The sequence below is a fragment of the Oculina patagonica genome, chromosome 8, assembly GCF_052425735.1.
Source record: "Oculina patagonica isolate OP01 chromosome 8, crgOcupat, whole genome shotgun sequence".
NCBI classification, from domain to species: Eukaryota; Metazoa; Cnidaria; class Anthozoa; order Scleractinia; family Oculinidae; genus Oculina; species Oculina patagonica.
The window spans coordinates 29007348-29120383 of record NC_135765.1 but is presented as its reverse complement, the minus strand read 5'-3'; the positions used below and the strand labels follow the sequence as shown (position 1 = coordinate 29120383).

Sequence of the window (113036 nt, the reverse complement as noted above, 5' to 3'; positions counted from 1 at the left end):
TAAGGGATGGCACTGTACCCTCCCCCCCCCTCCCCCCCCCCCACCGCGCAAACACATAGACACGCGCGCGCCTTTTTTCAGGGCTCCAGGTCATAACCCCACCCCAACCCAACCCTTTCTCTTCTCTCACCAAATCCTCGCTTGAAAAACATCTTTCACTTGAATCTTGCATCAAAACATTTGAGTGACAGACTTAATGAGACATTGCTAAGATAAGATAACGTCTACTCTTTCAGAATAATGGGCCCTTTTAATAGAGCCACAAAAAAAGCCTACAGGAATATTGGAGGCCAATTTCAACGTTGGTCAAGTTACTGGAAGAACAGTGTTTCTCGATGTTGTCGCTGAAGCTCTGAAGGCATGCGACGCGCTAGAGGCCAGGAAAAGAAAAACTTTTTCCTAATTCCGAATTCTTACGGTCCAACAAGTCACTTCGTTTATTCCCGCCAAAAAATACACAATAATTGGCCACCGAACAAAACGTATGTGCAGCAGCAGAGGAGGAAAACTTTGTATGCCAAGAGAATCTGTCCTGTCGTCACTAGATCTGCAATGCAACATCCGATAACATATGACCAATAGCCCTCAAGAATAGCCGTCAAGAAAAAAGCCGGTGCACGTGGGGTTACTCCCTTAAATTTCGGATAGGGGTGTGCCGCGAAGGTTTTTAAACCCTGACCCTATTTAAGGATAATAAAGGCGAAAAATACTACCCTTTTTAAGGTCCAAAACCGAAAAAAAAAAACACCCTATTCAAGGGGAGGAGGAGCGCTCTATGACGACCCAAATAACGACCAATGCGCACGGCAAAACACAAATCTTTATAAAATCGCTTTACTAATACTTTAACGGCTAGTCCAGTTTTAAGATTCCTTTTTATTTCCGTTTTAAAGCTGGGTGTTTATTTTAGCTGATAAAATTTAGGTACCCTATCTAAGGATCACACCGGGAATTTTATGCCTTCTTTTTTCGAGAAGGAGATGGGTGAGAGTGGAGGGTGAACGCGCCTTCTGTGTGAATTTTACCATCTGTTGCACCCTTACATCGGGAGAACAAAATATAATTTAGATCCCATTCGCTTTGTCCCGCCGCACCTCCCCTGGGGAAATATGATAGAGTGATCAGACGCAATTACCGTGACTGGGGCTGAGTCACGTAATCATTGTATTCCGTGTGCTTGCGCGCGAACGAAACGGTTGGCAACATTATCACACACCAGGTGCTGTTCATAGAAATATTATATAGTCCAGTATCGTTTCACTTATTAAAACGTCGGGTTCGGAGACGCTTCTTCCGCTCAGTTGATCATTTTTAGCGGCGGTGCAGTTTGGTTGGTTAGGAACATTGTAGAAATTTATGTAAGTATACTGTATGTACATTTAAGCAGTAATATTTATAATTTATGATTACAAACAAGCCACAGTTTCGTTATTATTTATGTTAACACCGAGGTTATCTTTGCTTTGTGGTGGTTATTTCAGTTATTTTTAAACAGCAAAGGTTCAGGACGAGACAAATGCAAATATTAGCCGTCACGAAACTGGAAGTTTTAAATTCGTTTGAGTCACTTCCAGTAGGCTCAGCAATGATCAAATAAATACTTCCCCCCTTAAAGAAAAATAATGCAAAACATTAATAGATTTGAGCATATAAAAAGTGAATTTAACATCACACAACCTTATTTGAAACAACAAGTCAACCTCAATAACAACGCAAATGTTTACTTTTCCCTTTTCCTTCTGTAAACACGCGGACGGTTTGGTTTACTCCCGGGTAGTTTAAGATAATGAAATACTTACGCTTTCATCATTAAGGACTTTGTAGCATGAACATTTTTTTTTGTAAATTGGGTTGGATTCGTTTAATTTTGTTTTATCTTCGAGAAGCGTGATTTGCTTTTAATTTAATTTATACCACGGTGATTACATCCAGACGGAATGTCGAGACCGAAACGTACATCTTCCCAATTACTAATCCCGCAACGAAAACTGTTCTTTCATACTAGGGCATCTACCAAGGCCGCAAAAATTATGCAAAGAATTTTAAAAACTGTTTGAAAGTGTCTAATTGGGATCTATACGGGACAAAAGTCGCTAGAAAGAATTATGTTTCGGGGCAAATTGAAAAATAGTTACCAGGAATAGAGAGAGTCAGGGCGCAAAACGGCATTCATGGTTTATTCTCTCAGCGGAACAATTTTTACGGGCCACCAGTAATAGTTTTCACACACATAGAAGAATAGTTTGGCTTCAATTTGGTGTTGTTTTTTTGCTCGAGAATAATATACCAGACCGCTTTTGACAAACTCGAAGTTCGCTAATATTCGCCCTGTCGTTTTAGTTCTAGAAATGGGTCGGTTGTCGAAGATCGTAACTTTTCTTTAACGTGATATTTTCAAACAAAGTATATCTGAAAATAAACTTCAAGAGATAACTAAACAGCTGTGTAAAGGGTATACTGAGTAGTTGTTTGGTATGTATACACTAGTGTCTTAAAAATAACTTAAATTTCATCCAAAATGGCCGCCACGGTGGACGTGTCTTTCGAATTTTCAACTTTTTTTTAATTTTGAAAAAAGTTAAAGGAAACCGAACCGTTTAATGTCATTTTCGAAAATAGTTTACTAAAAGGTTTATTTGGGGCAAATAAAAAAAAAGTTTGAAATTCCCTTTCTGTCGGCCGATTGTCGAAAAATTCAGAATCTATCTCTTAAAAAGTGCTAGAGCGAGAGCTTAACGGAAGCTTTCTAAATGCACGCATAGTCTAAAATGAACTATCAAGATAGTTTAGTTTTTTAAGCTAAATACTTCAGACACTTTAATAAAGTATTTTATCGACGTTCGCTTCATTTTCAAGGAATTCGGGATTAAAATAACTAAATAACTCATGACTCGGCGAGACCATTCGGTCATAGTTCATGTCAATTCAAGGCCGAAAACCCCGCATATCGAATTGCTGCTCACTATTAACTCTATCTACGTACTCTGATTGCTTGCTCAGCCAAACGGCAAAATAATCATCAAATGAAGAGAATTCTACTCACATAAGGGTTTGAAGTGATTTCCTTTCGACCATCAGCGGCGCTCTTTGCAACCTTCTCAACTTAGTCACAATGTAATACCCCGGATGTGCAAAAAATCGTTAAAACGGCAACCAATACATCCGCACATTACAACACAATTTTTTTAAGTCTCCAGCCAAGGAACAGTTCAAGCCCAATATCGCCATGACCGCCTTCAAATCAGCCCTAAAGTCTAGTTCCGAGTCCTAATTGATGTGGCTGAAGACCTTTGCCGTCTAAAGAAAGCACAACGCTATCTGTACCTATAGCAAAACGTACCGAGTCAAGAGTTCAACCCGTTAAAGCTTTCTTCTAAGGTACGATAGCAGCCGATGCAAAACTTGCAAATCGTTAGACTTCCACCTTCATAGGACTTAATGATGTCCTCCGGCAAACTTCCTTTAGACAGCAAAATGAAAAACTAGATCACCTCTGTTCTACGAGTCAGCGCGCGCCATTAGAATTCAAAGTTCGGTAGATATGGCGAGTTGGAGCCTGGGTAAACTAACCAAAAGTAAACGGAAGGAGGGGGAGTTGGGGGGGGGGGGGGATAATAGAATTGAAATCACTTCACTTGCATTGATAGTAAGCCAAATAATTTCCCATGTCCTTTAAAAAAAAAATTCTCAACCCCATTCATTTTCTTTACAGCCAGATAGCCACCTTTTAGTAAATCAAGACAGATTTCAGGGCTGGATATAAACTCAAGGACTACCTTATAACATGAAATTTTCGCGACACGTTAATTTCGCGATTCTAAAAAATCGCAAAATTAAAGTGACGCGAACATTTCATGTATAAGGTATAAAACTACTTTATTCAAGTAATTTTATTTCGATGTGTAGTGATCGCTGATACTTTCATATCTTGGTTCAGGTCACTTACATGACCCAGAAACTTTTTCAGCCTTAATCCGAGCCTGGGAGCTCGGAAAATCAGCAAAACCTTTACTAGGCCTCGCCGACGGCTGATCGGATCGATGACCACACGATTGAGTCAAACACGTTTTGATCTCCGACGTCGTCCAAGACTTGTGGGATATGTAGTTTACCAGGTTTGAACAAAGTTTTGGGTAGCGGAAAAACGCTCGATTTAAAATCTTTTCAAGTCTAGATTGTTGCGAAACACTACTCTCACCTAATAAGATTCTAAGTTTGCTGATCTTAGCCCATTTTAACTAGTCCAGCAGAGTACGCACTCTCAGTCAGTATCCCCGTATGAAAAAACTTACTACACCGACCAAATATGCTAATATTCTCAAGGAGTTGCAGAGGTGGCCAAGTGGTAATCGCGGCGCGCAGCGAGGACAACGAAGTCATCAGGGGTCGAGGGTTCGAATCACACTTTATAGGGGCTATACTAGAGCGGGCTTGGGGGCCGTATAGTCACCTCCCCGGGTGGAGATTTGCGTCTAAGACCAAGGAATTACTCTCGATCAGGCTTGGGGTGCCGAGTAATTCCTCCCCGGGAATTCCGTTTTGAATTTCTTTTTCTCTCTTTTTTTTTTTTTAGTTATTTCTGGTTTTGTGGCTTTCCTTTTTCCTTTTCCCACTGTCGTGATACGATTTTTTCATTTCATTTTTTTTTTTTTTTGTAATTTTCTTCGGCACTTTTACAGAGTGTCCTAGAGCATCATGAAGCTCGCTACTGGACTCAATTTTTTTTTCCCAAGTTCGAAGAAATGAACTTGTTCCTCCTCGGGGCAGGCTTGTAGCAGTGATCCCGGGCAGAAAAGCTCTGTTAAAGCGACCGAAAGTATACAGGCCAAGAACTAACCATCGCGATTAGCAACTTAGGCAAGTAGGTAGCTAGCTAGGCAGTTCAATTTGACCGAGATACAGAATGGCCTGAAGACTTAAAGTAATTTTCAATTTGGCTGAGGGACGTGCGTGCTTGTTTCGAGAATTATTTGCTACATGCGGGCATTTTTAAGAAAGGACTGTTGAAGCAGTTCATGTCACTTCGTTGTATCGCGACGAGTGTACAGCTTTCCTTTTTCTGCGGCTCAAATTTGGACAGTATGGCAGTCAGTTAATTCTAATATTTGTCAAAATTAACATGTATATCTGTCTTGATTTAATAAAAGGTGTCTAAAGATTTTGACACAGCTCTAGTTAAATTTCTTTAAAAGTTCTGACGCTAACTTGTGTTGAACGTAACACTACGCTCATAATAAACTTTTACAAGACCTTGTAAAGTTAGTTCTAAAGACATATTTTTGCAAGGAGCTTGGAATGAATCGACTAGTTATAGCTCATGTTCAACGTGAATTACTCTAATATGTCTCTTTATGAACCAAAAAGACTGCATTTACGGCATTTTGTTCAAATCATGAATTCTACCAATTTAATTAACTTGTTTACAACATGAAATAACATCAAACGGAAACAAACTTTAAAAGCGCCAAAGCGAGAGATGGACTGAAGCTTTCTAAATTAATGCATGGTCTAAAATGAACTATCAGAAAGCATTTTACATCGACGATCGCTTCATTTTCAAGGAATTCGGGATTAAAATAGCTAAATGAGCCTGGGAGAAAATCAGCAAAATCTTTTCTTGGTTTCGCCGAGGCACGTCACATCGAATACCACACGATTGAGTCCAACATATTTTGATGTCCGACAACGTCAAAGACTTGTCGATGAGCCAATTTTTTTTTGACATTCTTGCCAGGAGTAACTCGTAAACTAGCAGTGGTGAAAGTTTACCAAAAATCTTAATGTTAGAAGATTTTTGCGCGATCGAACTTAAGATTGGCGTGGTTCTTTCCCGCTTTGTTATAGCATCGAAATCTCTGTAGCTCTTTCTGTCCTCTTTCATGGGTGTTGTGTATTGAACACTTGGCAACATATTATCAGCCATCTTCTAAGCCCAAAGGGGTGGGAGGTACTTCCATGTAATGGCCTATATGGAGAGGCTTCGCCCGAAAGGGGTACCTTTTTCATGCTCTATGTTCATAAAAGGGTAGGGTTATCGGTCATTTAGGTATTAACAGGCGGTTTATTTTCGCAAAACAGCCTGTTCTGCAGGCTTATTTTCCCTGGGCTCCATTTATTTCAACTTGTTCTATCTTTCCCTGTGAAATAATTTTTTATAAAGAAAAGAACGCTGTCGTTAAGATCAAGGAATGTTTATTTGAATCTTGGTGTATTTTACAAAGTGATACCGTCACAAGGGTAGTCGTTTTTGCAGCCGTCACGTTAGTGGTCACACAACGATGTCATTAGCAGAGGCGTTGCGTGACGACCAAGTTTCGACAGCTACAAATTTGACACGGCCAGAAGTCATTTTTCAACACAGAATACATTTACAGTCACCGTGCACTGAAATCTTATAAAAAATAATCTGGCAGAATGATGGAAGAAAAACGTTAATTGTCTTGATTCAGACGTTAGCGATCGATTTCCCCAAACACAACATCGAGAGTACCTAAAGGGACAGAAGAGATACAAACAGGTATTAGGAGCATGACGTGAATTTGCAAGGACCACCGTGACAAAATAGAAGTACCGGATCCTCTCACTGTAGAGGATCTAATCAGCTATAACTAAATAACGAATAAAGAAAAAATTGCAAGGCCGATTGAACGGTTTGGGACTGTATTGAAATTCCAATATTTCGGAAGGCACGGCCTTCCTTCTTCAGGGTCTTACAAAGAAGAAGAAGAAGAAGAAGAAGAAGAAGAAGAAGAAGAAGAAGAAGGAAGGCCGTGCCTTCCGAAATATTGGAATTTCAATACAGTCCCAAACCGTTCAATCGGCCTTGCAATTTTTTCTTTATTAGGTATTAGGAGACTGGATTCAAGATTTCGCAATGTCACGCAGTGCTTGTCACTAAGTTAATGCAGAAAGGTGTTGTGTGAAGTCTTAAATAAGGGAAACGAAGTAGACTAAGTTAGGAATGTAGGCGCAAAATTGAGTACAGAAAAGTTCACATGGATTATATAAGCTTTATTAGGACCTAGTAAAGTTTGCCGAAACGTGCAACAAGCTAGCTTTATTTTCCACTACCACATGCATCTGTCCGTTATTTTGTCGTTATTTGTTTGTTTGATGTTATTGCGACGGTGGTTGTAAGCGGTTATCTACCAAAGGCGTTCCTTAGTCTGTCACGCAACCTTGTCCCGAGAGGAACAAAGATTGTGTGACAAACTAAAGAAACTTTCACTTGCTACCATAAACAGCACAAGCGTATAAGTGAAGCAAAAACTTACCAATAATCGCCACAACATCAGCCAACATGTGACCGACAGACATTAAGTCCAAACCAGCCTAGAGACAAGAGAAAGTAACAGGACGATTAAGGCCCTATTAAATACACTTAGAAACATCAGACATCTGGGTAAATAATAAAGATGGTAGATTTTAAGCTCGGTGATAAATACTGAAGAAATTATTAACCGTGCAAAGCCGGTTCATAATCTGGCTGGCATTTTTTTGTCGTTTTTATTTTTTTTGTCGGTAAATCGTTCCAGACCCACGCGGCCCAGCCGGCTCCTTTGTCACGGTCACGTAAGATATGATGACCGCTTGGACATGTCCAAGCTATTTAAAAACTACCACTATGTCAGACCCATGCCACGCGATCGATCGCCTGTAGATATAAATAAACATTCACCTATTTTAAAAATATTTACGAACACTCTGCGCTCTGTGTGAAATAGTTATTTTTGAGTTATTTAGGCGTTTGGCTTGGAGCGAGTACAAGTCGTACAATTTACACGAAATGTGTAGAATATTGCAAAAACAACGACTTGTTTTCGGGATATTTCAATTTTTGTTTTGAGTTTATTCTGGGAATCGAAACGTATATTGCAAGCTCAGCAAGAATGTGTCAAGGCACGGGATACACGTCATCGCGCCAGGGGAATTACCTGCGCAAGCAAGTATGCTCTATTTACCGCTAATTCGAGAAAGGTTGTCGGAAAGACTACTATTTATTTTGGCGTGAAATGGACTTCTTTTAATGCCATTCATGAACTGGTTTGGGTTTATTTTATTGAACATTCGGAACAAAATAAATATTTGCATGCGTAAGCAGGCATTTCTCCGGCCAGGCATGCTGAAATTCATGTCACGCACACTTCGTGACTGACGCAAACACGACTTGTGTGTTTCTTAAGTGACTGCTTTTCTAAAGATTTTTTACTGTGCCGCGCCGCGCCTTTTTAGCCAAAGAACTGAAAGAGGTGGTCAAACACTAACAGCACGGTTATAAACTGCTTGCAGATTCTTGTTCTACATGACACGAGCGTGGGACAAAGAAAAAATCTGAGTCCCCGACGGGAATCGAACCCATGGCCTCCCAGATACCGGTTGGGCGCTCTAACCAACTGAGCTACGTGAGACTCGCTGTGAGCTAGGCCATTTACTAGGTTGATATGTGACACGCGTCCTGCATACTGCTAGGATCAGCAATGTCGAAATCATCAAATTTGTAGTAAATAATAAAGATGGTAGATTTTAAGCTCGGTGATAAATACTGAAGAAATTATTCTACATGACACGAGCGTGGGACAAAGAAAAAATCTGAGTCCCCGACGGGAATCGAACCCATGGCCTCCCAGATACCGGTGATTGGTTTTTAAAATAACTCGCGCTATTTTTCAACCCATCAGACGAAATATCAAAAGCAGTCGTGACTCACGAGTTCATACACGTTTTCCCGTGCTTCGTGCCGGCTACATGTGTTTGTTTCAAGTTTTGATTGGTTCACTGGATTGTCTGTGTCCTTTGTGATAAATTTCACTGGGAAAAATTTACTTACCAAGTGCGCAAATCCAGGAGCTTTTATTTTACAGCGGTAAGGTTTGCTGGTACCATCCGATACAAGATAAACACCAAACTCTCCCTGAAAACATCAAGAAAAAGAAAGAACATTTTTTAGAGGACTACAATATTAAACTTATCGAAAATGAAAGTGATGGCTTCACTGGAAACGCGTACATCCCATTTTATTTTTTTGCGGCCATACACTTAATATCTTAAAAACCTTGTCAAAGGCTGCGGGAAAATGTACAAAAACCAGGAATAACTTATAATCGCTACTGTATGCTTTCTAGGACAGCTACATTAAGCTCAAAGTTCAACCACAAATCTCTTGCAATTGCAATTGTATGAACAGTATGGCGACCCTGCACAAAAGGAGAGGTTCATACCTTCGGAGCTTCAATTGCTGTGTAAGTTGCACCCGGGGGAACTTGATAACCTTCTGTGTACAGCTTGAAGTGGTGGATAAGCGCTTCCATAGACTCCTGCAGATTGATGAGATTCATATTCTTCATAATTGGCAACACAAAGTGTCCTCATTAATGAAATTCCACCAAAACACACAAAATCTATCATCTATTAAGTATATGAAAATGTCTTAAAGCCCAGTTGGACATGAAGTACTCTGTAAACAATACTTGTATGCATTTCTGGACATAGAGCGGTTTTCACTTGAGTGTCGAAAGTAAATTGCGTTTGCTTTGGTTTTGAATTACTACGCTCAGTGATTGGCTTTAAAATCTCGCGCCACTTTCTCAGCCAATCAGAACTTAATCATGACTCGCTCGCGCACGTTTTCCCGCGCTTCGTGCCGGTTACATGTATTTGCTTCGAGTTTTGATTGGTTCACTGGATTGTCCGTGTCTTTTGTGATTGGCCGAAGTAAATATATTGGTTTTGGTTTTACGACACTCAATTGAAAACTGCTCATTTGTCGAATTGGTTTCATAAGAAACTACTAGTCTAAAGTTAAACTAGTCTCCTTCGCAGCCGTTGTTTGGGCTCGTCACGCTTAGACGAGCGCCCTGACGTTTGCTGCTGCCTGCTGCCTCCAAATCTCTCTTCGAAATCCCTGCAACACCTTTGGATTGTAGGGTTTCTCCACTCCTCCGCTGGTGTTTTCCTGCTGTTATTGCTGGCTTGGAAGCGTCGCATGACGACCCAAATAACGGCAGCGAAAGAGACTAAAGTTAGACAGTCTGACGTTTGTCATTGTCAACAAGAGTTACCTTCATTTCAGATCTCTTTGGTGGTGAGATCTTGGCATCATCCACTCTAACTTCACCAGCAGGCATTTTGTTTAAACACTAAAGAGGGAAAAACCAGCACATGAGCAAGATATTGGAAGCTTAACTACTTATCAGGGTCCAGTTGTTAAAAGAGTGGAAAATGCTATCCTCTGATAAATCGCTGTCCGGTGGAATTAAGTGTTAACAAAAAATACTGCACTATCCACCAGGACCCACTTGTTCAAAGAACAGATAATGCTATTGGATAATCTGCTGGATAAATTGCTATCCAGTGGATAATTGCTAACAAAAAATACTACCGGTTGTTTATCCACTGGATAGCAATTTATCCAGCGAATAGTGTTTTCCGTCCTTTGAACAACTGGGCAGAGATGGTGATTTATCTGCTGGATAGCGTTATCCACCTTTTGAACAACTGGGGCCAGGATATTAATAGGTGCTTATAAACTGATCAGCAGGGCTGAATGACAAAGATCTTTATCATGGCCCACCTAATTGGTGTACCACTACAATTACGACATTACAAACCTGTTCAATTATCCTTAAACTCTGCCGCATTTCCTCGACTCTGATTAAATACCTAAAGATTAAAAACAACCAAGATGAATCACATTACGAGCTCATTTCATCCCTTGAGTTTTTAGCCAAACTTTTCCATACATGTGACATTAAAGTAGGGCCTTTGAAGACAAACTGGCTCATAGCTCTTTGCACTTAACTTGTGTGTCTGTAGCAAGAAGCGACTAGGAGTACTGCATGGCAGTTTATCAAGTGAATGGCATTATCTACCATTTGAACAACTGGGCCCACGACTACTACACGGATCTATGTCATCAGCATTAAATTTTCAGTTCAAATCTGAGATGTCTAGGGCTCTCATGTGTGATGAAATGTGGTTATGAGTGACAATATTAAACACTCCTTTTGTCTGGCCTGAGATGCAATAGCACCAGCTTTTTCTTTAGTATTGCTACACATACCTGTCATAACAGTCTCCATTTTTGCCGATAGGGATATCAAAATCCACCTGATCATAAGCATCATATGGCTGGGATTTACGAAGATCCCATTTGATTCCAGAACCACGTAACATCACTCCACTGGCGAATACAAAAACATTCATTGTTTCAGTTAGCATTTAACCAGTATCTGGTAATTCTTTATGACCAACAGAAGGGCAGTGAAGAACCATGCTTTAACTAAGGCAAATGGCTAAAGTCAGATTGCTGTTGTTTATGACAGAATAAATGAAAAATTCTTACACCCACATGAAGTGTTAAAGTACTTAAAAAAGTCAAGCCTTATAAAGGATCCTAGTCAGCCTCCGCCATTTTCTCTGCCATCTAAATTTTGACATTTCGCATGTTGAAAAGAAATCCTCGTCCATCTGTGTCCGTTTGCTTTACTGAGGTCTTAAACTTTCACAAATGCTTTTTAAAATTATCCTTGCTTATTTTTGACTACTTATTCTATCATTTCTTTTGTTTGTTTGGAGTAAAATCTATCAGTTGAACTTAAATTAGGATCCAAGTCAGCCTCTGCCATTTTCGATGCCATTGAAATTATGAAAACTGTATGGCAAAGCAAAATCTTATTGCACTTGAAGTCTGTTTAATTACTTTTGGCAGTTTCACATTGATCTCTTTCCTTTAGACATGCTCCGTGAAAAATATTATAATTCTAAAATTCTGGCATGTAAACAAAAACAAAGGCATGGCTGACTAGGGTCCTTTAATCCCACCTGGCACTAACAGTGTAGCACTCGGCACTCAATTCCAGTTCCAGTGGCTCAAACCCAAGCTGCTAGATCAACAATCCAGCGCACTTACCATCATAAGACCACTGCACAGGTCTCTCAACACAAACCAAATAAATTCGTGAAAGTTATTAAGATAACATCACAAACCTAAAACCCCAGTTAAGTGCTTCTTCTGCTGTTACCACTCCAACATCAACAGTACGCTGCTTCCAGATTCTGTTGTTTGTCAGCATCTGATGATTATAAGATTAATCATTACTTTAATAAAATTCTTGAAATTCATATTACCATCAGGCTTTTAATTAAATGATTATTGATAAATTATAAAACAAAACCAACAATGCTGTATATATGTACCTCTTCAAGGTCATCACACCTCTGACCAAACTTAGCACTCCAATCATAAATATCATCCATTAAACCGAGTGGTAAATCCTGGAAAAGAGGGTAACAGCATTGCAAATCAGTTTTTATGCTTTTTGTCACACAAAAATGATACAACCAACACTGTGAATTACATCAAAATAAAACAACCACAACAGCTACCATGACCACAGCAGCACAAGAAACAGGTCAGCTTCATGAATATTTCAAAGCAAGTTTATTCCTCCCACTAATCTTACCAGAGACACTCCTCCTGGTCTGACATAAGCAGCGTGCATGCGTGCACCAGATACACGTTCATAAAACTCCATCAACTACATGAGGACAAGATCGAATTATTAAAAGCCATACACATGTGTGAAGGAACTACATGTAGTCAATTCACAACAACTAACTTTCAAGCAGAAACTTGCAAACAATCAACTTAAGTGGGCGAATAATAAACTAAAGTGGGCAAATCAAAAAATACTTTAATTTGGCTTATTGCGGTTTTCAGTGAAATGTGAACTCTGAAATTCGTTTCTCAACCAACGGTTAACGCTTTTTGCTGCTGTCAATCATCTTAGCAGACCTCTCGGGAAACAGAAGTTCACTTCATTCGGGTCAAAAGGTCAAGTCTGTCAGTTGTGATTGGTAGATTTCGATCCATTTTGTTTGTTTCTGTTTTTTATGGTCCGTTGGCTGTCGCCATAATTATGATTGACGGCAGCAAAAAACGCAATCGTTAGTTGGATTTTGAATTTCAGAGTTTGCACTTCACTGAAAACCGCATTATCAATGTTAATTGTGCCATGACCAATCAGAACGCAGATCAAATTGTGAGTTCATATTTTCCCGTGAGAGGAATGAAATGATGTAATGTATTTGAAATGATTCATATATGAACTGCGAATGTATATGAAAGTGATAAATGATCATCGCAGTGAATTTCCAATTTAAGCAATTGGAATAAAGAAGCCTGAAAAAAAAAATTCAGGGCTTCAACGGGATTCGAACCCGTGACCTCCGCGATACCGGTGCGATGCTCTACCAACTGAGCTGTTGAAGCCACACATTGGGAGCGAGGTCAATTGTGAGTTCATATTTTCCTGTGAGAGGAATGAAATGATGTAATGTATATGAAATGATTCATATATGAACTGCGGATGTATATGAAAGTGATAAATGAACATCGCAGTGAATTTCATCATTACTGTTGCACCAATGTAGCTTTCATCATTACTGTTGCACCAATGTAGCTCAAATACAGTCAACTTCCTCTAAAACAAACAAAAACAGTTCCAACTGTCCGTCTTAGAGACGGTGTCCATCTCATAGGGAGTTTACCGGTAGTTACGGTAAAATGACTGAAAAACAGCAGGGACGGAACCAACACCAGGTGTCCGTCTCATGGAGATGTCTGCCTTATAGAGGTGTCTGTTAAGAGAGAGTTGACTGTAGCCAAGACAACTCTCACAAGGGGTTTCTGCCTATGCTAATTTTGGGAGCAAAATTACATGAATATAAAGACATAGAACAGACAATTTATTGCTTAATTTATTGCACCTCTATCATATTGCATCTTTATCACCTTTTCTCTCTCTTCAAACAACCAAAAGAACGGTGTCATGGCACCAACATCCAGAGCATGAGTACCAACACCCATGATGTGGTTTAATATTCTGGTAATTTCACCAAACAATACTGAAAAAAAAGAGAGGGGGGTAATCAAGGAACGTGTTCTGAGTGGCCTCTTTAGCAGTCACATGGTATCAGAAGCACCACATGACTGTGACATGGGAAAAAGGGAAAAGGGAAAAGACACAGCGTCTCCCTACCCTTAATTCACTTCACCAGTTTTGAAAGGTGACTACAATAAGGGACAAATTGTTAACACATTGACATTTTAGGGTCTATTTTATTTTAATACAGTCTAATTTCACTCCTCCTTTCTTTTTCCCAACCTCCTCTCCCCCTTTAATGTTGTAGTTTGTTTATAAAGCCGTTCGCTTCAATCATATAACATAAGAAAAAAAATCTGAAATCTGAATCTTAGATGGGGGGGAGGGTGATACTTAGGCAGAGTGTAATGAAATTTAAAAAAACCATGATTAACCTTCCACAAAAACTGCAATGTGAACGCAATGTGTCAACTACTTTTGTCACTATTGTAGAAGCATTTCAGACTGTTCCTTTGGAGATGGAAAACTTGTACATTACAGGGTTCCTCCCCCTCCCGAGCATTTACAGTAATTCACCAGTTTCCATTTAAACTAAGCATGATTCAGAATCTGGCACATTAAACATTGCAATATGTGGAAAAATTACCGTAAAAACCCGCAGATAAGCTGCACCTTTTTTCCAAAACTTTTCGCTCGAAAGCGGGGGGTGCGGCTTATCTGCGGGAACATTCGGAAAAGGTGCCGTAAATTTTCGTGAACTGATGCTAATTTATGGAAAATTATGTAAATTAGTATAACATAAAACTACAAGAGAGTACCGGTCATTGCTTTTGCAAGTTTAATAGCTCCTATACTGTTTGCAGTGTCGACAATTGCCCTTTAACTTTAACAGTAATATTGATTCTTTACGAGCGAGAAAATACCACGAGTATTCACTAGCAAGATGGCCAATTGTTTCTTTCTCATTTTGCACTGTCTTTGATGGAAAATTTGTCGAACTGATTACGAAACTCTCTTCATGCAACGAGTTTATCTCCAATAGAAGGCTCCCAAATCTCTTTAATTTGTCGATATGATAGCCACGAAACCCGAACGCCTCCATCGCCATCTTGTTTTGCTTTACGTTCTCGCCCTAGTCCCATATTTCGCGTCCGATCAAATGCCTGGTTACTAAGCTACGAACGTTCGGCAAACGCAAGTTCTTGTTGTTGTGACACAAAAATCCATGGAAAAACTGCGTTGAATGAAGAAATACCAGTCAACAAATGCCAGAAGAATATCACCCATAATATGTCAGAGTTGGTTTTCAATACATTAAAGAGCTCAAATTGTGGGTAAGACTGAAGTATTTTCTGTTTCAATGTTCATTGAGTTTTATTATACGTTCGATGAAGAAGACTTCCTAAAGACTCAACTTTGGATTTTCTTAATTTAAGTTACTTTCAAAAAACTTTTTTTCCAACATTTGAGTTGTTAAACTCAGGGTGCGGCTTATCTGCGGGTGCGGCTTATCCGCGGGTGTTTACGGTAAGTTGCACCCACTTATAAATATTTACGAGGTTGGCTTTCTTTTCTGGTTTCCAAACTCCAAAATTTTTGTGCATTTTACAGTTTTGTGAGGTCGCATAAAGTTTTACATGTAGCTCTGGACTATACAGTCGAACCTCGATTATCCGGACTCATTGGGACTAGGCTAAATAGTCCGGATAATCGAGAGTCCGGATAATCGAAATTATGAATATTAATGAGCCAAAAAAATACGCCAGAGCATCTGACAGGATGCGTTGGTGCAGATCCGCATAGTTCGCTAACTTCTGCATCCTCCGCTTCTTCGGCGCATTTTTCCACATTAAACAAAAAAAAGAAACGTCGCTTCATAATAGCGACAAATCAGCTGTTTACCATCCTCAGAAACAAAAATTCCGAGGAAACTGATCATTTTGAGGCAGTTTTTCTCCAAAAAAGACGATGAAAACACGCCGATTCGTTCGCAAACAATTTTGAACCTCCAGGCGTTCCATGCATCTTTTCGTGATGGGCCTGGTGACTAGACGTGGTGCTAACATTCGGTGAGGACCGATCGTACTTTCTACGATGTTTTTCACTTCAAAGAAGGATTCAAACATTTTGAATTTTGCCATTTTGCCTTGTAAACTTCAGTATAATACAAGTAACCAAAGACAGAAAGCAAATTTATTTGTGTGAATGTTTTTATGGCTAGCGGGAACTGAATAAGGAAGTTGCCTGACTGTTGCTCAAATTGGAAACTACACATCAGAAGTTTTCCAATGTTTTTTGACAGGTAAACCACCTTGAAATAACGTTTAAATCGTTGTAGAACTTAGTTATATCTGGTCTTGAATGTGACTTATTAATATTCATGACAAAATTGGGGACTAGAGATGGAAGTCCGGATAATCGAGGTTCGACTGTAGTTACTCTTTTGCCTTTCAGCCAAAATAAATAAGTATGACAAGGGTGAAGTTTACGACTCACAAGAGATACAGGTAAGCTAAAGAAACCTTGCTACGTATCTACACAATAAGCAGTGCGATAGATTCACCTCTGATCCATTTAGCTCTTTCTGGAATTTCAATGTTTAGAAGTCTTTCCACAGCCAGAGAGTAACACTGCTCATTTGTCATCATAGACACATAATCCAGACGATCAAAGTATGGTAAGGCCTGAAAGACAAGAAATGCCACAATAAATTTCACACTTTAATTGTCACAACTGCCCTTGAATACCTAACACGTACATGTAGTTCAGGGATCCATATTCCCAGTCGTCCGAGACGACTAAAAAATCGTATGGACGACCAAAAGATTACATAAACTCGTCCGCTGGACGACTTAAAGTTTGACTTAATAAAAAAAACAATTATTAAGTTTTCTTATGAGTTACTTGCGTTCTGACCACTTGTCATCCATTCATCACTTTTTGAAAACAGAAAATAATTTGCAACTTTCTGTCGCGATAAAATCATAATTTTGGCCGCCATCTTGGCTGATGCGGTATTTTGCATGATCAATGAAATCATTGCAGGCTCAATTTTCAAGCTCTCAACCGCTGATATTTTGTACTGCAGCTGCATCCGCGAAAACACAAGGCGATCGCATCAGCTGATGTTTTGATCAAAATTTGCCGTTATCTTGGTCTGGCACCGCCAGCAAAGAAAAAAAAAGCAATGTTAACACTTCAGAAAAACAAACCAAATATGAATAAGAAGAGCAAAAGCGTTCTTTTATTCCGTGGTTGCAGTCGTAGAGGCCCTGGCTTTCATTTGTGCCCGCATCATACGCTTCCGCCAACATCACAAGCCGCTTGGGGGCGTGATGTTTTGTGAAATTTGTAAACCGGCAGCCAAGGTAGACAAGTAAAAAGTCTCATTAACAAATACTTGTGAATCAAACTTTATTATAACAGATTCGTTGTCTTGTAGATTTCATGTTTACACAGTGTTACATACATGTGATAATAACAAAAAAGTCAACTTTTCATTTACTTGTTGTACGGTCGCCATTCTTCACTTTTGAAAGGGCAAGTAAAATTTTGCCAGGGCAAGTATGTTATCTTGCATACTTGCCCGGCTGACGACTTGGAGAAAAAACGAATATGGATTCCTGTAGTTTGTTTTTCATGTTAGTCAGTCAGTGTGAGAAATATTTCAAGCATTTGTTATGTCAACACCTGACTGCACGAAACTTTTTGCTTCCGTGAAGACATCAAAAATTCAACGTATATTAGTACAATAAAAGCCTAGGAATTACCGGTATTACAGTAACCGGAAAATTGCAGTGATCAATCTTGTGTGAATCAAGCAAGCGTTCAGCAAAGTTGTCGCAAGGTTGTAAAATTTGACACTCACATGATCTTCACCAATGATAAATAAGTGATGACACCAATTTGTCAACGCTCAGTTGGCAGTAATTAACAATTCAAAATCGTTTATTCCCTCTATCCCAAAAACCATGAAAGATTTCTTTTCAATTTTTTTGCAGATGAAAGCCCATAAAAAATTCTAACAAGTGATTGAAAAAAGAGAAATGGATTTTTCAAGCAAAATTGACTTATACTGATACCTTATCTTTCAAATCTTATCTTTCAATGAAAATTATTGGAAACTCTAACAAACACAATACTTATTCCCTGTATACATGTGACATCAACCTTCTACCCACAGTGGTGTAATGAATTAAGTCACTGAACACCTATTTTCTGTACGCACCTGCAGATACGTTTTGTATTCTATTAACTTCTCCGTTGCACGATGTAACAAGCCAATATGAGGATCTGCACGAGTCACGACCTAAAAAAAAACCAACAATCAATAAATCATATCTGTCATAGCTGAAGCTCTATCACAGCTGCGTCCTCACAACCCTTCTGTATGGTTCAGAATGTTGGCGCTTAATGGAGAAGGATCTATCCAAACTCTCCACATTTCACACCAAGAGCCTTCGGCGTATTTTACGCATCTTTTGGCCCAATGTCATCTCAAATAAAGATCTCTTTGAACGGTGTAGAACTGAATCAATGGCTACCATCTTGATGAGGAGACGCTGGAGGTGGATTGGCCACGTCGCTCGCCAGGAAACCTCCATTGCAAAAACCGCCCTGCACTGGACGCCGGAAGGGAAACGAAAGAGAGGTCGCCCAAAGATCACATGGCGACGGTCCGTTGAGAAGGAAATAAAGGAGATGGGGAAGACCTGGGTGGGCATCAAGTTCACGGCAAGGGACTGCCAGATGTGGAGGGAGCACGTTGCTGCCCTACATGCCACTTAGGCGTAATGGGCATGAGTGAGAGTGAGTGAGTCACATAAATTTCAATTGAATGATGAACAACTACTTTCAAATTTTTAAAATGACAAAACCGGTATATCTGTTAACACTCAAAGAAGCATGGTACCCACTAGCAACATGATGATCTTAATCAGAAGCTCAAACAAAATGTTGTTATGTTACTTATAAATGTGCTAATGGGAACCTCTACAAACATAAATTATCATAATCACCATTTTGATTGACATAATCATAATCAACGTCATCATCACAAGTCAAAAAACTTTACCTCTCCATCAAGTTCCAGAACAAGTCGCAACACACCATGAGCTGCGGGATGTTGTGGACCAAAGTTGACAGTCATGTTTGTTACCAGTTTTTCCTGAATAGGAACTACAACAAAAAAAAAACCATTGTGATTACATAAAGTAATAATATATATCAACAAATTACATGTCATCAACTTGAACTACAAGAAATGTGTAGGTCCAAGTACATATTTGTAATCTGGTTGCAATATCTTCAGGGTTTTCATTAAGAATTGTAATAGGCGGAGAATAGTATAAAGTAACCGGAGAATGAATTTTAAAGGTTCCCGCATCTTAATAAGAAAATACAGTGTAGGTAGAGGACTTTTCAGTAGCAGGAGAATTCTACATAGTAGAAGAAGAATTCTCCGATCTCCGATGCCTAATGAACACCCTGATCTTACACATTTTTTATTTTGTTTGAAGTCTAAAATATCTTTACTACATAACTACAAATACTGATATAACCTCCAGAGCAATATTTATGGACATCTGGGGACATCTGATTTCAAACTTCCACTTTTCAGATCATTGAAAATCAGACTTGATCTTATTAAAGAATGCTGACTGGATGAATGCCTGGCATTATATCGATGAAGTCAGGTATCAATAACCCAAGTAACATTTAAAACTGCCATGTTATATCTGAAACATACCATCCACATCCCACTTAGCAGACTCCGCATCAGGATACATCACAGTTCCTGCATAGGAAGCTAACTCAGGCTGCAATTTCATTGGCTTCATTTCTTCTTCAACTTCACTCACTGGAAGTCTTCGTAGGTGCCTACTCAAAGAACGAGAACAAAGTACAATAAATGTAAGAAAGGTACGATCGGAGGGCTAAGACTGTACTTCATCACAGGGTTGATCTTAGCATTTGATTTGCTAGAACTAATTTACAGTACCGCTCAAATGTAAGTTGACAGTCTCGACTTGATCCTCGAGACTCGATCCTCGAGACTCGAAACTCGAACATTTCGAGTTTCGAGTCTCGAGGATCGAGTCTCGAGTCTCGAGGATCGAGAAACAAGGCGGTCTCGAATATTCATGACTCGAAAGGCTTTCGAGGAAACGATTTATTTCTCGACGAAAGAACAAAAGCCGCTCGCACCTCATGTACAAGTGTATCGCGTCCACCTTCAGCGCATGAAATATAAACCTTCCCCGACGTGTAACATTCGACAGTACGATATATTCGCGCCGATCGTAATTCCGTTTACTTACCTTAAAGTACTGACACAAACTCGTCCTTGAAAGCCGTGATCGACGACTTAAATTTAGAAAAGGACGTGAAAAGAACGTGCAGTTCAAACTTGTGCTCTCCCTTGTCAACCCGCCGTAAGTGCATGTTTTCAACCACGAAGATATTTCAGTCATTGATTTACAAGTTCATCCTGAGTTTTCGCAAATAAAACTACAAATTTAATTTCTTTCACAAAATGTTCTGTAATTCAGCATCTTTAGCATTCGATGCGAAACGATGTATTAAAATGCCACGAATCTTGTACGGCAGCACGGACAAAATCACGCAAACAAGTTTCAGAAGCCTGAATTTCAGACGTCTCTATCTGGTCGCTACTGAAATTCAGACAAGAGTTTCCTTAAATTAAACCGGTTCTAAAATTTGAGTTGTGAAAATTCTCTAGACAGCAAACGAAACATTCAACGTGAAAAACATCGAAGCCGTGAAGCCTTCCGTAAATATAAATGGCAAGACAGACTTGTGTCGCGCCATCACGTCTAGCTTGAAATGAGCGTGTTTTATTTTTTGTGAATTTGGCATAAAATTCTTAAAACCTAAATTCTTCTTGAATGAAACTTGTCTTCATTTATAACACAGATATCGGCGTTAATTATTATTACAGCTTTAGAGAAGTTATACAAATTTTGATTTTTAAAGCGGCGCAGTTATAAGTCTTATAAAAGTTGGCAAAATTTGCATATGTCAAAAGTAATTTGAACCCTTTTGAATAAACTCCAGCGTAAATAACGCCCGCACGCAAGTATCCGGTTTAGATTCTTTCATACACACGTAACTGCGTTTTTCAAAAGAAAACTAAAAGAAAGAGTGAACTTTAAGGTTTAATATTTGTATCCTAAATCATAACACAAACAATCGTATGCGTGACATTGCACACGTGCTTCATGTTTGTCCTAAGATCGCCTGAACGCAGGTTTTATTTGTCCATGTTGATTCGGCGGGACCGCACTAACTCCAACTACTTCTGGTTCGATTTGCCCTCAATTCATTCACTATCGACGGTTTCGAGCTCCTATTTCGAACTTTTTGGGACGGTTGGAAATATTAAACGACCAAGTGCGCGTTGTGAGTAGCCGGCACGCTGGCTTCGACCATAGTACAACACTCGAGAGTGCGGCCCGCTTGAGCAATTTTATTCTCGAGGAATCATTCAAGCGACAAGCTCATTATTTTTCTTGACTCGAGACTCGATCCTCGAGACTCGAAACTCGAAATTTTCGAGTTTCGAGGATCGAGTCTCGAGGCTCGAGGATCGAGTCTCGAGTCTCGAAGGATCGAGGCTCGAGGGACTGTCAACTTACATTTGAGCGGTACTGTATACACCTGAGTGAAACGAAGCTATGTGAAAATGTCTTGCTCAAAAACGTAATGCACTCTGAACAACATTCGAACACAGGTCCATTGCAGAAGGCCATCATTGCAGTAGTTAAATAACTCAGATGGTCTATTCAGAACCACTTTGGTCCACCTCATTTACAAGTGTTGGAATGCTTTATAGAACAAGGCATAAAACAATACGGTAGATGATATTCTTATTCAATAACTCAATTAGTGGCTCTGTATTCTGTGGTTTATCCAAATGTTTAACTAAATTGCCTTTCTTACAATATATTGCTCATTTACAGAGCCTTTAACTTGTCTCTCGTCAGCTCATTTCAAAATCGTTTAGAATTATTTGGTTATAAAGCCCCACTCCGATACCCCTCCCCCCCCCCCCCCACCACACCCAGCCCCACCAGAATATACAACCCAAGGCCAGGGGTTTACAACCCGGGGAGGGCACTTCCTATAAATGGGCTAATGGGGATGTGCTGCTGGATGGGGTCGCATTTTCACGACTGGACTGACTATAATGAGGCGCCTTTTCAAGCATTTTTTTATAGGGTGACTAGAATGGGGTCACACTTTACCAGGATTTTGAGAATAAGAAAATTCTGGCAAGTTGTGATTTATAAACGGAAAGATGTTTATAGTGTAGTTGTAAAGTAAAGTGTTCTTCATCTAGTTTATTAAAATGTGTCAATTCATTTTAGAATGACTTAGTTAAAAGGGGCGTTAACAAAACCCGGATCGGATCGGACCGGATCGGATCGGACCGGATCGGATCGGACCGGATTATCAAAACTCGGATCGGACCCGACCGGATTGACAAAACCCGGATCGGATACAAAAAAAGTCGGATCACTGTAAATTCCCGCCAAAATCGTCCCGTGATGCCTCAAAAGAAGTAAGTAAGTGGATGTTTGCTGTGTGTTGACCCTGCTGAAATGATTTCCGTTCCTAGAGTGTAAGGTAAAGATTGAAGTGGGGATATGAACAAGAAAAGTGCAACGATTGCTGTGATTTCTCTCACTGCTGTTGTGTTTCGCATTCAAGACTTATCTTCATAAATAAATACGACACCCAATTGTCCCACATTCTTACAACCCTCGAAGCACTTCGATTAAATTTAATATTTACCTTTGAATCTTCGATCCTGCAGACAAGTACAAAAACGGCAAATCGATTGATTTCAAATCATTCGATGAGACTTTCACATAGGAGCAACTGATGAGGTCCACTGAAGGACCGAAACTTGAGTCTTGCTTAATTAAGATGAAACATTTGCCAGGAGACATTGTTGCAGCCTCCTAGAGACTTGAAATGCAGTGATCAAACTGCCATAGTATTTATTTGTTGGATGCAAGTAACACAACAAAACAGATAAAAAAATGGAGGTAAAGTTTTATAGCTCCCAGAGCACAAATCACAACCACTCAAACTAAGGGGAGCTTAAAAACAAAAAAAAATCATCGCTTGCAATGCTTAGAGACTGCAGTAGCCTTTAAAAGACTCGGATCTTAGATCCTCGCAACCGTGGTAAGGAAACGTTATCATACGAACTAACCGCCACTTCAGATATTCTAGTTGACAGTTAGAAATCCACTGAACCGATGCACAATATAGACTACAACATTCCTTAAAAGGCTATTAAGAATCTCTCAACAAACAAGAGCTAATAAACCTAACGATCTGCCACAGAGTTAGCAAACACAATGGCATAAAGATCATCACTGAAATGGCTCACGAACGCGTTAATTAAATCATCCGTTAACAGACTGAAGGCTAACATTCAGCAACCAGCGAGAGTCGTGTTGGCCTGTCTCATTTTATATTAGCACAAAGCGAACATCCACTTACTTCCTTTTTCGCCATCTTCGATTTGAGCTATCACGTGACAATTTTGGCAGGAATTTACGGTGATCCGACTTTTTTTTGAATCTGATCCGGGTTTTCTCAATCCGGTCGGATCCGATCCGAGTTTTAATAATCCGGTCCGATCCTATCCGATCCGGGTTTTGTTAACGCCCAGTTAAAAGGATTTATACGGTAGACGCAAAAACAGAAAGTCACTAGGTTGGGATCGTGATTATAACATTTACCCAAAAGTGACTAAGATGGGGTCTATAATTGGCCATAGAATATGACTATAATGGGGTAGGGGTTCTGAGAGGCCAGCGGCACATACCCAACAAAAATTGACCCAAGTAACCCCCCGGGGTTTACAACCGGCATTTTACGTTACGTGCATTCAAGTATTCGTATATTGAGGTCACACTTAGACTTTTCCTGTGGTTAAGGGTTTTTACTATAGTAAAAAAAAGTAAACAAAAGTTAACTATGGTAAACTGTGCTTGTTGACTTTTACATTTTCCAGATGGCTTCTTGTCCAAATGTTGTCAATCAAACTGCAATTTGATGACTAAGACAAATATGCTCAGACATTCCACTTTCACTCGCTTGCATGTCGCCTGCAGTGAGCCATGGATTCAGAACGCGTGGTCCTTACGATTATTGCTCTTCTTCTATTTATCGCTGCTATCCAGAAAGCTCAGAGATTCAGATTTAGTGTCCTGAACATGTATTTTCTTCTGAGCAGACGACGGCACGACTTACCCACTGCTTACCACTGCTCTCCTCGCAAGGCGAATGCTGAGAAGACAAGCTTCTGCGCGGCGAAGAAGAGCGGGCATTTGTCAGACATATTTTCAGCGAATTTTCTAGGACAACTGAAATAAAAGGTCTAGCGTTGCTTCTGTGTTGATCCGAACACAAGAATAAAGCACGTAAATGAAAATGGTGCAACCATTTCACGGTTCCGGAGCTTTAAGACATTTCATGTCAAAACTTAGACAATCCATTTTTTAAATAAACAAAGTTTAGATAAACGTGCAATAAACCATGCCTTTTCAGGTCGTTTTACTATAGTAAACTTTGCTTTCATCCTGCCGCCGTTGCTATCGCGACAGACTACGATTACATTTACCATAGTAAACTGAAAAAAGCCGGTCACACTACAAATTGGCTTAACTATAGTAAACTTGACTTTACTATAGTAAAAAAAAAGCACTGGTGTGACCTCAACCATTGTCACTGAATACGTTATCCTGAACAACAACAAAATGGCGGTTCTAATCAAAAAAGATATAAATGAAAAAATAAAATGGCCTAAGGATTAGATAAGCTCACAACGAAAGCTTTAATAAGACTTTATATATTTGTGTCAACACCGCGCTCACTCAACTCAGATGAAGGTGATCTGTTGTTACATAACGTTCATTTCTACGCACTTCTCCCCAATGTATTAACATTTTGACATTATCAGATAAGATAGAAAATAAAAATGGATACATTACCGTACAGAGGAAACCACGGGCACTCGATGAACAAATGATTTGCCTTGAAAAAGGCGACTGAACTGACGAACAACACTCGCCGCCATCTTGAAATCTCTGCGCCGGGCAAGTTAGTACCCAGTCCCCCTGCAAGCAAAGCGCACCTGAGGGGGAGGTAGAAAGATGGCCACCCCGGGACATATTTCTCTTTCTTGTTGGGGGAAAGAACAGGTTGGGTGCACATAACAATTATCTGTTTTGTTTGGGGAGGGAGTGGGTCAGGGTAAAAGTCATTTTCAAGCCGAAAACTTTCAATCAGCTTAATTTCTGCACATCATCAAAAAGTTTAGTTTATATTTCAGACAGGCATTTTTGAAGTACAGCCAAGGGCACGAAGACCACAAACTGGATATTTCTGAGGGTTTTTTGTGTTCTAGTACATTGAAAGGCTATTACAATCTGGCTTCATTCCCACTTTTTCTCCTGGATCAGGTATAAAGCAGGGTGCATTTCGTGTGAACACCACACCAAAGATACAACAAGGTTTTTGTAAGTCTGTACACCTGGGTCCTTGTTCATTAATGCATAGATGCCAAGTCTCACGCTTTTGGCGTGAGACTTACTCTTTTTTACCCAATCTCACGCAATCACGCCCCCTTTTTCAAAAATACTACAACTTGAGGAAAAAGTCTTATTAATTTCAATAAAGAGATATACTTTCAGCTGTACTTTGGTAGAGATGAACGCTTATCGAGTGGGAAAGAGGTTAAAAATAACAATTCTTGCCCAGAATAAAGGAAATTGCTTCTCTGCAACTTACATTTTTAAAAATTTTCTGGGAGAGCATACCCCCAGACCCCCCCTAGAAGTTCGGCCTCTCTGGGTCTCACTATCGCCCCTTCGGGGCAATTCAATTTCTCACTCCATACCAACCAAAAAACTTGACATCTATGTTAATGAAGATCTTTAGCATAACCTACATAGAATGTGTCAATTTCTTTTGGGTACAAATTTTATAGGATTATAGGACACTTCTATTCAAAATATGGGCTGAATTTAACAAAAACATTGAAAATATAGGACAAAGAAATTACCTGTCCATCAGAGTCAAGAGCCTTTATTAAAATACATTCAGGAAAATAAGTTAAAAACTACACGACTTTTGTAGATTATTAACGTAAATGATTTTTCTTTGTACAATTTTATAGAGTTATACAGTCACGGGGAACTAGAAACCACAGTTATTTAAAATAATGCTAGTAGAAAGTCCATTTTATATTCCTAACCCAGACAGATTTCCTGCTAAAATTCACTCCATCTGCAGTTTGAAAACCAGCCAGAAATATTAAATATTTTTGACACTATATTTAGTAACTGTACAGAACCAAGTGTTAATCCTAAGACGTTTTGTCCTTTGTCTGTTTCTCTTCCTTATTTCTGGTCATGTTTCATTTCTCTGTAATTAAACTTCCTCCATTGTCAGTTGCTCGGTTATGTCGGGTGCGTCTGATGTACTCAAGAGAGAAGCATGAAGTCCAATTACAAAGAATGATGCACCTGAAATTACAAAAGAAAGAACAGGTTCTTATAACTAAAAGGTAACAATTTATAGACCCAATTTGTTGGATATATCATGACAGATCAAAAAGCAAATTGGTATATGTGCAGTGTAAGCCCTGCATATCATTAGAAATTTTTTTATATTATTTTTCCCCTTTTTTTTTTTTCAAAAAGGGGGGGTAAATTTTTTTTTTTTTTTTTAAATTAAAATATTATATTTTTGTTAATAATTATATATAAAAAAAATTCTCCCCCTTTTTTATTAAAAACCCCGCCGCCCCCTAATATATAAAAAAAAAACAATAATATTTAAAAAAAAAAAAAAAAAAAAAAAAAATTTTAAAAAAAAAAAAAAAAAAAAAACAAAAAAAAAATTAGGTAACAGATGAGTAAGAAATATGAGACAGAGGGTTTGTTGAGAAATAATAATAAAAAAACTATTATTGAGAACATTTATTATTATTATTATTTTTTAAATTTTCTTTTCGCATGTGCATTAGGTCCAGTACCAACCTTGGTATTAGCCATCTTCCTTGTTTCTGTGTGCAATGATTGCTCAGTTGTATTAAAGTTACAGTTGTGTTACAATAAATACCGTAAAGACTCGTGTATAAGCCACACTCGTAGATAAGCCGCACCCCCAACTTTGAAACTTGATTTTGAGAATAAAATAAAAACTAAAAAAAAACGCCGACTCTCGCAATTTGAGCTCACTTTCGCGCTTTGCGCTCTGTGAGCTCGACTTGTAAGCAAGTTTAGTGATCAGTAAACAAGATAGAAAAGTTTACTGAAAGGTCGATTTGTAATCATATCAGCTGTGTGTGGATAAAAACTTGTTGCTAAATGGGAGTTTGACAAATAGGCAGCTTTGTGGAGGAATAGAGATTCCATGTCAGCTCAAGTTTAGCTGCTCAAGCGAGGTGCAAATAAATCGTAGACCTTTTACCAAAAGCAATGATCGACAACAACAGGTTTCAATATGTTAAATGTTTATTTACTAATGGTTTTTAGTGTTTTTTTATCCCAGATTAGCCAATTTACACCCCTCAACAGATGAGCCGCACCCAAGATTTTTAGCCCAAAATTTTAGCAAAAGGTGTGGCTTATACACAAGTTTTTACGGTATATATTTGTGTCATCAATATTTATTTGCTGATCCACTTCTGACTGCCAGAAAAAAAAATTAAAAAGGGACTGTTTCACTCACCTATGACCCAAAACACTGTTGATCCCGCTGATCCCAGAATGAAGAGAGGAAGACTGATCAATAAAACAAGTCCATACTGTTCCACTCTACTCAAGTCACGACCTACAGATTAAACAAAAATATTTCCCCTTATTGACAAAGTTGAAAGACATCGATAAGATATTCATATTAGGCGCGGTGGCCTAATGGTTAATGCGCTCGACTCTGAGTCGAACGGCCTGGGTTCAACTTGAACTTAGTCCTGGCCGGAGCGTTGCGTTTTGTTCTTGGGCCAGACACTACTCTCACAGTGCCTCTCTCCACCCAGGTGTATAAATAGGTACCAGCGAATTTACTGCTGGGGGGTAACCCTGTGATGGACTAGCATCCCATCCAGGGGGGAGTAGCAATACTCCTAGTCGCTTAATGCCACAGAAACTGGGATAAGCTCCGGCTGTATGTGCCACTTAGCTCGGACACAGACTTAACCTTACTTACCGTATTAACTAAGTTGAAAGATACCATAACATTGTGACATTTTTTAAATGGGGGGTCTTCCCAAAAATGTTCATTTTTCAGACAATCTTTCATGCTCAGGTATTATCCTCCAATACACCAGCTGCCTGAAGGGGTTTATTTACTTATTAAATCACAGACATAGTAATGAAATTCTTACCTAGAACTCTGATTTTATTCCCTGCTTGGTTTTTGTATGATACAAACAAACAGCCGCCTCCAGCAACTGACAGTGCAATAAGCAGCAATGGGGATGTGAGGCTATGAAAAGCAATTAAAAAATCATCAAGTCATATAAAGTTACTGGGTAACTTGAGGTATAAATAAGTGATAATGATGATGAATGATATACACTAAAAACTAATCCTTTGCCCCAGACCAGTCAGAATTGGTTTCAACCTTTCCCCCCCCCCCCCAATCCAGTAGATTGTTGCCGCTTTCAAATGGCAAATAAGCAGGGCTCAGTTGTTCAAGGAGTGAATAAAGTTATTCGATCTTATTCATCAGATAAATCACTATCCAGTGCATAAGTATTAACCCAAAACATACCGTTTGTGTACTGTGGAGTTTCTATCCGCTGGATCTCTTTCAAAAGAGTGAATTACCTGGGCCGGGTTGTTTTTAAAGCACGATTAAGCTGAAATCCAGGATTAGCGCGAATTATAAATGACTATTTAGCTTTACAGCCTTTTAGTGTAGATTTTTCTGTTTATATTTTCTGCCCTTCAGTTTTGCCGTTTACTAATCCCAAACTCCACAAAACGTAAGCTATAAATACACTTTTATACAAGAGAAATCGAACTCTTGATTTACATTTTAATCCTGGGTTAGTGTTAATCAGCTTTCGAACAGCCCGGTTTCCCTGGTGGATAGCGTTATCCATCTTTTGAACAACTGGGGCCGGCTATTATCAGATTATCTTTGATTTTGTTGCAATATTTTGTGTTCTCATGGTTTCAACAGAAAACCTCAACTGGTTTCAAAACCTCTTTCATATTAATTTTACCACTCTGTAAACATTACAATATTTAAATTTCCTCCATCAACTCAATATATCAGGATGGAGTGCTTTACTTTGTTTTTGTCTTGTTCTTTACTTGTGGTTCACAGGGAAGTGATAGCATGTTGCAAGAATCAAAGGCATGTAGGCATGGATATTATGACATTCCAGGAAAGAATGTTCTAGATAATATAATCATGTTTTCTCATGTTGAGCAATATGCATGGCAAAAAGCTGAACATTTCCCCTGCCTATATCAGAACAAATTCCTTTCCGAAAAAAAAAGTATCAAAATGCTTCAACCAATAATTCATTTAGCATGCACATTTATGTTAGCGAAACAGTGAACGGTTTAGTAAGGCATATATATAAACGATAGTCTATAGACCATTTCTCAACACTTTTCTCTCCTTTACAAGAGAGAAAAATACAGTTAAAGACGCTTCTCAAGGGCAAATCAATTGCTCTGTAATGCATTTGCGTAGCAAAGTTCCATATATAACCATAATTAAAGCCAGATCGAAGAAAGTACAGCTTTTATGAAAGCACACTTGCATATATTACACATGTAAGCACTGCACTATGCTTTAAGGCTAATTCCAGTTGGCAAATATAGGATATCAACGCCGATTTCTTCTCCTTGAAAGCACAGAACTTAAGTGTTATCGTTTAACCACTTACACACAGTAGAAGAACAAGAGGATCGTGATAAGAATGTAGTTGCTTTGATAGTCTTCCAAGTTCTTCACAACTCTTCTTCCAGCTTCGGCCACCGTCTTCGGTTTGCTAAAGCGCGAGCTCCTGAAAAACTCCGCCCAGGGTTTCATCTGTGTTTTTCGCTTGTAGAGCCATTCTTTAGCAAGCTGTACATGTGAGGAAGGAGTTATAGCGGCGGCCATTTCGATATTTCCACTGATTTCTTCCGTCGCCATAGTTTGTTTGGCAATTTTCGACTACGTCACCACTTTTACTCTCCCTCTCCCTCAAGGCGACAAATCGTAGACTTAGGGGAGGGGTACCACGGGAAGAATTATTCCAGTTGATTTTCTTTCTCAAAAGCTGCTGAAATTTAAAATTTCAAGTTTTTTTTTGTTGGCAAAAACAAAAACAACGAGTGAAAGCTTGATCCGTTAAGGGAACTTTTTTATATAAGAGAATTTACCTGAATATTTTTCTGCAAAGCAAATAACATTTTAGAGGGGCTTGAAGGGGTAAAATGTTACAGGGATTTTCCCATTTTTTCACCACACTAGGAAAATGAGATTTGGGTCACGGGGACTGGGATTTTGGCAAAACAAATAGTCTGGGAAATGGGATTTATTGTACTGTTTGACCAATGTCAATTATAGTCTTTGCCTCCCACACAGTACTGAGTCATGTTTAGGGGTGGTAGTGTTTCACTACATCCGAGTGAAACATGATTGCCCCTATAATCTCTACCAGAAGCTTATCACCTCCCGAGGTGATAAGCTTCTGTCTCTACAGATAAGACGTTTTGGTCAGTGTTAATTGGAGACTGCAGACTTCGGACCGGGGATATTAAAAATGCAGAGGGGGTAAAATGGCTGCGAGTCATATTTTGTTACTTTACCCTTGGTCTACATTTCACGTCTAACCTGTGATTAGGCATTTTTTCGTTTTTTTTTTTTATGGAGAGGGGGAAAGGGGGGTTACCCCTGGTCTGCAGTCTTCAATCTGCATATTGTCCCCAGTCTTCATTTTACCCCTAGTCTGCACTCTGCAGTCTACATTTTACACCGACCATAGGAAGTTTGGGGTTCTCCCTCACGTGGCCTATACCTTAATCCCATTGAGAGCTTCATTAAGTGAACCTTTCACTTTGGATACATACTTCAAACAATTAAAAGATAGCAGATATCATTGAGAGAGGAGAGGGAACTGGAATTTGGGAAAATGGGATTTAGGGCACTTTGACTGGGAATCACAGACAAAAAACAATGGAACTGGGACTTGGGAAAACAATAGCCTGGTAAATGGGATTTTGGGCAAAATTGGGCCTGGGAAATGGGACTAATCCCTTCGCCCCTCCCCCCCCCCCTTCCCCCTCTTCACAGTTCAGGACCCTCCGTGGTGAGCTAGCAATGTCAAATATGACATAAAGCATGACAGAAAGAATGCTTAACAAGTGAAAACTCTTGACTGTTCAATTTTATTACCAGAAGATTGGTTGTTTTAGGCTCAAACCTTTAATGGGAGATTAAATTTGCAAAATATGTTACAATGATGTGTTCATATTAATTCTGTAGCCTTTAAAAGAACTTAAGGCCCTGCCAGGGTAAATTCCGACAAGCAACACGGCCCAAAAAGTTTTGATAAAACTTAAATCCCTACAAGGACAAGCATTTTTCCTTCAATTCAACTGCCGACAGCAACGGAAAATGTGTTAAAACAGCGACACAGGACATTTTTAAATTAAGACAAGTGACACGGGATCCCCCCTGGCAGGGCCTCAACTTGGCTATCTTGCACTTTCACCACTGATAAAAGAGTTTCAGTCATTGCTACATGCATACATTGAATTTCCCTTTAACAAGGCTGGACAGGTAATAGTTAAAGTAACTGGCTTAGCATCCATTGACAATCATTCTTGCAAAAGTTTCAAAGCAATCATCATTGAATTCTTCCAGCACTATTTCATGCTTTGCTGGATCTTTCTTTTCAAGTCGAAACCTCTTCCTTTCCTTTGCAGATTTTTCTCTCTTTTCTATGTCGTCAATTATAGCTCTTTTATACATGAACACTCCTGGACTGATCCAAGCCATGTTTTTTACGCCGTCGTCATCACTAAAGCGTAAGGTATTAAGCTGGTAAGTTATAAACGAGAGTCTGATTCCGTCAGTAAGGATGCACTGAGTTGTTAACGGCTTTTCCAGCTCATCTCCCAGCTGGTAGTTGTGTTTCTCTACAGCCTCTGCAACAAGCCGTGCACAGGAGAACATAATGCCTGTAGGTGAAAATAAAAAATAGTATGTGGATGTATTAATTTTGCAGACACAGTGAGTATAAAGGTCTGCTATAGATCAAGGGCTCTAACTTTTAAAGTCTGTCTGTGGATGAGATCTTAGTGTGTGACCATTGAGCAGTACTTTTATGCGGTACTGTTACAATGTACTTCCGTTGTAAATGAACAAGGAACTTTAAGGTCGCGCAGGACCCTTGCAATCATTAGTATGTATTTATTTAAAGAGTATGCACGAACTGCCGGACGACTGAAGCCGACAACAAACGAAATATTCATGAGAATGTTTGTTTTTAAACTCTTTTGTACAAGTAATTACTAGTAATTGTTCTCAGCTTTGTGCCGTGTGCGCTGTTACATAGGGAATGATCATAATTAGATTCACAGCTTTGAATACATGTATATAACACATTGTTGTAAACATTGACTCGGAAGATCTTCGGAAGCCTCAAAACCTGCAATTTTGTGTCCAAGTTTTCTCCCCCGATATAGAATTTCAAGAGTTGATTCGCGAGGAACATAAACTTGGTGTACTCTATTGTGCTATGACTAGAGCAAATTTTTAAATTTCCTTCTCAAAATGAAGATAGCACGTTTCAAAGTTAAGATTTCACATTTTTGCTCTCTTAGAAGCCATTAACTTGTAGCAGTTTTTGAAATCGAAAATTTCGTTCTAGCCATAGCACAAAAGAGGTTAAAATCGCATTATCTGCAGTTAAACTTTTAAGGGCTTGTAACATCACAGACAACGGTCATCTCTCAGTAAAAGGACAATCATGATGTAATTCCATCATCCCTGAGTATCCTTATTAAATTTTAGAGGAATCGATGTTCAAATTGTAGTGAATTAAAGCTTTACAAGATAGCACTCCGTCAAGAAATTTGGCTAATGAATTTATTAATGAGCAAGGGTCCTGCGTGACCTTAAGTGTGTAATAAAACCTTAGTGTGTGACCATTCAAATGAAAGCTACTGAGCAGTACTTTCATGTGGTACCCTTTATTATGCTGTACAAGGTGGTTCTAACTTTAAAGGCTGTGGATGAAACCCTAGTGTGTGACCATTCAAATGAAAGCTATTGAGCAGTACTTTCATGTGGTACCCTTTATTATGCTGTACAAGGTGGTTCTAACTTTAAAGGCTGTGGATGAAACCCTAGTGTGTGACCATTCAAATGAAAGCTACTGAGCAGGAATTCACTGGTTGACAGATTCAATTCCGGGTCTGAATCAAGTGACCGAGTCACTGGTCAGCGGTTTGTTCATTACGAAAATGACACAAGTGTTGTAAAACATTAAGCAAAGGTTTCATTTTATGTACATGTACAGTATGTAGGATACGCCAAGCTGTATTTGATACTAAGCGAACAGGAGCTGTGAAACTAACTGCAAGCAAACCTGAAAAGTGAAATCCACACCAAATATCCAAAATATTCAACAAGCAACTTCTGCACTTTAATACAAATTGCGATCTTACAAATGACCTGTCATCAACAAAACCTTGTGGTCAGAAGTTGGAGAGGTATACTGCTGACCAGTGACTCAGACTCTTATGTGACTCGGGCTCAGAGTTTACTTGAGCAATGGAATTACTCTATTGAGCAGTACCTTAATACAGTCCTGATTGTTTGTTTTCAATATCTTGCGATACCATTTTTTTAGCTTTAACCTTACCTTGACCAACTAACTGATTTGTATTCCACTTTGTATCCTCACAGACAATGATGAAGGTGTGTGGATAAGGAAATGGTGCATTGCCATAGAAACCAGTTTCAAATTTTGCTTTGCTTTTCGTCGGGTTTAAATGAAACACTGGAGAAATTATATCTGGCTTCTCCACATGTATGTCTTTAGTCTTTTGTACTTCTTCACTATCGGCAACTTGCTTCAGCTGATTCTTTGAGGAGATTAAAAATCCAAGATAGCCAGAAACCTGTATCATGTGTTCCCGTTCCCAGTATGCAGAAACGTGAGGCTTGTAAGTGAGCGAGGTATCCAAAAGACCTGGAAAACTAAAGTGTGGCATTATACTCATTAAAACTTGTTACATATCCACATATCCACCATATTTTTCACGGTCTATACTCTTATATATACCATTGCTAGTTTTTAATAAATGAGTGTTGACCATGGAAACACAAGATCAATTTATTTTACACAATAACACTGAAAATTTACCATCGAATAAGATGGAAAATTCAGCGTGAAGATGTGTGTGCTATGACAGCTCATAAGTTTGCAGTTTTTTCCACTCAAAGCCATTGAGTGTTCCAGCAGAGGTGTCAAAATTAGCTGGCAACCGGCGCATGTGGTGACAGTTTCTCAAGTTTTCTGAAAATTATTTGCCTTTCATTGTGTTTTAGGCTCTTGACCAATGAGTGCACAAGGATTGTCTCAGGTTTATGCACCAGGGATGTAAAGGATAGGCAGATTACAGAAAAAATAACAACCTGAGGACTTGATTTTTCTGGCTAAAAGACTGTGTCTGGTTGGATCTTTCTTTTAATATGACTCAAATTTTCCGCCTGTGGTCAAAAAAATTTTGTCTGTTGGAAATCTTAGCTACATCCCTGTGCACCCTAAAGATAACAGTAATTGAATATCATGTTGTGGTTTTAATTTTTCTTTGGTTTAAAATTTTTCATATCAGTTTGTTTTTTATTTCCCTTTAGTTCAGCTAATGATGGTCAATATAAGACAATTAAAAATAAAAATAAAACTGATTTGGAAAATTTTAAACCAAGGAAAATTAAAACTACAACATTTTATACTAAAAACTTAATTAATTCCTAACCTGTTGGTATAACTCCATACAACCCTTAACATATTCTGCATCAGGGGCAGCGCACACGTATCCCTAGTGGCGATTTCTCCTTCAAAATTTATCAACCTTGTTTGAATAATGTTTTGTCTGAATTTTGACATCATTGCTTCTTTCGTGGAAGGATCTAAAAAACTATCCAGCAAGCAACTTGAAATGTCCCCCATGTGTATAGTCTTAGTTAAGTTTAGTGTCTGAACTTCTGGTTCCAATGGACGACTTTTAGGATGGTAAAGATAATTCTCTCTCGCGACCGCATTGCAGTAGGCTCTTGTGTGTAGAAAAGACGGCAGAAGTCGAGCGAATTTTCCACGCGCTGAGGACGCCATCTTGAAATTGCGCTCGTCCGAGGGACTGAAACCAAAATTATGTTTAGTTGTCCCCAGGGTCCTCGCGGTTGTTTCTAAGTTGTGTTGTCTTGGAAACAAAGCAATATTTCTTCACATCTGCAGCGAGCGACTTGCCATTTTGTTTTCACATCCCAACAACGAAAGGATAATCTGCGGATAAAAGATTGATTCAAGATGGTTAGTATAAGCCTTCATTTAGATGAAGACCCAAATAATTCTCCACGCATATAAGAATCGTTTTATCGTCTCATGATATGTGAAAATAGCGAATTTTCTCACGCCGTACTTCAATCGATTTTTCCACAGCCAAACAGCACAGTTGGATCGGTAGAATCCTCAGGATCTAATGCATCTAGAAAATCATGGACTAGACAGTATCACACAGTAAACAAGACTTCCACAGTGGTAAGCTTATGACAAGATCGTCGCTCTGAAAACTGCCAGTATTGTTAGCTTATATGGTACCAAAATTTAAGGCCGAAAATTATATGGGCAAGCCGATAGATAGTAACGTAGATAAACAACAAGTTTATTGTAATATTGAGCTTATAGATCAGACACAACTTAAAGAAGTAGACTACATTTGATCGTGTATTTAAGCTGTGTCATGATTTACCTACCGTTTACTTTGTTAATATAACCGAGGTAAAGGAAAAAATAAAATTGAATTTTGCAATTGGTTTGCAATTCATATGCCAGTACAGGAACACTGCTGGTGCTGATGCAAAAATTCAGCAAACGCGTTCATGTGGATGGTTTTATAATTGCTAAATCAAACAGCAAAATACCAGTCTTTCTTGTAGAATAAATTGTTACCCAAAATTTTTCATCACCTGATCAACTTGGAGAAAAAACTTTAGTTAATATTAAGTAAGCATAAAACTGTTTTAGAATTTAAATAACAGCTGACATTCCAAGCATTTTATTTATAATTTAATCAGAATAAATCGTTCTGAGGAAAAATTGCATCATTCAAAGCATCCATTATGGTCTATCATACCTTATGAAGACTATTAACTCTTAACTAAGCGCTTTCACATGTTGTCTGAAGAGGTGGCAAGTGGTCCTTCAAAAACTATACGAGTCTCACAGAATTTTTCATTTTGATGCTGTTTTGCCAACTCAATTATTTTTGTGATACAGTCTCGGAGTCTTGATTTCTTTTCCAAGGCTAAGAAAGTCTCAGAAAAGATTTTAGTCTTGCCATGTCGCATACTCTGATTTGGTTTCCCATTTGCCACCCCCAACTGAGTATGTGTATCTCTGGTTAATTTAGTTTTCTTGTAACTTAATTAAGGAAAACTTTGTGTTGTCAGGATGAATCATTATTTGCCTCACCAAAGAAGACAAGACCGGGTGAAGAGAATGCTTTTTCTGAAGCACTGGCTGAGAGATCCCGCAGACGCAGTGGTGGTAAGTTGATGCAACAAGACCTTTTGATTTAAAAATTTTAACTCCTAGCAGTCATCTACCACATTGCTCATACATGTACAGTATTTGATTAGTATACACACAGTCTTTTACCCAATATTTTGATTGTTTACAAAATTCAGTGTATTACCGGTATTTTTCCATTTTAATGAGCGACCGACCGGTCACCCTTGGTTTAGTGTATGTTGCTCCCAGCTATACATGTACACTGCAGCTAACTGTTGTGGGTTGTATTTTAGGCAAAAGATCTCCCGCTACATCTCAAGAACCTGAAATGATTCAAGTGATCACAAAGGATTTGATCAGAAGATTAAGGTTTGTTTCCTCATTATTACATGTCCATGTACGGTCTGTATGTACATGCGAGGTTTATTTTGGGCCTATAAATTATAAACACATTTCTTCATCTTAACAAATTAATTAAGGAGTCATGGTGTATACTTATGTTTTTGTTCATGTTTGTACCTGTCTTGTATAGGGTTCCAACAGAAGATCCTTCTGGAAGGACTATTATATTAGAACCTGATGAATTTCGACGAATTAAGGCAAGTTTTTTATTGTGGTATATAAAAATGTGACCCAGTCACTCTGTAGCCTCAGGATTTTAACAGCATTTGCAATGGGATCATAACAATAATATGCTCAAATCCCACTGAAGCCTGAATTTTTTCAGGCATTATTAAGTGTCAACTGCTTACATGTACATGTACAGTACATACATGTAAGCAGCAGGGCTCAAAAACAGTTCTCTCAAGTCCCAAAGGTTTAATATTTTCCTTCAGGCAATTAACTTTTAATTTTCACTTGCCACATAGCAAGAGCACACACAAGCCCTCTGCTGATCAAAGTATGATTTCAAGACAAAAATTTAGACTTAGACAAGCGTACAAAGGCAAGCAGAATTTGAGAGTTCCCTAAGGGAAACTGTATTAAATTTAAGCTTTATTGGTTTCTTCAGTACAGCACAAAATATCAACAACACAAACTTATAACTGCAAAGATCTCATTCTGTTTATTTTTTTTCTCATTTACAGTCTGCATCCCATGTTCCAACACAAGCAGAAAGAGAAGCTGCTATGGAGGAAATGAAACGAAGGAAAGAAGCACTGCAGAATGCTTCAGAGGAACGTAAAAACTTTATGCAGACCATGGAGCTGAAACGGAAAGAAAATGAGAAACCTTCTGACCTTGAGCAGGTAACCTAACATCATGTGTGAATAGATGGAATTAAATATTTTTAGTTTTCAAATGGGTAAGGGTGACCCTATTCAACAGAATTGTAGAACGGCACTAATTATCACCCTGAGTTTGCTTAATGTGGTTAGCTCTTATTTGTTGGTTACTAGGGCGATGTATATGTATCACATTGCACTAATAAATAAAAATCTTACTGTTAGGAAATCAGGCGAATTTCCCCATTTATCATCCTTGCTTTTGTTGATCCTCCTCGCTGCTGTTTCTCACTGAATATGTCATCTGCTGATTATACTTAATTTGTACTTTTTTACAAATCAAAATGTTGCTGGCCCTCAAAGAAATTTAGTGCAGACATTTTTTCAGGGTTTCTCAAAATAGATGACAGACCTTAAAATGTGTCCTTTTTTATGATCTTTCAGGAGGCAATGAAACAGAGTGGTACATTACTAGAAAAGGCCAATGAGCAAATGGAAGAGCAAGAAGATGAAATAAAAAAGCTGAATGAGGTAGGTTAAATAATTTAACCTACTTGCTTTATACCACAGACTGGTGGGACTCTGTTTCCTTGAGTGTAAAATGAAATGTTGTGTTGTAGTGGCGCTGCTCCAAGGCCCCCATGGCAACTAATGGGCTTGAGGTAAATTCCAGACATTACGCGCTTTTCCGCGATTCCAAGTTTTTCTTTGTCTTGCAAAAGATATTGGAACAATGCAAAGGGGGAAGCCTTGAGCCAAGTGGCCCATACTATTGGGGCTTATCCCAGTTTTGATTGCATTAGGGGGGGGGGGGGAAAAAAAAAAAACCCCCCCCCCCAAAAAAAGCCGCCAGGGGCCAGTAATATTTCTAATCCCCCTGGATGGGATGCTTGTACAGTGCAGGGTTCCCCCCCCCCAGCATTATTTTGTCGGTACCCATTTATACACCTGGGTGAAAAGAGGCACTATGAGAGTTAAGTGTCTTGCCAAGAACAGAATACAGTGACCCCAGCCAGGGCTCAAGACTGGCCCGTTCGATCTGAAGTCTGGAACACTAACCATTTGGCCTTCGTGCCTCCCATGAACTCTGCCAAGACATTGCAAAAATGTGAGACTGCAAGACTTGTGACATGCCAAATGGTTAAATACTTTGAGACTTTACCTACAGGATCTCTCTAAACCTTGTGGTATTTTGATTCCGTCACAGCTCATGTTGAATGCCAAGTGTCACGCAATCCGTGATGCCCAGCTCATCGAAAAAGTCGAGATCAAAAAGGAGCAGCTAGATGAAGAGAAACGACTTGATGAGATGATGGAGGTGGAGCGACGCAAAGCTCTGCAGGAGTATGAGGAACGCGAAAAAGCAGCGCACTTTGAAAGACTTAAGGGTGCTCAAGTTTTGCAGCAACAGATCACTGACAGGGAACAGATAAGATTACTGGATGAGGAGAAAAAGGACCAAGAAACAAAGGTAATTATATACATCATGTGATACCAAAAAAAGGGCAACTTCGAGCCAAAGTGGGGCATACTGCCAGAGCTTATCCCGGTTTCCTTAGCATTAAGCAGCTAGGAGTATTTCTACTCCCCCCTGGATGGGATGCTAGTCCATCGCAGGGTACCCCCCCCCCAGCATTATTTTGCTGGTACCCATTTATACACCTGGGTGAAGAGAGGCACTATGAGAGTAAAGTGTCTTGCCCAAGAGCACAACACAGTGACCCAGGCCATGCCTTGAACCCGGAACGTTCGCTCTGGAGTCTGGCACGCTAACCATTAGGCCACCGCGCCTTCCAATATGTGATACCATCAACACACCTAAATAAGCTCCCCCTCCCTCCAAAAAAATTCATCCCAACAGTAAGCTCCAGTACCTCCAAAATATTCCACCCTCTTTAGGAGAAAATGAAAGCAGTTTGCTGTCTGAGAAAAGCATGATTCAAAATGTGGCAAGAGTGATAATAAATTGCTTCTGTTTTAGGTGATGTTGCAATATCTGGATAAACTGCAACAAGAAGATATGGAGAACTTAATACAGAAGAGAGAAATTCAAAGAGCTCTCATGGTAGATGTAGCCAAGGCAAATGAGGTAAGCATTTGTTAGATTAAGGTATCTTGAATGCTCTCAGTGATTCCACATACTACAACTCAGTCAAAAACCACAAGTACCGCAGGCCCCCAGTGCCCAGACTTTTCCATTAACTGAGGCAATTACAAAGCGCTTAAGGAGCAAGGCGCAAGGGGGTCAAATTTTCGAAATCTATAAGCCTGAAAATGCCATTTTTAGGTGGTATCAGATGAGTAAAAAAAACTTGTTCCGAGGGCCGTACGTAGTTGGGTGGGTGTGGGAGTAGGGACACCTCCGCCAGGAAAACTAAAAAAAACTAGGAAAACAAAAGAAAAAACTATTAAAACTAATAAAACTTAGAAGTGTGCGGAGTTTGCCCCTGCAGAAAAAAAAATCCAAGGTACAGCCCTGGTTTCACATTTACTTACTTACTTGTAATGCATACCCTCTAACTGTAGCCTGCGAGAGCAGACGCATTTCCGGCCGTCGCTTCTCTCCGCCGAAAAATAGCGTCTGCGAAACCGAGCCAGAGAATGATTTCTGTGCCGTCATTTCAAGGTAACCAATCACAATTTACCTTGCATATCCGAAGAGGTGCCACGCGTGTAGTCTGCGAGAGCATCGCACAATCGCGTGTAGAAAACAATGGCGAATGAGTTGGACACTGCACTGCGATGGGGAACGTGTTTCAGGTTAATGCTTTAACATACGTGAATTGGAAGAGAGAAGACGTACTCACTAATCTTTCGAATGGATTTGGGATCGGACATCAGTTAATTTCTAAGCATTGGCTGAGAGGAATACCGGTATTTAGTATACTATTGTGATCGTCTTTTCGCCGCTCATATTTAAAGTGGAATGAAGGACTAGCAGCTCAGCCTATTATCGTCGCTTGGCGTAAATAAAATAGCGCTGAATAACGATACATTGAAAACCGAGAAAATAAGTATTAACAACAGCCGCTATTCGATCGTTTACACATCACCAGAGTCTTGGATAGGTGAGCATGAGTTAAATATCCGGTAGCAGCAGTCGTTGACGAGCCACATGTTACTTGGTGTGTTGGTAAGTTTATTTGATTGTATACTATCACCAGCGATTTCAAAACAAGTCAGAAAATCGATTAGGAATTTTACGGTAAAATGCATGATCAACTGGAACCGTGCAGCCAAGAGAGCGATGAAAATCGAGCCTAGTTCCGGTGTTTTTGGGTCAATTGGGCTATTAAAATTAGTACTTCTGTTATCAGTGCATTTACTAATAGACAAAACTACCCTGTACTGAAACTAGGAGGAAGATAATAAATAAAAACAATAAATAAATATTATTGGTCAGAGTTGTATTTTTAGTGTACTGTCTCTTCCGAAAGAGACGATTCGTTCAAGCGACTCGCTGACATTCCCCTCTACGCCGCGGTGTAGATATAAACATAATTTTAGCTATCGCTCAGTGAAACCAGCAAAGGTTTATTGATTTTCATTCTTTGGGACAAGTGTTTGAGTCTTCATGGTGCAAAGAAGGGCGCTAGAAACGCAAAAGGGCCGGTCAAGAACTCGCAGGCATTGCAATGACGCTTGTCGCAACTTTTAATTTTTTGTGCAATTTCTCGAAACTGAACCGGAAATGCGTTTGGGTTCGCAGGCTACGAAAGGTGAAGATGAAACTCACCTGGTCGATTACCACCTCCTGTGTGTTGCTAGAATTTTTACCTATCTACCGACAAAATGTCGGACATTAACGACAAAATCTTATTGGATTCCATGCCCAATTTCGTCCAAGTTTTGCAGGGCGTTCTTTAATCGGTCGGTCAGCTATTCACGGCCCACGTAAACAGACAGATGTACATCTTTGGTTTTGCATTGAATGATTTAAAAATGAAAGTATGCCTTATACATAAACCGAATACGATAAATTTATTTGCAACTGAAAATGTTTTTTTGCAAAGAAACAACTTTCTCCGGTGTAAGAAACCTTCGATGTTTGTCCACAGGCAGACCACCCTATGTGTTCGTGGTCAATAATTGTTGACATAAGGTTATGTTGAAATCAATGGCGCATATTGAAGATATATAGAGAAACATTACGTCGGCTTCGATTTACTACAAAATATAAAATTTACTCTAAATGATTCAATAAAAGTTAAGATGAAATGCTGAATGTGTCTTGTGTCGTGTTTTTTTGCCGCCCCGAGCCCTTTAAGACGTTTATTTTGCGAGATCATTTAGCGACCGTTAGAAGAGAGAGAGGAAAGAGAACAAGGCAGGCAGCTTTACCGCCGGCGGTCGCGACCTTGTCTAATTCAAGCTGGAACTGACGCTAAACCATCACAATTCTCGCCTCGAAAACACCGGCATCCGATCGACTAGATATTTCTCTGTGCTTGTGCCGAATTAGAGCTTCACATTTCCAATATTTTTCGGGTAAAGCGATCCCGGAGTCTCAAAAGTAGCTTTCTCCATATGATCAGTGCAAAATTCTGGATCAAAGGAATTTGAAACATGCGAATAACAAAAGAAAATTTGACACATCTGTCAAACATCAAATAAAATAACAAAAGAAAATTAGGGCACGTGCGTTTGATGTTTGACAGATGTGTCAAATTTTCTTTTGTTATTCACATGTTTCAAATTCCTTTGATCCAGAATTTTGCACTGATCATATGGAGAAAGCTACTTTTGAGACTCCGGGATCGCTTTACCCGAAAAATATTGGAAATGTGAAGCTCTAATTCGGCACAAGCACAGAGAAATATCTAGTCGATCGGATGCCGGTGTTTTCGAGGCGAGAATTGTGATGGTTTAGCGTCAGTTCCAGCTTGAATTAGACAAGGTCGCGACCGCCGGCGGTAAAGCTGCCTGCCTTGTTCTCTTTTCTCTCTCTCTTCTAACGGTCGCTAAATGATCTCGCAAAATAAACGTCTTAAAGGGCTCGGGGCGGCAAAAAAACACGACACAAGACACATTCAGCATTTCATCTTAACTTTTATTGAATCATTTAGAGTAAATTTTATATTTTGTAGTAAATCGAAGCCGACGTAATGTTTCTCTATATATCTTCAATATGCGCCATTGATTTCAACATAACCTTATGTCAACAATTATTAACCACGAACACATAGGGTGGTCTGCCTGTGGTTTGTCCAACAGCTCGAGACAGCGATGTCGCGAGGGAGCCGCGCGGTGTGCACTCGTGTTTTATTCTGTCGCGTAATCTGATTGGCCAAAGGGAAACAAAAGATGCGACGTCACAGAAATCATTCTCTGGCTCGGTTTCGCAGACGCTATTTTTCGGCGGAGAGAAGCGACGGCCGGAAATGCGTCTGCTCTCGCAGGCTACTCTAACTGGAGCATGAAAAAAAGATTGAATTCAAGATTGCTATCTTAATCTAATCTAAGGCCCTAGCTCCCTTACTGGCACAGCTCTCGGTGTCAGTACCACAGCCTACAATGAATTTTGCTCCTTCTCAAATTGGCGAGATAACCCCGGGGGGGGGGGGGGGGACTCACATATGAAACGGACGGAAATGCTCGTCGGAAATTTTGAAAAGAACTCCTAAAAGAGACCAATCTGGGTGTGGCTCAAGCCTTTCTTGACCCCTAAAAGATACCAAAAAACTAAGAATGGAGTTTATATTTGTATATTTCTTCGTGTGTAACCCTAAACGAGACCATTATGGCTAAAAATATTGGCGTTTTGGGCGTTTTTTCCCGGAACACCCTAAGCGAGACCAAAAGTCCGAAATTTACACCCCTAAGCGAGACGACGAGCATCCCCGTCACTTTCATATGCGAGTCCGCCCCCCCCCCCCCCCCCGGGGAGATAACCTTCAGTCTACCATTACTCCGGTCTATTTGTCTTAGAGCCAATGCCTTTATGAAGTCATTTGTCAACAAACTGTATCTTTTTCGTTTTATTCAGGAAATTGCCAAGCTGAGGGAGCGCAAATCAGAACAAGAGAAACTTGAGGAAATAAAAGTCATGGAATATCTGAAACAAAAAGCGGTAAGTCTACCGGCGCCATTTACAAAGGTGGTCTAATTTATATCGATTATTAGCTTATAAAATGTCTTCTTTTTTGCTCACATCAATTTATCTTATTTTCTACCTTTTTTAGGAAAGAGAAGAGGCCTACCAGCGTGAATTAGAAATTGCCAGGATTGAGAAAGAGAAAGAAATCGCTCGTCTTCGTGCTCAGCAAGAAAGAGCTAAAGACAAGCAAGCTGAGAAGGTAAACTGTCCTCCGCTTTCTCGATTTAATTTCCTCTTTTAGTTTTATTTTCCGCTTTTGGTATCGTTTTAACGTCAGGGCCGTACGTTGCGGGGGGGTGGGGGGGATAGGGGGGCATTGGCTGCTTCTGTTTAATAGACTAGAGCTTTTGGCCAATAAACGCGTATGTATTTAAGTATCGAGAAGTAATAAAAAATTCACCTTGAATTTCTTTTCTAGGATGCCCTCAGAGCCAAAAGAAATCAAGAAGAAGCTGAGCGTGAATGGAGAAAGAAAGAAAAGGAAGAGGCAGAGAAAAAGTAATTATGAATTGTTTGATTAAACATTGACTCTTTATAAAATAAATATTCAGTCTTCCAGGAAAACTGTTGCTAACTTCAACGCACTTGTGTTTTTTACAGGAAAAGAACAGAAGAGCTGCTTAGAGCTGCACGTGAAGACCAAGTCAAAAATAAGGAGCACTTTTTGGCAGTACAGGCTGCGAGAGACAGAGCTGAATTCGAAAGAGTCTTAAAGTAAGTCGCTTTCTCTTCTTAAAATTTAGTTGTTTTGTTGTTGCTGCTCTTAGACTCCTTCGCGACATCTTCGAGGAATCCCGCCCGCGTGTCAGCCAATTTTGGCGGGCTTTTTTCCCGACAAGGATCCTGCCGAGAACATAAATCGGATCTTAGAGGCTCGTAAGGCGCCCGGAGAGTTTCCGATTTATAAATTATCCAATTAAAAAGAAGCACGAGTACTTACGAGAGCACCGAAAGCTGTCACGTCAGCATGGCCTCATGACGTCACGATGTTTTAGCAAATTGGCTTCCAAAGTGAATCTACGCTAATTTTTTGCAGTTAGATTTTTTTTTTTTTTTCAACTGAAAACTGAATTTTTTAAAACTTTTGCAGGGTACAAGAAGAACAGACGTTTAAAGACGAAGAAGCTGACAAGATCGAGGCCACTCGCCGTCATCAGCATGCCCAAGAAGTGCGTCAACAAATACGCGAAAAAGAAAAAGATCGCGTTAATGCCAGGAACGCTTTCTTTGAGGAAGGAATCAAGTTGGACCAAGAAGCTAAAGCTAGGTATGTTGGTTAAAAATGAGGTTTTCCCTCTCAATGACGGTGAAAGTGTGCATGTAGTTAGCGGCTGCTTTTATTTTTTATAGTTACTAAGTAACGTTCTGATTGGTTGAAGAAACTCGGGCAGGCCGCTTTAACCAATCAGAACGAAGGTGATGTCATCTTGGCCAATCAGGCGCAAAACTGGAAAACACGTGATTTGACTAACGCGGCTGGTTTTCCCGCGCTTCGAGCTGCAATCGAGCTTTAACTGTATTTCAAGTCTCAAGTTCAGTATCAAGATTCTCCTTGTTGTTTTTCTTACATTTACCACCACTCTCCTTGGGAGAATTTTTAAGTTGAACCAAAGCCCATTTAGCGCTACCTTAATCCTGCATGATGTAAGCACGGGAAAACCGTGCCGTTCAAAAAACTGCCAAAATTCTTTTTAATTTTACAAACTACTATCACTAACAAGCTTTTTTTCTCATTATTTCCAGGAGGCAGAAGTTAGACGATATAAAAAGAAGAAAACTCCAGGAACTGAGAGAAGCTGGTGTGCCTGACAAGTACTGCAACGAGGTCGCGCGCAGAATCGAGGCTCCACCGCCCTCATTATCCCGGATGTACTGATTGCCCTTTAGTAATAATCTTCTAAAAAGACTTTTTTTTTAAAAGTTTATTGAATTCAAAGAAAGCAAAAAAGTTAGTCTTTGTGGAATATTACGATTCCTGGGACTTTTCCTCTCTTTGACTTAAGATGTAAAGTTTATCTATTTGGGATATGCCATTAGGTTATGGTGGGATTCTATGCTTTTTTCAGAGCGAGTGAATGAGTCATAACATTTCTTGGTCGTTTTATCTTACAGTGTAAATATTTTCAGTTTTTAATACCACATGTATAAAGAGTATTCTATCAAACGAATAAAATAATAAGCGTGAGAGAACTTGTGTTTCTGCTATTTCTTTGGCCATTGAATGCCCGGGATTGAACGCTGTTGATTCTAAAAGATCAAGGCACTGCCTTCAACTACCAGAATTGCCACTGGTCAGAAAATGGCCACGGAAAAAAACCTTGAAGGTCAGGGAAGAAAAGTCAAGGAATTATATTTTAAGCAGGGAAAATTGATTACGATTTTCTGAATCAACTCTGAGCTCACTTTCATTTCAACACACTGACTGATTTTTAAAAAGTCAAGTTAAAATCCTTATGACTAGTACAACATCGCAATTACTTCGAATGTTCCCGTTAACCTAAATCATAACTTTCCATAATGTAGAAAACTTTACTGGAGATAGCGCGAGGAATATTTTCGAAGAAATGTTTTCGTCTACTTGCTTACTCCCGTCTTTCATTTAGCTTACTAATTATAAGTAAACAACACGCCCACCATTTTGCTACCAAGTTGACATGCATATGGGTTGCCCAAAACCCAAGCATCGCGCGATTTTCTGAAAATATACCATTCTTCTTAACCCTCATCCAACCAGGTGGGGTCCAATTCGACCCCCGGTGATAATAAACCTTCACCAAAGCTCGTGTGTCTGAACAATTTTTAACAGTTTTCATGAATTTGTCTCTTTTTGTCGGTTGCTTCAATTGCAAATGTTGTTTTTATATCACATATGGATATGAAAATGTGGGGCTCATTTTTCTGCTGGGGTCCAAATCAACCCCAGCAACAAAAACAATAGCAACGACAGTGACAACAAAAATAAAAACTAACAAACGAAACTCATGCTCAATAAGCATCAATACAAATTCATTTATTTAACATACTGAATCTGTGATGGGGTCCAAATGAACCCCACCAGGCATAATTTGTTAAATGTTGAAATCACCTAGGAAGTGTTTGTAAATAAAACATATTCCTTTAATTGCAAGGAGCAAGGTTAATATTTGCATTGCCAGTTTTATTATTATTGTTGTCAGTATTTAACATAAATTTTCAAAAGGTTATAAGTTATGGTATAGTTTGTTAAGCTACTTTTGTTATGCGGGTCCGTTTTGACCCCTGTTGGTATGATTTGTATGCAAATTAAGTTGGTAGGATAAGGGTTAAAGTGCAGGGAACAACAACGCAGAGTAAAACCCAGAACTTCTTGTTGCCGGACCTCTTTTTGCAGAAATGCTCGTACAAGACGTCACGGTAGCAATTAATTAGTTTTGCCATAAGGGTGGGTGGACGGACGGTGACGTCATAACCAAAATTTGTCGAACGCGCATCGATGGGTTACCCAAATTTCTTATCCATGGTGCTCTGATGGAGCTCCGCTAAAAATATGGGATAAAAACAAGAATGTAAAAAATATGGCTCTCTAATCTGAGAGCCTTTTCACGCGGTGTCGCTCAATTAAAATCACAAATGAAAAAATGTGATTGTGTAGCAAAGCAAAAAGAAGAGTTAAGAGAAATAAAAGTTCAAGGCCATGGTCTATACTCTTAAAGACCATAGAAAATGACGCAATAAAATGTCGAAAGATTTGCGGTGAAACCACGCGACTTACGGCTCGTGGTTCCACTTGAGTTTTGACCATTTTATGATGTCATTTCTATGGTTTCCTATGGTTTATAATAGTGTAAGGCATTTGCGCTTGAACATAAAAGTTTTGTCCCTTCATTCAGAAGGCTTAGCAAAGCAAAGCCCTTTTTGATAACTTAACGGTAGAAGGGTTTAAAAAATCTGCGCCAGTTTTGTTTTGGCCGCAAAATATAATTTATAATCGCCAGTTCACTTTTCGTGATTACTCGTGCGAAACGGCGAAGTTTATTGACTGAATCACGCAACGCTTGAAATGCGATTTTATAATAGAACATGTTTATTCATGACGTGTTTAGGCTTTAGATGCAACGGACGGTAGTCGCGACGGTGTAAATCTGCGCTGACCTCCTCTCAACGATAAAGGTATTTCTATTGAAACCCTTTACTGTTGACAAGTTTTCTTGCATTCCTGCCCCGGGATTCCCTCGCTATTAAAATCACAAAATGCAGGTTTAATATTTGCATGTTATCGAATAAGATAGCATATTTAAGCTTGCGTGTTTCGTGTTTAACAAAACGAACCGAAGACGTAGAAGTAATTCACTGAAGTGCAGTTTTTGGTCCCTTCATTGGGTACAACAAAACTGTTCCATGTATTGACCCTGATAAAGGAGGCCTTCAGAGGGTAAGGTATATTTGTCAACATACTTAACGAGTAACGACAATGTCGTGGGGTTGACGCAGGGTCATTCTACCACAGAAAGTCCAATAGCGCCAAATAGTTCTTTGTTAAACTATAGCTAACCAACATAGCAAAAGTGCACCAAAATCTAAGTTGGGGAAAACGGTTAATTCACTAAAGACCAACTAAAACGTTTATAACTTAAATTAATTTGCATAATTTCAAAATGGCGCTTGAATTAGCCTCCTTCCCAGTCACGGTTGTCACGCAATGCTTTGCCCGAGGAGCTCTGCGTGACGAGCGCAAACAACAGCTACGAAGGAGACTACGCTTGAATGTGTTTTCTGGAATTATAACAAATTGTAATAGAAAGTTTTTCTCCACCGAATGAGTTGTTAAGTGCCCCTTAAACATTATGTACATCATAAAATATAGAAAAAAGCTCATGTGAAATTAAAAATGGCGGCCTTGTAATGACCAGCCCTTTCGCATGAGCTGGCCAGATCAAAATCCCAAATCAAAATGGACTGTCTTGTTATTCAAGTTTGTCTTGTTGATGTAGAGTTTGAGGATTGCTTTTTTTTAATTTTTTCTACTAGACCAGTGTTACTAGTACAATGGATCACAGAGATACTGAGCAACACTCGACTCCATCCTAAAGACACATTAATCATTCGCTCATTCCAGCGCTCTGACCAAAAAGAATGCCAACAGATTTTTGTGGATGGATTTCAAGAGTACATAAACACCGTTGCCATGGCGATCCTGTCAGCATCACAATGGTATGTTGGCATCGCAACTGTCTTCACAGCACTTGCTGCAGTAATATGGTCAACCTGGATTTTTGTTGTGTTCATTTTAATTACTGTCATTCTGTCAATATTTATATATGTTGTATTGAAATTATTTGAATGGAAGATTATCAATCATGTAATGAAAGGTGATCTGAAAGATATTGAGAAGACGTACATGTCAGATGAAGGATGCCATATGTGGGTAGCTGAGTGGTGCGGTAAAGTGGTTGGAATGGTTGGACTCATTCACGATGAAAGCCATGAACCAGGAGTATTTGAACTGCAGCGAATGTACGTGGCACCACATTGCAGGAAGATGGGGATTGGTAAAAGAATGCTCATTGAACTGATTACGCATGCAAAGAAACATAGAAATATCAAGATGATTATTCTAACAACAAGCATCACGCAGAAAGCTGCCATACAATTGTACATGAAGTATGGTTTCAAACCCAGGACAGTCAGTTCTGGAGGCAAAAAATTAGATCAATTGACAACAGGCAGGACCCTTGCTAGAAAAGTTATTGCAATGCTAAGTTTTCTGGCAAAGCATGTGGGAGTAGAGCTCGAGTTATTGACTGCCTCAGCCAAAACATCTTAACTTTTTTTTGCTTCAATAAGATCCAATAAGGTCTCTTGTTTGGGGTACATTTGGGTTTGCAGTATTGGCCAATTTTTCATGCGGCCGTTTTGGTAGTTTTGATCTTGAATTTCGGCATGGCAGTATTCTCCAAACATTGGCTTGCTTCTGCTAAATGTAACAATGTAATAATCACCGCAAAATGTAATCGAATGTAATACTAATAATAACGCATAATGTAATAAAATTGACGCGCAAAATGTAATAAAGCTGTTAACGCAAAATGTAATAACATTTAAACGCAAAATGAAATAAATTTTCTAACGCGTTAAAGGGAGGTGGGTATAAATCACGTTTCTTGCAAAATGAAATAACCAATTCACGAAACCAAGATAAAAGGTGTTAAATTACTTATCAGAGACGAGTAGAGTGAGCGGGGGACTGGGGCTCAGAATGACGACAGTCACGGTTATGCGTACACAAACGATGAAGAAACTAATGACTGAATTCAACTTTTTTGGTTGATTTTTAATTAGCTGGGTTGCCATGGTAACACAACATGATCTTACGTGACACGCAAAAATTAGAAATGCAGTAGCTGATCTTGTAAACTGCCAAATTTGAGCTCGTCAACTGCAACGGTTTGGGTGTGAGAGTAATATATAAGTTACGTACTCCGAAGATCGGAAAACTGTGTTCAGCCACCTTAAATCACTTCATGGGATTTGAACATTCATTTATTCATTCACCCCACCAAATCGTGTTTCACGAGAAAAAAAAAAACAGAAATTTCACGCTGGCACGGAAAATAGAAGGCATTTCACGGATCACGAAAAATCCCGTTACCACTTTCTGTAATGGAATTCCTTAGAACCCTCAAAACTATAAGAACTCGTCAAAAGATTCACTACTTTGAGTTGGTTATTAAGAATGCGAGTTTTATTAAGCCTGGTTTTCACTAGCGACGCCGAGAGCGCAAGAATAACAGCTCTTTTTTGTCCGTGAAAACAGCTTCGACTCAAGCAAAAGCACAAGCGCATTGCATTTGGATGTTTGTGCTTGTGCTTGCGGCAAGCACAAGCACAAGGATCAAAATTTGTCCTTTTTGCGTGATCGCGCTTGTGCTTGCGCTTGTTCTTGCGTCGTGAGTAAAAACCAGGCTTAGGACCATCTTAGAAATCTATCAACCCAAACGATGAGACCTTGGATAACTTCTAAAAGGGCAAGATTCTGTACACTAGCAGACGGGATCTTGTAGAAGCATGCCCTGGGGGTGGTTGGTCACCATAGTAGTCGCTGTCTGTGTTAGAAATCAGCTTCCATCGCTTCTGTATCTCCAGATTTTCAAACTTGTTCTTGTAGCCGTATTCTTCGCTCTCATACCCATCAGATCGACAGTTGAAGCAAATAATTCCCCCTATAAAAAAAAGAAACGTTGAATATTATAAGGGAGTCGTGACAAAAACTTAAAAAAAGCAAATTAGACAACACGCCATTAATTTTAGCCTCCCAAATTTACTCCAAATGTCACCAAGACTTCCGAAGATTTCCGTAGTTGATCCGAAGACTTTTAAAGTTGACCCGATGTCTTATGAAGATTTCCGAGGAAAACAGTCTCAAGACGAATCAATTCAAGGAGTTATAAAGGCTTGGATTGGACTCGGGCAATTTTGAGTACTCAAAACACGATTACCTATTAATCACGAATTGTACTCGAAGGTCGTTGTTAAGTTACCTGGTTTTACCCATCGTAGAATCTCGTCAAATGCATTAGGTAAAACCAATCCAGGGAGAATCACTCCTGAAGCCACCACAATGTCAAATTCAGCATTCTTTATATCAACAACTCTTTCGCTTGCCACGAATGAGCAAATCAACTTGCTGTAGATTCCTTTCTCTTTTGCTTTCTCTAGCATGTCTTCAGACGCATCTAGCCCAACCAGATTGTTAAATTTAAATTTCTCGTTCAGGATTTCTCCCACCAATCCAGTGCCACAGCCCAAATCCAGCACTCTCAGGGTCTTCTTTTTGTCACCATAAATTTCAGTCGCTGCTGCATTGAGGGTGTCCGCGCACTTGATGTGACCAACATAACCAGGAAGGATGGAATCTTGTTGTGAACCAGTGACCCACTTTTTAAAAGAGTAAAAAGACAACGCGTTTTGCTAAATAGATGGCATTCATGTATTAGGTGCAAAAAAAGGTTTAATTACTAGCACAACAGTTTTAATATTGCCATAGACATCTTGATACATTTCTATACTAAAGAAAAGCTGTTTTAGTAAAAACTCAGTCGTGTTCTATTAAAAATCAGCGAATCTGATTGGCTCTTCCACTGCGTTCTATTACAGTCAACTCTCCCTAAACGGACACCTTTATAAGACGGACACCTCCATAAGACACCATTTTTTTTCACCTCTGCCGTTTTTCTGTCATTTTACTGTAACTAAACTCGATATAAGACGAACACTTTTCTAAGACGGACAGTTGGAGGCGATCCCGAAGGTGTCCGTTTTAGAGAAAGTTGACTGTAAACAAATAGATTCCATTTTTCCGCGCGTATGTTCAGTTATAGGTCACAGATGACGTTAAAATGCGGTAAAAACAAAAAAATTGGCACATGAGCCGTTAGGCGAATAGTCAACTCCACTGCGCCTCGTTGACTATTCGCTCATAGAAACTCGAGGTCGTAGTCTAATTGTTAAATAGAACAGGATCGCGTGCGCGTGACAATTCGTTTTTGATTTTTTGGTTTAAAAAAAAGTACATAAAATTGTAGGTTTTGGACTGCAATCCTTCAGAGTTTCTATTAAAACAATCAGTTTACTCCCACTAGTTTTATAGTCTAATTGTTAATTAACTATCAAATTTATACCTTAAGTTTGGATTTTCCTTGGGCATGACCCCCAAAAATTAGATATTGTAATTTTTAAGGACTGAATTTTGGAGGTGCCTAGCCACCCAATCTACCCCCCACAATCAGCCCCTCCCCTCCCTGGGACGCCCCTGGGACTATGTGCACATACTGGAGTCTACTGGAGGCTTTAGGCTATGAGTTACGATATTACTACTAACGTACTTTTTCATAGGTATTGGCGAAGGCTTTGTATCTTTCTTTCACCACTTTTCCAGAGTCGTTCCACCAGTCAAGCTTTGCTGTCGGATAAACTTCAGGCCCGCTGATGTTCTTTTCTATGTGTCCTTCAGGAGATAAAATCCTTCTTTTTCAGTGAATTGCTAGAACCCAGCCTCCTCCGCAGGCTACTCCTTTTAATCCTTAAATTCCTTAATATTGGGATTCCTGTGGTTGCAGAGAGGCAGAGAGAAAACTGGGACTAGTAGAGAGGAAGACTGGGGACGAGGGAGTCCGGGAAAAAACGAGGAGAAGAAAACTCCGAGCGCTTTTCCTAATTCTCCCTCTCCCCTTGTCTTTTCTTGCTCGGTTCCAGTCTCTCTTCCGTAACAAAGGGAGTTGCATGCGGAAGAGGCTATTTAGAACCCTTGCCACCACGTGCACCGATTGTAAGAATCCTTACAAACCCCGATAGGAAGCTCGGAATTTTTACAGCCCCTGAATAAAAGAACTCTTTCAACCCCGATTGTAAGTTGCAAGTTCCTAAAAAAAAACACCCTTTACGTGAGCTTTTCTTAAATAAAATGTGCCAAAGTATAGAGAGAGATCGCGAGAAATCAGGAACACAAATGATTTGAATGAAACAAAGAGCGGGAAATCTGGGCAGAATTGCCTATATTGAAAACGTGGGGCGACCAAAACACGCCAGAAAGGTCGGAACACATGCCCACTAGGCGACAAGGGACAAATCTGCGACAAGTCACTCCGTGTGTAGTGCTTTAAAACAAGTCGCCGCGACAAGGCGCCTGTTCGGGGCACACGCAGCGAATTGGAAGAGTGGGAATGTGAACTAGTTTTTCAATTCAATATGGCGAAAAATTGCGAAAATACATGACACTCTCATTTGTTCACAGAAGTGTGCACACGCTGCGACAACGCTGCTTTTGCTCATTTTGTCACTGCGATCAGTCGTGACAAAGATTGTCGCGAAAAAGTACAATGTCACGCGATGCAACATGTTGCAGCAACTTTCCCTTTCCCTACTAGCTCACCTTAAGCCACACCCGTGGCTGAAGCCCCGCAAAGACCGCAGTCCATGCCTGAACGATCTCGCTTGAATGTTCATTAATGTAATTAATGAAACTGGAAATAGGATTGCATACACGGCAAGCATTCAATAGTGTGCTTTAAAACATAAAAATGATCTAAAGCGCATTACAATATTAAAACCTTAAAATATTAAAATTTACTTAATATATACATATTATTGACAAGATCTAAAAGTTAAAAGCTAATTTAAGTCTAAAAATAGAACTAATATTTCGCAGGCTAGATGTGAGCGCATTCCAAAGTGTAGGCTACAGATATACTGAAAGACCTGTCGCCAAAAGACCTTTTCATTTTCCCTTCTGGGTGCAATAAAAGCGTGCCTGAATTTATAGAGTGCAGTGAATAGCGTGCGTGCTTTCTTATATTAATTAAATCAATAATATAAGCTGGCGCCATGGCATTGAGAGCCTTAAAATCGTAAAATGAATTCTATATCTAACAGGTAGCCAGTGCAATCCATCTTCAATCTTGTAAAACGGGCCTGATATGATCATGTTTGCGACTCGAGGGTAACAGCCTAGCCTTGGCGTTCTGCACTCTCTGCAATTTTAGCTATTACACAATCATCAGTTCTAATGGTAACAAAAGTGTGCAAAACCATCCCTTGCTTTAATAAGTCGCTTTATATTGTGTAACCAGAAAAATGCCGCACTACAATACTTAGAAATACGAATCGACAAAGAAAATTAAAATACCTGCAAAAATGGCAGCCACTTGTCTGAACCTCCTGGCAAGCATAACGCTTTCACTTTGATAATTGAACTGGTGCTTGGCAACAAGGACGGAAAAAAGCAATTGATGAACGGTAAATCACATTGTAAGGCATCGATGCATGCAATGAGGCAGCCACTTGTCTAATCCACATGACAATCATGGAGCACAAGAACAATGCTAAACTTCCAAAAATGGTCAAACATAATCAAGATATATAGCGAGATAAAATGACTAGACTATCGAAATCCCTTGCAGTTGACGACAGCTTACGCAATTCCACTGATTGGCAGTAAGGTCAACGCATCTCATTTCCAGCGACCAGGAGCACGAACTTGGGCTTCAGTGGACCCTTTGTCGCAGCGTGACAAGCACCGCCAATGCGAAAACTATGGCTTTTATAGCGTCTAATATCGAGACCGCAGTAGGTCAAACACCTCTGAAGTTCGGTGTGAAATTGATGAAGAGACAGGCGAAAACTCGGCATGACAGAAAAGTTGAAGGGACTATGTCACGGGGATTTCGCACGTTGTATGGTCTAAAACTGTTCTGAAATAAGTGGTAGGCAACATAACCCATCAAAAACATAGTCATAACCTTTATTTGGGGATAGAAATCAAACTTCGGCTATATATATCGATGGTCATCGATTTCAGTTTTGAAGGCGCGCGGAAACATTTAACTTGATAACGTTGCCTAACGTTTTCAAATTACAATCCATTTCCATCCGAGCCATCCACAGTCATACCCGCTTTTAAACAGTTTTAGTGCTCTAAAATAGCAATTGTTAATAAAAATGGACCACTATTTTTAGGTCGGCACAAATATAAATTTGGGCTGTTCAAAAATCTGTTAAAATCCGTGATATAATCCCTTTAAGAAGTGATAAGTAGCACCCAGGGAGGGAGGGCATGATCTCAGTTTACAGAAAAGTGGACCCGGCCGATCGCCACGAAGCCTAGTATACTGCAAAGGAGCGGTAACCGGGCTAAGAGTTGGAAAATTCTCCCTTGCTAGTAAAATGTTAAATGGCTTCTTTTGGTGGGGTTGTGTTTGAATTTAGAAATTTTTGCCAAATGCGAAAGGCCGTTATGTGACTAGAAGGTTAAACTATTGTATCGCACAACTGATCATATGACTGCAAATTTGTGTTCTTGTGTTCTTGGTAGCGAGCTCGCTAATGCGAAATAGACCATAGAAAGCCACTAGAAACAGTTGCCCCAAAAAGAGAATGCTGTCGTACCAAAGGGTTGGACCCCCAAAGGCCAGAGACAGAACGAGTTCATGTAAAACCGGCTTTGTCCAGACGAACATCTGCAGTTCGTTGCCGGCTTAAAGCTGTCAGCAACTTTTGAGAAAGATTTTGTTGCGTCGCGGAAGCCTCTCAATTTGTGTACAAAAGAAAATGGCCGTATTGCGAAATATAAGAAGTGACCGTAGGATATGCCATTTTTGCCCGGGGCCATGGGAATTTAACCACCAAAACTTCAAAAGTTCAAATGCCCAGGGGATGTTGAAGTTTCGATTTGATTAGTATATTAATTTCAACAAAGTTTGAGGAAAATGATGTCTTACAAGGATCACCATCGGAAACTGCTTATCAAAAATGCCCGGGGGGGGGGGGGTACTCCCTATAATGGCCTATACGGGGAGGCTCCGCTCGAAAGGGTTACCTTTTTCAGGCTTCAGGTATATAAAAGGGTAGGGATTTCACGAGTTTAAGTATATGAAAGGGTATTGAAATCTGTCATTTGGCTATTTAAAAGGGTCTTTAAATATAATATTTCGAACAGGCGCAATTTATGGCTGTATTATTTTAATTTATTAAGCGCTACATAAAAATAACAAGAAAACGTCCTATTTTAAGTACACGCCATGTCTCTTAGGTATATGAAAGGGGTACCTTTTTTCAGTTAAAGGTATACGAAAGGGGTACAATTTCTGTCAAAAATGGTATATAAAAGGGTAAGGGGTTAGAACTTGGGGCGGAGCCTCCCCATATAAAACTTCTTTGAGTACCCCCCCCCCCCCGGGCAAAAATGTTATTGAAACCTCAGGTTACGACTAGTCTTGAAAAGGCTTTTATTGCATGTTGACTAGACATCCAACCAATTACCAATTAGGGCTAATCGATAACAAAGGGCCTATTCAAATATTTTCATCTGACACAGATTTTTCACTCTTCTTTTATTAATTGGCCAACATTTACAGACATATTATTTACATACGGTGGCTCATAAGTGCCATGCATTAGCATCGCACTTTTTCCCTTTTTGTGACTTTTTAAGCGACTTTTGTAGCGACTTTTGTAGCGAGTTTTGTAGCGACTTTTGTAGCGAGTTTTGTAGCGACTTTTTAATTAAGCGACTTTTTTTAGCGACTTTTAAAGCGACTTTTTAAGCGACTTTTAGGATGGCACTTATGAGCCACCGTATTTTACATGTACTACTTACAGGCATTATTATTTAGACGATGCTTACGGTTCATTAATAACAATATTCTTAGAATACGTTACTTGCAATTAAACTGGAATGCTCTTCTTAACTATTTAATTGCTTATATTGTATATTTTACTTACAAACACTAGACTACGTTATGATTCAAAACGTTTTTAGAGTGCAGGCGCGTAGGAAGGGGGGTTCGAGGGATTCGAACGAACCCCCTTTGGAGGTCAATAATGGAGGACTGAAAACACAAACTGTTGATTTTCAGCTTTTAGCAAATAGTGGGGGAATGGAAAACAAACTTTGAGTGTTGCAGCTTTTAAATTACCCTGCAAGAAAACGCTAAAAGTATCGGGCAAGTGTTAAATTGTAAAGGAGAATGGGTCCTAGAGACCTAGTATTATATGTAGTCAAAATAATCCCATCGTTGAAAAATATTTCCTTTACAGGAGTTCGGGATTTGATAAATGGAGTATCAATAGACGAAAGGCGGGGAATACATGTTGACGCTTTGACGCTGCTTTTAGTACATTGACGGTGGAGCCGGGGGTTGGGGGGCTTAACCTTTTACCCTGAGATGCCTTTGCAGCACACGTCAAGCTTTTGTAAAACGTTTAGTGTACAAAGCCGGTGTATGTATGAATGTATCAAGTTAACAAAACGCCAGAAATATTGTTGTTATGACTAAAAATACGTGTTATTTTACACTCCATCGAGTTTGAAATATTGACGGCACAATGCTGAAAACAGCATTTCCGGGGCCCTAGATTTCAAAATATTCTGGGGGGACATGCCCCCAGACCCCCCTAGAGGCTCGCGCCTTCGGCACTCGTATTCAACAACCCCCCTTAATAAATATTCCTGTCAATACGAACACCCTTCCAAAAACCTCAGCTACGCGCCTGGAGTGATGATCATGACAAGTATCGCGTTACTGGCATCACTCGATAAGTAAAATAGGAAAGATATAAGTTAAAAATTTGATGATACATATTGAAGTTTTGGCTTTAGTTTTGGCGATAGAAGCGGTAAACCTTCTTACTTTTGGCCACAGTTTTTCACTCCATGATAACGATTTTCAGCTCAGCAACCATTAATGTCTTCTTCTTTTTCAGGAAAAGCCACGTCACAGACCATCTGCAGCTTAAATGTCACGCGATCTGAAAGAAAAACAAGAGTATTGTCACTGCTATGATAATTGAACGAGTATTGAAAAACTATAATATAATTATTATACATTCGGGCCTTCTAGATTTCAAAATTTTATTGACACCTAGCGGCTTGCGCCTTCGGAACTTCGCAGTTGCCTCTGTTGTCAGGAAAGTCAGGCTGCGGGCCTGCTTACATAAAATAAAAGGTTTTTGAAGTTCAACGTCGAATTTCTCAAGTACCCCACCCAAATAACGTCCAACTTACCAACAAAGCGAAGGAAACTCTGCGGAGCCACCTTAAACCGAACAAACACCAAGTAAAATGGAATCCCAGCCGAAACAAACAGCACACAGTAAAACGATTGCAGCGGTGCCTCGTAGAACGGTGCGAATACCAAGTACGATGCGACTACGACCATAATAATGGGAATAGGTATCCAAACCTACAAAGAGGTAAATAACTCAGTATTTGATCAGCACTTTTTTTCGTTTTACACTATCAATGAGAGGCGCGGTGGCCTAATGATTACCTTATTGTTACTTATTTTCGCGGGAACTTAATTTTGCGAAAATGGAACGGTCATATTTCGCGGGACTTAAATTTCGCGATTTGGCCAAAAAAATACGTTTAAAGGAACTAAATTTCGCGAATATTTTCAAAATACTGGTCTGCATTAACAAACAGTTAGTCTCAAAATTGGCACAACTGATTATAATTTTCCACAGCAATAGTTTCCAATGACACTGAACAGAACCATATAACGAGACGAAACCGGCTAAAAACAGTTTGGTATGTTCCTTTGTAACAGAGTAGAGCTAGTTTGACGACTGTACCAAGATAATTATGTAGTAAACTGACGGCAACGTTAATTATTCATATAGAAGGGTATTAAAGTTTGCGTCGTTATTTTTCGCGAGAACATTTTTTCGCGGGTCTTTAATTTCGCGATTTTTTGAAAATCGCGAAAATTAAGTCTCGCGAAAATATGTAACAATAAGGTAGTACGCTGGACTCCGGATCGAGCAAACCGGGTTCGAGACCTGGCCGGGGCATTGCGTTGTGTTTTTGGGCAAGACACTTTACTCTCACAGTGCCTCTCTTCATCCAGGTGTATAAATGGGTACCCGCGAAATAAAGCTGGGGGTAACCCTGCGGTGGAGTAGCGTCCCATCCAGGGGGAGTAGCAATACTCCTAGTCGCTTCATACTACGGAAACCGGGTTAAGCTCCGGCTAAATTTATGAGAAACATTTCAACGAATATCTGAAGTTTGGAAAAACGCCCCTATAATATCGCATTTTCTTGACTTCATTCACTAAATGGTTTTCGATTTTTTCTTCCTTTATGTAGTTGTGTGAGTTCAGTAGCACCAGAAGCCCATTTAGCACATCAGGACGAAAATATGTCTTAGTTGATGGGAGGGTTTAAAGTTCATGGATAAAAGGAATCATGTTTAAAGGGACTGTGTCACGGGTTTTAGCCTAATTTAGGCATGGGAAATAACCATCAAATTAGGTGAAATATAAAAATGACCTCTTAAAACAGTGAAGGAACCCCGGGGGGGGGGGGGGGTACTCAAAAAAGTTTTATACGGGGAGGCTCCGCCCCAAGTTCTAACCCCTTACCCTTTTATATACCATTTTTGACAGAAATTGTACCCATTTGGTATACCTTTAACTGAAAAAAGGTACCCCTTTCATATACCTAAGAGTATGGTGTGGACTTAAAATAGGACGTTTTCTTGTCATTTTTATGTAGCGCTTAATAAATGAAAATAATACAGCCATAAATTGCGTCTGTTCGAAATATTTTAATTAAAGGCCCTTTTAAATAGCCAAATGACAGATTTCCGTACCCTTTCAAATACCTAAACTTGTGAAATCCCTACCCTTTTATATACCTGAAGCCTGAAAAAGGTACCCTCTTCGGGCGGAGCCTCCCCGTATAGGCCATTATAGGGAGTACCCCCCCCCCCCCTCCCGGGGAAGGAACATTTCAATAACACAGCAAATACAAAAGAAGGTACGGATGGCCAAAAGTGACGAAGATTGAAACGAATTACAATATGGGTTTTTGAAATATTGTTGGGCTGAACAGTTTTCAAAGTTAGTCTTGTTTGCTTGCAACTTTATAACGCCCGGGAGACATATTTGGTTGCAATGAAGCTATGGTTTTGTCATTTAGATCCTTAGAAATAATTTCTTTGCAAACATTAAGTTTCATAGCAAGTATTTGGCAAAACTTAAAGGGACTATGTCACAGATTTTACCAAATTTCTGAAAAGCCAAAATTCATATTTGTGTCGCATGAAACCTAGCAGTAATACCTTATTCTCACTAAATTTCGCGAGTACTTAATTTCGCGAAAATTCAAGAGCCATATTTCGCGAGTACTTAATGTCGCGATTTTGAGAAGAAGGTGCAATTGGAGTGTATTAAATTTCGCGATTTTTATCTATTCTTCAATATGAAGCTTTGACCTCGAAACTGTAACAACATAATTAATATGAAAGTCGTCGTAAAAACAGTAAACAAAACAATACACACAGAACAAAACATAAGGTATTCAAAAGTCTAAATCCCTAATAGGTTCATCTACGACTGCAAGAGCGAGATTTTGAGGAACTTGGCGGCAGAGAACAGTTCGAACAGTGCGACTGAAAGAGTGGGAGATAACTAATGAACAAAATTAAACAAAAAACACTAAACATGAAGCTCAGACATGTTAGAATAACTAACGTGAATTTGCAAGGACCACCGTGACAAAATAGAAGTACCGGATCCTCTCACTGTAGAGGATCTAATCAGCTATAACTAAATAACGAATAAAGAAAAAATTGCAAGGCCGATTGAACGGTTTGGGACTGTATTGAAATTCAAATATTTCGGAAGGCACGGCCTTCCTTCTTCAGGGTCTTACAAAGAATGACTCTAAAGGTTAAACGTTACAGATACAAAATGTGGGAAATACGATACAACGCGTAAATAACAATGGTAGAAAAACAAAAACGTTAAAATTTGAAATTTGAAAGGATAAAGAGACGTTACAACATGAAATAAAAGAAGATATACATATATAATAAGATGCTATAAATGGCACTAAAGACTTGAACACCGTAAGCTAATACTATAATAACAACATGAGTGTAAATATAGACTACGAAATGTCATGCTTCATCCTTTTTATTTAATCCTAAAGGTTCAAGTGTTTGACCTCTTTCAATGAGGTACGCCTCTCTTGTCTTCCGAACAACGTTTAAATTTAAAGAGAGGTGTGCAATTTACCGCGATTTGGGAAAGAAATCGAAAAACAAAACATATTATTATTATGATTAAAACAGGAAGTTCTGCTATAAAAGGGATGGCACCTCCCACGCTTCACACATCTTGGGCGCGAAATGCAAATTTTGCAGCCATATCAGGGGGGGGGGGGTGGGGGTGGGAAGAAAGTCGGCACTTTTCATTGACTACATAGCAGTGCCTGGAAACGGTGCGAGTCTATGTAAATCAAGCCGTTGCTAAGAAAGACGTCAACCCAACGTTTAGTTTTCTCAAAAAGATTTAAATATCAATGACTGCGTGCGTGTGAAATGCGAATAGTGGCGGTGTTTGCGTTTGATGTTATACGCCGCTGAGTTGTTTTTGGCATTTTCAGCCAGATTTTTCACCTTATATTCCACGTCAATGAGAATGTTTTGGCGGTGTGGAATAACAAGCGAAAAATTTATCACGGTTGAAATTTAACAAACAAAATTTGGGAAATAATTTCAGTATCATTGGAGTTATTTTTAATTAGTATAATTCGCAAGCCTTACTTTTGCCAGACTGGACACCGCTATTACTGTTTGTTGTTTTGATGTCCGGCGAACTTCAAAGGAGCAATTAAAATGTAAATAGCTATTGTGTTTTGTGCACGGTCAAGACCAAAACATGTGAACTATACAATGAACTTTATCAAGCTATTCACTACGCCCTTAGCAACCATTCGATAGCTACTGCGCAGTCTCGGTTGCCCGGCTATGATTACTTTTTGAGTCGTGTAACAAAGGACGTTTCTTTCCCCCCCCCCCCCCCACCTGAGCGATATTGACAAAAAAAATGATATAGCTTGCTACTGTTTTAACAGAATATTCTTAGCAAAAATAAAACACATTTTAACGATGACTGTTGTGGAAAATACGCAGGCGTCACTGAATACCTTATTCTTACTAATTTTTGGAGCTGAATTATATCTCACGATTGCAAAAAAAATTAGAGCAAAAGTGTATTAAATTTCGCGATTTTGTCCGTGTTTTCTGGATCAGTCGTCAAAGACTAATAAGGAACTACTGGAAATGTACAAAGGTCTGATTCAATGTTACTACAAAGAGCCCACAAACGGTAACTTTGGTGACTATACTAAAGAGGTTTTGGCCGATTTACAAGCTGACGAAAACAGTAATCAGAGAAAGTGTGCTAGTCGTAAACAAGACGGAAAGATTTTTTCAAGGATAGATAGTTGCAGTTCCTACAATTTTAATTGTTTTGATATAACATATGGTATTATAACATATGGTATTATCCATAGTTTTAATATTCGTATTGTTCTGAGTATTTTTATATTTTATTGTAAATAATTATTGAGGGCCACTGGTTTGTTAGTGTTTTTATGCTATTTTAGTGCTACCCTCGTTAAATTAAGACTTTACCTTACCTTATTTATTTTCGCGTTTTTAAATTTCGCGCAATGTTTTTTTCACGCGTATTAAATTTCGCGATTATTTTGAAATCGCGAGAATAAGCTACGCTTTGATAGTTGACTGATAACTTGGTGCGCGAGAATGGCCAGACTGCACAAACACCCTTTTATTTCCGGAATTTTTTGTAGTATTATGCTCCATGTACAATTGAAAACTTAAGCAAAACAACTTTAAGCTTCCACGTATAGTTGTTTCCCTTTGCCGTTCGCCCAAGAATTGTAATGATAAAGATGAAATGTTTCTTACAAAAGGCAGTTTTTTTTCCAGTGTTAGCAAAATTTGCATGCTTGTTTTCTTCCTTTTCTTTACTTCCATTTTTCAGGAAATGAGCGTGGTTAGAATATAAAATTTTGAATTTGTTTGAAAACAAACAGATGGCCACCTCCGTTCGTTTCGCTAAACACTTTAATTTTTCTTCGACTCGCACGGCAAAATGAACGTCCAAGACGAATCATTTTCTATCAAAACAGCAATCATATCCCTCGCAGTGATCTTAACAATCGTATCAATAATCGGCAATGGTTCCTTTCTCGCCATATTTGCCCGTTTCAAAGTATTTCGGCGTAATTTTTCAAACATTCTTTTCGCCAATCTAGCTGTGGTCAATTTCCTAAACCCGCTTTTCAACGTACCGCTATTTGACATCATCGTTGCTGAACCCAGTTGGCTGCAAGGAAAAGCTTGGGCCATAATCTCCACCTCGCTTCACATGGAGTTCAACCTTCTGAATCTGTTCTCAATGACTGTTCTTATGCTAGACAGGTTCCTTGCTGTGTACCTTGGTATGAAGTACTTTACATGGAAGTCAGCTAAGAAGGCCAAAATAGCGGTGTTTATTATATGGCTGCTGTGTGCCATAGTGGTAGTGTTATTTGCTGTTCCCCTGTTCAGCATGGAACTTGACGGTGTACAAATTATCGCATCCGGGGGAACATTATTCAAAAAAAGAAAAATAATTATCGCACCGATTATCGCTTTTTGCACAATTGCTTCAACCGTGCTTGGAATCTTGACGAGTTACGCGATTCACCAGAAGAAAAAAGAGGTAAGAAAACTTTAAAATTATTTATTATATCACAGTTATGTACACTCTTTTTTTTATATAAGTTATTGTTTTTCCGGCCCAGGCTGAATATTTTTATTTTTCTGCCGATGTCAGGCTGAAAACATTCTTGTGATAATTATTTTTACTTCTTAAATTATAGGTTTAGTTCATGTCTTTTGTGCTGTATACCATACATGTGTATTACAGTGGTACAATTCATTAAACTATCAATAGCATCATAACTTGAACTAGTGCATGTTTTTATCGTTTTATTGCCTATGGTTTTGCCGTTTAGAGAAAGGAAGAGTTTTATATGGTTTTGTTAAAAACATATTATTGCATTTTATTTACAAATTTTCAACACAAAGCTATATTCTTAGTTCAAAATCTCAGCCTTAGGTTTATTTTAAAATACTCTTAAAATTTCTCAAATTTCAGCCTCGATATTCTTATAAAATAAATTTTTCTACAAAAAAAAATTGTATCCCAATATAAGGATTTGTAGAGGGCAAACGATTGAATTTTTAAACCTAAAAATGCGAGCGAGTTTTAAATAAAAAAATAACTTACTTCGCTTCAGTCATTTTTTTCTTAATTTGTTTTCGGTGAAGTTTCTGTGTCGATTAATGGCTATTTTGGTGGTTTGCTTCTTTGCACTGAAAAAGTGGAACTTAAAACGGTGTCAGTCAAAAGTCTTGAAGTGTATGTTGTTGAACTGTTTTCCCAAATCGTTTAGGACCTTTAAAAAGATAATTGGATTTTCTAGCTGAATATTAAAGTGGCAGAAAGTTTTAAGGAACAAAATCTCATTGCCCGAATTTGCGAGCTGTTGTTACCTTTCCGACAATCGTAGTTGGCGTTTTTTCATGCCCAAAACAAAATTTTTACCTCTCCGAAAACAACATGTGTTATATTTCCCATGTAAAGAAGGCTCGAGGTGACGTTTTACTGGAGAAAATCTGAGGGGATAACAGTCTTTCTGAACAGTTTTATTTCAAAACTCGCTTGTATTTTCGGTTCAAAAATTCTTTTTTTTCGAAGCACTTGTACCACATTTCGGCCGCTGAAAAGGTTTATAGAATAATCTTTTATCAAAATAGAGTAGCAAACCACCTTTCGAATAAGGTTCATCTAAAAAAAATACATCATTTGATGTCACCTGCTAAGCTTAAATTTCTATTGTTTTTCATAACAAACCAAATTGCCTGTAAGGTCGACCGTTAAATTGCTATCAACTGTGAAATGTTATCGCTCCTTTCTCGACTTTACGGTATATGTTCACAGAGGAGCGTGCGGCAGTCACATTTTGCGCAAATCTAAAACGAGCAACTGACTTCTTTATTTTTTAAATTATACTGAAATTGACTGGATGATGTAGACGTTTCAATTTGATCTATAGGAAGGGATAGTATGAGAAGGTGTATGTTTTTTGTGGGAATTGCAATATTGAATAAAACGGCGGGTAAGAAAACGAGACGAGAATTTCTTCCGAAAAATTTTCTCGCACGATCCACTAAAAATCGTCTTTATTTCGTGAAATTGCGACAGTCAAAAATTATTTGCAGGAAGATTCGAAATAATTGCGTTGTTGAAAGTTATATTCCTTGGGCAAGTTAAGTGAAGCAGTTTATCTTGAGTTTACTTGTTTACAACTCCCCAGCTGTTGCCATCACGACAACAAAATGATTGTGTTGATCATGAAACGACGCTAAAAATAAGCTCAGAATCGATCAAATGGCTACAAGTCCGGCTTCCTTGATGTACCACTGAATATTTTTGCTTTATCCTTTGCAAAATATTTCAGTTTTGCGAATTTTACCCTATTTTGCCCGGTCCTCAAATTTTTGACTCCCACTTCCCGTTTCCCGTCATTCCTCTTCTGTTCTCTATTTCCCCGGCGGGTTGCCGCCACCCTGCCCTACCGAATCTAAAATTTGTCCTCTCTGATAAAAATAAGCACAGAAATGTCTTAAAGATATAGGGTTGTTTGTTTTATTAACCAGTTGTAAGTTGTAAGAAAAAGGTCCAAGCTTAAGCTTAAAGTTGTAAGAAAATACACAGAAAAACATGTAAGGAGTAAGATTAGGTTAAGTCTGCGTTCGAGCCAAAAGGGCCATCAGGCTGGAGCTTATCCCGGTTTCCGTAGCCTTAAGCGATAACGAGTGTTTCTACTGCTTTCTAGATGGGATGCTAGTCCATCGCTGGGGTACCCCAGTATTATATTCGCCGGTATCTATTCATACGCCTGGTTGAAGAGAGACACCATGAGAGTTAAGTGTCTTGTCCCAGATCATCACGCAGTTATCCCGGCCAGGACTCAAACCCGAACCTCTCGGTACGGAATCCAGTCCACTAACCCTTCCCTGCCAACTCCCCCCTCCCCCACCTCCCCCCCCCTCTCCATCACCCCAAAAAAGGAATTATTGCCTACAATGTCATTACTAGTAAGGCCTTCTTTTTGGTTCCTGGAATGCCTCAATCGTTCGACAGTTGCTTGTTTTTCTAAATGGAAGGTAGTATAATATAAGTACTTCTGTGCTTTCCTGCCGAACAAGTTCTATATTTGACTCAATATTGCACCATTTTTCCTTTATTTATTCTTAGAGAATACAGCTGAATTTGCCTCCTCTTACTGCCGAGGCCAGGCTCCAAAATGATATCAAAGCAACTAAAACCGTTTCCATGGCAATCGCTCTGTATTACATCTGTTACATTCCAACAATTGCCTTCTCCATTTGGCGTCATATCGAGGAGAAGAAAGTTTCCAATGTGTGGTTTGGTGTCATGGTCATTTTTGCCACGTTTCTCTCAAGCGCCTTAAACCCAATTATCTATGTATTACGAAGCAGAAGACATCGGTCTGCCTTCAGACAACTTCTGAAAGATCCTTTTGGAACGAGCCCATATCGAGATAACCCTGTCAGAAAAGAAAACGAAGCAAGGCCACGAGGGAAGAACCCGCAAATTGGCGAAGAAAAGAAGATACCGCAAATTGCAGAAGAAGAGAGGAAACCGCAAATTGCAGGAGAAGAGTTAAAGGATTCCAGAGACCCAGGACCATCTGTAAGACCTGGCCCAAAAAGACGTGGGAATGACACAACACGACCGACCATTATTTTGTCTACATCCAAACGTCAGATTCACCCATCACAAAGCGTCGCAAAATTAGCATGGGAGAAAAATGAAGAGGACAATGGCAGCCTGGACCAACAAGTTGCTGTTGCTAGATAACAGGATGGAGAGAATGTACAAGACGATGAAGTCAAGCCCCTTGGCTCGGAAAGAGAAAAGAACAAAAATATGAATGCAGTAGGGCGCCCTCCTCGAGTTAAGGTCGGACCTTGCAGTTAGGGCTGTCCACAAGTTGCTCGCAATTTCCAAAAAGGCGCTCAAAATTGCACGAAAAAACCCCCAAAACGTTGCTTTTTATTAAGAAAATTTCTCCAAATATATTCAAATTTTACTTTGAAAGGAAGATTTCTAGGCATCTGTATGCAATTTCACTGCAACAGAAGTATCTAAATAACATTTTAAGGCCAAAATATGTTGAATTGCAAGGACTTCTTTCACGAGAAAAATCGTGAAGATATCGATGACGTCATGTTTGCTGACGAGTTTTTAATGTTTGATTTCTAAATGAGCCAAAAGTTAAAACATCTTTGGATCTATTTTCGGAAATCTTCGGCAAACGTCGATAAACTTTGGGAAAGTTCGAAGATATTCGTAAACGCTCGTATAGCCCTAGAACAACACTCGGACCATCTTCGGAAATCTTCGGTCTGGAAATCGCTCAGAATGCAAAAAGTTGCTCGAAAGGAGAAGGGTTGCTAGAAGGGGGAAAAATGCTCGAAAAGTGAAAAGTTGCCGAACAACTTGTTGATAGCCCTACTGGTCGAATATCTTCACTCCCTTGATCGCGATAGGTAATATTGGCGTTTAAAACTTTGCCTTAGTGTAGAGAGCAACGTCAAGTTGGAAATTACAGGCGTCTTTTCAAAGTATACTTTAAAAGAACGTCAAAATTGTTACAATAAGCCTTAGGCTTATTTCTCTGTTTAAAAGGCTTTCTGCTGGGCTTATTTTCGGAGAGAAGGCTTATTTTGTGAAGTTATTTCATGTGATTATTTATGACAGTTAAATTGGTCGCACATCACTTTGAACGTTATTTTTACATGGTAGTTTTCTCGAGTTTTCTTTGGCAACGTTATTTACCACCGAAGAAGGGCTTTTGCCCGAACTGTCTGCTTTTTTTAAAAATAATTTTGGTACTTTCCATACCTATTTTATTTTACTTTTATTTTTTTATTGTATTTTTCGTAGCAGTGCTTGGTAGGCAACATTCAGGAAAGGTTTAAAAAGTCGTTCGATTCTTACCGTTAAGCTCCGTTTTGGACCTTGAGAGTGGGCGCTTATTCGAGGTGGGCGCTTATTTCAGGCTGGGTACTTATTAAATTCTTACCATTTTTAGCAAGCAGTACGTTTAGTTTGCAAGAAAACAATGTAAAATAACAAAACGTGAAGATGTACCAAAGCTGAATTTTAACTGTTCATTGAAAGTTTCAGTAAAAAAACTCGGTCTTCGGGGTAGTCTCTTTGTAGTACTTTCAGTTTGTCAATTTCAATTTCAACTTCAATAATAATCAAAATTCCTCTTGTGCCCTCTTTTTAAGAGGGTGAGGGTGGGTGCTTATTCGAGGTGGGCGCTAAGTACGGTATTTCGTTCTTATTTCTGAGCAAACACCTTCAGTCCTCCCAAAACCCTTTACAAAGCTGTATATCCCAAGGGTTTTAATCGGCAGTTTTCGGTATTTAGAAAATAACGACGGCAAAAAGGTGAACAGGGAGGGTAGAAAATGTACACGAACCGTGCGACTTCGGCGAATCCACTCGGACCGAGTCGTTCTCGGATCCAGATTCGCTGTGTTGTGTTCTTGGGCAAGACACTTAACACTCACAGTGTCTCACTCCACCCAGGTGTATAAATGGACACCGGTGTTTAATGCTGGGGGGGGGGGGGGGGGGGACGCTGCGATGGACTAGCATCCCATCCAGGGGGGAGTAGAAATACTCCTAGACGCTTTATGATACAGAAACCGGGACAAGCTGGGCTCGTATGCGGACTTAACCTTTTATGTCTTAACTGTTACCTTATATGGTCTCGTGGCATCAGGTCTTTTGTATCTTAACCAAAGGATGCTGGAGATTGAAAGCAAATAACTCAGCCAGGTAAAGAACCCGAAGTAGTTTAGTAGCACTTCAAAGGACGAGGTTTCAGGAATAAGCATCACACAAGAAATAAAAGCCTGAAATAAAACAGGGATAAAATAAAGACGTAAGCAATGGTAAGAACAGTCTTCAAGAGGACTGAACATGACTCGTCATATGAAGTATACTTTAGTTACTTTGTGTGTCTGGGAATGTCGAGGACACGAGCATTAAAACGAGGACTTGAAAGGATTTCTTTAACTTCGTGTTCCGAGTTGAACGATGAGCGATTAAAAATGTAAAAAAAAATGAAATCAAATAAATAGTCATTTTCAGTGGCATATCCACAGAGTGGCTTTTTATCAGGTGTTTATCCGCTGTTTTCCAGGATCGAATTGGAATAAACATGTGTTGGTTTTTGTGGAGGGAGGAAAACCGGATAACCCGGGGAAAAACCCTCGGAGCAAGGACGAGAACCAACAACAAACTCAACCCACATATGACGCCAGGAGCCCGTTTCTCGAAAGCCCCGGAAACTTTTTGAGCCCATAAAGCGATTGTTAGTTATATCTGTTTCTTAGAAACAGAGAATTGTATAAGCCTGAAACTTGTATGAAGGGACCCCATTTTTCACGTTAAAATTATGTGAATAAAAGTCAGCTCTGAAATCATAAGGTTTGAGATTTTGCTATGGCTTTCCCGGGGTGCGAAAATCTCTCGGGACCTTCGAGAAACGGGCCCCTAGACAGGGCTCGCGTGAGATTCGAACCTGGGCCACATTAGTGGGAGGCAAGCGCCAGTGCGCGTGCTCGGCGCGTGCTCGGCCTCTCCGTCAGTGCGCGTGCTCGGCCTCTCCATCTGTTTTGCCATCTAGCAGGTTACAGGAAGCACGTTAAATGTAAGGCCAGGGCACACAGTGGAACATTGCGCGCCATGTTGCAAGCAATGGCTAAACTGCAGTTTCTGCCTACCCCTAAGTTTTTGCCTACCCCTAGAATTTTATATTAGTTTCTTGCCCAAAAGCGCAATGCTCCCGACTGGTCTTTCTCAGGTATCCCACTATGTGTGTAGATGCATGATCATGAAGCTAAATTTATTTTCTTATACCGGCGCGCTCGGCGTCTTAGTCGTAAATGCCTAAACTAATAGTTTGTTACCACAGCGACAGCCTCAGACTTCAGAAATTCCTGTGGTGTAAGCACTGCGAAGTATCCAATGTTCACCAACAAGTAGCATGACGTCACAAGTGGAATACCGATAAAAATGGTCAGAGGAAGATTTCTAAAAGTAAATCAAAATTAAACGAGTTAAGGATTCAAACAGTGATGTAATTTCTGTTTGTTACTTATAATTTTTGCAATCCCTTTTTCTATTCCCTACCTGTTGGGATTCTTGATCTCTTCAGTAACAAAGTTCAACTGATTCCTGAAAAGATTAAAATTTTGACTGAGTAGAGAAACGACTTTCAAAACTGTAAATCTTAATTTCAAGTTTTAAGAAATGTGTTTTGCTTAAAGATCCATGAAACGAAATGGCTTTTTTTAATTTTCTGCATTTTTCTGCAAGCAGTTCAATTTTAAGCGAATGTAAAACTCCGTGTACGTACAAGACGGTATTTACGATTTAAAATGAGCCCCTACTAGATTTCTACTAAGACAACCCTCTAACCCCCCTCCCCTCCCCCCACTTACAAGCCCCCTCAATCGGCAAAAGGTCTTTAAAGAAAGCTTTTAGGGTACATGAAGAGATCTAAAGAGGGAATCTACCTCAAAATTAAACTATCTGCTAGGTCACTAGCTTAGTTCCTTCGTGAAGTCTCGGTTAAAGTGTTTTTTTTTTAAATCCTGATATGATACAGTTTCTACTCACCATCCATCGTACGAGAATAATCCATTGTAAAAAGCGAAGGCGAATTTTCCAATTTCCGGACTCGTTCCTTCAAATCCTTTTTCGAAAGCAGAAGTATGGCCTAAAACAAACACAAGTAACAGCAATTTCAGTTTATAGTGACTGTCGCATAGCAGTTGAAGATATTGCTAAGCCAATCAAAAAAGCGGTCCTAAATGCAAGGAACCAATCAGCACTAATGACAAGCGCGGGAAACCACGTAACCAGTCGCAAGCGCGGGAAAAACGATTAGGGTTGCGAGCGCTGGCAAATGGCGGGAAAAACGTATCTGTGACAAAACGCGGGAAAACGCAAAATCAATGACACTGGCGAGAAAACACTAAACCAATAAAAGGCGGGAAAACACGAAGGGAGGTAAAACACGTATCTTGGTCACGGTGGGCAGGAAAACTGAAGGTTTTGGCCTTGCATCCGATTAATTTAAAATACAACAGCTTCACGCTGATTGGTTGGAACCGTACGTGTTTTTCTTTCTATTCCATGACAAGACTCAGCAAATGCAAAACCAACGCAAATAAAGAAAACACAACATAGTTTGAGCAGGCAAACGAAAAGGAAGGAGGAATGGTTTACCTTGTGCTAAGCGCACCAGCCCCGTGACTATCAGCATCACAATCGCGATCATCTTGGCGGCAGTGAAGACAATCTGCACTCTAGTGGCCCACTTGACGCTTGCGCAGTTGACAAACGTAATGACACCTGTAAATGTCGAAAAACATATGTGAAAAATTATATTTAACAAATACAATTTGCAAATCATGTTTCATTGATTAATTTACTCCGATTTTTTCTGAGGCTTCACTTCATTAGACAAACTCATCACGCCACCTTGACAAACCTGTGAGTATGCTCTGTCTATTTTGACGAGGCGGAGGAGGGAAGTTTGTGTCTGTTTATACGAAGTACTAGTCTCCTTCACAGCCGTTATTTAGGTCGTCACGCAACGCCTCTCCCCAGGGACGTTGCGTGACGAACCCTAATTAACGGCTGCGTAGGGGACTAGAACCAAAACGAGAATGGATTCTCATTCGAGCACGACCGCCAAACGAGGACGAGAGTACATGAGAGTTGACTTATAAATCATAAAATGCTTGAGCAATGACTCTTGTCAGCTCTCGAGAAAATTTGAACATGTTCAAATTCAACGAGAGTCCAAGTATCTCAGATTTCAGCTTGCTCCATATTGACTCTTAGCTGACAGTTAGATTTTGACCTTGATTTCGACCAATTCTCAGCTTTCGAGAAACGGGTCCCTGCAGGCAGGCCCTCTACCTACGTAACGATTTCATTGCCCTTAAGAAATGATGGCAAACCAAAAATATAGAATAAATTAAAACAAAACTACCAAAAATCTTGCAGCTTACCCACTGCCGCGGCTGCTAAAATCTTAACAAGCGGTCCAAGATCTTCACGTCCGCCACAACCAGGGAAAATAGCCTCGATGACATACGATCCGAACACGAGAAGAACCATAATCTGACTAGCTGGTCTCTGAAACAACACAAACGTCCACGAAAACAAGAAGGCTGGAAGCGATCCGTACGCCTCAAGCAAGTATTGAAACTCTGCACCAGATTTCGGAATCAGAGTTCCTAGCTCGCTGTAACATAGCGCTCCAAATAGAGAGATGATTCCGCAAATGGCCCAAATCACTAAAGACATTCCCACCGAACCGACATAGAACAGAACCCATTTTGGAGTTGCGAAGATCCCCGAGCCGATTATCGTGCCAACGAGAAGAGCAATTCCACCTGGAACTCCCAGTGAACGTTTGAGGGAGATTGGTTGTCCCTCTCGCTTCTCCGCGTCGGGTTTGCTCTCTTGGTTTTCAACAAGGATGGATTCGGACGGCGTAGCCAACGCCATGATCACAAAATCAAGAGTTATGTGATCCTTTCTGACCTCGTATCATCTACATCTCTGATCTACTTCAAGCTTGGAGACGGGCGTCTTGTGAACTTCAGCTTTATTTTTTTAAGTCCGTCGCGTCGTTCCACAGTCCGCTGTTTCTTTCCAATTTATTACAACTTCCTTTGTGTTTCTACCGTATTCAACTGCTGAGGTATGATTTCCTAAAAGTAAATTTGCCTGCCGCGAGACATCACGTAATTTATTACGACATAGCTCTTTACCGGACTCTCTGCTCGTGTGTTATGAAGGCAAAGCTTTTTGGTCTTTTTGCGCACCTTACACGATGACCCTTGCATTAATCTTTTTAAATCTCTTTCACGCATCCTAGTATGTTCATTTTGTTCGTTAAATTGACAGATTATGATCATCGTACCATGACATTAAACTTAAACTCACATGTAAAAATTTCCTTTGGGTTTCTCAGAAGTAGTAGAAGTCATGCGATTGAAAACAATGCGAATAGAGTCACGAAATCCTAAGAGTATTGAATGACAGTTATGAAGTTCTGTGAAACAACCTGTTACCGTTTAAAAAACGTCCCTATCTTCATGTCACAATGTTTCTTTCGTGTTTTTTTTTTAAGTATACGTAGAGACTCATCCCTGGGCAGGGTCCGTTCTCTTATCCAGCACATTCTCGTCCCCATAGTCCATCATTTCTCTTAGCCGGCTGGCTTGGCGCGAGAAAACGAAGGGCTCCAGGGACATAGGATTCAATGTTTTTTATTAGCTGTTTGGAACAAAGAATTCTTAAACGGAATTCGAAAACGTAACGTCAGTAACGACTCTCTCATGCATTCTTTTGAAACGTCATGACTGCATACATAAAGACCGGAAGTCCTAGTATCTAGGACTGGAAATCCTGTGTCCCAGGGCCCTTCGTTCGAGAAACGAAAATGGCCATGGGGACGGGAATGCTCCTAGCATTGCACTCAGCTATCACCCGCTAGTACGTAAAAGCTGCACGTAAAAGCTTATAATTTCATATCTTATTAGAGCAGTTTTCGATTGAGTGTCGTAAAACCAAAACCAAAGTAATTACTCCAGCCAATCACAAAGAACACAGACAATCCAGTGGACCAATCAAAACTCGAAGCAAATACATGTAGCCGGCACGAAGCGCGGGAAAACGTGCGCGAGCGAGTCAGGATTGGTTTTGGTTTTAGTTCTGATTGGCTGAGAAAGTGGCGCGAGATTTTTAAGCCAATCACTAAGCGTAGCAATGCAAAACCAAAGCAAACGCAATTAACTTTCGACACTCAAGTGAAAACCGCTCTAGTGCAGGTTACTTCAATGACAGAGCAACATATCTAGCCTTAATCTGGGTCAAACAGAAAACTAGGTAACTTTATTTATGTGTCAATCGTTCTACAAGAATAACAACTTTATTTCCACTCTATTGTTGGAATCCTAGTGTTACACGGCTAGAGACATGAAAAACAAAATAGCCAGATTACATCCCGGAGACAAATAAATTAAGTAGACACTGACTAATTGTAGCACTTCATCGAAATAAAATCAGTTTAATAAAGTAGGTTAATTTGACAATTAAAATATAAATTAAATTAGCTAGACCTGGTAAAATAAACAAACATAAAGGTCATGACATTTACTAAGAGCATCCAATATTAATAAAAAAATTTCTTGCATTCAAGAAATCCTGATACTTGGAAATCATTAACTAGACTAAGAAAGCGGTTTTTACGGTAGCCAACGTAAAGGGAAGGAGTTCAGTAAAAAGTACGCCCATACCCTTGTGTCTAGCCCCACAGAATACAGAATCAAGGAGCACGACCGAGGCATCCGACTCCGGCTCCTACCCAGATCTCCGCCGCTTCAGAGCACCCCCACAACACCGGACACCACCCACTTTGGCATGAAGTAAAGTTTATTGCGTGTCACTGGTACACACGCAGGGTCAAAGAGGCAATGCACATAAGATTTCACCCTAACAACATCAACGGGGATAGTTGAATCGAATTTTTAAAAGCATGGATGCCGGCCATGATTAAGAACATAACAACAGGAGAAGTGTACAACAGCGAATCGCCGTGGAAACGTGACCATTTATATTACAAGTGACTACATCGTGAGATAAACGATAATACTTTATTGTTGTATGATAACATGTTATTTACTTTTCTAGTCTGAAACAAACTATGTCTAATTACTCGTTAAATTGTATTTCTGCAAAATCGTGACAACATGTCACGCGTCAAAGAGAACTGGCAGAAAAGCGTGACGAATGTGTTCTTACTTACCTTATTACATGAAATTTTCGCGACACGTTAATTTCGCGATTTTGAGGTGCGCATATTTCGCGACACTTAAGGTGGCCCGCGGGTATTTCCCGGAGCGGAGGTGCTATTTTTTAAATCGATTTTTGGGCGTGGAAACCTTCACCGATTTCTCTGATTTTTGTTAGTCGAAAAACCAAATGTTCAAATTTTATAAAGCTTTAAAATTTGGAACAAGCAAACACGAACAGTGAACACGAAATATTAGCACTTCTAAATTAACCTATTTTTTAATAAAACGCGAATATTTTCTAAACGCGAAGATAGATTTTTTTCTTATTGCTGTAAATAAGTTCAAATTATCCAAGAATTCATGTGAGAAAGTTTCAGCGAAATCGGCTGGGTAGAAAATGCTGCACAGTTGACTGTTAGATTTTAGCTTACACAAATAAACAGTGCAAATTTCACCGAGATCTGACAATTCTATACTTTAAAATTGCAAGGACCTTTCGAGGCAGTCAATTACGGCAGCAAACTTAGCAAATGAAACAGCAAAATATGCGTTCGACGCTTTGTTTTTGCGACGCCATATTTGAATTGTTATAGGTAGACCGCTGTTCAATGTGTTCAAGGCCGTATCGTTACGATTGCTCCACGAAAAAGCACGAAAAAAAAAAAAGGATATTTCCTACTACTGTCGGAGAAAACATTGCGCATATAATTGCGGCGTAAACAAATCGTTACACTCAAGCTGCGTTTTGTCTAGGCTCTGCGAGGGTCGGATATCAAGACCCAGGATTAAACAAAAGCCATATATACAGTGAATGCTTTCGAATTATATTTGAAGATGAAATACAAAACAATTTTGCTGTCTTTGACTGAAATTTCACTCGAACTGCGTAGATACGATCGCATGTTGTAAAGCCGATTCATGCAACATTGCTGTCATTCCCTGTCAACGCGAGGTCACGTCCCTAACGACCTAGGCTGATGACGAAATAGAGTTGCGCTTGCATGTAGCGACCAAATTTGGCCTAATTTTTAACCGCTCCTAAGCTAAAAGAAGCCCCCATCTCTTGCATTTGTTTTAACTTCAATAATATCTTTGAAAAGAGCGAGTTTTTTGGTATGGTTTATTTTTGACGTTTGTAATTTTTAAACGATGTAAGTGCTAGTGATTATTTATTCGTGTTTTAGTTACGCAATCCATTGTTTGTGCGATGCTTTTTATAGATCGCCTTTCAGACACACGTGAGTTGAGATAAGAAAGCTGATATGTCACTTTTAAAATTGTTATATAACGTTTGTAAATGTGACAAGTCACGTTTTTTTCACGAGATCGCAAGTGATCACCCACAGCGGAAAGTAATCCCTTGAGAAATTAAAACAGTCCCTTGAGAAATTAAAAAAGTCCCTTGAGAGTTTACAAATATGTGGTTCCAAATTTTGGCCACATAACCCCTATTCTACGTTTTTAGCTTGTAAACAAGCAAAAATGTCGAAAAAACCGGATTCTGGTTTTTCTTCTGATTGGTCGAGAAACAATACTAAATGAAGCGGTGTGGACTGATTGGCTGTAGTATTTCAACGAGACTTCCGGTCAAAAGCTGGTGCTAATGGCTTAGATGAGGCGTGTTAGGCAAGGACGAGTTTTCTTCTACGGTAGCTGAAGTCCTGACAAATTAAAATAATTTCAAGTGTAATTCTCTGAATGCAGAACAGATAGAGTGTTCGACAATGCGTAATTTGTTGTCGTGACGGTGTTTTGGCAGTACATCGAATGAGTTTCGGGAAAACAAATTCACCAAACAATATTCCAGAGGTGTTGGAATGTTTACTAAAAGCTACACGATGTTATCCGCGCCGTGAAACAGCTCATGTGTAAATTCCTTTTTTGTGAGATGTAAGGGACGGCATCTATCGCTGATAAATATATATTCGCGAGCGCCGTTTCTCCCTGCTACTCAAAGCATTTTTATTTTAGCACGGCGAAGTTTTAATACAGGCCGTATATGTATAATTATTCTGCAGACAATTTTCACGCCTCGTGGAAATCCGAGTCCCGAATTTGCCGCCATCTACAAAGAGTGGTTTGACAGTTCGACGACACCTTAGTTTACTTAAATTTGGGGGCGGTTGGCGGCCGGTTAAATAAATGTATCAGGCGTTCTTTTTCCCTCTCTCATCTTTGCAAGGGAAAAAAACGCCTGATCGCAGGTTAGGCAGAGCCTCCCTGTATGGTCCACTATAGAGAGTATCCTGGGTGGTTACAGTACTGTATTAACAATAGTTCTATGTTATCGTTCATTTCCAGCTAGGAGATGATGTCTTCTTCACTCTCAGGGAAGGCCACGTCACAAACTTTCTGCAGCTTATACGTCACGCGATCTAAAAAGAAATGAAAGCAGAGAGTCACAAAAATTGCACACGTTTTGTGTATCTATCAGCTCCTAGTCGGCATGCTGGATGGTGACCGGTGCGAAAACCGCTGCTCGAAGAGTACTCTTGCCCTTGTCAAGTCCGTGTTGCATGGAAGTAGCACGCGCGAGGATGCACATTTCCTCTCGTGCGCTCCGAGCGTTACACGTGGAAAGAAATAGTTAAATTTGTCAAAATTCATTCAAGTGCTTTTGTGTCTGTCACACCCCCCAAAAAAACAAGACCAGGGGGAGAGGGGGTGAAGCATAATGAGGGAGGGGTGGGAGGAAGAAAGGGCGCTCCTATTTGCCTTATGAGATAATTGAACTAACAAAACAACCTCGAGCTCTACAGCCTCGCAGAATTGTCGGTGTAGTTGTCGTCAGTTCATATGCAAAATAATCATGAACTTACCAACAAAGCGAAGGAAACTTGGCGGAGCCACCTTAAACCTAACAAACACCAAGTAAAAAGGAATCCCAGCTGAAACGAACAACAGGCAATAAAACGATTGAAGCGGTGCTTCGTAAAACGGTGCAAATACCAAGTAGGCTGAAACCACGACCATTAAGATAGGAATTCCGATCCATACCTATGAAGTAAAGCAACCTTTAGCATAAAACAAATTTCGCCATCCTTTTTCACTGTTATTAAAGGGCTAGGTCACGACTCGCGCATGCGATCTGGGAATCAAGAAATCTGAAAAAAAAGCGGGCCGCCTTTTTTTAAATCGTCCGCCATCGCCGTCGAGTTCGACACAATCCATTCACCACTCAATCCTTCGGTATTGCGACCCCCAGAAGGTCTGAGCTTTTTCGCTTTTTGTTGGGATTATTTTTTAGGCTTTGGACTTTTAGAGCATTTTTTGTGTTCAACTGCGTCGACTGGTAGCCTGAATTTCAGACGCGTTTCTCAGCGCGCTGCTCGCGTTTCGCGCTCTGTGTGCTCGACTTGTAGATAAGTCTAATCTAGTCGCTATAAGGAAACTAAGGAAAATCGAAAACACATCAGTTACGGCAACGAAAACGTCGCTGAACAAGAGGTTAAACTATCCGTACAGTGGCTTTGTAAGTGTGTATTTCATCTCTGATTCATTTCTTTGCCGTCCCCTACGAATTACCAAATTCTGCGTATTTTGGACAACGCTAACCGCGAAGGTGACAGTTTTTCATGTTTCTGTTCGTTGTCTTAACAGGCAGCGCCTTTTCTTTGCGTTTAAATCGCCTCTTAAAAGTTTACTATTTTGATCACATTGAAAAGAAATACACACCCGACCTTGTTCCCAGGGGGACCCTAGAAACGAGGTTGATCCTTAAAAATATTAAGAAATGGAAGGGACAACCTATAAAATGAATGTACTGTTATAAAATGGGTTTTGGTGAAATTTGGCTCACTGCCTGATTTCTAAACCGAACGCCTGGAACAGACTATAGAACGAAAAATCGTTCAACCAGTGCCATGTGTGGAAAAATGCGTGACCGGCGTCAAGGACGGGAAAATGTGGTAAGCCAAGTCACGTGTTATTTTTCATTGCTCCTGATTGGTTGAAAAAAGAGCACATACTCTCCGACTGATTAAAACACGTGGCATGAGTTTCTAGCCAGCTCCAGAGCTCAACAAACGCAAAGCAAAAAAGAACACAACAGTTGGATTATAAAAACGTCCTTTTTAATTCTTGCCTTATATGGTCGATGGGCGTCAGGTCTCTTGTACCTAAACCAAAGGATGCTGGAGATTGAAACTCCATAACCCAACCAGCCAAAGAACGTGAAGTAATTCAACAACACTTCGAAGGTCGTGGAATCAGGAATTAACATCAGCCATGAAATTAGACTCTGAAATAAAACCAAGGGATTGTAAAACAAACAACCTTCATTTGTTTCAACGCCATTTCAATCGATCCTTGTCGCCCCCGGCCCTGAATCATTGCTGAAATATCCTGTTGTGTGTAATTTCAAGCTTTTAAGAAGACTCCGAAAAAGTCAGTACAGTCCTTTCTGTTTCTGTAAACTCTTATTGCATCTGGTACATGATTTGTTAACAAACAGCCGTTGTCTATCAATAAAAAACCCTCTGTCTCGTAAGATTCAAATTTTATTCTTATTTACCATCGCTCTCTTTGTCAAACCAAACTGGTCTTTTGTGAACTACTAATCCTTGGACCAAGGAAGGTTTGACAAAGAGAGCGAGCATTTTCAGGACGACTGGCTTTGCATATGTATATTGAAGAGTTAAAGAAAAGTAACAAGAATAAATTTTTAAGATCGCTGGAACTTACAGAGAATATCAGCCCCGGGAGCGGTGTTCGTCTTTTGGTGTGAATCATGGCAAGGAATCGTGGCAGATGACCCTCCCGAGCAGCAGCGAATGTTAATCTGAAAAATAAAATAACAAAAATACACCGATATTCTAAACTAAATAGACACGTTTATTAGAGGGTTTTTTGCCACTTTGCATGAGTGCAACTTAACTCTAGCTAGTCCCTTGACCCTCTTCTTACTTTCAGATTTGACTTTAGGGGGTTAGAAAACGGAAGACTGACGGGACAAAGACCGGACTTGAGACAGCAGCAGAACTCGAGCCTCAAATATGGGCCTCATCGACTGAAACTGTTACGTGCAATGTTGTATCTCTAAACTCGGCTGAATTCCTGCTCAGGCATCCAAATGTAATGTTACCCACAGCTGCGATATATTGTACAGTCGAACCATTTTAATACGGACACCAAACAGACAGAGAAGAGTCTTCGTATTATGGAGGTGTCGATATTACAGAGGTAGTGTTTATACGAATTATGGTCTCTTTTTGATCAATTGAACCGTCCGTAATAGGAAGGTGTCCGTATTATAGAGGTGTCCGCAAGAAGGGATTCGACTGTATGTCACGTGACTTTATCGCTACCGTGTCTTTGGACCTTTCAAAGAGATTTTTCGTACGTTAGTCAGTTATACCAACATTTCCCCTCCCACCTTCCCGCCTTCGTCAGTTGAATTTCTAGGGATTGATTGCAAACAGTTAGATCTAATTGCATACCTTCCTCCTGCAAAAGCATTTCCATTAGCAGTACCAAACGTGGAACAAGCAACAAGTATTGGAATGGTCCATGCCATGACTCCATACAACCGGTTTGCCAAGGTCTGTTGAGAGAGAAAGGGCACGGGAAAATTGCGCAGAATATGAGAGGGTTAGTAAGTAAGGTACTTTTCCCGTCGAGGCTACTTTAAAACCGCCATGAAGGGACAAAACAACCACTCAAACAGTATTCAGTATTAAGGTTAAGTCTGCTTCGAACCAAGTGGCCCATACCGCTGGAGCTTATCCCCGTTTCTGTAGTACAGTAGAACCCCGGTAACTCGAACTCGGATAACTCGAAAACCCCGCTAACTCGAACTAAATTTCGTTTCCCTTGAACAAAGTTTGGGTCAAATTTACCCCGATAACTCGAATTCCGGTTCTTACAACTTGCCCATTGATTTGAGCAACGAACAGATCACGTATTGGACAGCCATTTTCCACTCTTATCATAAGAATGTATGGTCTTGTTAGAGTTTCTGACAAGATAAGTTTAATTTGCACTGTACCATATACTGAAGTGCTGAAAAATCGGTTCACTATCAATTATTAACTTGGCAAATTAAATATGCAATCGACCCCGATAACTCGAAACCCCGCTAACTCGAACTGTTTTTCGTTTCCCTTCAGAGTTCGAGTTACCGGGGTTCTACTGTATTAAGCTTCTAGAAGTATTTCTACTCCACCTAGATGGAATGCTAGTCCATCCGGGGGGTTAAGAACCTTTGAATACCGTGTGCAAACCTTTAATCTTAATCTTAGCCATTGCTGACATAACACGGCCACAAAGCAGATTATATAGATGTCTCACAAAGTGACTTCGGGGGGGGGGGGAGGGGTACGCTTGGCTGTGCTTACCACCGCGACAGCATCAGAATCCAGAACTTCCTGTGGTGTAAGCACCGTGAAGTATCCAATATTCACCAGCAAATAACATGACGTCACAAGGGGAATACCGATCCAGACAGTGAGAGGAAGATTTCTGAAAACAAAACATCCAAGGGGTTTTGAAACATTCATTTTTTTCTGTATTTGTTAATTCATTGATGTTTTCTGTCAGCCTCACCTGTTGGGATTCTTGATCTCCTCAGTAACAAAGTTCAACTGATTCCTGAGAAAATATGGTAGGAATAAAAAATTGTTATCCGTTGAATGCTTTGACTTTTTCTCAATTGATTGTCCGTTTTCTTAGCATTAGCTGCATTTTTTGCCTTCGTTTATGGACTGGTCAAGAGGGCAGTTAAGGGTTACTGTGTAGCAATGAGACAGTAATCTGACCTTTTGTTTTGTAATATACCGAGGAAATTTTGCATGCTCTTTTAAAAGCAAAAGCGTCTAGGAGTAAAAAGAAATGGATGCGAACTTTTCGTGATGTGCACAGAGCGGGAGAGGAGAGAACGTACCCTAACCTCGTCAGAAAAAAAAGGAACAAAAAACCCGTCACTCTGTACATAACGCGAATTTTGCATTACGACTCAGGAAAATCCAGGAAAGTTGGATCTGGTGAAAACACGAAGAGTTTTCGACTCGTTAGCCAATCAGGACACAGTACGAACACCCCCGAAAGGTTTAATGATGGCTCATAGTTAGGGTGCTCTGAGAGCGAATTACATGTAGCCGATAAAGCGGTTTTCACTTGGGCGTCGAAAGCAATTTTCGTTTGCTTTGGTTTTGCATTACTACGCTTAGTGATTGACTCAAAAACATCGCGCCACTTTCTCAGCCAATCAGAAGTAACCAACTGAACCAATTGTGTTTCGCTGGCGTACGTTTTCCCGCGCTTCAAGCCGGCTTTATGTATTCGCTTTTAGTTTTCATTGGCGCACTGGAATGTATGTCGATCCAGACAACTCCAAAACATGTTGTCGATCCAGACAACTCCAAAAAACATGTGTGATTTTCAATTTTAAATCTTATTCTTATTTAAATATAAAATCGTTTATTTTAGTTTATTACAATGTAATATTAATTTCTCTTAGGTAGGTAGTTAGTCACACGTACACACGACCCCTCAAGCATGTTTTGCTTTAAAACAGATCGTGGTTAAATAAAGGTTTATTATTATGTGTCCTTTGTGATTGGCCAGAGTGAGTACCTTGGTTTTGTTTTTACGACACTCATTTGAAAATTGCTCTAAACGCTACGCTTGTTCGTGACTCTTGGCAAGTTGACGAGTAAAACTGCTTTGCTTTTTATCCACTTTCTACTTACCACCCATCGTACGGAAACAACCCATTGTAAAAAGCGTAGGCGAGTAGTCCAATCTTCGGACTGGTGCCGGCAAATCCATCTTCTAAACTAGAAGTGTGGCCTGAAACAAACACAGATACAGTAAGGTTTTAGACCGAGTACTGGCTGCCATTCAAAAAGCGCGGGAAAATATGTTACCGCCAACCGACGACAAGCCGGGGAGCTAGAGAAAAACGCGGGAAAACATGTCACCACCTACTACCGGCGACAAACTTGAGAAAACGAGTAATTGGAGAAAGCGCAGGAAAGGTGTCAGAAGCCACGTATGTTTGGGGACTACCGTTACAGGCAGGGGAAAGTAGAGAAAAGCGCGGGAAAACATTTTAACGCCTACCGGCGACAAGTAGAGGGAGGTGTAGAAAAGCGCGGGAAAACATGTTACCTCCTACCGGCGACAAGCTGGGAAATTTAGAAATATATGTAAATATAGAAAAGCGCGGAAATAGTGTTAAAAGCTGCGTATGTTTGGAGACCACCGTTATTGGTAAATTGAAGTTTTTAATGCAGTCAATTTAAAATTATTATTTTCAGTAGTTTTTACCTTGTGCTAAGCGAACCAGCCCTGTGACTATCAGCATCACAATGGCGATCATCTTGGCAGCAGTGAAAACAATCTGCACTCTAGTGGCCCACTTCACGCTTGCGCAGTTGACGAATAAGATTACACCTGTGGATTTCAAGAATATTCCAAGAAATTATGTTAAACAGATATGCATGCCAAAGTAGCGATGTGCCTGTCAAGAATCCTCTTTTATAAGACTCTGGGCTCTTAGCAGGGGAGTAGCCAGTTTTCTATAGAGCTGTAGGCGTGGCTGCTTCTAGGGGGTGGGTGGGTATGTTCCCGATAAAGACCTTCAATAGTGCAATTCTTCAGCACCTAAATTTTGACATTTTATTACAAAGAAAGGGCCAGGTTTTCACTCATCGCTAAATATATAAACGCACTTGTCTTTAACAACTGTCACGTTCACCCTATTACTTTGCTTCTATAGAATTCTCCCGATTTTCTAGTTGCAAGAGATTTGATCAACCGCGAAAGGATACTTATAATACATACTTTCTTCTTTCGCATCTTTAAAATGTTCCAGCCTAACCGGTAGTTACTTTCTATTGCGCATTTAAAAAATAAGAATGGGCTAAGCTGTAAGCCCGGGCATACGGGCCTATAGGCTAGCAACGCACCTGCTTAGGACGTTTTGTGACAGAGCACTCGTAGGACCCTTCCTGACAGGGCACTCGAAGACAGAACAATTTTTTAACCCTTCTTGGCAAGGCACTCTTAGGACCCGTCTTGAGAGGGCAGCTGAAGGGGCACTCTCATACTTCTTCAGGGAGCTTTGCTCCTCCTATGAAGCGTTTTTCAATTTACTTGATCTCTACAACTTGCATGGTTAATTTATTCAGAATCATTTTCTTTTTTCCCTGCTCAAGAACTTTTCTAGATCCACTATGACAAGCTGGATTCAGCACGCAGCCCTTGCACTGGTTTGAGGAGGAGGGTTACCCCACCTAGGCGGGTTACCTCACCTACCCGGGGTCCCCCACCTCCATGTAAACAGGCTCTTAGGTGGTAAGCGAGATATTGCGTGACATGCGAGATCGTGCGTGAACGTACCAGATTATCTCAGGGCATTATAATTCACAAGCAGGGCGTACAACTGTTTTGAAAAGTTTAAATATAATCCTGCATGAGAATTTGAAACAAAATTAACTTTTATTAAACCTACCCATTGCTGCCGCCGCTATTAGCTTTACGAGTGGCATAAGGTCTTCTCTTCCACCACAACCCGGGAAGAAAGGCTCGATGATATACGCGCCAAATACTAGAAGAATCATCACGCCAGACGGCTTTGAAAACAACACGAAGACCCAGGAGTAGAGGAATGCTGGAAGAGCTCCGTACGCCTCAAGGAGGTAGGGGTATTCGGCGCCTGATTTGGGAATCAGAGTTCCTAATTCGCAATAACACAAAGCACTAAATAAAGCAATCATTCCACAAAGAGTCCACATGACAAGAGACATTCCTACAGAACCGACGTACAAGAGGACCCATTTTGGAGTTGCGAAGATTCCTGATCCGATTATTGTCCCAACGAGAAAGGAAATCGCTCCTGGGAGTCCCAGGGAACGTTTTAGGGAGATTGGCGTTGCCTGCGAATCGCCATCTTGGTTATCCGTTAGCATGTTTTGACGTTGTTCTTGCTCAGCCTCCGCCATGACCACAGCTGAAGCTTGTGAGTAGGTCACCTCTTGACTTCAGTCTTATTCCATGACATTCGCAGTCACGGAGGGCCACTACCCGAAATCTTCGTTGTATAAGGGTGAACCGGGTAGTCAGTTCTTATCCACAACCCAACGTAAATTTGAGTGAAATTTATAGTAATTTATAAAAGGAATAAAAGGAAGAAAATTATTATTAGGAACACCAACAGACAGTTGACCCCCACGCAAGAGCACTCGAGGTTGTCAGGGGACTGTTTGGTGTCCGTCTACTAATTTTAAACTTCAAATTCTAATTTTATATCAAATCTTCAATATTTCTTATTTCTCTAAATTTTACAACTCCTTTAAGAAAAACTATCTCCTCCCAAAAATCACCCAAATATTTACACAACAGCTCTAAACATAGTTTTATGGGACGAGCACAGGCTTTTTGCATTGCTTAAAAAGCGAACGAGGTATTTCCCAAAAACTCATGAAAAGCGGCAGAAAAAGAACCTTTATGTTGAGTCCCGCCTTAAAAGGGCTTTGTCACGAATTTGAACAGTCAAAATTTATACTCGTGATCTAGAAAACCTAACTGGGATGGAAATGGACTACAAGAAGAACTACAGGACCCTACAGCCAAGTATTGGTTTCAGTCCGGTTTCCAAATCGCGTCGTTGGTTGTTTTTCTTCTCCGTGCAAAATGGTTTTATTTTTTCATGTATTTAATAATAATAATAATAATAATAATAATAATAATAATAATCATCATCATTTGTATAGCGCCCTTTCCATACGTTCAAGGGCGCTTGACAATGTTAAAAAGTAAAATATTAATTAAATAAATTACAATTTACTTTGAATTTAAAAAATAAAATATGATTAATATAAAAAGGCCTCTCTAAGACTTGATAATTTTAAAAAGTATTTCTTCATGGTCTCATGATAAAGATGGAATCTACAAAATAACCTGACTCATCGCTACATTCCAGGAGGGGGGTTACTTTCGTAACTTTTTACGGTTCTGCGTCATAACCTTTTGTTTTTGAGGGAGCGAAACTAACTTTTCGCGTGCTGTTCACAAAGTCTAATAATTAAAGCTCTAGACTTGCAAACAAGTCGAGCACACAGAGTACCAAACCGGAAACGAAAAGCGAACGCTCGATTTTTTTTTTTTTGCTCTAAAATTAATCCATTGCGTCACCACACGACAGACAATTTGAATATTCGGCTATACGGGTATTAACAGTATGTTAGTTGCTGGCAAGGGATTTTGACGTCCATTTATTTGACCGGTCATGAAGAAATATTTCCATTCCTTTGTTTTCACTTGGTGAAAAAGCGTATACTGCTTGCAGTCTAGTCTAGGTCCGAAAGGTTATGACAGGAGAAGTCAAAGAGGGAGGGGTTGCAAGATCAACAAGAAGTTGGAAAAGCAAAAAATCAAGGAATGAAAAAAGAATGTATTAAATATTAGTACATACTGTACGAGAAAAGTAGATAATAACACTAGGAACCCGAAAATGCCGAGGATATAAATAACTTCCGTTACCTCCTTCTTGTTGCTGATTTAACGCGTCAGTTACGTTTTCGTTTTCGTTTCATTGCACCGCTTAAGACTTAGCACAATAAAACAAGACGGGGAATCGTATCACAACCTACACTCATTGGTATAGCAACCATGCATTACTTAACAGATAAATGCACTCTGCAGCCGGCATTTTGTTAGATACAACAGCTTGCTGGCCACGCCGCTTTCGCAACAAGAATAGAGCTACTATGATGTCTGTGATGGATATTTATACTAGCTCTTTCTGTCAGTTTAGGATGTGCAAGTTGATATTTGTAAGCGTCCTTCTTTGCCAAACAATACTTTATATCCAGGGTGGTTTAGCGGATACACTATGGCCCAGAGATACTTATGGTGAGTTCAAGAAACTAAATTTATGCAGCAAAGGGGATTAGGAAAAATCAATGTGATCGATCATCCGTACTCTAAATGCTTCAAAAATGCGACGTTAAATCGATGTTATGTAAGTTTGTGAACAGCTCTAGAAAAAAGATTTTGTTAGTTGCGTGGGTTGCGTGTTCGGCAAGGTTGCCGTAAGCTCAGTAGCATATGGGAATTCGATCTGTTTCGTTATCCAGCGGTATAAAAGTCAGTGCTCGCAATTTTTCAAGAGCATTATCTCATATTTTATAAATATACGCGGCTGGTTGAAATATGAGTGATATATTTTGCTTTCCATAAACGCTAAAAGTAAATTTGAAACTTATCCGTCCTGAAGTGCGGTTATCCAGACCGCTAGACGTCTTTAATCGAGCGGGGAGTCCTACACTAAAAGGATCGAAAGGACGATTTCATTGCTTCTTAAACTATAATTGCCTTATGACAAATCATTTTATTTATTCTCAGATATAAATTAAGGTTTAGGAACCCTGTGTAACAAGCCGCTTTTAAAAAGACACAAACTTGAAGCTGAGTTTCCTTGTTGGTGAAAGATCATCAGACGTCTACTGAAAGATTTTTGTACACCCCCTTATTGACCGCCTTGACTGATTCCCCATTCGCCGATTCAGTTTCGATCCATCAGTTCGTTCACATTGATATAGCAGAGCGAGACAGAAAGTATAACTTGAACGTAAACGTTTTTAACTAGCGAAGCGCGCGAGCTCGAGGTTTAAAAATAGAATGCAAATGACTATACCCTAGGCGTTTTCTGAGAGAAATAGTAGGCGAAGTTTTCGTTTCAAAAAAGTGTTTTAGGAACACCGGCTTCCAGTTTGTCTGTCTGAGTCTTGTATGAGTCATGACATCACTAGCACGCTTCGCTATTGGCTGAGACAAAACACAGTGCGGACCGGTAATTCTTTATTTAGCTTGACAAACACCCAGTTCGTAACTCAGTATCCTCTTGGAACAAGGGGGGGGGGGGGGGGGAGAAACTTCCTTTGTTACACGACTCAAAAAGTAATCATAGCGGTGCCGGGCAACCGAGGCTGCGCAGTAGCTATCGAATGATTGCTAAGGGTGTAGTGAATAGCTTAAAAAAGGTCATTATTTAGTTCGCATGATTTGGTCTTGACCGTGCACAAAACACAATAGCTATTTGCATTTTGATTGCTGCTTTGAAGTCTTCCGGACATCAAAACAACAAACAGTGATAACGGTGACCAGTCTGGCAAAAGTAAGGCTTGTGAATTATACTAAATCAAAAATAGCTCCAATGGTTCTGAAATTATTTCCCATTTTTGGTTGTTAACTTTCAACTGTGACAAATTTTTCGCTTTTTATTCCACGCCGCCAAAACATTATCAGTGATGTGAGACATTAGGTGAGAAATCTGGCTGAAAATGCCAAAAACATCTCAGCGGCGTAAAAAATCAAACGCAAACACCGCGACTGTATCAACTAAAATACAAAAGAATGCCATGCAACGCTGAATTCGCATACAGTCTCGCAATATAGCCTTATTTATTTCGGGCGTATTTATTTGCAACATACGCGTATAGCCGTCGCGTTTGCTCGTTGGAATTTTTTATTGTTTTTAGCTCGAAAACAATAAAAAATTCCAACGAGCAAATGCGACGGCTATATGCTTACGTTGCAAATAAATTCGTCCTTTAGACTAGCTTCAAATCAATAATAATAATAATAATAACAAGAGCTCATAGAGCTTACAACTGCGCTGGTCTCGTGAGCACTTAAGGGGAGCCATGTGGGGGGAACAAAAAAATGCACCCCCCCCCCCCTTATCCCCTTTACCTGCGTCGAACAATGTTGCGACTGACAAACAAGATGGCAGGAAAACACCTTGCGTGACATTTCATGGTTGACTAGTTCCGTCCGAAATTAAATATTTTTCTTATATGCTAATGCTGGCCAAATTTAATTCCCACGATCCTGATCCGTGAAACCAAAAAAAAATTTAAATCAGCATCCAGTGTTGTATTGAATTCCCGTTTAAAGATTGAATAACTCACTCCAAAAATGGAATATTGCAGCAAATGATTAATTCAAATTTGAGAAGAACACTAGAGCTGCTTTTTGCTGAATGGGAATCCCCGGGGAATTAATTTAACAATGACGTAAATCTTGCAAGTCAGGACATGTTTGTCTCAGTGGTTTTCAGACATCCTCTAGATGACACAGCTCGAAAAATATATAACGCTAAAAAATTGACCATTTCACACTTAACATGCTAGGTTAAGCTCAAAGGATTTGTTAAATTTCCATTTGTAGCAGATTTAAAGCTTTCAGAGCATTGCGTGATTCTTGCCGATCAGTGCCTTGTGAAAGTAAAAATTTGCTTACGTCAGCACATTCCAGGACACAAACGTAATGTAAATAAATGTAAATTCTTGCCCGCTAAAGCGTTTTTTCTTTTAAAGCGTGAAATTTTAGTATTTTCTTTGATTCAACGCTTCAAAATACTTCACGCTGATCGAATATTTTAAGTAAAGACCAAAGGATTCGCAAAGATTTGAACCGTAGCTGATAATAGCTTTGAAAAATTACGTGACTCAAGGTCTAGCCGATCGAAAGTGAAACTTGTCACGTCAGCACATTCTTTTACACCAACATAATGGTATTTATTCACAGATTTTTGCCCACTGAATTATATTCCTCTTTAAAAGCGTGGAAATTTAGTATTTTCCACGAGTCAAACGCGTCAAAATTGTATATTTCACACTAAACATTTTTTGTAAAGACAAAAAAAAGAAATTTTTTCCATTTGTTACTGATGTGTAGCTTCTAAACATCGCGTGACATTAACCATGACCGAGTGGAGGTCTGGGACAGGTCACCGACAAAACGAAAAATAACAAGAAGCTCTTAGAGCTTAAAACTGCGCTGGTCACATGACCACCCTAGGGGAGCCATGTGGGGAGAATAAAAAATGCACCCTCCATCCTCTTTACCCGCGTCACGTCAAAAAATGTCGCGACTGACAAACAAAATGATAAGAAAACACCTTGTGTGACATTTCATGGTTGACTAGTTCCATCCGCAATTAATTATTTTTCTTATATGCCAATGCTGGCCAAATTTAATTCCCACGATCCTGATCCGTGAAACCAAAAAATCTTTTAAATCAGCATCCAGTGTTGTCTTGAATTACCGTTTAAAGATTGAATAACCAGCTCCGAAAATGGAATATCGGAGCAAATAATTAAATCAAATTTGAGAAGAACACTAGACCTGTGTTTTGCTGAATGGGAATTCTCCGGGGAATTAATTTACCAATGACGTAACCCTTGCAAGTCAGGGCATGTTTGTCTCAGTGGTCTTCCTTTAGATTTCAGAAATCCGTAGATGACACAGCTCCAAAAATACGTAAAGCTAAAAAGTCGAACATTTTACACTTAACATGCTAGGTTAGTTTCCATTTGTAGCAGTTAAGCTTTCAGAGCATTGCGTGATTCTTGCCGACCGGTGCCTTGTGAAAGTAGAAATTTGCTAACGCCAGCACATTCCAGGACACAGACGTAATGTAAATAAATGTAAATTCTTGCCCACTAAAGCGAATTCTTCTTTTAAAGCATCAAATTTTAGTATTTTCTTTGATTCAAACGCTTTAAAATACTTCACACTGAATTTTTTAAGTAAAGACCAAAAGATTCGCAAAGATTTCAAAAGGTGGCTGGATAGCTTTGAAAAATTACGTGACTCGAGGTCTAGCCGATCGAAAGTGAAACTTGTCATGTCAGCACATTCTTTTCCACCATCGTAATGGTATTTATTCATAGATTCTGGCCCGCTAAATTATATTTCTCTTTGAAAGCGTGGAAATTTAGTATTTTCCATGAACCAAACGCTTCAAAATCGAATAGTTCACACTAAGCATACTTTATAAAGACAAAAAAGAGAAAAATTTTCCATTTGTTACTGATTTGTAGCTTCTAAACATCGCGTGATTTCAAGCTCGACCGAGTGGAGGTCTGGGTCTGGTCACCGACAAAACGAAAAAAAAAACAAGAGCTCTTAGAGCTTACAACTGCGCTGGTCTCGCGAGCACTTCAGGGGAGCCATGTGGGGGGAACAAAAAATGCACCCCCCTCCCCTTATCCCCTTTACCTGCGTGACGCAGGCTGCGTCGAACAATGTTGCGACTGACAAACAAGATGGTAAGAAAACACCTTGCGTGACATTTCATGGTTGACTAGTTCCATACGCTCTAGACCTGTGTTTTGCTGAATGGGAATTCCCCGGGGAATTAATTTACCAATGACGTAACCCTTGCAAGCCAGGGCATGTCTGTCTCAGTGGTCTTCCTTCAGATTTCAGAAATCCTCTAGATGACACAGCTCCAAAAATTTGTAAAGCTAAAAGTCGAACATTTTACACTTAACATGCTAGGTTAGTTTCCATTTGTAGCAGTTAAGCTTTCAGAGCATTGCGTGATTCTTGCCGATCGGTGCCCTTGTGAAAGTAGAAATTTAACGCCAGCACATTCCAGGACACAGACGTAATGTAAATAAATGTAAATTCTTGCCCACTTAAGCGAATTCTTCTTTTAAAGCATCAAATTTTAGTATTTTCTTTGATTCAAACGCTTCAAAATACTTCACACTGAATTTTTTAAGTAAAGACCAAAGGATTCGCAAAGATTTCAAAAGGTGGCTGGATAGCTTTGAAAAATTACGTGACTCGAGGTCTAGCCGATCGAAAGTGAAACTTGTCATGTCAGCACATTCTTTTCCACCATCGTAATGGTATTTATTCATAGATTGTGGCCCGCTAAATTATATTTCTCTTTGAAAGCGTGGAAATTTAGTATTTTCCATGAACCAAACGCTTTAAAATCGAATAGTTCACACTAAGCATAGTTTATAAAGACAAAAAAGAAAAAAACTTTTCCATTTGTTACTGATTTGTAGCTTCTAAACATCGCGTGATTTCAAGCTCGACCGAGTGGAGGTCTGGGTCTGGTCACCGACAAAACGAAAAAAACAAGAAGCTCTTAGAGCTTAAAACTGCGCTAGTCACGTGACCACCCTAGGGGTAGCCATGGGGGGAGAATAAAAAATGCACCCCACCCCCTTATATCCCCTTTATCTGCGTCAAACAATGTTGCGACTGACAAGCAAAATGGTAAGAAAACACCTTGTGTGACATTTCATGGTTGACTAGTTCCATCCGCAATTAAATATTTTTCCTATATGCTAATGCTGGCCAAATTTAATTCCCACGATCCTGATCCGTAAACCAAAAAAACGCTTATCCGGACGACGGGATTTTTTGGGCGAAGGTTTACAACAACTGCCCCTGGGTCTCCGAGGATAAACTTTACAATTGATAAGTACGTCTGGATTCACGCAAGGAACGTAAATATCCGTGAGAATTTTGACAGTATTCCCCATTTGCATAAAACTGAAAATGGCCCAATGACAATGTTTCGCAGTTTCTATAAAGTTACTACTATTTTTGAACCTCTTCAACAGTTCAAAATTTATTTGACCGTTTCGGTTTTCGTATTACAATAGGCGGTTGTAAAAATGCAGCGTCTGACAAACTTTGTGTACATTTCATGGTTGACTTGTTCTAGCCGCGATTAATAATTTTTCTTATATGCAAATTCTGGCCGAATTCCCACGTGCGGACGCTGAAGCTGTTTTTAGAACAGAGGGTATTTCCCTAGCATACCGAATGACGTAAGCGGTACAAGTCAGGGCATGTTTGTGAAGGGAACTTTTCTTTTTCTCTAAAATCCTTTCAATGACACAGGCCCAAAAAAAATAGATTACCTTTAAGAGAAATACTTTGCAATAAATTTGTTTAGTTAAGACCAAAGGATTCGCAAAGATTTGATAGGTAGCTTACATAGCTTTAAAACATTACGTGACTTGAGCTCTAGCCGATCGAAAGTAAAACTTGTCATGTCAGCACATTCTTTTACACCAACGTAATGGTATTTATTCACAGATTCTGGCCCGCTAAATTATATTTCTCTTTGAAAGCGTGGAAATTTAGTATTTTCCATGGACTAAACGCTTCAAAATGGAATAGTTCACAATAAACATACTTTATAAAGACAAAAATAGAGAAACTTTTGTCATTTGTTACTGATTTGTAGCTTCTAAACATTACGTGACTTCAAGCTCGACCGAGTGGAGGTCTGGGACAGGTCACCGACAAAACGAAAAAAAATAATAATAACAAGAAGCTCTTAGAACTTAAAACTGCGCTGGTCACGTGACCACCCTAAGGGAGCCATGGCGGGGGAGTGAAAAAAAGATAACTAAAAAATATTGAACAACTTGAAGTAAAATGGGGAAAAAATAAAATAAATAAATAAATAAATAAATAATTCCACATCCTGACAGTGGAAAAAAAGCCTTTGCCATAAAAGTTGACCCCCCCCCCCCCCCCTTACCCTAACCCGCCTCAAACAAATTATGGTCGCCCTAAAAAAAACACCCGCTTTCGAAACAAACCCCGAATATTGATTTCATTACGTCTGGCGTCTGGCTTCACGCCAGGAACGTAAGTATCCGTGAGAATTTCGATAGTATTCTCTCTTTGCACAGAATAATCTCGTTCCCAGATCTCGTGGGCGAAGCAGAAGGCGAGATCTGGTCAAATCCGATTTGCACCACGTGATTGCCTGTCAGGAATGTGGCAGGCGAGTCAATTGCGCATGCCCTAGACAATTCTAAGAAAATGACAATCAACATTCTCGTCCCCAGAGGCCGCGATCCTTCTGGTCAGCACCCGGGTGCTGACCAGAAGGATCGCGGCCTCTAGGGACGAGAATGGGCAATCAAATGAATATCCAATCCTCAACCAAATGAATAACGAATGCTTTACCATTCTCGTCTTTCCAGGAATAATATCTAGCAGAGTATTTTACTAAAGAATTAAGCAGAAGGCAATCATGAAAGCTTTAGGTCGGGTAAAAATATTTATTTGATTTAAAAAAATTGTTCATTTGGCGGCGAGACATGTCTAGATTTTATGCAAATTAGATCCGGTCACGTAATCAAACATAAATATTCTTACGGCGGATTCTCTGTTTTTAAACATCGTTATTCGTCAGAAATAGCTTTATAATGCTACAAACTAGTATACCTAAATGGTAGAAGTGTTGTCAAAGGGGAAGAACGATTTAGTAGTATGCTTGCAGTTACTGATTTAGTTAAGGCCCCTAGCAAAAATATGGTATTATGCCGAAAAAAAAACGAAAGGGACAAAACAAGAACAAATAAAAAGAAATACAAAAAGTTAAGAAACTATTTACAATTTTACATCAAATAACGCTAGCGGACTTAAACGCAAAGCCTTCAGCGTTCGCATTGTGTCGGGGATCGAGTTCCACGCCTTGCTTACACCAGGCTACTTCCCCTATTGAGTGGCATAAAAAGTCACTGCAGTAAAATTAGGCTGAAGAGAGCTTCGTGTCGATTCGAGTGAACTTTTTTCTTACAAAATTTGCCTTGAAAAGCAGAGTATTTAACATGTTTCAGTTTACTTTGTGCGCGCTGAAAATCCAAGATGTCACTTGTTTGAAATCCTGCATTGCGCTTGGTCACATATCAAAACGCAATCAACGAGGCCGACAAATTGGCGCTCGTTTCTGGTTTGGCCTTTGGGTACAATAACAATTTGCTCGCACTAAAAAATAACGAGAAATACTTTGCGCATCATGGACATTTTTCATTGCTATATATTGTTAACTATAAAGATTACCGAAAAAACGGAACAACATTTTGGTGAGTGGCACCATTATCAAGTATGTGACGAGAAAAAAAACTAATTTATACTGAAAGTAAAGGTGCGAAATAGAATAAATTAAATTGTAACTGTTCAGCGTTCATGTCATTCCAGTGAGGTGTCAAAAATGATAATGAGAGTAATGGTGCCAAGATGACACCGAAAATTAACTGTATTTCTAAGTTTAATGCTATATATTGTGCCTTTAAAAAGTTCCGTAGAAACAAGTAGTGGGAATATCGTCACATGTTCCATAGGGCAATGTTCTGAGGAGAAAGATAACGATTATGAAGTCATTGTGTTACTTATTGTTAAACTGAATGGATTCATTACAGTGAGTGAAAGCAGACGTTTCAGCACAGGTAGCCCAAGCTCCTAAAGGAGCCGTCAACATATATAGACCACATACGACATTGCGTAATAACGTTATTATAAGGGTTTGTATGGGAATATAACGATCGTAAAAAATAATTCAAAATAGAGGAAAAGTATCCAATAAAATTCACTTAACTATCCTCTTCTGTCTATATCTTGTGTTTCTATGCCGTTTGGAGGCGATTTGAAGCCATTTCAGTGGGTTTTAGGTTCGCTGGTTTCCTATCATTTAATAAGGGTTTGTATGGGAACAACGATCGTAAAAAAATAATTCAAAATAAAGGGAAAATACCCGACAAAATCGACTTACCTATCCTCTTCTATGCAAATCTTTTGTTTCTATGCCGTTTGGGGGCGTTTTGAAGCGATTCTAGTGGGTTTTAGGTTCGCTGGTTTCCTCTCTATATATAGAGAGGAAACCAGCGAAGAAGAGGATAGGTAAGTCGATTTTATCGGATATTTTTCCCTTTATTTTGAATTATTTTTTACGATCGTTATATTCCCATACAAACCCTTATTAAATGATAGGAAACCAGCGAACCTAAAACCCACTGAAATGGCTTCAAATCGCCTCCAAACGGCATAGAAACACAAGATATAGACAGAAGAGGATAGTTAAGTGAATTTTATTGGATATTTTTCCTCTTTTTTGAATTATTTTTTACGATCGTTATATTCCCATACAAACCCTTATAATAACGTTATTACGCAATGTCGTATGTACGAAAGCCGAGGAGGGACATCACATTTCAGACTTCAAACTTTAGACTTCAGACTTCAGACTTCAGACTTCAGACTTCAGACTTTAGACTTCAGACTTCAGACTTCAGACTTCAGACTTCAGACTTCGGACTTCGGACTTCGGACTTCGGACTTCGGACTTCGGACTTCGGACTTCGGACTTCGGACTTCAGACTTCAGACTTCAGATTTCAGACTTCCGCCTTTAGAATTCAGAGACTTCCGCCTTCGCTTGATTTCCGCTGACCTCCGAGTTGTTGAGTTGTTAGATCAGGCAGATCCACTATTTAAAGTCAGATTCGCTATCAAAAAAGTCAGTAGACTACGAGCAGTCCCTATTTTTTGAAGAGTCCGTCAATCTTGAAGCGAAAAACATTACGCGCGGGGGGAGGAGGCGAGGCGAGAGGCGAAAAAAAAATTTTTTTTTCGCTTCTCGCCTCGCCCCGCCTCCTCCCCCTGCGCGTGATTTTTTTCGCTTCAAGCTCGACGGACTCTTTCAAAAAAAATCGCTTCAAGCTCGACGGACTCTGCGAAAAAATAGGGACTGCTCGTAGTCTAAAAAGTCAGATCCGGTTGTTAGTAATCGGAGTAACGGTAGAACGTGGAACGGCGGAACGCGGAACGGCGGAACGGCAGAACGAGAATCGGCGTAACAAGATTTTTTTAAAATAACTTAATTAATTTATTGCTATGATCAAAATTAAATTAATTAATTCTCACTTACCTGGAACCATTTTTTTTTTCTTTATTTCACACACAATAGGCCGCAATATCGTTTAAGGCTTATACATGATCTCTGGACTGTCACACGAGACAAAGGGTTATAGGAGTCATGCAAATCGAGAAAAAGAAATTCCTGGTTTAAATGGATCTTTTGAACAATTTGGCACTTTCTTGCTAAAACTGGACTTAACTTTTATTAGCTGATTTGCGCGCTCTTCCTGATGCCACAAGGAAAGCAACGGTTCTTGTCCGATCGCCGAAGTTAAGACCTGTTGGGCGGGATTAGTACTTGGATGGGTGACCAACTGAAAATACCCCTTGTTGTGGGCTTTTCATTTTTTTCTTTCTTTTTCTTACGAAATCAGTAACTTTTCAGGCCCTTCTATTTTTTTCCAACGGCTTCACTGACTTGCTTCGGCTTTGTACGTTTCATTGTCTCGATCGGGGCGAGAAAGTCCAAAGGGCAGTCGCGCTACTGAGCTTCTCCCTGAAATCCTCACTCGAAATAAAATCGAAATACTGGCTCTAGATTGATCTAGAAGGATTAAGAAAATATGCATGCCCTTTATTTTGTGAAATATATTTACTGTTTGTTTGTTTGTTTGTTTGTCCAGTTTTACGTAATTAGTCCAGAGGTCATGTATAAGCCGTAAACAATATTGCGGCCTATTGGGTGTGAAATAAAGAAAAAAAATGGTTCCGGGTACCGCTGTATGCAGGTCTGCAAGGTGGGAATGTATTAATTTAATTTTGTTCATAGCAATAAATTAATTAAGTTATTAAAAAAAAAAAAAAAAAAAAAAAAAATCTCGTTACGCCGATTCTCGTTCTGCCTTTACGCCGACTTTTTAGATAGCGGATCTGACTTTAAAGAGTGGATCTGCCTGATCTAACAACTCAACAACTCGGAGGTCAGCGGAAATCAAGCGAAGTCTGAAGTCTGAAGTCTCAAGTCTCAAGTCTCAAGTCTGAAGTCTCAAGTCTGAAGTCTGCAGTCTGAAGTCTGAAGTCTGAAGTCCGAAGTCTGAAGTCTGAAGTCTGAAGTCTGAAATCTGATGTCCCTCCTCGGCTTTCGTACGTATGTGGTCTATATGTTGACGGCTCCTTTAGGAGCTTGGGCTACCTGTGGTTTCAGGTGGTTGTTTCTCTCGTGAAAACAGTTGCTTTTCCCACTCGCTTACATCTGCAATGACCCAAGAACAAGCCCTGGAAGGCGAATTTCCTTCCTTTCAACATTGAAATGCAAAGCATTCAGCTAACGTTAGAAATCATTTCCTTTGGTCTCCATTCGTTATTCCTCTAGTGATGAAGGTTCATTTTGCCGATGTCGCACGCGCGGCACGTGGACTGTTATCTTCCTGTATTGCAGAATGAACTGTGGCTTCTACAGTCAGCACAACCAGGACTTAACGCATAAACGCAGTTATGAAAAGAAGAAGGACGCACATCCGAGCTTCGTCTACATCTTCCGCCATTATTCACAAAGCATTAGCACAAAGATCACATTGAATTCCACTGCGCATCCTGAATCTTACATTCGCGCATAACCACAATTCCTTGCGCCTTTGATGCGCATCCTAAATCTTCCGTTCGCGCATAACCACAATTCCTTGCGCCTCTGATCTTTCCGCCGACCACAATTCCTTGCGTTTTGAAGAAAAAAGCGATTGCAAGCCCTATAAAGTAATCCTTTTGCCGATTAGAGAGCTGCCTCGCTCGTTCGCTTCAGGCTCACTTCGCTGCGGCAGCAACAACTAAAACGAAATCTTCTTGTCTTTTGAGGCCGACTGTAAACAACGAAACGTCTCAAAAACGAATATATTATGATTGCGTGCATGATCTATAATTTGCATAAAAAACAGACATTGAATTCTCTTGGGGCCGCATCGCACGTTCAAATTTTAGCGCTGTGACAGCCATGCTTTGAAAGAGCCAATCAAAAAAATTGAATTTTCTTACTTGGCCAGATCTCGCCTTCCGGCTTGTTGCCCCTCTTTCTGTATTACAATAGGCGGTTGTTAAAATGTAGCGAGTGATAAACATGATGATAAAAAAAGACACCTTGTGTGACATTTCATGGTTGACTAGTTCCAGACGCCATTAATTATTTTTCTTTTATGCAAATTCTGGCCGAATTCCCACGCGTGGACGCTGAAGCCGTTTTTAGCACAGAGGGTATTCCCCTAGCCTACCAAATGACGTAAGCGGTATAAGTCAGGGCATGTTTGTGAAGAGAATTTTTCTTCATATCTTTAAAATCCTTTCAATAACACAGCCTAAAAATAGATTACGCTTAAAAGAGAAATACTATGCAATAAATTTGTTTAGTAAAGACCAAAGGATTCGCAAAGATTTGAAAGGTAGCTGATTAATAGTTTTGAAAAATTACGTGACTCGAGGTCTAGCCGATCGAAAGTGAAACTTGTCATGTCAGCACATTTTTTTCCACCAACGTAATGGTATCTATTCACAGATTCTGGCCCGCTGAATTACATTTCTCTTTGAAAGCGTGGAAATTTAGTATTTTTCATGAGTCAAAGGCTTCAAATTCGAATATTTCACACTAAACATTCTTTGTAAAGACAAAGAATAACCATTTGTTTCCATTTGTTACTGATTTATAGCTTCTAAACATCTCGTGACATAACCTCGACCGAGTGGAGGTCTGCGTCTGGTCACCGACAAAACTAAAAAAAATAAACCCCGTGCAGAGCAAGAACTGCGCAGCGCAGTTAATAAACCGAGTGCAGAGCAAGAACTGCGCAGCGCAGTTAATAATAATAATAATAAACCGCGTGCAGAGCAAGAACTACGCAGCGCAGTTAATAATAAACCCCGTGCAGAGCAAGAACTGCGCAGCGCAGTTAATAATAAAAAATAATAATAATAATAATAATAATAATAATAAATTATAATCTTCCAGATTTGCAACTGTTCCTGAACAACGACGGTCAAGACTGTTTGAAACGCGTTAGTGGGACTGGGGCGTTTCTCATATACGATACTTCATTTACACCGGAACAAGAAAGACAAGTTCTACTCGACATCTTCTCATCAACAAATGGTCAACAGTGGTACGAGAGGCGCGGATGGAATAGTTCGACATCTCACTGTTCCTGGTATGGCATCACTTGCCACAACAACACATACATCAAAACTATTGCTTTGCCTTACAACAACTTGGATGGCGTTCTTCCTTCGAATCTGTGGAAAATCCGTAACTTGTTTGCTCTGTGCATGCCTGGTAACCCAAAGCTACGGGGACACATTGGCGACTTTTTGTTTGGAAATATGAGCAAATTGCTGACCTTCGTATTCTCCGCTTCTTCTGTTGCTGGACATATTCCTCAAGATTTTGTAAACATGACAAGTCTCCAGGTCTTCATAGGCAGTCCCATGGACGGTGAAGGCTTCACTGGCCATTTACCAGAAGACTTGGGAAATATGGCAGAGTTGAGATTTCTGAGTCTTGGTGGAAATAATCTAACTGGTCAGATACCAAGAAGCATTTCTAGACTACAAAAGCTATGGTATCTTGACCTAAGAAATACGCCTGGTATGATGCAAGGACACCTAAGTGACTTATTCGCAATTCCTTCGTTATCCTATTTGTTCATATCCGGAGTTAAATTAATAGGAGAGATGCCTAACAATTTGCCAGAAAAATTAATGTATCTTGTTCTACCTGGAAATAACATTTCGGGAAAGTTTCCACAAACATTTCCGAACACTTCCCGTCTCTGGGTATTAGATCTTGCCAACAATCACCTGACAGGGGATATCCCAGGTCAATTGCTTCTTTTGCCAAGTATTGGTATCATAGACTTGTCACAAAACAAGTTTTCTTCAATTAACCGAGGGAGGCCGTGGTCAGCAAATGCCAACACAACTCTTAGATCATACGTTTCTTTGGCTGAAAATAGGAACTTGACAATTAATTTCACAAGTTTTATGAGTCTTTTCAAGGGAAGCGGAGCAACTCCATTAATTATCAATGTAAGTTTTTGTAACATAAAGACCCATTTTCTTCCAGACGTCTTCTACCTGCCAACACTTTCCACCTGCGATTTACGTGGTAACATATTTTTATGGCCCTATACCCGATATCCTTGCAGATTTGACAGTGCTGTCTTATCTCGATGTTTCTAAAAATAACTTGTCGGGTGGTCTTCCCGAAGGAACTCAAAACTTGATCGCCCTCCAATACCTGGATATTTCTGGAAATCCTCTTATGCGAAAAGGAATCAGCATATCGTCCAACTTGTTTCTTCCTGACTTTTTAAGAATGACAAGACCGCCTGAAGGAAACAACTTTACTTGTCCTCAAGGACGACTCACATTCAATAATGGACGCATTCGCGTGGATCCAACATTTTACGAATACAGATATTGCGTCTGCGATGCTGATTTTTACGGAGAGAATGGCTTGTGCAAGAAATGCATGGATGGCGGCAATTGCCCTCAGTTTGCCTACACTGAATCAGACGATCTCCGCCCAAACATCATGACCTTGCGCAGTGGCTACTGGCCATCACCTAATCCTAACAATGCCACTCATCTTGTTAAGTGTCCAGTATCATCTGCATGTAATCCATCAGATTCCTGCACCTGTCGCCTCGACACAGCATCAAAACACACCAACGAATCCCACAGATCTTTAGTGTCGTCTCTTATCACAACATGCAATCACTCCTGCATCTGTCATCCAGGGAACACAGAGAGATTTTGCTCTCGTTGTGAAGACGGATTTTACAAAATTGGTGGACTGTGCTTTAAATGTAGCAAAGGCGATCACACCTACTACTATGTGTTTATTCCTGTCTTTGCTGTGTCTTTTCTTGCTTTGCTTTGGTCATATTTTCATTTCAAGGTGAAACCCATCAAATGGTTTGCTGTTACCGCAGCTCATTTTCTCCTGATGTTAACCTTTATGTTGTTGGAATTCCTACCCGCTTGGATTTTCAAATTAAACCTGGTGGTTTTTGTGTTATGTATGACCAGCAGAGGAAAAGCTGCCCGATCTCTCATCAGCATCGCAGTGTTTTACATTCAGACTATGGATTTCATGGTATCCAGTGCCAACGTTTGGCCTCAACAGGTCGTAGCAGCTCAAAACTACTTGAGCAGCTACTGGAATCTGTATTTTCCTTCCCTTTCCTGCGATTTACCATCTCTTTTCACTCCTGTTGGTAAGTTTGCTTTTCTGCTTCTCCTCCCCGTTGCGTGCATGACAACAGTGGGTTTGTACTTTATGATTTTGAGGATTTACGACAAATTCCGTCCACACGAGCGACGCATGGAAAACGTTCGTTTCAAATGTCGCCAAAGTGCCTTCTTTTGTCTCAGCTTTAGTTACTTCCCCATTGTCAAGCAAACTCTATCCGTTCTACGCCCTTGCCACAGTGACCGTGACATCCTTTACATGCCTTACTTCCCCTGGATAGAATGCACCTCTCACACTTACAACATACTGACAGCACTTGGCGCCGTCTCTGTTGTGTTCTATGTGATTGGTTTTCCTTTGCTTCTCATCTCTATGATATTTGTTTTCTTTCGAAAGCGAAACATAATGAGTCCTGAAGAGCGCCAGAAACTTGATGCTTGGCTTGGCCCCGTCTATCTACCCTACAAACTAAAGTATCAGCGCTACTTTGAGATTTTCATGCTTCTTCGCCGTCTAATTCTCGCCATAGCGTTGTCTATAATTCCCTCTTCCTCCACTTTGCAAACCTTTGTGGTGTGGCTGATACTTATGCTTTCAGCCATGATTCATTTACGTTTACAGCCTTATAAGGAACAACGCAGTAGACCATACGCTCAAGAGAATTTTTTCGAGCCCCTGGTGCTTTTTGTGTTGGCCATGTCTTTCATGCTGTTGAGGTTTTTAGACAATTCGTTCACAGGCGCATTCGTGTGGGTTGTGATGATTGTCAATACATGTGTTTTGGTTGTTCTAGTGGTAACTATTTTCTATGTCCTCATTTCTACTGGTAACGGTCGCGACAATGGTAATTTTGACCAAAGTGGTAATGGCGAATGCGATACGAGTGCAAGGGAAGAAGAAAGTACCCACGATGACGATAGAAGCCATTTACTGCCAGTTGACGTACCTATGGATGACGCCGCTTGAAGCATTAACCTAAAATGAATGAATGAATGAATGAAAACTTTATTTAAGTGTCAAAGCCTTATAGCCTGGAAAATAATACCATACTAATTAGGGGACACTGCTAAAAACTAAAAGCTACACTAATACTAAATATAAATACAATAAAAATATATATGAGTCATATAAAAAAGTTATTATAATCTATGGTGTAAAAAATGTTAAAAGCTAAAAAAGACTCTTTCCTATTCAAAGTAAAACTTTAGATAACTGAACAGGGACTCTATATTTACAAAACAGTTTTATGCCTAGAGATATTGCGTATATGTACGTTATTCGGTATGGAACAAGGCTTTTCGTATAAAGGTTGTTTTATGCACGTGTAGCTTATACAGTCGAACCCCTATTAAGATAAACTTTTTGAAAAACCGAAGATGTAACCGAGTTTAAACTAAAAGTTGTCAAGAAATTCACGAATTTAACACCACTACAAGAGTTTAATACAAATGAAAACGGTAATTTTATGACATTATCATGATTATAGAACGAAAACAAGCTTAGCACCAAAACGAGGCTTCGCCTCGTTTAGGTCCAAAAAAATGGGTCCCACATGGAAGCTTTCGCAAAAAACACATTTTCCTTCTCCCTCACTACGTTCGTACGAAGGAAAATAATTTTCCTTCTCCAGAAACGCTAAAGCATAAAACACACTACACCATTGTAAAGGCAGGCAGAGTGCGAACACTTGCCCAGCGGTAGTTTAATGTCATCTCCAATGTAAATTACAATCAAATATTGAAAAAGGATAAATACAAGAAGTACAAACAAGTAAAGGCAGGCAGAGTGCGAACACTTGCCTGAAGAAAAAACTGAACGCTAAATCATAACAAAACGTAACAAGGACATACAGAGAAAAAACTACAACAAATATATATCGGAAAAAATCTGTAAGCTATCTTCAATATTCACGGCTCATACACAGAAGTGAGTGTGCAGCTCGAACTGTGAGCTTAAAATGCCGTCTGCGTACGGTACATAGGTAAAATAAGAACTAGAAAACAGAATACGAAACAAGAAAAGGAGCACCTCTCAGGCTAAAAAAGCTGTGCAACCGCCCGATACGAAAACCCAAAAACCCAGTGGGAAAAATGGGAACGTATTCCCCGACCAAATGCAGGCGCACAAACCTCCGGGGGCTAGAGGTAAAATTACAGCCTGGAAGTACTCCTATAAAAACTGTAGAATAAGCTGATTACTAGAGTGCGCTCGACGCCTTCAGCAGCAAAGAACACGGCGAGTCCTAAAAAACAAAATTTCTAAAAAAATACGAAAACTGAAGTGAATAAATAGCTACTGCCAAAAACTTATACATGTAAACAACAAACAAACCCAAATAAGCGCAATAACAGCGCATATGCGTTCCATGCCAATACAAAATTATTTACATTGTCTGTCACTGCCACTTTCAGTTAAGATCCGCCGAATGCAAATACATAAATTCCTACACTTTATTAAGCATACGAGAATTTGAAGTAAAACCTAAGGAAAATATATATAAAAAACTTGTAACGAAGCACATATTTTTCCAGAGAGGAATTAGATCCTGAAGGTAGCAACTCTTGCATCATACACTCTCCTTGGATCCCGTGAACTTCATCCAGGTCCCAGGTAGAGGCAAAAACCTAGGAAAAATAAAGAAAAAAGCCGGCTAGACAAAAAACAACATCTGACTTGAGAGAACAAAAAATTGCCATTGCCACCCGGTAAAGATAAGTGCCATCCGGCGAACGCTTGAACTAAAAAATTGCTATTGCCAACCGGCAAAAATAAGTGCCAACCGGCGAACGCCTGAACAAAAAATGTTATTGCCACCCGGCAAAAATAAGTGCCAACTGGCGAACGCCTGAACTCTCCTCAAAAACGGGTAAATAACAATGCCACCCGGCCAAAATAAACTGGAATGAATACCAGCAAAAATAACAATCCACTGCCCTAAAACGGGCAGCACACCTAATGTAAATGTACTCCAAGACTAACAGCCTAGAAGAACTCAATACCAGGCTAAGCAGATACTGGAGTGCATTCGACACCATCAGCAGCAAAAATTTTTAAAACATTAGTAAAACTGAGATGAATAAATACTTTAAAAATAAAAACACAAAGAACTCAATATATATATAATTAGTGCCATAACCGCGCACGTGCGGTCCATGCAAATACAAAAGATTATATTACATACTCTGTCAATGCTACTTGCAGTAAAAGTCCACCAAATGTAAATACATTATTCATGTACTAAACAAAACAGTCAAAAAACATCCACCCGGCTAGACAAAAACAATCTTGAGTTAGAACGAGAAACAATAGCCACCCGGCAAAAATAAGTGACAACGGGCGAACCCCTAAACTGACCTCAGGCGTGGTAAAAAACAGTGCCACCCGACCAAAATTAACTGGAATAAAACTCATCGCCAAAAGATGAGCTTGGGGAAGGTGTCTAGTAGTCCAGAAAATTGAAAAGTCAAATGAGTACAATAAAATATCTATAAAGGTAGTCGGCCTTAACATACAGAGGGCACGGAACCCACTAAAGACCCCAAAATAGATCCAATGTAAAAAACAGAAAAGGGAAATATATGAAGCCAGATTATGCAAGACGAAACTCCATGCTCCAAAGCTGAACAATACTAGCCGCCCCTAGACTGCTGGTAAACCATATAACTCACATTTGTAGAAAACCTATGGACGTAAAAACCTATGCTTAGATATGACCACTGGAACCAACATCGAAAACACCTATTTGTGAGAAAACCTGAATCTAATGTCAAAAAAAAAAACGCTTCTTCCCAAAAAATTCGGATAGACAACCGAGAGAGAATAAACTAATATGAAAAAGGGGTAAAAGAACTTTGGCAACCCTGTAGCTGGAAAACTAGCTGTAAAATAGATTCATAAAACAAACTCAGCATGCTGAACAGCCGAACTGTAGTACCTAAATAAAGCACTTTAGGAGTAATGTAATAGATATCTTAAAAACTTCCAAGATACATTCAAAAAATGAAAAGGTGCATGGTGCATGAATATCCTCCCAAAAATCAGCAAGGACTATAAGCTTTCCCTAAGGATCTAAATTTTTGTAAAAAAGGCTGGCTTGCCCGATTCGATCTCAAATATTCTCCAGTGAACCATCCACCAGAACAAAAAACCTCAAACAATTCCAAGTGTATCATCACGATGGACAATCTCGACACCGTAATTATCCTGCTGCTTGGCTGAATCCCAGAGAAGCTGAGAAAAGGTAATTCTGGCTTGGAGATCGGAATCTTCCAGGTTTGTATCCGCCGCCAAAAACGTCAACAGACGGCGTTCCAATGGCCTAAGCTGCCGCATCGGAAAACAGACATCTGCTTGAAAAAAGGCAATCGACAGCCTGGAAATGAAAAAAACAAAAGGGGGCGGCAGAAAAAACGGAAGAAAACGACAAACACCTCTAAACTGTGATTGTTATTATACGTATACATAATAAGAACCAACAATAAATTAATAAATGAACGAATTACAACTTATTACCCGCGGTATATAGCCTGATGGCTGAATCGACCTTTTCATTTGTCTATGGCTCAATTCATATACTGGCACGGACACATTCTTCCCAAGTGAGAGTTCATCGTCTAGCGTATTCAGGTTAAAGTCCCCACCGATTAAAAAGGTAGGGATGTTTTTGGCCTTACAAACTTCTTGCAAAAACGTAGTAAGACCGTTGAAAACTTGGGGCTTTCCTATGGTTTTACTGTGTCCTCTGTGAGGCCCGTGCCATGAAACTGCGAGTACAGTTTCAGAAGATTTCCGACACGTCAGTTTTACCATTGCAATTCTCGAGAGAAGCTCAGTCGTGTCGTTTACTTCAGTCTTTACTTTGTCTCTAATTTGTATCATTGATCTATCCGTGGGCTTCAAACCATCCGTTGAACTTTCAAAGTCTTCTGTACGCCATAGTACGGCGGCACTGTTTTCATTTTTGAAATAACCATAACCAAATGTGCCACAAGCGTTGACAATGTCTCTCTCAAAATGACCGGGAGTTTCTTGGCAAAATATGACAGAGGAATAATAAGTGCTCATGATGATCGATAAAAGTAGTACCCTGTCATCTCTCTTAGCTTTTCCCTCCATGTTGATAGTCATGATAAAGTATGATGGTAATTCGGCAGATTTCAAACGAGCGTCTTGAATATTCTTCTTGTATTCTCTTATAATCGGCTGAGGGTCTTCGCCATCTCTTTTCTTCTTCATTACATCCTCCCATAAGATTATTTCTTCAATGCACTTTAAATATACGGTGGGATCTTGCATTGCGTAGCTGTTCACAAGTAAAAAGAAAAACACTTTTACACGTTTAACTTTGCAGCGTGTTTATTTAAATCGGACGCGGGAGGGAAAAGAAAGCGAAAGACGTTTCAAAAGAAAAGAGAATAATCTGGAATAATGAATATTTACTTTAGTGTTTAGACATCCGGAACAGTGAATAATTAAGTTCCATCATGTACAAATATATCATGAGTAGGTTCTGAAAAAACATTACATATATAGACAAAAATTCATGTTTTCTCCAGCTCACTAGACGCTCAGTAGCTTGCATGAGGTAGAACAGGGTCCTTTAACTACACCCTGCTGGTATCATAATTCCACAAGACCCATGTAACAAATCTATTTATAAAAATTCTAAATTAAAAAATGACGGAAATTGAGCGTGAAAGTGGCGTTTTGGTTTGTTTTGGTCTAGTTACCAAATCTCATCGGAACGCGTATTTGACAATGTATAATACTTTTAAAAATAACTCAGATACTACGCGCGCCCTGATTGGTCAATATAGTTGCCAAACCTATGTACTATTGTACCGGTAAAGTCCCGGTAAACAGGAGCGAAGAAAGGTTTCGTATCGTAATGGCCGAAAAACCCGACGAAAATTTTCCGAACTTTATTTTATTGTCTGCCTACAATATAGTGTTGGCAGAAAATGCTATTAATTTGGACGAAGAATCCAAAAAAGACAGTCTTGACTAGTGTCAACGCTGAAACACGCAAAATAAGGAGATTTGCGGAGGTTGAAAACAAAGACCTTGATGCCATCGTGGAAAAATTCTCAAGCAAAACGCACAAAAGAAGCAACAAAATGGGCAGTTTCCTTTTTACAGGTTGGTTTTAATTACACAAATAATCCTTTCATTCACCTTTTCCCTTGCCCGTTTTCTTTCTGCAAACTGGAAGGCTCAAATAAATTTAAAATTTGCAATTTATTTAAGGTAACCATTGTTTACGAGTAGATGAAGCGGTTTAACACTGCTAATAAAATTACCTTTAGAAAGCGACAATGCGTTTTAAATGCTAACATTATTGCCATTTCTCGTTTTTTTTTTATTTAGAGTGGAGTAAACAAAAGGCTCTTGGTGTAAGTCTGGCAGAAATGACAGTCCAAGAACTCGACAAAAGTCTTCGCCAATTCTACGCCGAAGCAAGAAACAAAGAAGGGGGAAATTACAGCCGCGCGACTCTTCTTTCCCTGAGAAATGGTATTGAAAGATACCTTAACACGCCGCCACTCAGTACGGGAATAAAATTCAACGCTGACCCTCGTTTTGTCCTCTCTAATCAAATGCTTGATGCCAAAATTAAGGAGCTCAAAAAAGAAAGGCCAGCAAAATACAACCCACAAGCCAGCGATAGAAAAGGAAGACCTGCGAAAGCTCAAAACCAGTGAAGTATTTCTACTCACCAAGCCGCTCTCACTTTTGAGAAATTTCTGGTTCCACGTTTCTCTTTTTTGGTGTCGTCGTGGATTTGAAGGCCAAAGAAGTCTGAAGAAAACAAGCTTCGCGTTTCAGAGAGATGCAACAAGCAACCCTTTCGTCACCATGACGCACGACGAATCAACGAAGAATCATCCGGGGGGAATTTCAGAAGTGGAGAGCTTCGAAAAGAATGGCCAACCATTTAGTGAGAGCGACAGCAATGACCCTTTGGGCCAACGCCGGATTAACAGATCGAGAGATTATGGCATTATCTGGGCACCGCACCCGGGGGGGCTACTCAAAAAAGTTTTATACGGGGAGGCTCCGCCCCAAGTTCTAACCCCTTACCCTTTTATATACCATTTTTCACAGAAATTGTACCCCTTTCGTATACCTTTAACTGAAAAAAGGTACCCCTTTCATATACCTAAGAGACATGGCGTGGATTTGAAATAGGACGTTTTCTTGTCATTTTTATGTAGCGCTTAATAAATTAAAATAATACAACCATAAATTGCGTCCGTTCGAAATATTTTAATTTAAGGCCCTTTTAAATAGCCAAATGACAGATTTCCTACCCTTTCGTATACTTAACCTCGTGTCCCTACCCTTTTATATACCTGAAGCCTGAAAAAGGTACCCCCGGGCGGAGCCTCCCCGTATAGGCCATTATAGGGAGTACCCCCCCCGGGGCACCGCAATGAAGCCAGCCGAAAAAGTATCACATCGCCATCAGCAGAACAGCTCCGAAAGTGTAGTGACGTCTTCCAGTGGCCCTTCGCGATAAAGAAACAGATGAATCGGTATCTGAAAGTCCAGGGGCACATCTACAAGAAACCCGCTGCAACAACTGCCATATCCCAGCATTAACAGCATTAATTCGACGAGAATTGCTACGGCTACGGCACACTACCGCACCGCCTACAGCAACTTGTTCAATTCGTGTTCAATCGGAAATGTAAATATCACTTTTCAAAAATGAGTTTAACTGTTTTCTCTTAGTTTAAAGTTTTTAAAGATAGTCTTGCAGTCTTTCTACAAGGCATTGATCTTTTTCAACCACTTCGACTTTTATCGGTCTTTCGATTCAGCAATTCATTCATTTCGCTAAACGTGGAACAGCTCTTACTTTTGATTAAAATAGATCGGGTTTTGTGATTGGTTGTCTTGGTTGTCTCGCGTCATTCGATGACTTTGAAGAGAATAAAGATTTTGATCAACTTTCAAAATTTTATGTGTCAACTTTCAACGTGTGTTTTTCCTTGTAGTTATTTCATAAAAGCCCGCCAAAAGCCGGGATGTTGGGAGAACACGAGAAAAGCTTTTCTCGTCTCCCACATCCCAAGTGGCTTTATTACGCCAGTAAAGCCCTAGAAAATGTGGTCTATTGCTTAAAGAAACTCATGCTTGCAGACCCTTGCAGGAGTCACGAACCCTTTTAAAATTAAATAAATCACACCATAATTCTGGATTCTTTGTAGAGGGAATGGCAAATCATGAAATTTTCCTTACTGAAGTAGCTTGACTGTCTAGTAATAGCTCCATCTATTTTTTTTTTTATTAAGAGGAAACATAAACCTCCATGACATTCGTTTTTAAAATTCTTCGACGCCGGGTGCGCCTACCTGCCTGTAGGTTTCGTGATGACAATTTTGCAAATAAAAAACTGAATATGAAAAGAGCAATGACACAATATTTAATATGATAGATTTCTAACAAAGAAAAACAACAAGGGAGTGATAAAAACGCAAAAACAAACACGGATGGTTTTGACTAACGAAGATTAAAACAGACTGTGTCACGGATTTAAGCTAAATCAATCACCATCACATTCGGTGAAATATAACACAGACAGCAAACATTTCAATAACACAGCAAATACAAATGAAGTAACGGATGGCCAAAAGTGACGAAGATTGAAACGGATTGCGATATGGGTTTTTGAAATACTGTTGGGCTGGACAGTTTTCAAAGTTAGTCTCGTTTGCTTGTCAATTATAACGCCAGGAAGACACATTTGGTTGCAATAAAGCTATAGTTCTGTCATTTCTTTGCAAACATTAAGTATCATAGCAAGTATTTCGGTGAAAGTTAGCCGTGACACAGTCCCTTTAAGTTCGACACGCTTGAAAAAAAAAAATTCCAATTTTTTCAAGATGTGTTGTTCGTGACTTAGCTCCTTTAAAATATCGTCTGTTGATTCCTCGAGATTCCCTCTCGCTTTTTTTTTTCCCAAACAACAAGCGGAGTTCTCTCTGCCTTTGCTGGCTAACAATATTCGGGTGATTTTCGGCAATTTTCGAGCGATTTACGGGTCATTGAGATGAACGCGCGATGAACGGCGAGTTGAAAATATAAGCAAAGAATCTTCTTTTCACTCGCTGTATTTCGCACTGCTCTCAACTAAACCAACGCTTTCAACAGTTTTTAGCCTTCGTGGAACTTCCGACGAAACACTGTTAGGCAATCTTCAGAAAATTTTCCGAAATCTAAGGAGCGGCTTCATCAAAGATGACGTAGTTTGAAAAAAAAAGCAAATTTTTCAACATGTAGCTACATGTTCAAGTTTGTTCTTTTTAATCCGCCTTAATCTTTAATTTGTCAGTCGAAACCAAGGCATCCTTGTTTATTTAAGGGCTTTTCCTACTCCGGTGGTGTTTTTCTTCATTAGCAAACTATTATTTTAAGGTTTCCTTCAGTTTGAAAGAAATCAGAAAAGTGACATATAGCTTCTTTAAAATTTTCAGCATTTTGCATTCAAACCTTTTTTTACATAAATGTCAACTTCATTTGGACGATCAAAAATGAACTTGAAGGACTTTAGCATCTATATTATATGTTGTCAGAGTTTCTGATTTAATAAAATTTCACGCCAAATGCTGGATTTCCACTGAGGCGTAATTTTTTACGTGCGTGGAAAAATATTGAGACAACTCGGTGTGAACGACTTCCAGAGCGTAGTCGTGTACGCAAGTTGTTTATACATTGTCTCTGAATTTTTTCACGCACGTAAACTCACACGTAAAAAATTACGCGTCAATGGAAATTCACCTTAAGTCGCCAGCCAACGTAACAACCACTTTTATCAAGAATATACTTTATATTCCTATTGTATTACCTGATAAAACTAACTGAATCCCCACACATCAACTAACGTAGACACCACTGTGTGACTTCAGTTTAAACTTTTCCCGTGTTAAACTTTTCCCGTCTGAGTATTTCTTTTGATACCTGTCTAGCAATAGCCAATAGCCATCACTGACTCGTCCCCAGTCATCTCTTATGCGAAAATTGCTGAGACCCAGGGGCAGTCAGAACGACGGCGACCGTTTGAAACTGGTCCGGTGGTAAGAGGTTGTCCCCAGGGGCTATTCTTTTCGTTCATTACTTTTCTTTGCCGATTTTTTTTTTTTTTTTTGCTCCTATATGCTTTCCCCCGCCCCCACTAACTGCCCCTGGGTCTCCGGGATGATAGCCATCCACCTATACGAACTGTAATATTTACCAGGTGGAGTCTGGGGCCCCCGTTCTATTTACCTTCGGCTTTTTAACCGAGTGGGGGTCTCGTGCCCCCGGTTCAATCTCCCTGGGGTTTTTTACCGGGTGGGGTCTGGTGCCCCTCGGTAGAACATTGGGTCACGTATGTTGATTGGCTTAAAACTGGGCATCTATCATCACCTACTTGAAATTGCCTCGATGGGGAAGGGAAATGGGACGGAGGAAATGTTTCAAATTATACGCGTTTTACATGTGTTTAACTCAACAAGGAATCCTCGCTTAGACCACAGAGCAAAATAGAACTGCCGGGCAGTTAGAAGTGACCAGTGCAAGATATAAATGAAAGAGTCACGCTATATTTTATTTTTTAGTAGAAAGAAAACAACTCTGGCATCTCTACCTTCAAAGTCTTCAAAAGCGATCAAAGCGCCTTTGACCTTTAATACTGACGGCCGAGTATCGTATATCGCATGACACGCCTCAACATAACGCACTTCTTGTTGAACAGCAACAAAAAGAAATATAAACGCTACTGGGTCCGTCTAAAAGCCTTAGGCTTGGTTTAATTGTTAGCCAAAGAAGTGGTTAAACATTAACCACCCGGTTTAAAGCTATTTTCAGAAGCTTTTTTGTTTAGTTAAATATGCTACATTGCAAGGGAGGCGTGGTGGCCTAATGGTCAGCGCGCTACACTCTGGATCAAGCGGTCTGGGGTTCGAGCCTGGCCGCCATCATTGTTTTGTGTTCTTGGGCAAGACACTTAACTCTAATAGTGCCTCTCTCCACCCAGGTGTGTAAATGGGTACCGGCAAACTAATGCCGG

The 113036-nt window shown here is 39.7% G+C and overlaps 10 protein-coding genes and 1 pseudogene across 14 annotated transcripts; 4 read left to right on the top strand and 7 right to left on the bottom strand.

The window, feature by feature from the left end:
• Positions 1 to 6175: 6175 nt before the first annotated feature.
• LOC144664063 (NADH-ubiquinone oxidoreductase 49 kDa subunit-like) lies at positions 6176 to 25040 on the bottom strand. The gene is made up of 16 exons (XM_078525192.1): positions 24917 to 25040; positions 19633 to 19763; positions 18958 to 19061; positions 18112 to 18192; positions 16447 to 16567; positions 13793 to 13905; positions 12462 to 12536; positions 12196 to 12273; positions 11986 to 12071; positions 11060 to 11179; positions 10608 to 10659; positions 10059 to 10136; positions 9219 to 9314; positions 8828 to 8911; positions 7275 to 7332; positions 6176 to 6490 (listed from the first exon to the last, which is right to left on the bottom strand). The coding sequence occupies exons 1-16, from the start codon at positions 25000 to 25002 to the stop codon at positions 6453 to 6455; spliced, it is 1401 nt and encodes a 466-aa protein (XP_078381318.1). The 5' UTR covers positions 25003 to 25040; the 3' UTR covers positions 6176 to 6452.
• Positions 25041 to 25996: 956 nt separating this feature from the next.
• Positions 25997 to 30124, bottom strand: LOC144662932 (prenylated Rab acceptor protein 1-like). Its single transcript, XM_078523865.1, has 4 exons — positions 29839 to 30124; positions 28318 to 28418; positions 27663 to 27764; positions 25997 to 26452 (listed from the first exon to the last, which is right to left on the bottom strand). The coding sequence occupies exons 1-4, from the start codon at positions 30087 to 30089 to the stop codon at positions 26358 to 26360; spliced, it is 549 nt and encodes a 182-aa protein (XP_078379991.1). The 5' UTR covers positions 30090 to 30124; the 3' UTR covers positions 25997 to 26357.
• A 1610-nt stretch (positions 30125 to 31734) lies between these two features.
• Positions 31735 to 35378, bottom strand: LOC144664069 (large ribosomal subunit protein mL37-like). Its single transcript, XM_078525199.1, has 3 exons — positions 34931 to 35378; positions 33811 to 34148; positions 31735 to 32122 (listed from the first exon to the last, which is right to left on the bottom strand). The coding sequence occupies exons 1-3, from the start codon at positions 35284 to 35286 to the stop codon at positions 31743 to 31745; spliced, it is 1074 nt and encodes a 357-aa protein (XP_078381325.1). The 5' UTR covers positions 35287 to 35378; the 3' UTR covers positions 31735 to 31742.
• On the top strand, positions 35373 to 45919 carry LOC144664057 (cilia- and flagella-associated protein 45-like). 2 transcript variants are annotated; one of them, XM_078525181.1, is made up of 15 exons: positions 35373 to 35484; positions 35614 to 35712; positions 36624 to 36724; positions 36985 to 37053; positions 37217 to 37283; positions 37773 to 37934; positions 38355 to 38441; positions 39118 to 39381; positions 39892 to 39999; positions 43897 to 43980; positions 44093 to 44206; positions 44426 to 44505; positions 44608 to 44721; positions 45098 to 45274; positions 45751 to 45919. In XM_078525181.1, the coding sequence occupies exons 1-15, from the start codon at positions 35482 to 35484 to the stop codon at positions 45881 to 45883; spliced, it is 1662 nt and encodes a 553-aa protein (XP_078381307.1). In that variant the 5' UTR covers positions 35373 to 35481; the 3' UTR covers positions 45884 to 45919. The 2 variants fall into 2 exon arrangements, with proteins under 2 accessions (XP_078381307.1, XP_078381306.1); XM_078525180.1 differs by having other exon boundaries at positions 35374 to 35484; positions 36624 to 36720; positions 36978 to 37053.
• A 2170-nt stretch (positions 45920 to 48089) lies between these two features.
• LOC144662331 (N-acetyltransferase family 8 member 7-like) lies at positions 48090 to 50231 on the top strand. The gene is made up of 2 exons (XM_078523120.1): positions 48090 to 48156; positions 49015 to 50231. The coding sequence occupies exon 2, from the start codon at positions 49172 to 49174 to the stop codon at positions 49808 to 49810; it is 639 nt and encodes a 212-aa protein (XP_078379246.1). The 5' UTR covers positions 48090 to 48156; positions 49015 to 49171; the 3' UTR covers positions 49811 to 50231.
• A 430-nt stretch (positions 50232 to 50661) lies between these two features.
• On the bottom strand, positions 50662 to 54710 carry LOC144664282 (uncharacterized). Its single transcript, XM_078525386.1, has 4 exons — positions 54668 to 54710; positions 52869 to 52990; positions 51525 to 51921; positions 50662 to 51206 (listed from the first exon to the last, which is right to left on the bottom strand). The coding sequence occupies exons 1-4, from the start codon at positions 54708 to 54710 to the stop codon at positions 51004 to 51006; spliced, it is 765 nt and encodes a 254-aa protein (XP_078381512.1). The 3' UTR covers positions 50662 to 51003.
• Positions 54711 to 56985: 2275 nt separating this feature from the next.
• On the bottom strand, positions 56986 to 85285 carry LOC144664061 (b(0,+)-type amino acid transporter 1-like). Of its 3 annotated transcripts, none has more exons than XM_078525189.1 (10): positions 84789 to 85285; positions 83603 to 83728; positions 83023 to 83122; positions 81878 to 81922; positions 81670 to 81793; positions 80773 to 80876; positions 80018 to 80114; positions 79419 to 79574; positions 78154 to 78331; positions 56986 to 58287 (listed from the first exon to the last, which is right to left on the bottom strand). In XM_078525189.1, the coding sequence occupies exons 1-10, from the start codon at positions 85276 to 85278 to the stop codon at positions 58211 to 58213; spliced, it is 1497 nt and encodes a 498-aa protein (XP_078381315.1). In that variant the 5' UTR covers positions 85279 to 85285; the 3' UTR covers positions 56986 to 58210. The 3 variants fall into 3 exon arrangements, with proteins under 3 accessions (XP_078381315.1, XP_078381314.1, XP_078381316.1); XM_078525188.1 differs by lacking the exons at positions 78154 to 78331; positions 79419 to 79574 and adding exons at positions 58544 to 58721; positions 69209 to 69364; XM_078525190.1 differs by lacking the exon at positions 56986 to 58287 and adding an exon at positions 77615 to 77709.
• LOC144663287 (histamine H2 receptor-like) lies at positions 62577 to 67292 on the top strand. Its single transcript, XM_078524187.1, has 2 exons — positions 62577 to 64061; positions 66666 to 67292. The coding sequence occupies exons 1-2, from the start codon at positions 63450 to 63452 to the stop codon at positions 67290 to 67292; spliced, it is 1239 nt and encodes a 412-aa protein (XP_078380313.1). The 5' UTR covers positions 62577 to 63449.
• On the bottom strand, positions 70409 to 73342 carry LOC144663286 (b(0,+)-type amino acid transporter 1-like). The gene is made up of 5 exons (XM_078524186.1): positions 72539 to 73342; positions 71748 to 71873; positions 71136 to 71235; positions 70647 to 70691; positions 70409 to 70547 (listed from the first exon to the last, which is right to left on the bottom strand). The coding sequence occupies exons 1-5, from the start codon at positions 73038 to 73040 to the stop codon at positions 70409 to 70411; spliced, it is 912 nt and encodes a 303-aa protein (XP_078380312.1). The 5' UTR covers positions 73041 to 73342.
• Positions 85286 to 87021: 1736 nt separating the features above from the next.
• LOC144664281 (uncharacterized) lies at positions 87022 to 102949 on the top strand (annotated as a pseudogene). Its single transcript, XR_013572763.1, has 2 exons — positions 87022 to 87190; positions 99743 to 102949. The product of XR_013572763.1 is annotated as an uncharacterized LOC144664281 (transcript).
• A 3183-nt stretch (positions 102950 to 106132) lies between these two features.
• LOC144664280 (uncharacterized) lies at positions 106133 to 109239 on the bottom strand. The gene is made up of 3 exons (XM_078525385.1): positions 108700 to 109239; positions 106496 to 107285; positions 106133 to 106306 (listed from the first exon to the last, which is right to left on the bottom strand). The coding sequence occupies exons 2-3, from the start codon at positions 107276 to 107278 to the stop codon at positions 106133 to 106135; spliced, it is 957 nt and encodes a 318-aa protein (XP_078381511.1). The 5' UTR covers positions 107279 to 107285; positions 108700 to 109239.
• Between the last annotated feature and the right edge of the window lie 3797 nt (positions 109240 to 113036).

Excerpts from the sequence above, each read along its gene's own strand:
- LOC144664063 (XM_078525192.1), bottom strand. The coding sequence starts at position 25,002 with ATGGCGGCGAGTGTTGTTCGTCAGTTCAGTCGCCTTTTTCAAGGCAAA. Across the intron at positions 8,912-9,218 it reads CAGCAATTGAAGCTCCGAAG|GGAGAGTTTGGTGTTTATCT; the intron begins GTATGAACCTCT and ends TGATGTTTTCAG. Across the intron at positions 7,333-8,827 it reads CTCCTGGATTTGCGCACTTG|GCTGGTTTGGACTTAATGTC; the intron begins GTAAGTAAATTT and ends TCTTGTCTCTAG.
- LOC144662932 (XM_078523865.1), bottom strand. The coding sequence starts at position 30,089 with ATGGCGACGGAAGAAATCAGTGGAAATATCGAAATGGCCGCCGCTATA. Across the intron at positions 28,419-29,838 it reads CTCTTGTTCTTCTACTGTGT|CCTCACATCCCCATTGCTGC; the intron begins GTAAGTGGTTAA and ends TGCTTTTCATAG. Across the intron at positions 26,453-27,662 it reads AACAGTGTTTTGGGTCATAG|GTGCATCATTCTTTGTAATT; the intron begins GTGAGTGAAACA and ends TTGTAATTTCAG.
- LOC144664069 (XM_078525199.1), bottom strand. The coding sequence starts at position 35,286 with ATGGCGTCCTCAGCGCGTGGAAAATTCGCTCGACTTCTGCCGTCTTTT. Across the intron at positions 34,149-34,930 it reads GTATGGAGTTATACCAACAG|TTTTCCAGGTCTTTTGGATA; the intron begins GTTAGGAATTAA and ends GCCACACTTTAG. Across the intron at positions 32,123-33,810 it reads AAATCAGTTAGTTGGTCAAG|GCATTATGTTCTCCTGTGCA; the intron begins GTAAGGTTAAAG and ends TTTCACCTACAG.
- LOC144664057 (XM_078525180.1), top strand. Across the intron at positions 35,713-36,623 it reads TAAACAAGACTTCCACAGTG|GATGAATCATTATTTGCCTC; the intron begins GTAAGCTTATGA and ends TTGTGTTGTCAG. Across the intron at positions 40,000-43,896 it reads ATGTAGCCAAGGCAAATGAG|GAAATTGCCAAGCTGAGGGA; the intron begins GTAAGCATTTGT and ends CGTTTTATTCAG.
- LOC144662331 (XM_078523120.1), top strand. The coding sequence starts at position 49,172 with ATGGCGATCCTGTCAGCATCACAATGGTATGTTGGCATCGCAACTGTC.
- LOC144664282 (XM_078525386.1), bottom strand. The coding sequence starts at position 54,710 with ATGCTTGCCAGGAGGTTCAGACAAGTGGCTGCCATTTTTGCAG. Across the intron at positions 52,991-54,667 it reads AGTGGCTGCCATTTTTGCAG|GACACATAGAAAAGAACATC; the intron begins GTATTTTAATTT and ends TATCTCCTGAAG. Across the intron at positions 51,922-52,868 it reads TCGCCAATACCTATGAAAAA|TGGGTCACTGGTTCACAACA; the intron begins GTACGTTAGTAG and ends TCTTTTAAAAAG.
- LOC144663287 (XM_078524187.1), top strand. The coding sequence starts at position 63,450 with ATGAACGTCCAAGACGAATCATTTTCTATCAAAACAGCAATCATATCC. Across the intron at positions 64,062-66,665 it reads TTCACCAGAAGAAAAAAGAG|AGAATACAGCTGAATTTGCC; the intron begins GTAAGAAAACTT and ends ATTTATTCTTAG.
- LOC144663286 (XM_078524186.1), bottom strand. The coding sequence starts at position 73,040 with ATGGCGTTGGCTACGCCGTCCGAATCCATCCTTGTTGAAAACCAAGAG. Across the intron at positions 70,692-71,135 it reads TTATTCTCGTACGATGGATG|GAATCAGTTGAACTTTGTTA; the intron begins GTGAGTAGAAAC and ends TAATCTTTTCAG. Across the intron at positions 70,548-70,646 it reads GAGATCAAGAATCCCAACAG|AAATCTTCCTCTGACCATTT; the intron begins GTAGGGAATAGA and ends ATTTACTTTTAG.
- LOC144664061 (XM_078525189.1), bottom strand. The coding sequence starts at position 85,278 with ATGGCGGAGGCTGAGCAAGAACAACGTCAAAACATGCTAACGGATAAC. Across the intron at positions 83,729-84,788 it reads AATAGCGGCGGCAGCAATGG|GTGTAATCTTATTCGTCAAC; the intron begins GTAGGTTTAATA and ends TGAAATCCACAG. Across the intron at positions 58,288-78,153 it reads AAGTTTCCTTCGCTTTGTTG|ATCGCGTGACATTTAAGCTG; the intron begins GTAAGTTCATGA and ends TTTTTCTTTCAG.
- LOC144664280 (XM_078525385.1), bottom strand. The coding sequence starts at position 107,278 with ATGCAAGATCCCACCGTATATTTAAAGTGCATTGAAGAAATAATCTTA. Across the intron at positions 106,307-106,495 it reads CATCAGGCTATATACCGCGG|CTTAGGCCATTGGAACGCCG; the intron begins GTAATAAGTTGT and ends CCGATGCGGCAG.